Source organism: Ricinus communis, chromosome 3 (assembly GCF_019578655.1).
Source record: "Ricinus communis isolate WT05 ecotype wild-type chromosome 3, ASM1957865v1, whole genome shotgun sequence".
NCBI classification, from domain to species: Eukaryota; Viridiplantae; Streptophyta; class Magnoliopsida; order Malpighiales; family Euphorbiaceae; genus Ricinus; species Ricinus communis.
In genome coordinates this window covers 30,955,277-31,059,797 of record NC_063258.1, presented here as the reverse complement: position 1 = coordinate 31,059,797, position 104,521 = coordinate 30,955,277, and the positions used below count along the sequence as shown (strand labels likewise).

General features: G+C 34.2%; 16 protein-coding genes and 1 non-coding gene across 26 annotated transcripts; 9 read left to right on the top strand and 8 right to left on the bottom strand.

The window, feature by feature from the left end:
- Positions 1 to 17,739: 17,739 nt before the first annotated feature.
- On the top strand, positions 17,740 to 21,964 carry LOC8271211 (sulfite exporter TauE/SafE family protein 3). Its single transcript, XM_015717696.3, has 12 exons — positions 17,740 to 18,556; positions 18,799 to 18,958; positions 19,558 to 19,758; positions 19,836 to 19,900; positions 20,159 to 20,186; positions 20,276 to 20,358; positions 20,433 to 20,519; positions 20,616 to 20,666; positions 20,834 to 21,055; positions 21,199 to 21,292; positions 21,409 to 21,549; positions 21,637 to 21,964. The coding sequence occupies exons 1-12, from the start codon at positions 18,335 to 18,337 to the stop codon at positions 21,720 to 21,722; spliced, it is 1,440 nt and encodes a 479-aa protein (XP_015573182.2). The 5' UTR covers positions 17,740 to 18,334; the 3' UTR covers positions 21,723 to 21,964.
- A 1,282-nt stretch (positions 21,965 to 23,246) lies between these two features.
- On the top strand, positions 23,247 to 27,238 carry LOC8271210 (sulfite exporter TauE/SafE family protein 3). Its single transcript, XM_002516524.2, has 11 exons — positions 23,247 to 23,543; positions 23,616 to 23,775; positions 23,875 to 24,075; positions 24,194 to 24,258; positions 24,354 to 24,434; positions 25,862 to 25,948; positions 26,040 to 26,090; positions 26,278 to 26,499; positions 26,649 to 26,742; positions 26,841 to 26,981; positions 27,078 to 27,238. Exons 2-11 carry the CDS (start codon positions 23,619 to 23,621, stop codon positions 27,161 to 27,163), a joined length of 1,185 nt encoding a protein of 394 aa, XP_002516570.2. The 5' UTR covers positions 23,247 to 23,543; positions 23,616 to 23,618; the 3' UTR covers positions 27,164 to 27,238.
- A 738-nt stretch (positions 27,239 to 27,976) lies between these two features.
- LOC8271209 (coiled-coil domain-containing protein 25) lies at positions 27,977 to 30,992 on the top strand. Of its 2 annotated transcripts, none has more exons than XM_048372221.1 (6): positions 27,977 to 28,250; positions 28,485 to 28,612; positions 28,768 to 28,871; positions 28,976 to 29,063; positions 29,168 to 29,275; positions 30,551 to 30,992. In XM_048372221.1, exons 1-5 carry the CDS (start codon positions 28,138 to 28,140, stop codon positions 29,272 to 29,274), a joined length of 540 nt encoding a protein of 179 aa, XP_048228178.1. In that variant the 5' UTR covers positions 27,977 to 28,137; the 3' UTR covers position 29,275; positions 30,551 to 30,992. The 2 variants fall into 2 exon arrangements, with proteins under 2 accessions (XP_048228178.1, XP_002516569.1); XM_002516523.4 differs by having other exon boundaries at positions 27,978 to 28,250; positions 29,214 to 29,275.
- Positions 30,993 to 32,171: 1,179 nt separating this feature from the next.
- On the top strand, positions 32,172 to 35,943 carry LOC8271208 (la protein 1). The gene is made up of 10 exons (XM_002516522.3): positions 32,172 to 32,342; positions 32,414 to 32,492; positions 32,579 to 32,728; positions 33,388 to 33,530; positions 33,678 to 33,826; positions 33,991 to 34,086; positions 34,168 to 34,669; positions 34,926 to 35,073; positions 35,332 to 35,410; positions 35,552 to 35,943. The coding sequence occupies exons 1-10, from the start codon at positions 32,292 to 32,294 to the stop codon at positions 35,637 to 35,639; spliced, it is 1,485 nt and encodes a 494-aa protein (XP_002516568.1). The 5' UTR covers positions 32,172 to 32,291; the 3' UTR covers positions 35,640 to 35,943.
- Positions 35,944 to 37,654: 1,711 nt separating this feature from the next.
- Positions 37,655 to 44,378, top strand: LOC8271207 (transcription factor MYB3R-1). Of its 2 annotated transcripts, none has more exons than XM_002516521.4 (12): positions 37,655 to 37,916; positions 38,394 to 38,618; positions 39,275 to 39,329; positions 39,947 to 40,004; positions 40,361 to 40,455; positions 40,594 to 40,697; positions 40,800 to 40,928; positions 41,109 to 42,924; positions 43,124 to 43,446; positions 43,557 to 43,671; positions 43,756 to 43,992; positions 44,104 to 44,378. In XM_002516521.4, exons 2-12 carry the CDS (start codon positions 38,536 to 38,538, stop codon positions 44,227 to 44,229), a joined length of 3,141 nt encoding a protein of 1,046 aa, XP_002516567.1. In that variant the 5' UTR covers positions 37,655 to 37,916; positions 38,394 to 38,535; the 3' UTR covers positions 44,230 to 44,378. The 2 variants fall into 2 exon arrangements, with proteins under 2 accessions (XP_002516567.1, XP_015573142.1); XM_015717656.3 differs by having other exon boundaries at positions 37,656 to 37,916; positions 41,109 to 42,897.
- A 192-nt stretch (positions 44,379 to 44,570) lies between these two features.
- Positions 44,571 to 48,874, bottom strand: LOC8271206 (aspartate aminotransferase, cytoplasmic). Its single transcript, XM_002516520.3, has 12 exons — positions 48,411 to 48,874; positions 48,215 to 48,286; positions 48,030 to 48,091; positions 47,540 to 47,623; positions 47,343 to 47,442; positions 47,142 to 47,262; positions 46,738 to 46,901; positions 46,499 to 46,636; positions 46,192 to 46,313; positions 45,907 to 46,001; positions 45,353 to 45,473; positions 44,571 to 44,878 (listed from the first exon to the last, which is right to left on the bottom strand). The coding sequence occupies exons 1-12, from the start codon at positions 48,567 to 48,569 to the stop codon at positions 44,794 to 44,796; spliced, it is 1,323 nt and encodes a 440-aa protein (XP_002516566.1). The 5' UTR covers positions 48,570 to 48,874; the 3' UTR covers positions 44,571 to 44,793.
- A 187-nt stretch (positions 48,875 to 49,061) lies between these two features.
- On the bottom strand, positions 49,062 to 53,185 carry LOC8271205 (aspartate aminotransferase, cytoplasmic). Of its 4 annotated transcripts, none has more exons than XM_025156911.2 (12): positions 52,945 to 53,185; positions 52,652 to 52,723; positions 52,240 to 52,301; positions 52,080 to 52,163; positions 51,783 to 51,882; positions 51,556 to 51,676; positions 51,103 to 51,266; positions 50,849 to 50,986; positions 50,535 to 50,656; positions 50,016 to 50,110; positions 49,688 to 49,808; positions 49,062 to 49,459 (listed from the first exon to the last, which is right to left on the bottom strand). In XM_025156911.2, the coding sequence occupies exons 1-12, from the start codon at positions 53,017 to 53,019 to the stop codon at positions 49,372 to 49,374; spliced, it is 1,242 nt and encodes a 413-aa protein (XP_025012679.1). In that variant the 5' UTR covers positions 53,020 to 53,185; the 3' UTR covers positions 49,062 to 49,371. The 4 variants fall into 4 exon arrangements, with proteins under 4 accessions (XP_025012679.1, XP_015573116.1, XP_025012680.1 ...); XM_015717630.3 differs by lacking the exon at positions 52,945 to 53,185 and adding an exon at positions 52,859 to 52,919; XM_025156912.2 differs by lacking the exon at positions 49,062 to 49,459 and having other exon boundaries at positions 49,773 to 49,913.
- Positions 53,186 to 53,319: 134 nt separating this feature from the next.
- LOC112534453 (tetraspanin-19) lies at positions 53,320 to 55,423 on the bottom strand. Of its 2 annotated transcripts, XM_048371851.1 has the most exons (6): positions 55,271 to 55,423; positions 54,851 to 55,043; positions 54,511 to 54,610; positions 54,299 to 54,379; positions 54,038 to 54,142; positions 53,320 to 53,905 (listed from the first exon to the last, which is right to left on the bottom strand). In XM_048371851.1, exons 2-6 carry the CDS (start codon positions 55,015 to 55,017, stop codon positions 53,654 to 53,656), a joined length of 705 nt encoding a protein of 234 aa, XP_048227808.1. In that variant the 5' UTR covers positions 55,018 to 55,043; positions 55,271 to 55,423; the 3' UTR covers positions 53,320 to 53,653. The 2 variants fall into 2 exon arrangements, with proteins under 2 accessions (XP_048227808.1, XP_048227807.1); XM_048371850.1 differs by lacking the exon at positions 55,271 to 55,423 and having other exon boundaries at positions 54,851 to 55,253.
- Positions 55,424 to 55,905: 482 nt separating this feature from the next.
- LOC8271203 (eukaryotic translation initiation factor 3 subunit L) lies at positions 55,906 to 59,991 on the bottom strand. The gene is made up of 8 exons (XM_048371848.1): positions 59,497 to 59,991; positions 59,108 to 59,266; positions 58,497 to 58,828; positions 57,966 to 58,305; positions 56,805 to 56,953; positions 56,629 to 56,722; positions 56,254 to 56,325; positions 55,906 to 56,168 (listed from the first exon to the last, which is right to left on the bottom strand). The coding sequence occupies exons 1-8, from the start codon at positions 59,890 to 59,892 to the stop codon at positions 56,124 to 56,126; spliced, it is 1,587 nt and encodes a 528-aa protein (XP_048227805.1). The 5' UTR covers positions 59,893 to 59,991; the 3' UTR covers positions 55,906 to 56,123.
- An 885-nt stretch (positions 59,992 to 60,876) lies between these two features.
- On the bottom strand, positions 60,877 to 64,591 carry LOC125369465. The gene is made up of 3 exons (XM_048372018.1): positions 63,603 to 64,591; positions 62,999 to 63,079; positions 60,877 to 61,682 (listed from the first exon to the last, which is right to left on the bottom strand). Exons 1-3 carry the CDS (start codon positions 63,979 to 63,981, stop codon positions 61,264 to 61,266), a joined length of 879 nt encoding a protein of 292 aa, XP_048227975.1. The 5' UTR covers positions 63,982 to 64,591; the 3' UTR covers positions 60,877 to 61,263.
- Positions 64,592 to 65,584: 993 nt separating this feature from the next.
- LOC8271202 (F-box/LRR-repeat protein 25) lies at positions 65,585 to 68,207 on the bottom strand. Of its 2 annotated transcripts, none has more exons than XM_048372016.1 (3): positions 67,121 to 68,207; positions 66,362 to 66,535; positions 65,585 to 66,096 (listed from the first exon to the last, which is right to left on the bottom strand). In XM_048372016.1, exons 1-3 carry the CDS (start codon positions 68,153 to 68,155, stop codon positions 65,773 to 65,775), a joined length of 1,533 nt encoding a protein of 510 aa, XP_048227973.1. In that variant the 5' UTR covers positions 68,156 to 68,207; the 3' UTR covers positions 65,585 to 65,772. The 2 variants fall into 2 exon arrangements, with proteins under 2 accessions (XP_048227973.1, XP_048227974.1); XM_048372017.1 differs by having other exon boundaries at positions 65,921 to 66,080.
- Positions 68,208 to 69,888: 1,681 nt separating this feature from the next.
- LOC8271200 (D-amino-acid transaminase, chloroplastic) lies at positions 69,889 to 72,553 on the top strand. The gene is made up of 5 exons (XM_015717608.3): positions 69,889 to 70,241; positions 70,332 to 70,378; positions 70,499 to 70,677; positions 71,047 to 71,720; positions 72,252 to 72,553. Exons 1-5 carry the CDS (start codon positions 70,040 to 70,042, stop codon positions 72,341 to 72,343), a joined length of 1,194 nt encoding a protein of 397 aa, XP_015573094.1. The 5' UTR covers positions 69,889 to 70,039; the 3' UTR covers positions 72,344 to 72,553.
- A 1,388-nt stretch (positions 72,554 to 73,941) lies between these two features.
- Positions 73,942 to 81,748, top strand: LOC8271199 (TOM1-like protein 9). 2 transcript variants are annotated; one of them, XM_048371810.1, is made up of 10 exons: positions 73,942 to 74,359; positions 76,432 to 76,510; positions 77,158 to 77,256; positions 77,353 to 77,466; positions 77,664 to 77,824; positions 78,419 to 78,500; positions 78,730 to 78,815; positions 79,461 to 79,655; positions 80,293 to 80,864; positions 81,017 to 81,149. In XM_048371810.1, exons 1-9 carry the CDS (start codon positions 74,259 to 74,261, stop codon positions 80,816 to 80,818), a joined length of 1,443 nt encoding a protein of 480 aa, XP_048227767.1. In that variant the 5' UTR covers positions 73,942 to 74,258; the 3' UTR covers positions 80,819 to 80,864; positions 81,017 to 81,149. The 2 variants fall into 2 exon arrangements, with proteins under 2 accessions (XP_048227767.1, XP_002516559.1); XM_002516513.4 differs by having other exon boundaries at positions 73,964 to 74,359; positions 80,293 to 80,768; positions 81,017 to 81,748.
- Positions 81,749 to 84,668: 2,920 nt separating this feature from the next.
- TRNAS-CGA lies at positions 84,669 to 84,750 on the bottom strand. The gene has a single exon. It is a non-coding gene; the product is annotated as a tRNA-Ser (tRNA).
- Positions 84,751 to 85,074: 324 nt separating this feature from the next.
- On the bottom strand, positions 85,075 to 89,092 carry LOC8271197 (probable beta-1,4-xylosyltransferase IRX9H). 2 transcript variants are annotated; one of them, XM_015717697.3, is made up of 5 exons: positions 87,343 to 89,092; positions 86,277 to 86,526; positions 85,706 to 85,783; positions 85,576 to 85,621; positions 85,075 to 85,481 (listed from the first exon to the last, which is right to left on the bottom strand). In XM_015717697.3, the coding sequence occupies exons 1-4, from the start codon at positions 88,236 to 88,238 to the stop codon at positions 85,613 to 85,615; spliced, it is 1,233 nt and encodes a 410-aa protein (XP_015573183.1). In that variant the 5' UTR covers positions 88,239 to 89,092; the 3' UTR covers positions 85,075 to 85,481; positions 85,576 to 85,612. The 2 variants fall into 2 exon arrangements, with proteins under 2 accessions (XP_015573183.1, XP_002516557.1); XM_002516511.4 differs by having other exon boundaries at positions 85,576 to 85,783; positions 87,343 to 89,088.
- Positions 89,093 to 95,139: 6,047 nt separating this feature from the next.
- LOC8271196 (ER membrane protein complex subunit 1) lies at positions 95,140 to 101,690 on the top strand. Its single transcript, XM_002516510.4, has 12 exons — positions 95,140 to 95,370; positions 95,615 to 95,742; positions 95,848 to 95,910; positions 96,323 to 96,444; positions 96,752 to 96,867; positions 96,952 to 97,759; positions 98,622 to 99,353; positions 100,124 to 100,345; positions 100,417 to 100,512; positions 100,598 to 100,792; positions 100,913 to 101,026; positions 101,174 to 101,690. The coding sequence occupies exons 1-12, from the start codon at positions 95,270 to 95,272 to the stop codon at positions 101,432 to 101,434; spliced, it is 2,958 nt and encodes a 985-aa protein (XP_002516556.2). The 5' UTR covers positions 95,140 to 95,269; the 3' UTR covers positions 101,435 to 101,690.
- Positions 101,691 to 101,927: 237 nt separating this feature from the next.
- LOC8271195 (NHS-like protein 1) lies at positions 101,928 to 104,106 on the top strand. Its single transcript, XM_015717573.3, has one exon. It carries the CDS (start codon positions 102,575 to 102,577, stop codon positions 103,775 to 103,777), a length of 1,203 nt encoding a protein of 400 aa, XP_015573059.1. The 5' UTR covers positions 101,928 to 102,574; the 3' UTR covers positions 103,778 to 104,106.
- The last annotated feature ends 415 nt before the right edge of the window (positions 104,107 to 104,521 follow it).

The following is a 104,521-nucleotide window of genomic DNA, read 5'->3' as shown; positions in this document are numbered from 1 at the left end:
CTTCATTACATATAAATACTAATTTTAATATTTATGTACGATGACCAACCGAAACTGGGAAGAGATTGTGAGAGAGCTTGTTTTTTTCCTTTATTACTACTTTTTTTTTTAATTAAATAAAAATCAATTAATAAACCAAATGTCTCACAATCATTTAAAATTTTAAATTCGAATTCTACCTGAGATGGTCTAAATCAAATTTAAGTATATATATTAAAAATAATACAATTCTATATCGTTCGGAACTTTATCAACCCAAATAAGCAGTATACTTACATGTGCAACATAATGGGCTAGCTGCATGAGCTACCATGTTTGCTGTCCTCTCCAGACACTACTTGATAAATTTGCACCACAACCCTCTCCGCCACTGTCTTAATGTCATCAATCAACCAAAAGTGTACTGAATTCCCTTCCCATGCAAACCATCTATCAAAAATTTGCTGTCACTTAATCCCCACTATCCGCAATTATATCAAGTGCCCATCTCAAACCCATTTCTTCGTTCAGCAATTGTACTTGTGCCTTCCATTCTGATCCGTCTTGCATCAGCTAACAAAACCTGACCATTGTTGTTACGAACAACAAAACCCATGCCAAAATAGCCATCCGTATGAACATCAGTGCTATTGACTTTTCACAATCCATGGCTCGTCAACTCCCAAGTTTCTTAAAATGTTAGAGGAGACGTTTGAGCTTTGTTTTTCCTTCTGAAATTCCAGCATCAAAATCACAGCTCTTTCAATAGTCACAGTCCTTGCTGACATAAGCTTGAAAGGTCCATTTTTTAATCGGATTTATATTTTAATTGGACTTTTTAGTTCAATTTTTGTGCCCATAAACCTAACAACTCTACAAAACTGTTTACAAGTCAAAAAATAATGACTTCTTTATAAATAAAAGTAAAAGCTTTTATTATAGAGACACGTGAAATAAAAGGCTTTTTGAAATACAAATTATATATTCAACAATAAATACAAAGACAGATAGCAAAAGGGACAACGGAGGAACAAGTGACACAGAGTTTCTAAATCTCCACCGCAAATATGATCAGAAATACTTCGACTGTTCATCAAATTTACTTTGGTTGGAAGTGTGTCCGTACAAGCTCTCCAAACAAATTGAGAAACTTTTTGGTTATGCGCCGAACTTGTTGAAGATTGGGCATTAGTTAGTAACAATGGCAGCCATTGATTGAAGTGCTACAAACATAATAAGCTGATCTTACAGTAACATTTCCATTCTTCGTAAATCCCCAAATTTGCTTTACTTTTTGTTTCTGGGAAAGAAGAGGCACACATGTCTCCTCAAAACCCTAACATATTCTATGGCAGACATGCCAACCCATATTACTATAACCTACTCACGCCCACATTCCACAGCGGATTGTGTTATTTGGGTGGATTATATATCTGTCCTTACGTACCCAAAAAGCATATGAAACCATTGTAGCATATGCAAGCACCCACTCAATTCATCGAATAAGAACATATTACAAGGTGTCTCTACTAATAGTCTTTTTTGAGAAACTGTAATATGATTGTAAAATTTACGAACCTGTGGTCTCAGTTGTCTTGGAAGATTTGTGTACGACACAAGTTAATTTTTAATTTAATCGGAAAGTTATATATATATATATATATATATATAAAAGATTTTATTTTGAATAAAAAAATTATTACTATTTTATCTAACCGCTTTTGAATTCTTTTTTTTTCCTATTTATTAATTCAAACATTAGATGGACTTGTTTGTGTTTGTTTATTTTAGGTAATTTTAAATAACAAATAATGATTGATCACAAAAAGCTCTCTTCTTCACCTTTCCAGTCTTGATAAAGCCCTACAAATAATTATTATCCTGTAGAGGGATGCCTCTTCCCAAGAGGAGAAGGTCATGTGAAAATTCGACAAGAATATGTGAACATCCTGAATTCTCTCTTCTCACTCTTATGCCCTTTGGATTTGCCATTGGGGCATAACTTCCAAGTTATATAAATGCATCTATTATAATATCACATATAAGTTCGCTTCAAATTTTATTAGCCTGCTTTTTTATTATTATTATTATTTATTATTAATTTATGTGGTCAAAACTAAATTATTTATATGGTAATATATAAGATAAAAAAATTACCCTAATCTTAAAGCTAATATACGAATTGAAAGAATAAAATAAAATAAAAAGAAAAGAGAACCACACTCGCTCATTAATTAATTATATTAATTTTTAAATTAATTTTTCTTAACAAAATTACCAAAGTAATTAGTTTTAGTAATATTTTTTTTTTCTCTTTGATTCTCCTATTGTAATTTTCATTTAATTTATTTCAAGTGAATTTTATAATTATTATATATATTTTTAGTGCATAATGTGGAGGGACAACCCTGATGTATAGGAATAAATTAATAAAGACAGTATCTCATAATATAATAGAATTGATATTAGTTTAAACTACTAGGTTTCTATTAGTTTAATTAACAATAATAAATTGGGATGGATTGGGTTGGGTGTAAGATGTACTATGAAGAAGGATCCAATATTTTCAATAAAAAAAAAAATAAATAAATGTGAATTAGTCCAAAAATAATGGTTGGCTAACTCTTACAAGAATCAGTATTTGTTGAATCTGTCTTCAGCAAAATACCTAATTTATATTTAAATCTTACAGCTGGAGCATCTCCTGTCATAAACTAAGTTTAAAGTACTAAAATCAACTTTCAGAATTACAAATACTATAATCAATCAAGAACCATAATTAATTACTGCAGAGATCCAAAATATGTTATAGAAATAAAAAAAAAACGTTTTTTTTTTTCAAGATTTATTTAATATGAGATATTGTGATTTTATAAGTACCCATACATAAGCAACGTACCTAATGTTTCCTTATTTAAATAAATGCATGCCTAATCTCATGGCCAATTTAGCTATGTGAAAAGAAAAATAAAATGTCAAAGCATGCTAATAATATATATATATAAAATAACAAAAGCTTGCAGCCAATCTTAAAATAACACGTAATGATATACTTAATCTGTTTTTGTTTTTGGTAAAAGATAAAAATAAAATACTAAATTCAAATTTCATTAAAATTCTTGAATATCTAAACCACCGTTGAAGCAATAAAATAAAAGATTCCGTCCGAATGATTCAATAATAGGTGGCGTGGCAGCGACAATCTTTTGTAAAAAAAGGTATATTCAATGTGGAATATTTTAGTCATTTCCTTTTGGCCTTTTCTGGTTGCTGACGTGGAACCGATTTGTTACGTCTTCTGCACCACAATTCGCACACCGATAAATTTGTGGCTGCCAATTTTTCTTCCTTAAATTAAAGAATTAGTTTTATTGGTAGATGATATTTTCTAATCACCATTCCTTATTATGCCTTTTTACTTCTTATTTTTCTCTGTTTAAAAAATTTAAAATTATTTGACATATTTTTGTGGCCGCCACATATATTCGGAGTCACATTAAAATACTGTTGTGTTGAAATCAATTTTAAATATTTTAGTTTAATCGGTTATTTTTATGTTTTTTTTGGATTTATTTCTTAATAAATTTTCTTAAAAAAATATTTTTTTAGCTATATGCATTATAAATAAATCCTATAAATTTGTATGGATTCAAATCAAATGTAATATTAGTTAAAAATTTTAAAATAATTAAAATTAAATAAGAGACAATGAAAATGATGAATTAGGGAAGATATTAAAGTTTGATAAAAATTATTGGGTAACTGAAGTTTATTTGATAATAACAATAACCATTTTCTCATAAATTCCATTTCTTGCCTAATTGCTAATTCTGTTATTTTATTTTATTATGAAGAGATATATACTTCAGGTTCAGGGATTCATCTGAGTGGGTTCCGTAGTTACATCAGTGTTTCCGTGTGCTTAACAGACAACAGATATTAGAGCATGAACATGTTTCTTCTTTCTTTATGGAAAATCATGCAGAATTGCACCCAAAAGAATAAAAGTGAAGAAAAAGCTTTAAGCGAATAAAATATAATCATGAAAGACCCAACGTGTTCTCTCCGAAGGCCTTCGTCTCTGCCACTTTTTTCCTTAACGAATAGACATTGTACTGCCTTTTGTTATATTAATTTTTTCTTAAATTTTAATAAAATTAATTATTATTATTTTTTATTTTAATTAAAAATTAAATTAATGGTTTAAAATTATAATTTAATCTGTAGATTTATGAACAAGTTTTAAATTTGTTTAAAGTTAATTTTATTATATTAAAGTCTAATATTATTTTTAATATCTAATTAAAATAATAAATTTAATATTTTTTACTTGTTTATATTTTAATATAAAACGTATGAAAAATATATTAAACTTTCATATCAAACTAAATAAATTACATATAAATAAAACTATAATAATGCTTACCTTAATCGATTAAATTATTTTATATCTATTAAATATAAAATAAAATATTATTTATCCATTTTGATTTAGTCTAATGTATGAGTCAGTCTATGTATTTTTTTTATTATATTAAAATTTTATTAAATTTTAAATTAAATTTTAAATTAACTATTAGCCATTTCTATATTAGTAGAATAACTGAACTAGTAATTTAATATTATAATTTGATATTTAAATTTAATATATATATATAATATAAACTAATCACGTGTCTAAAGTAAATGCACGTGACATTGGAAGCAACAACAACCGATATTCTTTCACAATGTCTGCAACTACGAGGCATTACGTACACAATGAACATGCGGTAAACCTTGGATCCATTAATCACTTCAACTCATTTGATCACGCTGTTTAAATAATTAATTAATTAATCAATCAAAAGCCAATGCTGTTAAAAGTTAAGGACTTGTTAACCAAAAGAATTTAACTTAATTAATCATTGAAGCCTTAAAAATCGTTAATTTATTATCCCATTTTTACTATTATCATATACACTAATTTAACAGTTTTTACCATCTGTCGAGAATTGAGTCCTCGAATTTGACTTGAATGATAATCTAATAATTTATTTACAACTGTAAATTGATAATTGTTAAAAGAATTGGATGTTAGGTAAAATAATTCACATGCTTAATGCATGTGATGAAAAGTGGATGTGATATAAAGTCTTGCTGTTATGCAGTTTATTGAATAAAATGAAGCAAGTTTTCCTTTTATCCATGTCTAACATACTCTCTCTTATGGCCTTCTAAACCTTCTCTTTCTCTTCTTCTCGATCCATTGGCAATGAATTAATTGTTGCTACGATCTGTTTCTTTTATGATCCAAAAAGGCTAACTCGGCTATCGAGGTCCAAAAGAGCAGAAAGACCCCCATGGCGAGGTGCCTCTTTGTGGTCTTAGCTTGAGGATATTCATCTGCCTAGAGTTTACAACATGAGGATTATAGAATGAACAGCTCTCGGCTCCTCTTGGTATCAGAGCCTGGTTGGTGACAGAGAAGAGAAACCCAACCACAATGACTTCAGAAATCACTACCCACACTTCAACCCTGCAACTCTCTCCTTCATGTAAGAAAACCATATCCAACAAGATAGACCATCTTATAGAAATTTCTCATATACCTGAGCCTCAATTATTGCGGCTAAAATCATGGTTCAGTAGGTATGATTTTGAAGTTCAGCATATAAAAGGGACAAGAAATCTAATTCCCGATTTCTTATCCAGACTTTCAAAACCACAAAATCAACCTATAGTTCTTCTCACCTTGACAGTAAATCTTTCCATAATCTTTATGGCTTCTTCATCTTCAAGAACCACGCTACAACCTCCCTCACCACCAGAACTTCCCACCAACCTCACAACCAAACAAGTCACTAACTTTGTCCGAAACATGATGTTCCACTATCTGGCAACTTTTCAACAAACCTTCTCACTACCAATGCAACCCAACTTCTTCTTCCCAAACTACCCTTGGTGTCTGATTTATCACCTATCTCCTACTCATCCGCAGATTGAAAGTGAGTTATGGTTTCTATGGTGTCTTTCTACCATTTGTCATCATGCTATTGAAGTCCCCATCATGAATCTCTTATATTTTTTCAATAATGAGACAAATTCGGGATCATATCCATGGAGATACTTTACTTGGTTCAAAACTTCATACCAATGGACACAGGAGCTCCTTAAGCTTATTCATGACAACAAATTATTCACAGATAATAATCCTAGAGCTTCGGAGTACCATGCCATTTTCATCTTGCACAGGCCTTATCTCCAATTCTCGGAAAACACTTATGCAACTCAAAATATCTGCCATTATTGGAGAACACTTGATCGTCCTCTGCATCTGGCTCCTCCAACGATCACTGAAAATGTCACAACCAAATTTATTTATTTCTTTTTATTAATAATTAATATTCATTAGCATGTCATTAAATATGTCATTTGCATCATGATTATATATGATCTATTTTATTATATTATGTGGTAGATAAATAAATTATTTAGTTACATATTGATTTAATTGAAAAGTAATGATTTTGGACTAAATTGAAAAGTTAGAAAGAAAGAGGATTAAATTGTAATTTGCCTATTTCCACACCAATATACCACCTCTTTCATTTGTTCTTATCTACGTATGCTTTCCAATTTCCTTTTTCTTCTTTGTCTCTCTCATTTTTCTTCTTTCCTTCTTCAACTTTGATTTTCCAAATCAAACTCTACAAAACTTTTAGTAAGTGAAAATCAAATTCTTCTTTTAAGCTTGAAAGATTTGGGCTTTCTTAATCAAGGAAAACAAAGGTGAGTAATTTTAATTGCTTGATTTTGCTGTAAATTAGGGTTAATGATATGAAATTATTGATGATTATGTGTTTTGGAATTGTTTAATCAAGAGTAAACATGCTTTTACTTGTGATCTTGAAGCTGAAATTTCTGGGCAGATTTTTCACTTATGATTTCGTGACCTTAGAGGCTTTATCTCGAAAATTTTCAAACATGAAAGTTGTAGGTATATGTCTCAAGAATATCTCTGTAAAATGGTTTTGCAGATTGTTGAGTGAGTAGGAACTTATGAGGTTCGATTTTGCTGCTGCTCTGTTTTTGGTTCAGCATGTGACCTGGTTTTTGTGCTGACATTTTGAGGCATTTAGAGGCTGAACCAAGCAGAGAGTTAAACATGAAAGTTGTTCATTTATATATGTAGTATATGTCTGAAAAATTTCATAATTTTTGGTTGAGTATAACATGAGATATGTTGAACTTAATATGGCCTGCCCGAAACTGTTTTAAGCAGAAATCGGGCTTAGGATTCAGAAATTTGTTGCTAATTATGTGTTTCACAACTTGAGCTAGAAAAGTCCAAATTGAGTAAAATTAGTGTCTATAGAAACTTTAGAATGTTACTTTATATCTGGAGAGTTTCATCAGAAAATTCATTCGTTTGATTGGTCATTTAATAGGAAACTTTTTTCTGTTCTGTTTAGATGGAAATTTGAGCAGCTGTATAGAAAATGCCATAACTATTTCTATACCAATGATTTTGAGGTGATTCTTTCTGCTATGGTTTCTATAAAAATGGAAGTGTAATTCTGAAAAATATGAGATTTTTATTAATTGTACATAAGTTTTGGTGTAATTTCTAAGTCAGTACCTACAAGCTGCCTTCATCAACAAATATGTTGATTTGTTGTCATTCATCTCATGCATCATATTAATATCTAGAATATATGTTATTTTGTTGAAATGTGATATTTTATTGATAGTAAATATATATATATATATATATATATATATATATATATATATATATATATATATATATATTTATGCCTTGTGATTGAATTGTATTTGTATTGAATATGTGAATAGGTTCATCCAAAGGCAAGGAAGTGGTAAGAGAAAAGAATAGGATTACTTTGTTATCCTATAACTTTTGGTAAGTATTTAATAGACTAAACTTTGTGTATATTGAGTAGGGACTGCTGTTTGATTACTTGATAATTTCTTGGTTGACCGAGTTGATATTAGTTATGTTTTGGCTTGTTACAAAGTGAATTGATTGTGATGTGTTGTGAAGTGAATTGATTGTGATGTGTTGTGAAGTGAAATGATTGTGATTAAGGATTGATGACTTTTGTATGGATATTGTGTGATCGGGAAATCCGGTACGGGATAGCTACCCGAGTATGTGAGATGGCAAGACCGGAAGTGGTTACCGAAATTTAAAAATGTGAGGAAATGTAAGGATGAGTCATCCGATCCTAATTTGATAGAAATAATGTGGAATTGAATTATTTGACTTGGTTGAGTTTGAGATTATTTGCATTACGTGAGATGAAATTATATGTTTATGAGAATAACTGAAATGATTGATTTTGTGATTGTTAGTTAAGTGTTGGTATAATTTTCTGTATTGATAAAGATTTGATAATTCTAGCCTAATATACTATAGTTTAGTAAATTAAATACTTATTGAGTCGCTAGCTCATTCCTTAGCAATTTTTTTTTCAAAGTTAGTGCGATTTGTAGATAGCCTTAAACTGCATTGCTCTTTTGCATCAGTCAATATTATCGGGTGGGCCGGAGGAGTTATCTAAAGCATTGGGGCATTTTGGGAACTTGTGTGAATTAAACTCTGTATAAATATTTCTTATATATATTAAGTATGTCATGCCACTTAAATTGTATGAATGTATATTGTAACTAAGTAGTAAATTATGTTTATAAAGTTATATATATATATATATATATATATATATATATATATATATATATATATTGCTATTCAATGGAAAGTTTGAGTTGGGGTGTTACAGAAAATCTAAAGCGGGCCCTACAACTCAGAAATTAATTAAGGACGACTGATGTCTCTGCACCATTAGTCTACACCTTCAATGGACATCTATGGACTGGACAACTCAATGAGCATTTTACCTTTCCTATACTTCCGACCCCACTGGATGATCCAAGCCTGACCAATAAACAGAAAGAGGCCATCATGCAAGACTCTCAGCCTATGGATGATGATGACAGTATTTTCTGACTACTGATGAACGTATCCTCCTCAATAATCCAAAAGATAGTGGTTGTGTGTGCTAGACATCAAGACAAAGAAAGATGAGATGTCAATTCCATCTTTCGGTGCATTATTCCCACATGGGTATAGTAGCACCATTATTGAGTCTTTTGTCTTAAGAAGCATATGAAGCTGTCGGCCATTATTGTAAAGTTGTTGGCCATTATTACTTTTACTTTTATAAGTGGAGCATTATTAATACTTTGTCTTAATATGCATGTGAAACTGTCGGTTCATGTATTATTAGATATCAGTCAGTATTATGGGTCTTACTTTTGGTAAGTGGGAAATCGAGATAAGATTCCCACGGTTTCTCTTCTCTGTCATTTTGCATGAACACTTCTTCCTATATAAGGAGAAGTTTATTGAATAAAATCAAGCAAGTTTTCCTTTCATCCATGTCTAACATACTCTCTCTTATGGCCTTCTAAACCTTCTCTTTCTCTTCTTTTCGATCCATTGGCAATGAATTAATTGTTGCTACGATCTGTTTCTTCTATGATACAAAAGGGCTAACTCGGCTATCGAGGTCCAAAAGAGCAGAAAGACCCCCATGGCGAGGTGCCTCTTTGTGGTCTTAGCTTGAGGATATTCATCTGCCTTGAGTTTACAGCATGAGGATTATAGAATGAACAGCTCTCGGCTCCTCTTGGTATCAGAGTTGCGCAACGGAAGCGTGGTGGGCCCATAACCCACAGGTCCTAGGATCGTAACCTGGCTCTGATACCAAGAGGAGCCGAGAGTTGTTCATTCTATAGAAAACACCCTTGTACCTATTATGAACCCATACAATATCTTTAAAAAATAAAACTTTATCAGAAAAACCTTTAACCAAATTATCCATAAACAACCCATTTCTGTAAAAGAATATATCCAATCTTCTTCCCTTTCTCAATGTTCTCTCACTGCTACCACACAGGAGCAGTATGTTACTCTCGAAATTCCAACATCCTTCATAGAACAATGGAGGAAACAGGGCTATACACATTTCCATCTTGGAGCAGTTAGACTAGTCTTATCCTATCATGGAAGGATGGGTCTACCAATTACAGCCCGTATGTCGCTACTGGACACCAGATACCTCAAGTACGAGCATGCAGTAATTGGCACGATCGTCACGACACTCAACACAGGAAGTGTTGTTTTGACCTTCTTCCCCAATTTCAATCTATCCCTCAATAATCCCTATCTATCCACTGCACTTAAAGTACAAGTCCAGATAACAGGAGCAAATCAAATAGATAACGCTCTCTCTACGACTCTACATCATCAGATAGTCTACAGATTACATGATCATGCCTTTAATCTGCAGATCCCAGGCTTTCAAGCCTCCTCTGATGCTCTGTTCATTATGGTTGACTCTGGCCAGATTCCTACGATTGTCCAGGCCCCCAGGCAACTGGAAAAGGAAGATCTTCAAAAGTTGATCCCAACTGAATGGGTAACCAACTACGAAAAGCTTCAAGCATCCCAAGCTAAGCCTGTTCAAGCTACTGACCCTCTTTTTGTCAATCAAAAGGACGGGACTGTCAAGACGATCTTCACAAAGAAAGGAGAATCTTCTTCTGCACCAACTATCTTTCAAGCATCAATGATTCAGCCTGTATTTAGACCCAGAGAAAAGATCCTTATCCACTCATTCCAGTCTTCTGGGCTCCAGATCTATGCTGCCAAAATAAAAGAACACTTCATCTGGGATGTTGACCCAGGAATGTGCCGATCAGGATGCACTTGTGGAGATGATCTAGATTTTGCTAAACCATATTTTCAGCATTCTAAGAAAGATCCAAGAAATATGACTCCAGAGACTCCATGTTCAGTCATGGAACCAAGGCCGGATGACCGGGATCCAGACGGTCCTTGGATTGGCATCCACAAAAGACAAAAAGAAAATCAAAACAAAGCTCCTCTCCCAATTTTTAAGAAAGCCTTAGATCTTCTTGCAAAAGAAGGAAAAACTGTCCTTGACATCACTTTTGATGAAATGAAGGCACTTTTGGCCCAATTGGGAGTTGAATTTGGGAAAAGTCCTTCTGCAACCTGCAGAAAGGAAATCCAGGCTGATCTACTAGTAGTACAATCACCAATCCAAGGTTGTTACATGTTCTAACCGGAAGACTTCCCTCCTCTGGGGAAAACGGAGAATAAGAGATCTGAAATCCTTCCTTCAAGGATTACTCTTTCCGGATCTATAGAGCCCCTCACACCACCAGAAGAGGTTATAAACTGATAAACCTCCAACTCTATTATCCAGAATTCCTATTTAAAGAAAATAGATGGAAAACTGGATCAGGCTCTACACCTGGCTCATAAACTGGATCACAAGTTGGATACATTCTCTCAAGAAGTACTCCAGCTCTATTCATCGCTCACTGCCAAATATCAGGCTCTGGATAAAGAGCTTCGAGTTCCTCAGCCGATCACTCCAGCCTTCATGCAGAAGGAAAAGGAGATAATAAGGCTAAAAAGGCAAATAGACCAGATTGAGCATGATCTTCGAAAAAATCAGTCTACCGTGATCCCCTCTTTTACATCAGCAGCTTCTACATCTTCTACTATTGCTCCCTCATATTATTCTTTATTTCCCTTCCTCCCACAGCCAGAACAACAACAAGAAACCCTTTATCAGCCCTTTGGCACTTTCTCTCATCTTTACCCCAAAGACTCAGAAATCCAGCAAAAGAAAACCTCTTTTTCTCCAGCCTCTAAAGAAAAACTACTAGAACAATCTCTCATCAGCCCCTATGATTCTGATTCCTCCTCAAACACCTCAGAAATGGCGGATATTACTGAAATCTTGATGAATACTTCTACTACTGATCCCAGACCAGAAGTAGTGGAACCTGAGGATGAGGATGCACAGTCATTCTTTGCTCCTACTGGAGCTCCTTACCCAAGGTCAAAACCAACAGGACCTTGGTTCTCTTTTGATGACTTGCCTCCATCAAAATGGAAAGACAAGTTTTCTGAATTCCTGGCATGGATCGATCTCCAAATGACCCTTGAAGGGGCCACACTAAAAAAAGTTCTTGCCGAATTCGTCACAAGGTTCACAGAAAGTTTAAGAGATTGGTTTCAGTCACAACCTGAGTATACCAGGCTTCAATTTGTGGCACTGCCAACTCCTTCAGCAGCAGTTACAATCCTCCATAATCAGTTCCTTGGAAGTTATGATCTTGTCATACGACAGCAAAAACAAGAGTTCTTTGATCGAAAATGTTGTTCTTTAAATATGAAAGATCTGGAAGGGACATAGACATGCTGACTTGTTGAATCATTCTTGCTGATTTTTCCAAATTCTAGGGACAGTTTTTTGCATAGTGTCCCTTTCTTTTGCAGATGTAGCATCTGTCAGATTTGTGACCTTGATTTCGTTTCTTCCGGAAATATCTGAATCCTTTAGAGCGTTTCTTTCTTTCTCTGAACTCCTTATTTCTGCACGGATATTTTTGGAAATGATATGTTTATTGAATAAAATGAAGCAAGTTTTCCTTTCATCCATGTCTAACATACTCTCTCTTATGGCCTTCTAAACCTTCTCTTTCTCTTCTTCTCGATCCATTGGCAATGAATTAATTGTTGCTACGATCTGTTTCTTCTATGATCCAAAAGTGCTAACTCGGCTATCGAGGTCCAAAAGAGCAGAAAGACCCCCATGGCGAGGTGCCTCTTTGTGGTCTTAGCTTGAGGATATTCATCTGCCTTGAGTTTACAGCATGAGGATTATAGAATGAACAGCTCTCGGCTCCTCTTGGTATCAGAGCCTGGTTACGATCCAAGGACCTGTGGGTTATGGGCCCACCACGCTTCCGCTGCGCAACTCTATAACAAGCATAAAACGTGCAACACCTAATAATATTAAACTTTTATTTTTCCCTCGCTCGGTAGTAAAGAAGATTTGAAAACAAAAGACTAATTTTATTAACTAATTGTTGAAGATTAAATATAGTACTAAATCTAAAAACACTCTTTAACTTTAGGAGCAATACTAACAACCCACTAATAAATGAAAGACTTAGTCAAATTAATAACTAAGTAGCTAAAAGATAGCAGAAACTGCTGCTACATACTGTTAGTACTAATACTGCTAATAACTAGGAAATTAAAGAAAAGAAAAATGTGAATATCTTAGGTAGTTAGTCGAGATTATTTCAAAAAATGAACCCTATAGTTTGTTCAGATTTCAAATATATATTTATAAGACAACTCTGTTATCTCAGGTATGAGGATTAGTCATACCATCATAACTTAATAATGAATCAGTGACTTAAATAAATCATCAATATGATTCATTATTTCTTCAAGTCATGTTCAGTCCATTCGTTTCACAAGTGACCCATAATGATTAACTTAGTAACTCATACTAAATGGCATGAGACTCACCATCATATATATATTAGTATCTAATACTAATCATAGGATTAAACGTATTTTGTTGGTTTTTCGGATTAAAGATGATTAATATTTAATTCTGCAACCAAGAACTATTGTATAATATATATTCTAAAGATTATCTGTCACTCATATTTTCAACTTTTGAGAATTGAGTCTCTAATAAATATTATTGGACTCATTCAATAATTATATTACTACAAAAATGAATAATATACAACTGTCATTAATAAAATAATATTTATTACATAATAATATTACAATATATGAACTAAAAAGCAAAAATCTAATTGACTTTTACGACATACATCTAACATAAATTTAAAATCTTTTCTCCAGAACAGAAAATAATTATTAAATTTTAATTTAATTTGTTTTAACCATTGAACTATAATTTTTATTTTAATTTAGTCTTACCAATAAAAGCTTGACACATTAATTTTTGTCTTCTAATCATTTGTTGGTGTTGGCTATTTTCTAATATGTCCATCTCTTAGTGGTAGAAATTACTAGATTTTAACGCAACAAAAGTTGAAAGAAATTAAAAGTTAACGGTGATTAAAGTTATGTACAAATCCATCTCCTATATTATCTTTTGCTTATTATGTTTATTAAGTAGCCTCAGGTTCTTATCATTATCCCCTAATATCATTTTGCTAAGTAGCCAAGCCTTTTCCCTTGTCACGTGGGTTCCTTTTTGCTAAGTAACATTTAATAATTGGTGTCATTAGAACACTTTACAATATGTTTATAAAATCAGTTATAATTATACAAAATAAATTCCTTTTAATATTTATTTATATTTTTTAATAATTTATTAATTTTTTAAATAAAATATCTATATTTATACTCTTAAAGAGGAGATGTTTCTTCTGGTAATAATCTGGAATCACATGTGACAGAATCACCAAACAAGTTAACGGTCGTTTCCTAGTGAAATACGCATTCGAAAGACGTTAAGTTCTTAGATTTGAATTTGGTGGCGTGCCAATCCAATCCATACAAAAAAGATGAGATATCCAGTTGACCATTTTAGTTTTAATTTATTCTTTTACACGTCCCTATTTATTTATTTATATTATATTATTAATATGGCCTCTTGCATCTATTATTGATGAAAAAAGGGCACATGTATATGGAATGAAAATCAAGGGTAAAAAAGGAATTATAAAGCTATAGTTGTCCACTAGATTCAAGAATATTCCATTATATACTAAATAACAAAAAGGAAAAGATAAATTGAAGAATAGAAAATTACAAAATCAACTAATTATCTATAAATACGTTTAATTATTTATACATATTTAAATTATAAGATTAATTATTTTAAATAATTTAATATATCTAAAAAATTACGTAATAAACTAAATTCATCTGAAACTCTTTATATTCAACCAAAAATCATGTGAACATGTATGAATGGAATAAATTAATATTAATAATTAATAATTAAATAATTTTTGTATCCAGAGAGATTCATAATTTGGAAGGGGCAGTGAAATAGAATGTAGAAAAAGCATGGAGCATGTGATTCAAATGTTTTTGTAATGTGTGTGGGATATAAAAGTGGTGAACTATTGTGTTCCAGCTGCGCCTGCCCAACCCAAGACAGCGACGTGCCAATTTCTTTAATAAAATCATTCATTAATTATCTCATTTACACTTCCAAGACTTTTATTTCTTTTTATATTTCTTGTTCGTATTTGCATTGAAATCTATTCATTAATTTAATATTACAACTGAGATTTCAATTGATCTGATATTTTGGTTGCCTTGTTTTTATTTATAAGATTAAAATGACAAAACCAAAAAAAACAATAGTTAGTTTGGTAATGTCTTTGGTTTATGGTTTTTTTTTTTTATATATATATATATAAATTCTATTTAATGGTTTAGAAATCAAAGGTAATTTGGTTAGATTTATTTTAAATTTTAAATAAAATTAATTTAACTGGATTAATCAAATGTCTTATTTTCTATTTAGCATATACTAAGTATTTACCTTTGCGTCGCACTGTCGTTATTATTTTTTTGATTATAAAAACTTAAATTTATAAAATATAATTTAATATTTTTTAATATTTAATATTAATTTATTATTTTTTAAAAAATAATGACAAACTAACTATTTTTCATTTTTTAAAATTTTATTAATGTAATAATATAAAAATTATGTTAAAATTATATATTAATTAATTATAATATTATATAGATTAATACTATTAATATAATTGATATTACTATTTTTATAATTAAAATTATTATACAGTTAAAAAGAATATTTTATTAGTGAATATAATATTTAAAAATATTATTTTCATAATTATAATTATTATCTAATTATAAATTAATTTATTAGTAAATATAATTAATATGTTTTTCTTAAATAATTATTATCTAATCAGGAGACTAATTTATTATTAATATGTTGTTTCTTATGATTAGAAAAGTATTTAATTAGGAATGTAATTTATTAATTAATAAATTAATAGATAAAAATCATAAAATTATACATAAATTTAAATTTCATATGTAAAAATAAGTACACATGTTAAAATAAAAAATTTTATATATAAAAAATTTAAGCACACATATCAAAAATTAATATATATATATTTTATGTGACTTAATTTATCTAGTTGGTTTCTTAATTTAGCCTCTTAATTTGTTGGGTTCCATTTATATTTATATAAAATTCAATTTATTTATGTTGATTTAATCATTAGTTTAGTTCATATTACAAAAAATCTTAATTTATTCGGTAGAGTTAATTTAATTTAGTTTGAATTGTTTTTATAGTGAGAGCACGAAAGAACAATAAATTTATTTCCTCTTTTATGTATATTTATATTTCTTGATAGAATTTTATGTATTGTAGAATGATTGAGCCGAATGGGAAAAAAATAAAATTGACTTTCAAATACTTTTCCTATTTTATTTATTTTTCTCTGGAGAATCCATACACATTGCAAGTGTCTGATAATTTATCTAATTCAGGTCAATTGCTAAGTGTAGCCAACATAGCATCTCATTTGTCTAATAAAAGACATCTTACTTGTAAGAATCTGAATCTGAATCTTAACTTTCCACTAATAAATTTTGCCCTCAAACTTAATTATAAGATAAATAGGAGCAAATCATTTATTACGTACGCATATCATAGACTTTTCTTTTTTTTTTTTCCAAAAGAAAAAAAGAAGTGTTATCAATTAGGTCCTTTATATTATATACTTTTACAAAAATTAAATAATAAACACACCGTTACTTTTTTTCTTACCAAAAAAAAAAAAAGTGTAATCTAACTATAAATATTTATAATTCCAAGTAATTGAATATAAATTAACTATCTACATACGTAATATTTATCACACGCTTTATTCAGTTATAGTATATATGATATAATATGAAAAAAATAAAAGATCAAGATTGATCAATTTATAAAATGAAAATATATTTGTAAAAAAGATTAAAGGATAAGGTAGATGGGTTTTTGTTTTTTTTTTTTTTTTTGTATTTATACTAGGGAAAGAAGGATGCAAAATATTAATAAAATTATTTAATAAAAGATATAAGAAATTGAGAAAATGGATTCTATATTTAGTAAGAGATAAAAACTAGAATAAGAAACCAAAAAAACAAAAAGTATTATTATTAGAAAGAAAATAATATTAATCCTTATAAAAAAAGTATTATTATTAGACTTGAGTTATAGTCTCAAGTCTCAGTAGTGCAGTGGGGCATGCTCCTCTATTTCGTAGTTGGGGAGTGATGGCTCCATTAAAAGCTCCTGATATTTATTTATTTAGTAATATGTATATATATAAATATATTGAATATAGATAGATATTAATATATATTATAAAAAAATAAATTTAAATATGTATTAGATTAAGTAGAAAGTTAAAATGTTGAATTAATTAAATGTCAAAATTTAAAAAGTATAATAATTTTATTAGTATTTTCGATATTTTTGAAATAATATGTGTAATAAGCACGCGGAATTACCGTACTCAAATGTAAAAAGAATATTTCATTTTTCAACAGCTCAATAATCATGCAAACATTTATAAAGAGAAAAAACAAAAGAAAAGAAAAGCTATTGGCTCTTATTAGAAACGTTGACTAGAATTTGGTGGGTCGTCTAATGTCTATTTCTAACTACTCTTATCAAAATAAAATAAAATATTTATCCAAAAAATTTCATTTATTCACATCCAAACAGTCGCATTAAATTTGTCTTCCATTATTTGTTTTGTTTTTTATGTTTATGTTTTTGTTTTCTTTAAAAGAAATTGCATTATTTAGAAGGTAGATTCATTCATTCATGCATTCGCTCTTGGCTTGCCTCCGTGCTTTCTCTCCGTACCTATCATTATAAAGACTTGTTTCTTTTCTTGTTAATCAACTGATTAATGTGAAGAAAGATCAGAGAAAGAGAAAGAAAGAAACTCTAGAATCTAGAAGCTTTCTTTCATTTCATTCTCACTAGTTTCAAATACACAAGAACGGATAGATTTTTCTTCTTTTCTTTGGATTTGCTTCCTCTTGCAACCTTTCTTTTCCCTGAAAACTTTCTGGGTCGTCGCTGTTTGCGTTTAAGGATCCGCATATCTCGCGGAAACTAATCATCGTATCACCATCTTCTTCTTCTTTTCTTCCCTTTCTTTTTCTCAAGTTTCTTTCAAAGCAAACACCTTTTTTGGTGCTCTGTATACTTGTTTCTTGGTTCAGTAGTATTCCTTTAGAGAGAGAGAGAGAGAGAGAGAGAGAGAGAGAGCCTTCGATCTGGGTTACTAATTAGACATTAGATAAAAAGATAAAAACTTTTGAAAATCTTGAGGTGGTTGAGCGGTTGAAAATTTTGAGATTTCCTCAAGAAGAATTTGTGATTTACGAGAAGAAAGTTTCTGAGATCTGATGGCTGAATTTGGAGGAGGAAAATGGCGAGGTTTGAGATCAGTGTTGATGGTTTCACTCAACTTTTTGTTAGCTTTTGTGCTTGTTTCTGCAGAAAGAGGCATGAGACGAGAATTTACAGGAACCCCTCAAACAGAAGGGGAGGGTTTATCAACTTACTTTGTCAAAGCTGTTGATTTCTTATGGCAACCTGATCAAACTGGTTATCGACATGTTTGGCCGGTAAATGATTCCTTATACACCTTTTTTACTGCTTACCTATACTGTGTTAAAAGGGTATTTTTCTTTTCTTTTCTTCTGAATCTTCAGGATCTGTTTTAGCCTTTTAGAGAGTAAAGCTAGAATATTTCATGTGGTTTGGTGGAAAGATTGTTAATTGAACTTTTTGACTTTGGCTAATAACTATTTTTTGTTAGTATATGATGTGGATATGAGATGCTGATTCTGTACTTTTCTGTATCCAGGAAATGAGATTTGGCTGGCAAATCGTATTGGGTACTATAATTGGTTTCTTTGGAGCGGCGTTTGGAAGTGTAGGTGGAGTTGGTGGCGGTGGCATTTTTGTTCCCATGCTTAGCCTCATTATTGGGTTTGATCCCAAATCTGCTACAGCAATTTCAAAATGTAAGATCTTTGGGAGAATTGTGATAGGAATCCCCTTTTTTATCTATTAAAAAAAACTATTAAAAAGATAACTCCTAATGGTATTCTTTATAATATTTTCTATTTTCAATAATTTCAAATTTTTTTGACAAAACTAAAAAGAATAAATTGCAGAAGATTGAAAAGCATTAGATAATTCTTTTTAATCATTAGGCTAAAAGAGAAAAGAAGAAATTTGTTGTTTTTTTATTATTCAAGATGCAGGAAGATTAAACAATAAATAAAAGATTAGGATAAACTTAAACGACAGAAATTTATTGTTATTTATTTAGGGGAGCATCTCCCTTTCTTGAAAAAGGTGGAGAAGTTTTCAGAATTATAAAATGCCATCACTCTCGAATATGGGCAGAAGCATGCATTTTGGAGTATGTGATTGGTCAATACTCAATCTACTGTAAACCAACTTTAAATAATTGGGCTTTACCACTTTGTGATGTGAGATGAATAGTGACATGTGGCACTGTGCATTATTGGTTCTAAATTCTCAGTATATCCGAATAAAACTGGTCATCTGAAATGGATAAAGTGATTGAAGATGGTTAATTTTAAATTTTTATCAGGTATGATTATGGGTGCAGCTGCATCAACTGTTTACTATAATCTTAAGCTAAGGCACCCTACACTTGACATGCCCATCATTGACTATGACCTGACTCTGCTCATCCAACCAATGCTCATGCTTGGAATCAGTATAGGTGTTGCTTTCAATGTGATATTTGCTGACTGGATGGTCACAGTTCTGCTTATTATCCTCTTTATAGGTAATTTCTGTCACTTCCTTTTGCTGGCCATCCTCCTCTTGTTACTCCCTTTACTAACTAGTTTTCATGGTTTGCAGGAACATCAACCAAGGCATTCTTCAAAGGGGTTGAAACATGGAAAAAGGAAACAATAATGAAAAAAGTAATTTTATTAACTTGATTAGTTTTCAGTTCTTGCATAAATTTTGGTTCTGGGATAAACTGCATTTCAGTGATGAAGACGTTTCATGTATTTATAATCTTATTCTAGTTGGAATTGTGATATTTGGCGACAACTTCAAACTGTAAAGATAGTTGCATTATGAGGAAAGATTCACACTTTCATGCACTTAGAGAAGTCTTGTATGGTTTGAGTTCTTTTTATATGCTTTCTAATTGCATCATTTTTCCTTAATCACAGGAGGCTGCCAAACGTTTAGAGGCAAATGGTGAGTTGAAAGACGATGAATAGATCCTGATCATCTGTTTTTTATTTTCTGGGACTTGAGCATTCATTTCCTTTTTTTCGTTGTCTAAGGTAGTGGAGGGGCAGAAGTAGAATACAAGCCTCTTCCTAGTGGCCCGAGCACTGGCCCTGAAAAGGAGGCTAAGGAACCAGAGGTGAGCTTAATCTTGTCAGCTGAAATCAGAATCAGGGAGTTCTCAAGGCTAATGAAGTGTAACTATTAATGCAGGTCACTCTTCTAGAGAATGTTTATTGGAAGGAACTTGGACTTCTTGTTTTTGTTTGGGTTGCATTCCTCATACTGCAGATTGCAAAGGTTTCTGCTTTGTCAAAATGCTTTTTTTTTTTTCTTTTATGTGGTATCTCATAGCATTATATATAGCTAACGAAAAATCTTCAATTTTTGGAACAGAACCATCTGCCTGCTTGTTCGATAGAATACTGGGTAGTGAACTTATTACAGGTACAAGACACCAGTAGTGCCTACTATTTCATCTCGCTCTTTATTATATACATGCATGTTTTTGTGTCTGCTTGTCTGCACATGTGCATCGTATTTCATTGTTAGATTTAGCATCCGAGGAGCATTGCGACGGAGTCTTCATATTTGAGAGTTTCCATTTTCTACAGATCCCAGTTTCTCTTGGGGTGTCAGGGTACGAGGCAGTGAGTCTTTACAAGGGAAGGAGAATAATAGCATCAAAGGGCAAAGAAGGGACAAATTTTAAAGTGCACCAACTTGTTCTTTATTGTTCCTGTGGTGTACTGGCTGGAGTAGTTGGTGGACTGCTTGGACTAGGTGGAGGATTCATTATGGGTCCACTGTTCTTGGAGCTGGGAATCCCTCCTCAAGTAAGCTAGTTCTAATCAATTATTACAAGTGCATAAAATGGTAATTCAGGCGGACAAGGAACTTAAAAATTTTGTGACCTTGCCTTGAGGAGCCATTTATTTCAGGCAAATGTGGTCTTAACTGCTTGATTACTTTTATGCAGGTGTCAAGTGCTACTGCTACCTTTGCAATGACTTTCTCCTCATCGATGTCTGTTGTAGAATACTACCTTCTAAAACGTTTTCCAGTTCCTTATGGTAAGTTAGAGACGACACGATGCCTGTACAAATTTTCCTGATGCTGCAATCTTTTCTTAGCAGATTGGGTTGGGACTATAGCTCAATGGTTACTAATTATAGATTTTTTCTGGCAGCTCTTTACTTCGTCTCTGTAGCCACAATTGCTGCCTTAATAGGGCAACACATAGTGAGAAGGATGATCATTATGTTTGGAAGGGCATCCCTTATCATCTTCATTCTTGCTTTTACCATTTTTGTTAGTGCAATTTCACTAGGTAAGCTTGCATTTCTTTTGATAATTGAAACTATATATTATGGAACTCCGTGAATTCTCAAAGAGGGTCTCTTGCTTCTCTTGGCAGGTGGTGTTGGCATATCAAACATGATATGGAAGATTCAGCATAATGAATACATGGGATTCGAAAATCTCTGCAAGTATGAGGGTTAGGGCCAGTCAGCCTTCCCTTTTCTTTTCTTGGTCTTTTTTGTGTTCTTGAAAATTTTGTTAAATTATTATGTTGATGGCTCTTAGGTGCTGTAATTATTTGTTGAGGCTGCAAAATATGCCCCATTTGTTGAGGCTGCAAAATATGCCCCTCATGATTTGTACAAGTAATTGGAAAGGATGATCATAACTGGTTTTTAAATTTTCTCAGGACTCAGTTATTACAAGATTGATTTTTACTTGTATTTTTTCTTATGAAGCACCGTACTACTTATGATAAGCAGATAGTGAATAATTCTGCTGACCAATTCTAACATCACCTATAAGTTTTAGGCAATTTGTAAAACTTTTAACATTGGCCTCCCTAAATTTTTTGTTTAATTTTGCTCTAACCCCTCCACTTCTACTAAATTTTCATTTCTGTCCCTCTAGAACCCAATTTTAATAATCTCACAAGCTTTTCTTGACTACAATTATTAGCAATGCTCGTCACCTGGTTGCTCTGTTGCCTCAGCTACTGCTCCTCCTCCTACCAGACTTGCTACATTTTTTGCAAATATCCAACTAGTCTCTACTTAAACAGCTGTCGTTCAGTCAGATTTTTTTTTAAAATAATACCAAAAGAAAAAGTCAGAAATCTTTTTTTAAATAATACTAAAGAAAAGGGTCAATAGGCCGTGAATTACACAATATGAATAGTCAGTTCTTTACACTCGTTATAAAAATAAAAATTTACTTAGTACACTCGAACTTAAAATTTTTTATAATCGAGAATAAATGCTTTTGTTACTTGAATTAGGTTTGAAATGTATTTTTTTTTTATTGACCTTTATTGACATATATTTTAAATTCTCCGAAACCAAAAGCATTATGAGCCATGCTGAGTTAGGTGCATTTGAACCAGTTAGGGCAAATGCTTCCATTTATTAGTTTGTTAAATATATTCTAATGAGAAGAAAGTTGTTATATTATAAATAAATAATTTATAGTTATTAATATTAAATAGTTATATATATTCAATTGCAAATTGTAACATACTTATTATGTAAATGTGTTATCTTTTTGTATGCTAAGGTGTCTATACACCCGTAATATGTAAGAGTTTTATGTTTAAATTTTCTTCTAGAACTTACACTGTAAAATCATGAATGAATTATTAATCAAATGGCTTTCCGTTTGCTGATTTATAACGGCTGATAAGTTCTTCCTAAATTAATTTACAAAATATATACTAGAACTTAAGGCTCATTTGCTATCAATACCTGTTTTTAATAAAGAAATATCATTAACAAATAAATTGTATTAGTAATGTTCTTGAAAGAAAAAAGTTTGTAATTATTGAGTTTTGGGTATTCAAATGGCTAAAAATCTTCAAAATTTGGCTAGCTAAAACCAGTTGAGAAAGGAAGTAGATGCTATATTATTTTCCAATTTCTTGTTGCTAAAATAGGAAGCTTATAAGCAGCAAAAGGAGGGGTTTAATATGGGGATTCCCTTTCCTCCTTAGGTTAGGCCTGTGTTCTTGATCAACCACGACTTCTTGATTGCTCCCTTAGCTTTCTCTGTCTCTTTCTCTTCATTTCTTTTTTCTACAGATTTTCTTGGTTTGGATTGATGGCTGTATTCGGAGCCAAATTCTTGGTTTTGAAATGCACAGTGATAGTTCTCTTCTTCAGCTTCCTGTTTCTATTAGTTTCTGCTGAAAGATTAAGCATCAAACATGAACAAGTGCCAAGACTGAGTGGAGAAAAATAAAAGGAAAAACAAGAGGCTGAAAGTTCCTTGTGGCAGTCAGATGGATCTGGCTATCAACATGTTTGGCCAGTATGTCGGAAACTTAATTCTCACTTTTCCAACTATTGTGGAAAATTAAGGTTCTTCCTTTTTTGCTTGCAGGGAATGGAACTTGGCTGGCAAGTGGTTGTTGGTAGCATAATCGGATTCTTTGGAGCAGCTTTTGGGAGTGTAGGAGGTGTTGGTGGTGGAGGCATATTTGTTCCTATGCTGACATTAATAATTGGGTTTGATCCAAAATCTGCAACAGCTATATCCAAGTGTAAGGTTCAAGAAGCAGATCATATATATATATATATATATATGCATAAGATGCCAAATTCTGTAAAAGTTTTTTGAAAAGTTGTTTTGTACTCTTCAGGTATGATAATGGGTGCAGCAATGTCTACTGTGTATTATAACCTGAAATTGAGGCACCCTACACTTGATCTACCTATAGTAGATTATGACTTAGTGTTGCTTATTCAACCTGCGGTCTTGCTTGGAATCAGTACAGGAGTAACTCTTAATGTCTTTTTTCCTGACTGGGCTGTCACTGTTCTTCTGATTATTCTCCTTATTGGTAAAGAGCTAGGCTAGCTACCACACTAATCGTCCTGCCCAGTAGTTTGCTTTCTTGATTGATTATGATGCTCTTTCCTTTTCTTTTTTTCTGATAAAAAAAAAAAAAAACTTTTCAGGAACATCTGTTAAGGCATATTTCAAGGGTGTTGATACATGGAATAAGGAAACCACATTGAAGGAGGTAATTGCAACTTCTTTTGTTTGATACTTTCTACTTTTACTTGCAGAAGTGAGGAATAAGAGCATATTAATTTGTTTCACTTGCTATAATTTCAGGAGGCTGCCAAGCAGTACAAGCTGCTTCCAGGTGGTCCAAGCAATGTCAATCCTCGTCAAAAACACACCAGAGAAAGAGAGGTTGGTAATTCATATATAATAAATCACCATAGAGTTGTGTAATATAGGTTAATTAGTTCAAGCCTTGTTGCAGATTCTACTGGAGATTGTAGTATTTTCTTTTTAAAATTTCATTAACATTCTTTAAGTAAATTATAATTTGATTACCTACGTATAATTATCCAGTTCAAGATAAGCTTCTACTTAACTTTACTTCTTTACACTACTCCTACTTGCTATTTATTTTAATTATTTTTCCTTAAAATATCCCTGCTAAAATGACTTATTATTATTGTTTTCTTACTACTTTGCTATCCTTTCTACAATCTAATAAATTGGGTTTCTAAATGCTCCTGAAGGATTCCTTGAATTATAGGGGACTGATTCAATTCATTCATTTGTTTGGAGGGGCAATTATCCTGAAGGACAATATTTTTATATGCTTCAAGCTAATGTTTTTCTTTAGGCTAAAAGAAACTTAAATTTATGTGATTTTGACAATTTCGGTAAAAATAAAATTATTTTGTAATTTTGGTTAATTTTCAATATTAGTTAAAATTATACAATTTCGACGGTAACATAATTTATTTATATAATGTCACATCACTTGGTCTTAAATAAAATTAAAGATGGAATAAAATTGTTAGTAATATTGCAATTCAAGCAATTTTAAACAAAATTATAAAACTAGTCGTTTATCCGTCCATTACACGACCGTTATTATTATTTTAATTATAAATAATATTTTATAGATATAATTTAATAAATTTTTTAATATCTAATATTAATTTATAATATTTTTAAAAATAATTACAAATCAACTATTTTTAAATATTTTTAATTCTTTAAAAATTTATTAATGCAATAATATAAATATTATTTTTAGAATATTTATTTATTAATTCTAATATTATATAAATTAATATTATCAATATAGTTAATATTACTAATTTTAAAATTTAAAATTACATATAATTAAAAAGTAATTTATCAGTGAATATAATATTTAAAAATATTATTTTCTATAATTAAAATTATTATCTAATTAGAAAACTAAATTATTAGTTAATATTATATTAAAATATAAGTAATATGCCATTTTTTAGAATAATTATCTAATTAGAAAGCTAATCATTATCTAACTGTAAACTTAATTTATTATTAATATGTTATTTCTTATAATTAGAATACATGTTTAATTATGAGTGTAACTTATTAATTAATAAATTAATAGAAAAAAATCATAAAATTATATATAAACTTGAATATCAAAAGTAAGTACATATGTCAAGACAACAATTCGATCTGCTAAAAATTAAAAACACATGTCAAAAAAAATCTAGATTTTAAAAATTAATATATATATATATAGATTTGTCAAAATTGCTAAAAGTCATATGTAGGACTTTTCTTTTTTACTGTATTTATTTTGCGTTCTTCTCTAACAGGTTCCTGTTCTTGAGAACATACACTGGAAGGAATTTGCACTCCTTGTTTTTGATTGGGTTGCATACCTTGCATTGCAGATCGCAAAGGTTTTCCAATTTTCCTTAATGAAATTCCTCCTTTAATTTCCATGCAATATATCAAAGACAAGCTAATCAAAATTCTTCACTTTGGCAACAGAACTACACAGCCACTTGCTCAACAGCGTACTGGGTGCTGAATTTGCTGCAAGTATATCTTCTTTCACCATTTTGAATAATGCAAATGAGTTTTAATATGAAGTATTATTTTATTTAATTGGGCTCTGATTTTTTGGTTCTTACTCTCAGCACTGAAGACGAAGATGAGTAATATTAAGCTGTAAATTATACAAATTTACTTCCAACTCCAATCTGAACAGGTTTTGTTTCTTTGACAGGTCCCTGTATCTGTTGGAGTATTTCTATATGCAGCAGTTGGACTATACAGAGGAAGAAGGAGAATTGCATCAAAGGGAGATGAAGGCATGAATTTGAAAGCGTATCAGCTGCTTGCTTTCTGCGCCTATGGTGTGATGGCTGGAATAGTTGGTGGGTTGCTTGGACTAGGTGGAGGATTTATTATGGGTCCACTCTTTTTGGAGCTGGGAATTCCTCCTCAGGTGGAGGATTACTTGTCCTACCTTTTGCAATATATACGTCACAGCTACATAAAATCACTGTTCATTTGGAACTCTGTCAGGAGTGTAGACAAATGAAAGCAAGTTAGTTTTTTTCTGTTAACATGACATTGAGATATCTATTTGCCCAGGTCACAAGTGCTACGGCTACTTTTGGCATGGCCTTCTCCTCGTCCATGTCTGTTGCAGAATATTACCTTCTGAGTCGTTTTCCTGTTCCCTATGGTGAGTTATCGTATGCCATTACTGTCTGAAAACATACGTCTCTTCGGAAAATAAAAATTGAAGTGCTTATAAGGAGAGAAATGCAACTGTTATTGCAGCTCTCTACTTCATAGCGGTGGCCACCATAGCTGCATTTGCAGGGCAGCATATCATAACTAAGCTGATTGCTATAACCGGAAGGGCATCCCTCATCATCTTTGTTTTAGCATTCACAATCTTTGTTAGTGCTCTAACGCTAGGTAAGCCTGCACTGACTGTCACTAATTTTTATGGCTATGCTCTATATTATTTCTACTTCTAGATTTAATACAGAACTTTTGGTTTTCTTTTGGAAGGTGGAGTTGGCATAAGCAACATAATTGGGAAGATTGAGAAAGGTGAATCCATGGAATTTCAGAACCTGTGCAATTATGTAACATAGTAGATGTGACCCATGTTGTACTATTATTATTGTTAGTTGGAAGGTATACTTTTTATATATCTTATATCTTTGTTTTGAGTATTCTTCATATGATCATTTTGAATAATAAATTAAAATAATTTGATTAAGAATTTCATATAAATTTCAAATTTCAATGATCCATTCAGGAACTATTAATGGCAATTAATTATATTTAAAAAAAAAAAGATTTGTAAAGGAAAATGGTTATCCTGCTGGGTGTTGTTGATAATAATAACAATAAAAATCCTCATGAAGAAAACCAGAGTTACATCAGTGCCTGAGCTTCTTTCAAAGCTAGGTGATGAATGCAATCAGGTCCTTTACCAATACTATTAAGAGCTAACTTGGAAAGGCCATTGGCAAGCTGTGTAAAGGTGACTCTACAATAGGGATGGGACGATCAGCTAGACTTTTTAAAATATCTTCAAAGATGGCTCCAAGTTTTGCCAGAGACTTTTCTCGAGCAGTAATGCCTTGACAACAGCTTCTGAGTGTCAGATTCGATAATTTGCCGAGTAGACGCCATTGGCAATTGCTACGGAGAGAGCTCATTTAATAGCCAAAGCTTCAGCAAGATATCAATGTGGCAAATAGCAGATACTTTTCCATTCATTGGCTTGGCTCTGTTTTCTTTGTTCCAATGGAACTGTAGCCCCATGACCCATGACTTCTTTTATCCAATTTGGGTCCATGCGAACCTATCTCAGCCCAAATCTCTTACTGCAACTATTCTTAGTCAGTTTTAAAACTTCAAACGCATTGTCGTTTAAATGGAAACGGCAACTTGACTCAAACACAGCGTTTAGATTACGCCCGCAATTCCGATTCTTCGATTCTTCAGAAATAAAACAATACGAAACCCTAACCATTAACCACACCAGACGAAAAATAAACGCAGAGGTCTCTCTGTGTGTGTGTAATATTTAAAAAATAATAATAATAATAATAAAAGAATGGTGTTCTACTTCAAAGCCAGACCAGAGGTAGGAGATTACACCATTTTTATGGGTCTCGATAAGTACGAGAATGAAGAGCTCATCAGATATGGTTTCCCTGAAGATATTTGGTACTTTTTATCATTTTTTTGTAACTTTATAATTTCTTTTTGGTATGTTTCTGTCTATTTAGCTCTATGGTACACTGATCTTGATTAGTTTATCACGTTTAATGTTTCTATTCAATTTTTAAGGAGACAATTGTATAATTGCCTGTTTGATTTTGTAATAAAATTGATAAGAAACGAGAATTGAGAAGTGATTTTAAAGAGATTGGTGTTCGTCTGTTTGTTTGTTTTTTGCAGGTTTCATGTGGACAAAATGTCTTCTGCTCATGTTTATTTAAGACTGAACAAAGGCCAGACAATTGATGATATAAGTGAAGGTTTACTGGAGGATTGTGCTCAGCTTGTCAAAGCTAATTCAATCCAAGGCAATGTTTTTAATAATTCTTCTCGTTTTATTATATGTTTCAATCAATTATACCTTTCCTACTATGGATTCCAATGCTTTTTGATTTATTTTTTATTGAATAGACAAGGGTGCTTAGACAGCATTAGTTATAAAACTTATTTTTGTTTCTTGCAGGCAACAAAGTGAACAACATTGATGTTGTTTACACTCCATGGGCCAATTTAAAGAAAACTGCTTCCATGGATGTTGGCCAAGTTGGCTTCCACAATTCAAAGATGGTAAGAGTTTGATTTTCAAATTGTTTTCACAAGCCCTCACAGACCAATTTTGAGTATATGTATGTGTAGAGCACATATTGCTTACTTGGATGCATATTGTCCAGGTTCGAACTGTAAGAGTGGAGAAGCGGATTAATGAAATAGTTAATAGATTGAATAGAACAAAAGTCGAAAGAAAGCCTGATTTGAAAGGTGAATCTATGATCTTAGACTTCTCAGTTTATTCCTTTTCTTTTTGAGGAAAGAACCATATTGGACATTGAATATTAATATGTCTTATTTCTTTCACCATGAAGTCTCTGTTTGTCTTGGTGATGCTTTATTTACCACATATAATTGCAGCCGAAAGAGAAGCAGTCAATGCAGCAGAAAGAGCAGAGAGAAAGCTTCAGCTGAGAGATAAAGTGAGTTCTATATATTAGTTGATGGTATTGTTTGATTTGTCTGATCAATTTGATATTATCAAGATAAGATTTTCCAATATATCGCCACAACAGAAAAGACCTTCTATTTTGATATTCTTTTTGCCATAGAACAGTCGCAAATTGGGTTAGGCACACAAATGATTAATACTAATGATACCTGATCTGCTGTGGGAGCTTATCTTGCTACTGATTATATTGGGACTTTTTAACATACAAAATTTTGCCAGTTCTGTCATTCTTCTTTTTTTTTCTTCTCCCTTTTGTTTTCTTTGTTGCTAGGCATCTCATTGTTATTCTTCTACTATCACAAGGCTTAGAGACACAGACTTTAAAACAACTGCCTTGAAGTTGTAAAATATTTTAATCAAGTAGAAGCTGACATTTGAATTTTGGGATGTGCAGTGTCAATTTGATAATGCATTTGTTAGTGATGAAACCATGTCGATGGCTTTTCCATCAATATTCTTCTTTCTTTCACTCCACATCACAAGAACTAGTATTAGTGCTTATGTTTTGAATTGAAATTGCAGGAGACTATTCTCCAAAAGAACCACATTTCATGTAATGTTGTGATATTTCTCCTGGCATTTATTGCAATATTTAAGGTCTTAGGACATTTTGTTACCTGTAGTGGTGAATAGAACTTCAGAATTGTCAAGTGCTGGTGTTATATCATCATCTCAATGGCCTAGTATTTTCATAGGAGTTGTATGATTCCATTTGTTCTGTAGGTCTGCTGCCTTTTATTTTCTGTTAGTATTCATACTCTGCGGTTAGTGTGCACATATGCTTCAAATGTAGTTGAAATGCTGCTGAGTGTCCCTCATCTATTTTATTGGCAGCCATATTTCTGAAATGGAGAATGAGGTTGTGTCGGTACAGGTTTTCGTTCTCCAGCTCCTTTGGGCACATGTGCCTCTTTGTTGTTTGGAGAACTGGTCATAGAATCAATCTCATGGTTATAGCATTGAGTTTGTACTCCATAACTGACTGAAGATTGATTCCTTGAAAATATAGTATAACATTACTCAGTAAGAATAGGATCCAGGCCCCACATTCTCTCCTTTCGTATATTAAAAATTTCTATTTGCTCTAATTGCTAAAGCAAAAGTTGTTTGCAAAGAAAAATATAACCATGGCCATTCTACCACATGAAGATGGAGATAGGAGGGCCTTATTGATCGTTCAATTATCTTTTCTTTTCTTGTTCAATTATAACCAGTGCCAATTAAAACCTCTTATTTCCATTTGCAGAAACGTCGAGAGGAAATGGAAAGGCTTGAAAAAGAGAGACAAGCAGAGATTAGGAGCTACAAAGGGTTGATGGTGTCTGAAAAGATGACATCTAACAAGCAGATTGCATCTGAAAACAAGTCCTTGCAGGAGCTGGAAGAGGATTTCATGTAAGCCCAAATGTTATGCCGAATTTGCTGCCCTTGAAGAAGAGGGTTCTCATTCAATTTGTAACTCTAGACAAGAAGTTGTTTCCCCTTGTACAAATAAATCACCTCAGTTTCATGCCTGCGGTGTTTCGATATTGGTAAGGAAAATTCAGAAGAGAGATGTCTAACGCCAGTATAAGGCAGGGAGTGGGGGGTTGGGGTTGAATAACTTTTTTTACGGTGACCGTAAGTTGTAATTGGATGATGATGATGATTATGAAAATGATTGAGACGTCATTGGTATTGTGTGAGAATGTTCTGTTTTTGCAATGGTAGCATGTTCCGAAACCATCTTGCCATTTTCTGCACGACTGCTCATGTGCATACACAATATTCATGATTCATGAGGGTTATTATTAGACTCATCTTTTGGTTGTTTGTGAATGCACGCAAGGAATATTGATCAAGTTCTAATGTTTTAAACAATTGTTGCCCTGATTTCAGGATCTTATGAAATGAGCCTTTGACATATTATCATCTTAATATGCTGAGTTCATTTTTACTATGATGGTACTTTATACTTTACCATTTATTCAATTTAAGTCGAATGATTTGTTCATTTTTGGAATGTTTTAGTGCTTGAATCTCCAAATGACCAATCTGCTTGTGAGATATTTTACTTGAGCTCATTTGAGAAAGCTTGACTCTTTATAAAGCTATGAGCTCACTTGTAAATTGAAATATAAATATTTTGAGATTTAAATTTAATATTAATGTACTTTTATTTGTAGTAAGTACATAAATAAATCCTCAAACTTATTTATTAAATACAATTATAAATTTTTTAAATAGGGTAAATTTTTTGTGTTGAATATTTTTTAATTAATTGATGAATAATTTAGTTTCTAATGAATAGTTATTAAATTCATTTAAATTTGTTTATACTTGTAAGTAAATCTGTTCAAAAAGCGGATGCATTTTGTTGGACTTATATTTTTTAAACATTAGCACAACTCTAATCCAATCCTATCTACTACTAATAATAAAATTTTTACGAGTTCATATTCTAGCAAATTCAAGATAAAAACTATATATTTAAGCCTATAAGTTTTTAAACAAATTTAGATGGATCGAGCAAATATCAAGCACATAAACAGGTCTATTTATAAGACTTGAAGAACTTAACAGATTGAGTTTGAACTAGACATAATAATAAAAAAATTAAGTTGAAGATGGCTAAAGTTGTCAGGTCGAGTTGCACTTTAAATTTATATTGATATTTTAATAATTTGTTTAACCTTGAATTTCAATTATAAACATTTTAGCTTTCATAATAAGCATTTATTATTGATAATAAATAAGAAGAACATGCAGTTGCAATTTTATTTAATTTTGTCGAATTAGGAACTACAGTTCTAAACGAGTCAAAAGAAAATAAAAGAGGATTTTCATTATTGGAATGGCTGGGGGTGTTTTGGACCTTTAATTGCAATCACAACTTAAAGCTTGTGACCCGCGTAGAAAGCTAAACTAAGCCCTCTTTCTACTCCCTTCTTAACAAAAGCCTCCCAAAAACCCTAAAAACAGAGCTTTCGTTTGATTGATCAGCAACAATGGCAACGGCTTCTCTGGACGAAGGAACAGCTAAGGAAGTCCTTAGACAGGTCAGATACAAATATCTGAATAATTAAAATTCTTGTTCAAATGACTCAAAATATTTTTAAAATTTTTGCAGGTGGAGTTTTACTTCAGTGATAGCAATCTCCCAAGAGATAATTTTATGAGGAATAATATCAATGAAAGCGAAGATGGCAGTATCCTTTTATCTTTTATGTTTTCATTTTTTTATTTTTTCCTTTTGTTTATGGACATTGTTGGTCTTTTACTTGGAGAAAACCAGTGGTGAGTCTGTCTTTGATATGCTCTTTCAAAAAGATGAAAGGTTATCTCAAGTTGCAAGATGTAAAGCCAGAAGACGTTCCTGAACATACTGTTCAGGCTGTTGCTGATACTCTTAGGAAATCCACTTCTCTTAAGATCTCTGAAGATGGTTAGTTCGTGTTTCTTTTGGTTATATAAGACAAGTTTCACTTAGGTTTTTAAGCTTTGTTTAGATTCTGAATGAAGTGCATACTAAGAATTAAGTGAATTTAGAAATTTATGGCACCTTTTGTTACGCCTTAGAAGTAGAATGGGAATGGGAATGAATGTCTAAATCCAGGGAATCCTATCGGGATAACTAAATAAAATTCAGTGGTATTTGGACAAACTGTACATTCAAATAGATGTTATTTTCATTAACATACAACCATTTCAAATTATCAGTGTCATAAAATATCTGATTCTTTTTATAAGCAAACCAAAAAATTTGGAATCCCATTCTAAGAATGGGATTTCATTCCAAGTTTTTAGGTGTCTAAAGATTTTGAGTCTTTTTTGGAAGCAATACTAATATATTTTGATTATTTTTGAAGGTCGATCTGTATATTTCAACAATTCAGATTCAAGATTATCTGACTTGTATATTTCATTAGTCTGGCTTACTGGGACTTCGCTTCTAAACAAGTTTATCATAGTTGATTTGGGATTACTAAATCTGATTTTACCGTGCCAAATTTGATCTTATTTTTTTTGACCTTTTCTTTTTGTGGATTTATGGATAGGTCACTCCAATATGTACTCTTTTGTTAATTGGCTTGTTACTCTCAGGGAAGAAAGTTGGTAGGATTGCTGCTCTTTTAAAGCCAGAAGAGGCGATAGAGCAATTAGACATAAGAACAATTGCTGCATCGCCACTACAGTATGATGCAAAAATGGAAGATGTTCAATCGTTTTTCGGACAATACGCCAAGGTAACCAGTTACTTTGAATTGGTTTTTGGATTATCCATAAGTGCATTTTCAGTTCTAAAGACCTAATTTGACCAAGGCAGTCATAAATAACATCTGCTGGAACTGTTTTTGGTTCATAAAGCATGAGTATATCTGTTCTTCTTTCAGGTCTCTAGTGTGAGGATGCCTCGCCATGTAGCTGACAAAAGGGTATTTTGTGGTTCTGCTTTGATTGAGTTCTCAAATGAGGAAGATACTGAAAATGTTTTAAAGCAAAGTTTGGTTTTTAAAGGTGTACAGTTAGAGCTAAAGCCAAAGTAAGTTATGGTCATGATTGTTCTTTTCATTCTAAGGTCACATGCATATTCTTCTTCTAAATATGATTGAAGGAAATTTTAGCAAATAAAGACTAACATGTCACTGTAGCATTTTATTGCCCTATGGATTGGGTTCCTTCTAATAAGCGCTCTGTCCAAATCAGGAAGGAATTTGATTCAGAAAGAATTAAACAAGAAGAGGAATTCAAAAGTTCCCGTCCATTTTCAGGTTCAAATAACAAGAACAATGCAGAAGCAACGTGAGTATCTACATGAACTTGTGGGACTTTTCTAATAGATGTTTTTTAATTTTTTTTTGTCTCCATTTTTGATGATCACAGTTATCCCAAGGGTTTGGTGGTTGCCTTTACATTAAAGGGTGTTTCAGCTGGTGGATCTGTAGAACAGGATGGTGGTCAAGAGCCTGTCAGTGTTGATGCAAATGCCAGCAAAGCAGATGGAGAACCAAAATCCTTAGAAAATGCTAGTGAAGAAAATAAAGAAAAGTTGTCAGAGAATATCTCTGCCGATAAAGAAAATGATGAGATGAATATTGAGGAGGAGAAGGAAGAAAAGATTGATGAGGAAAATGGCTCCGAGAATGTCTCTGCTGATAAAGAAAATCATGAAATGAATATTGAGGAGGTGAAGGAAGAAAAAATTGATGGGGAAAATGGTTCCGAAAGTAAGGGAACAGAAACAGAAGGAAAGTCGTCTGAAGATCCCATTGCAAAGGAGAAAAAGAAAGAGGAGCATGTCAAAGCTGATTCCTACAGGGATAACATGAATGTTGTAATGCGTGAGGATCTGAAAGCTATCTTTGAAAAATTTGGCACTGTCAAGGTAATATGAAGATTCCTTCTTGTTTTGTGGCTGAGATTTTGTATGTTTGCTGCTTGCTGAATTCTGTCATCGTTAAAAAATCCATACTAACTAGATGGTTTATGCTGGTGTCATGAAATCATTTGTCTCTCTTGTTGGCACTTCTTTCTGTTAAGTGTTCTTGCAATTTAATCCTGGAAGCAGGTCTGGGCCTTTATGGTTTTTGTGATGCACTGACTCATTTTATCATGTATTTGTTTTGCCTCCTTGTTCAAAGTATATCGATTTCAAGATTGGGGAAGAATCAGGATATGTTAGATTTGAGCAACCTGAAGCAGCTCAGAAAGCACGGGCAGCTGCGGTCCTAGCTAAAGATGGTGGCCTTGCCGTAAAGAATTTTATTGCTATTTTAGAACCAGTGACTGGTAAGTTCTGATATCAGCTTCATTTATAGAAATATCTATCTATATTCTGTGGATTCACCATATAGTCGGATATTCTACCATGATCTTTAACTTTCTGCATAAACAATTTTTTTTTCTTATAGTGTCACCAATTTCAATATGTTCTCTCTTCTTTTTTTCTTCTCTTCTCTACATATTATCTTGTGTTGCATTTCAACTCTGCATTCTGGATTGTGCACTGGATGAAGAGCTGTTTTTATTAACTATTTGTGCTTACAGGTGAGGCAGAGAAGGAATATTGGAGCCTTCTCCGAGGCAATCAAGAAAAGCATCGGGGAAATATGGGTAACCGAGGAAGGTGAGAATTCAGATAGTATCTATTTTTTATCTTTATTTGTTAAGATATTTGTTGTAATGGTTGTCATCAAGTAGCTAATCTGGATTCCTATTACTGCCAATCTTCTTCTTCTTCTCCTTTCTTTTTTAAACCCTTCAACAGGGGAGGAAAACACTTTAGAGGCGGTAAACATTCTCGGTCTAGAGATAATTACTCTGGCGGACGGCCAAATAAAGCTCAGAAAGTCTGAGGTAAAAGAGTAAAGGCTATCAGTTATCAGTTTTCGATGTCAATTTTGTATGGCACCCTCCAGAAGTCCAGATTGCGCGGCACCCTCCAGAGTTTTATAATGGGAGAACAACTAAACTGTGCTTGATCTCCCAGATATTTATTATCTTTAAGTTCAGGTCGTGCTTCATCAGATACAATAATGCATTAATTTTTCTTTTGCCTTTTCAATTGTAACTGAGATTTTGATCGGGAAAACTATTCCATAGGTGCAAATGATATTGGACTTCAAACTTAATTAAAGTAAGATGATATACTTGGTCTCATCTTTTGCAGCTATGTACTAACTTCTCTATGTGCCTGTCTATCATGTATGATGATTCTTTCTCTCTGTTTTTTTTTTTCAAATCATCCCTTTGTATTTGATTTGAAACCTTATTATATCTGAAATGATGATTTCAAATTTTCCTGTGTATTTACACTTTTTTCTCTTTTCCTTTTCGTTTTCTCAGTTTTTGTTTTATATTCTGTTATTTGCCCCTTTTTATAGACATTATGACTCGAGCTAATGATTGATGAAGCCATGCATATAAAAGTATAAGATGTTAGGTTTGTCAGTTTTCTTGGTCGGGTTAATCAAATTTATATTATTGCACGTAAAACTGCATTTTTATAATCATAATAAATGTGAATTAAACATTGAATAAAAGCTAATTATTGAAAAAAGAAACAGTTTTTTGTGCCATTTATGTAAAATAGTAGTCACTTTGTTGATGCAAGTTTCGTGAAAGTCGGATATATAAATGAAAAAAAAAGAATAAAAATGTAATAGAGCAAAGACACAGAAAGATTTATGAGAAATAATGAATTTGGAAGGAAACGAGAAAGAAGATAAAGAATTTAAATTAAAAAAAAAAAAACTTTTAAGTGTTATCTGAATTGAACGTTTCTATAAATTAAAACAATTTAAAAACAAATTTAGGTTTGATTGAATTAAATAAAGTTTTTCCAGTGCAAAATTGTATTTTGTCGGTTTAATTCCTTTCTAAATCCATTGGTCCAAAATTTACCTAAAATAGTTTCAATTTGGATGCATGTATAATATAGATGTTCAAATGCACATAGGTTTTGAATATTTAATCTCAGCAATAAATATTCCTAAAAGTTAAGATACATAGCAATCTGTATTCATTGCATACATAGCCTATAACAGGCAAAAAAAATCCAAAATTAAATGTCTAAGCAATAAAAAGCTAGTGTTATGGGCCTAAAAAAAAAATAATCAGAAAATTTTATTGAATTACAAAGTAATTTTAGAATTTTTAATTTTATTATTGATTTTAATTTTAATTTTAAATAAAATTATCAATCGAATTGGTTATCGTGGCGTGAATTCTGACAATAATAAATAAAAAATGTAACTCATCAGTCTTATTATTAAAATGTTATAATTTAAAAGATAAATTAAAATTTTAAAATTAAAAAAATAATTTTACATATTTTAATAATAATATTTTAATAATGAGGTAATTTAATAATCTTAAAATTAATTTTCAATTTCTTGATTTTTGTTGTTGTAATTTATGTAATATTAATAGATTTTATGGAAATTTTATTAAAATTAAAATTAAAATTAATACTGTCACTGAATTTTAAAAATCTAAAAATTAGATTCTAAATTTGGTAATAAATAAAAATTTAAAGATATTTTTTAGCAATTAAACTTTTGACTTTTATTATATCTTATAAAAAGCAAATATACGGATCTAATTTAAAAAGTTGACTAATAAATATGGTTTTAATGTATTTACATTTAGAAAAATGCATTGGAAGCAATAATTTATTTTCTTATTTTTTGAAAAAAATAATTGCAATTAAATCCATCTCATTTATATTTTGACTCTAAAGTCAAAAAAAAAAAGAAGAAGAAGCAATGAATAAACCAAAAGACGAAATAAGCCGTTGGGGAAATTTAAAAAACAAGAGGAGTAGAAGCCAGTAGAAAAGGACGGCTAAGATTTGAAAAAAATAAACAAGAGATGCTCGACCTTTAAACTCTCTCTCTCTCTCTCTATAGGGTTTGAAACTTAAGTCCGCCCCTTTTATTTTTGAAAATAGCTCTTTAGACCGTTTCAGTTTCTCTCTCTCTTACTGTGTCTTTTTACTTAGTGCATCGGCAGATCTCTCTATCTCTCCCTCTATCGCTCCCTAATCACATTAGGATCTGCAAATGCGCACCGTTTTAATTCGATCACCGACTCGCTCTTTCTCTGCATATCTCTTTCTGAAGCTTACTTTGGTATGTGCTTTGTGAAATTTGAAATTTATTTCATCAATCTTTTATCTGGTTTAGAACAATAAGTTCTGAGTTGCTTTTAGTAAAATTTGTGCTGTCATGTTCTGTTTAAATTATGTTTTTCTTGTTTTCGTTTTTTATTTGATTTGGTGTGGTGTTCAATTATTTGAATAATAAGTGAGTGCTTCTCCGATTTAATCTTGTAACCAGGATTTTAAAATTTGTTACTTCGATCGTGTTCTAGGGTTTTTAGATTTAATAAATTCACTTCAGAATTTGGAGTGTTGGTCCATATTACTCAATGCCATCTTTTTGAGTTTTTGATGTTCTGCTAACCCTAGTGCAGACTTTATTAAATTAGGATCAGGAAACCTAATTTAATATCATTGATTCAAAAGTCTCTGCTTTTATAGTTTTTTCTTTTTAAATTGATTTTTGAAGGATGTTGATTTCAGTTTCGATGTGATTTGTATCTATCAGGTTGCGATTTTGTGTGGCCAGGCGGAAATTAAAACTGCTAATTAGGGAGGTTTTATCATGAATTGGAGAGAATTCTTTGGAGAGAATTGCTGTAGAGTTGGAATTGGGGTATGCTGCTTTATTTTTTGTCTTTCAAACAACAATGGAAAGTGACAAGTCAATTACTGCTCCCTCAGATGGGCATGGTGAGGGCGTGGGCATTCAGAGAATCCGGCCTTTGCATGGGTAAATTCAGCTCCTTATTTGTATCCCATCTCACGTGTTTTCATAGACGCTTGTCTTTTGGAACATCTTTAATCATTAGAGCATGGAACATCTTTCATCATTATAGCACAGACACATTTTTCATAGCAACTGCTATGTGCATACTTTGGTTGCTGCTGGTTAGCTTCTGTGCAATTGTTTCTGTAGCTTTCCTTTATTTTATGCCACTTACAACTACAAGCTATAACTAATAGAGTTAAAAAGCATGACATACATAGTTTTAATTTCTTTCTTGCTGCTGCAGTTATTTATAATTGCTGGCATACATTTCCTTACTTTATGCCCCTCTACATGATATTATTATTTTGTTCTTCTGTTCCTCTTCTTGGAATATGAACTTTTTATTTGCAAGCTTTTTAAGGATTGTAAAATGGTCATTCTTTACAATGGTCCTCTACATGATATTACACTATTTTGTTCTTCTCTTTCTCTTCTTGGAATATGTAGTTTTTATTACCTAGTAGTTTAACATTTTAAGGATTTTAAAATGGTTTTTCTTTACAATGCTTACTCTTATGTTGCTATGACTCACATTTCTTTGATTGAGAGAATGACATTATTTATTCTTACTAAATTGGGATAACATTATGTAATTTATACTGTTGTTTTATTTGCAGAAGGACCAGTGGCCCAGCAAGGCGTTCCACAAAGGGACAGTGGACAGCTGAAGAGGTAATTATTTAGTAGGTTTATTAGGAAAAATATGAGGGACTTCTAGGAGATTTCTAGCTCCAACTCAGGTGATGGTATCTGCAAAATAAAGAGAAGAGGCTGTTAGGAGGGTTGCTGGTTTGCTGATGTGTCCACTTGATGCCTAAGTTAGGCGGTGAGAAATAATAAGGTCTAGAGAGATGAGTGATCCCTTTACCTTAGCCCCTCTCTTGTACTATAGGAGTAGTCCATGTTAGTATTGATATCCCAATGATGCCAATATATACAGCATAACTCTTTAATGATAAAATCATTGGTTGCTATGAATTAGCATCATTCTCTTTTGCTTCAAATGTGTGTTCGTTTAATTTAAAAAGTTCACGGGTTGATTTTCTATAGTGAAGATGGTTAATCACAAATTTAATATTTTTCATGTTTTTATACAAAAATTTTGCTTCCTTTCGCTCCAATTAACATCTCAAATCCGAAGATGATGCTTTAGACTACATTTGTTAGACATTTATAATGCTATACTTAGATGTAACTACTATAAAACTGTTTCTGTAAATTTCATACTTAGTGGTATATGGACATTTCTTATTAGTTTTAATGACTGACTAGCTTTTATTATGTTCTAGGATGAGATTTTGAGGAAGGCTGTTCAGCGTTTCAAAGGCAAGAACTGGAAAAAAATTGGTATGATTGTGAACTGATATGTTTGTTTGCATCAGCATGTTAATAAAACGGGGCTTATTTTCCTTATGTTTCACCTCTCCTTTTTTTTTTTTTCATAGATCACTGCACTATCTGATCTGAGGTCATATGTTGTTATTGATAGGCTAGTTGGGTCTTATCTCATTTGAGCTGATTCCTTCCTCTTCCAAACTGTTCTTTGAATTTTGAACCCTTTCTTTTGCTACTTGTGTATGTATGGCTCTGGTGTGCATGTGATCAGACTTCCTCATTTAATCTACTTTCATTTCTCAGCTTTCCCTTTGGATTTCTCTTTTACATTATATACAATCATCTAATTGTAATATTGGCCTTTGTAGCTGAGTGTTTCAAGGACCGGACAGATGTACAATGCCTACATAGATGGCAGAAAGTCTTAAATCCAGAGCTGGTTAAAGGCCCATGGTCTAAGGAGGTATCCATATTGTTGTTCCTTGTCCATGCCAATTTCTTCCCTGTTTCATCTTCTTTTGTTAGTATACAGAATTGGGCTTCATGGATGGTTATCATAATTAATATATGAATGGCCTGGTTTTATCCAAAATTTAAACAGGAGGATGAAACAATAATAGAATTGGTGAACAAATATGGACCTAAAAAGTGGTCTACAATTGCACAGCATTTACCTGGACGTATTGGGAAGCAGTGCAGGGAAAGGTAAGATAGCTATGGCTGATTTACAGGTCCTCCTGAATTTGATCCCATTAGTTTACACAGATCGTGCTATGCTTTGCACTGATGTTCCAAATAATGTTTTAGGTGGCATAATCATCTTAATCCTTCAATAAACAAAGAGGCATGGACGCAGCAAGAAGAATTGGCCTTGATTCGTGCTCATCAGATTTACGGGAACAGGTGGGCGGAGTTGACAAAGTTCTTGCCTGGAAGGTTAGTCTATTTATTATTTGAAAAAGAGGGCCAATCTTTTATTTTATTATAGCTACATATGTTCTATCTTCGATTGCTTTGAATATATCTTCTTTGATGCATGTTGTTTCTATTTGCTTTGTTGAGAGTTATGTTAATCAGCAACGAATTCTGATCCATATGTGCTTGTATGGTCAACAGGACAGACAATTCTATAAAAAACCACTGGAACAGTTCTGTGAAAAAGAAATTGGATTCGTACTTAGCATCAGGACTATTAGAACAGTTTCAAGGCCTTCCTCTTGTTCCACATCAACCCATGCCTTCATCTTCTTCAAGGGTGCAAAGCAGTGGAGATGATAGTGGTTTTAAATGTGGAATAGATGCAGAAGAAATATCAGAATGCAGTCAAGAATCAATTGTGGCTGGCTGCTCTCAGTCTATGAGTGGCTTAGGGAATGCAGTTTTACCATCAAGAGAAGAATTTCATCTCACTGAAGAATCTGGCCTCAAAAAGGAGCGAAGCTCTAGTCCAGCATCCTGTTCAGAACAATACTTCACATCGGTGGGAGATGTCACTTTTTCCGTACCAGAAATACCCTGTGAAATGGCTTGCTCTTCCAACTTTCTGCACCAAAACTTCTCAAGTAACACCATAACTCCTGCAAGCAATGATTACCAATATAACATACAGGAGTTGCCTAGCGTATCCTCACTGGAACTAGGGCACGATTCTTCTGGGTTACCAACTCATTGTATGACTCCTAATGAAAGCCATGACATGGTGAATGTTCCATTTCAAAGTTCCATGGGCTTTAGTGTTCCTGCTGCCATGGGAAATATCACCGAGAATTCTGCTAAACCAGACCACATGTTTATAACTGATGATGAATGTTGCCAGTTCTTATTCTCAGAGGCAATGAATGGAGCGATTTTCTCTGGAAATTTTATGAAGGGATCAAACTCAATTGCAAATATAGATTCCTCAAGTTATCAGTCAATAAACAACCAGATACCTGAAACTGAAAAAGTTTCACAACCAGTTAATTCTTCAAAATCTGCTCTATTGGTGACTTCATGCAGTCGATCATTGCCCGCTGGTCATTCTCTACTATCAGCTGATGATACTTCTATAAGATGTGATAGAGCTCCAAATCAGTTAACTGGGCACACATTTGCAGCTCATGAACAAGAGTACATTACAAGTGCAAATGACGGTTTTATATATACCAATGGCACTGTTAGCTCCCCCTATGATGATGGTACAGAGAACACAAACATGCAAGAGCAACATTATCTGAAGGAACCTTCAAAACTAGTGCCTGTGAATACTTTCACTGCCAGTAATGATACTGGGAAGTCGTGTCCTGTGGATGAAATAAATGCACAAACGGAACAGCAGGATGCAGGAGCTCTGTGTTATGAGCCTCCTCGTTTCCCAAGCTTGGATATTCCTTTTCTGAGCTGTGAACTTATACAGTCTAGTAATGATATACAGCAAGAGTATAGTCCTCTCGGTATCCGCCAACTTATGATGTCGTCCATGAACTGCATCACACCATTTAGGTTATGGGACTCACCATCTCGGGATGATAGTCCTAATGCTGTGCTGAAAACAGCCGCTAAGACTTTCACTACACCATCCATTCTAAAGAAACGAAATCGTGATCTGTTATCACCTTTGTCTGATAGAAGGCTTGACAAAAAGCTTGAGATTGATATGACATCTAGTTTGACAAAGGAGTTCTCGAGGTTGGATGTTATGCTCGATGAGAATGAGACGCACAAAACATCTGTGCTCTCTCCATCATCTTCTCATAAAAAGAACGAAGATAAAGAAAATATGGATCCTGCTCTTGAAGTTGGACAAGAAAAAGGGAGAGATTGTTCTACATTCACAGATCATAAGATGTCTGAGAAAGATTGCGGTAGCAGTGATACCCAGGACAGCACAAAGCATGGGACTGTTGATGATGATGCTAAGACCAAGGTTCATACTGATGCTAGTTCACAAATTGTTAGTCCTTTTTCTGTTATGTATTCCTGTTTCTTTTCCTTTTCCCTCCTTTTCTGTTTTTAACTTTTAGATCTGCAGGGCTTTGGTTTAATTATTTTAACTGCTATTACATTGTTTTTTGTTTCATTTCCTAGTATAAATTAACTACCGTTGCTTCTGTCCTAAAATTTTATTTGTTATCCATCTTTTCTTACCTCAGCCTTCTGGAGTGCATGTTGAAGACAGCATGAACGATCTGCTATTCTTTTCTCCTGAAGTTGGTTTGAAATCAGATAGAGCATTTGGTCCCAGTTCTCGAACTCCAAAGAATTTCTGCCGTAGAATATTGGGAACTTTATCAGAGCATGGCATTGCTTCAGAATCTTCATCTGGAAACTCTTGTTTTGTTGTTAGCTCTCCTACCATTAGCAAGAAGAATCACGAAAGTCATTTAGTTGCATCTACATCAGTACAATCATCTGTTCCTTCAGAAAATGCAGTTGATAATGCTGGAAATGATGCTGGTACTGAAAATCTTAGCATGTAAGTTTAAGCTGTCTGTGTTCAGAAGCAGTTCTTAGTATATCAACAGTAATTCTTGTTTTTATATCCTTTGGACTGTTTCTTATGAGGTTTATGGTTATCATTTCTAGATTTGGTGAAACTCCTTTTAAAAGGAGTATTGAATCTCCTTCAGCGTGGAAGTCCCCTTGGTTCATTAATTCTTTTCTGCCTGGCCCAAGGGTTGACACAGACATTTCAATTGAGGTATGAGAAATCTCTGATATATAACTTCTGTTGTTCGCTAGATTTCTCTCCAGGATCTATAAAATGTTTGGATTGTTTTTCCAGGATATTGGGTATTTTATGAGCCCTGGGGATAGAAGCTACGATGCTATTGCATTGATGAAGCAGTTGAGTGAGCACACAGCCTCTGCTTTTGCCGACGCTTTGGAGGTTTTAGGAAATGAAACACCTGAAACAATATTAGAAAAGAGACGCTCCAGCATTCAGAATATGAACCAAGAGAATAATGGTGCCACCAATAGTGAGCCTGAGAATCATTCCCATTTGGCTTCAAATATTTCGGTATGACTCCGCTCTTTCGCCCAAGTTCTTTTTCTTTTCCTGTCCTGTACAAGTAACTTTGCTTGTGGATTTTAGAAAGTATGCTAAATGGATTGTTTGGAACTTTTGCAGACAGAATGCCGTACCCTTGACTTCAGTGAATGTGGGACACCTGGGAAGGGAACAGAAAGGGGGAAATCTTCAACCGCCATAATCTTCTCAAGCCCCTCGTCCTATCTGTTGAAGGGTTGCAGATAGCAATTTATGCTGCCATAATTTGTACTTTATATTATATGTATGTATACTTTTTTGCCTTCTCTTTTCCTTTTTTTTCTTATTTCTTCCTGTTATTCATTGTCTAGAATCCAATTTAATTAATTGATGGAAGACTTTCGCGAGTGTATCAATTTTTTGCCCTTCGTGCCTCTTCCCATATTCGTGGCAACAAATATTGTTCAGGTGGTGGCCATCTCTTTCCTAATTACAAAATATAACTTATTATCACGTCTCTCTCTCTCTTTCAAAACCTTTCCAGTATAAAGGAAAAGAAACCAAAGATGAACATGCATTAGAAAAGGTGGGGCAAAGGAGAGAGGGAGTGAATATTAAAATTAAACATACATTTCATGTAAAAGGAACCTAGCCAAAAGTTTATGGTATACAAAATGTTAACCAAGGAAAACTTATTTGGAAGAAGCTTTTCACTTTGGCCCTCTGCATATAGGGGCTACAATTATTATGCCCTAACAGAAAAAACAAAAGGGAGGATTTACGACCCTGTGTGATGTGCCAGAAAAAGAATTAAGTGTTCGATGCTTGCATCTACACAGCTCGAGTAACAGCTGCATGTATTGCGTCTGCAAGATGGGGAACCGTCTTAGAGCTCAGACCAGCCATGCTAATCCTCCTGCATAAAAAGTCCACAATTAGAGCTAGAAATTTTAAGTCAGATCTTGTAAAAACCCACAGTTTACGTCAAGAACCCAGGAATGGTCCTATAACCATGTGCGTGCACCGCGATAACTAACATATGTTTTCCGGGAAAGTAGTGAGGGAAATGAAGGGCAGAAGTTGGATTTTCTCATTTGGGAGAGAGAACTTTAAGACTTAGCAATTGCTTTCTAATTGGGGTGGCAACAGTCTTTCATTTACTATTTAGTGTTTGCTTATAGCATTAAATTTCTTGTAATTAAATTGTTAGAAGTGTCCCCATCAGTAGGATAAAAGTGGTAACTGAAGCAGAAAGCTGAAAACCAATTAACCATAGGCCTCCTCCCAACTCAATTTTGCAAAATTATTAGAGATAGGTTTGAATGGCAGATATGATTTTTCATATAGAAAAGCAACAGATAAATCGATAGCTAGGAACAGAGCTTATTACCCGTCAGATGTCATGTAAATGTGGTACTCTTTAGTCATGAAGGCAACTTGCTCAGAGTTCAGTCCAGTGAAAGTGAACATTCCAATCTGTTTAATAATGTGACTCCAGTCGCCAGGTGTTCCTGCAAATAAGAATATGAAACAGATACCGCATGAAAAATTTAATCAAGGCTACTTCTATAGTGACATGAGAAGGCACTTGTAAAAAGACATTTAAATTCCTCCTCTGATTTAACATGGCCAGTTGGTCCTAAATCTGTCAGTATCATGTGCATACGTGCCCGAAAAAATATATGCAGGAATCATATGTGTACGATTTCAGGCATTATCATGCAACTCAAAGGTACAATATGTAGACACTACCAAACCATCATATTCAGCAGCAGCTGCAGAATGGCGCATACAACATCAAATCACAATTAAAGTTAATTCTAATCAACACTCGACACAAACCTTCTGCATAAAAGTTTGGTAGAAATTCTTTATTAAAACAAGGCAACCAGAAGGACAGAAAATAAAGCAGATTTAAGGATTGCCAAATAGAATAATAGGTACCTCTAGCACGCAATGCATCAAAGAGTTGCTGGCGCATGCTAATTATACGGTCTGCCATTGCCTTCAGCTCAATGGTCCACTCACTGTACAAATTCCTGCAGTCAAACCATCAAAAGACAGATCATGAGCATGGAATCCACCCGCAACTGACTCTCCAGTGGAGTGTTAGCTTTTCCCCATTTGCATGGGTGGTCAAGGATAAGCATTTTTGGGAAGAAGTAGAATTGGATTTAGCATTGATATTCTATATCCCACGAGGCAGCCTGGACAGTGTCTTGTGGTTACCTATCTTTTAGGATAAAAGCCACTATTGATGCGCCATGAATGGGTGGATTTGAATACATGGGCCTGATCACAAGTTTCAGCTGGCTTTCCACTCTGCTTGCAACATCAGCAGTCCTGCAAACCTGCAAAAATACCAATTTCATTTGAAAAAGAAAATGAAGATTAGGTTCTGATGTATTTAAACCCCTTCAATAAGATTTGGCAATTTTCATGAAATTTGCAAAATCAAAGAGCTGCTCAGGTTTGATAATATGCGATGTACACTTCAAATGGTAGAGAAAATTATTCCTAGAGTCCAGAGTCATACAATGCTCAAGGCACCGACACGTTCTCCATAGAGCCCCATGTTCTTTGCATAACTTTGAACTACAAGAAGCTCACCACCATCAGCTACAAACATGCGAACAGGCTGCGCATCAGCATCCAGACTTCCACTTGCAAAACCCTAAGACCAAGAAAATAATTAAAATGGACATAAGATCGTAATAAATTGGTCCTAATAAACTTACAATGCATAGCGCTATTCTTGCATTCAAATCAGTCTACCTGGTAAGCACTATCAAAGAACGGCATCAACCCTTTTGATCTCAACAACTGCCTGATTTGAGCCCACTGTTGAAGAGTTGGATCAACACCTGTGGGGTTATGAGCACATGCATGAAGAAGTACGATAGCTCCAGACGGGGCAGAATTAAGATCTTCTAACAAGCCTGTTAACCAAATTAAAATAGATATCACATATAAGCAATCACAAACTCCACAAAACGAAGCAGTCCTCCACAAGACACCCAGCAGAGAACAAGGACAGAACTTTTAAAGAAAATCTATTGAAGATGTTACAAGAAAAACTATATTCAGTAGTAGATAAACATGTGAAATCTCATATTTACATAAACCAGAAAAATGAAGGATAAGAAAGTTACTAGCTTATAAAGTGGAAGGTTCCAAACCTTGGAAGTTGAGCCCGCGTGTTGCTGGATCATAATATCTATAAGTTTTTACAGATAACCCAGCCAAAGTGAAAACTTTAGGGTGGTTTCCCCAAGTTGGCTGGGGAATGTATATGGTGCGCTGCATAGCAAATAAAAACAGTAAGAGGATCCATTATAATTGTGAATACAAATGAATTAAGAAAGGATTAAGAGATATACTTGGTGATAATGTCTGGCCAAGAATTCAGCTCCAACCCTCAAAGAGCCAGTGCCGGACAAGCATTGAACTGTGGTAACTCTGTGATCTTGAATGGCAGGGCTAATTTCAAGAAACAGAAGAAATCATGCAAACATTAGAGCATTGCAAAGGCAGTTGCACAACAAAATCCAAAATCAAACAAGACAAACATAAACACCTATCAGCACCAAAAATGAGCTTAGCACTTAATTTGTTGAAATCAGAAAGTCCTGTAATAGGAAGATATTCCTTCACACGTGACCTACATATAAGAAAGGTAAGCAAATAAGAGATTCATGCAGCGAGTTTGTGGTTGCAGTAGCAACTAAGCAAAAAGAAAAGGCCAAAATACATATTTATGCCCTTGAACTTATATCCATTAGTTAATTTAACATTTTGACTCTCCATTTAACTTAACAACACCTAATATCTAAATACCTTTAACTTTCAATGTGATCTAACATATATCTGAACTTTACTTTTTGGTAATATTTAGATACCTTTGTACAATATATATAGACAGGTAGAATAACACAAGTGTAATATCACATAAAAGCAAGTTCCGGTATCTATTTGTGATAAAGTGAGTAAATAGTCAAACTTCAGGGCATAAATATGCATTTGGCCAAAAAAGAAGTAAGAAAAGAGAATTCTGTAAACTATGTCACCTATCATTAACTAGCTGCTGCTCAGCCTTCCTCACTACATGCAGAACAAGAGGCTTTCCTTCCTATATATACAAGATATGCCATTGTTAAATCTTAGATATATCGTTTTGTTCTACAATTACTGAATAATAATAAAATTAACTTGTTATGATAATATTAAGTTGAATGGAAGAGAAGTAAATTACATCAGTTCTATAAGCGCCAACTCCCAAATTAAGCTTAACAGGGCTAGGATCTTTGTTATAAGCCACCGTTACCTATTCATAAAGCCAACAGATGTATAAAGATAGATAATAAATCATTAATCGGATCATAATAGTGTAAGGATGATAAATTATACAGTAGCTTGTTATAAGAGAGAGGGAGAGAAAGGAGGCATACGCCGAGAATAGGATCTTCGGGAGCACGAACAACGTGAGAGAAAACAGAATTTTCTTGAATTCCGGAAGTAGGCAAAGCATAAATCGCTGCACTCTGATTTTGAGAGTCCATTTCAACTCCAAAATGTTTTGCCAGGACGCTTATCCTCCGATCGGTCATTTTGTATAAAATATTATTTGGTTTACGCTCTATGTATGCAGTTGCTTGCTGGTATAGAAAGACGAAGAAGAGAGGGGTATACTATAGTTACCTAAAGTTACTTGTTTTCTGGTCTCTCAATCAACGCTGACGGTGACGGTGCGAGCGATGATGGTGGCTGTTATCTCCTGACACGGAAAAGAATTGTTTGATTTTGCAGTTAAGAAAAGGAAGTGTTTGATTTTGCTTTTGATGGATTAGCTCCCTTGTACATATATGTATTATGTAAATGTAAGTGAAAAGTGAAGAAAAGACACGCGGTGGCACGTTCCTCGAGAAAACCATTTTATCAAATTCCACCATTCCCTAGATAGATATATTCATTGCGGCGTTACACGGTATGCCTTACCTTCTACCAACAACCTCCAAAATAATCATTAAAGAATAAAAGTGATATTAATTCTCAATATTTTATGTACTCTAATGATTTATTTAAAAAAAAAAAATTATCTCTAGAAGTAAAACAATAATTATATACTAAGAAAAGAATATTATATAAAGGAATCTTGGACCTACTTTTCTGTACAAACTTTTCTTTTCCTTATCAAACACATAAAAATGAAGATTTGATTAAAGTACAAAAGTCAAAAAGAGTGAACTGATCCTCTCTTTCAGAAAGCTTTTAAGGGGAAAAAGATCAGCCTTTGATCTTTGTAATTTTGAATCCAAGTGATAGGCCCAAAGCATACCATCGCACACGAAGAATAAAATGCGAGGCCCATCTCTCCCTCGAGCAAAACAAAACAAAATTACCATCGACTGATTATGATGGTATCTGGGTAACAGCTGCATGGATCGCATTCGCAAGATGGGAGACTGTTTTAGTGCTCAGGCCTGCCATGTTAATCCTCCTGTTCCATGGACAAGTCGATAGAAACAAGCTTAATTAGTCCTGTTTTCTGCACCAAGCTAAATAGCTGATTGTAACATAGAGCAGAAAACTATATCATGAAGCAGTCAAGTTCAACAACTATATATTACATTGCAGTCTTGAAAAAGTTCTCTTGCTTGACAACTAATGGTTGATATAAAAAATTTAAAATGAGAGATTTTTGAAGGACAGGTATAGATTTAGGTACCCATCAGATGACATGTAGACGTGGTATTCTTCCGTCATGAAGGCAACTTGCTCCTCATTCAAACCAGAGAAGGTAAACATTCCAACCTGCCTTTTAATGTGGCTCCAGTCCCCAGGTGTTCCTGCCAATGTTTACCTCTATGAGCATTGAGGATCATATTTGCTGTTTATATGGCCGGTCCTTAGCTAAGGCGCTCGCCTAAGGCTCCATGAAATAAAGAAGGGCTCTGATTTTGGAAGCATTTCTTAATAGATTTATGTTATTGTGCTTCAATTAGATCAACTGAGTAATTCTTTCAACACAAGCACTGCATGTCTAGTAGGATTACCTCTGTCACATAAAGCATCATGAAGTTGCCCGCGCAGGTTCGTAATACGTTTAATCATTGCCTTCAACTCAACAGTCCATTCAGTGAACAGTTCCCTTCAAACATAGAATTGAAAGACTTAAAAACAGAAATTGACACTTAGATATCAGATACAAATCTCATCAAAACAAACTTGACCATTTTATCATCGCTATATCTATTAACTCTTCTTTCATCCATTAAGCAACTAATGATTACCCTCATTTGGTTCAATTGATATCATCATTATTTCATATAATAGATGACCCTCCCCCAACCCTTGGAAAGTGGAAAGCCTTTATCAACAAAGGAAAAGAAAAGAAAAAATGAAGGTATCCCATTCTATGCATTACTTTAATTTAGTTGCAATAAATGGTGGGTGCACATTTCTATTTACGACCTACTCTTGAGTTGAGAACAAAACTGAGATGTAGGTTATAATTAAGTATAGAAGTTTATTGGTTTTTGACCAAGAAGACAAACAAATAGTCATCTCAGTACCTGTCCTTTAGGACGGCAGCTGCAATGGCTGCCCCATGAATGGGTGGGTTTGAGTACATGGGTCTGATCACAAGTTTCAGCTGGCTATTGACCCGGCTTGCTACATCTGCTGTCTTGCACACCTATGAAACATTGAACTTAAAATCAAATAACCCAATAACCAGAAAAGTGAAATGCCAGACAACATTTTGATGAAGAAACATCAAGAAAATTGTATACGCAAATGCTCTAATGAATGCTACGATTATGGAAGAAATGAAACAGCTGCTCTGGTTGACAGCATTTACACAAATTGGTAAATGCTACTGCCTTACAATACTAAGTGCACCAACACGTTCACTGTATATTCCCATAATCTTTGAATAAGATTGAGCTACGAGACATTCACCACCATCCATGACAAACATTCGGATTGATTGTGCATCCATATCCAAATCTCCACTTACAAAACCCTGAATTGGTTGGAATCCCATCAGTAAGAAAAGGATCCAAGGAATTGAAGAGATGAAAGTTATCATGGTTACAAGGAAAGCTGAAGTTTTTTAACTTTATTCCAAAAGTTGTTTACCTGATAAGCACAATCAAAGAAAGGTAATATTCCTTTAAACCTCATCAGCTGCCTGATCTGCTCCCATTGATCGAGAGTTGGATCAACACCAGTAGGATTGTGGCCACATGCTTGGAGAAGCACAATGGCACCTGATGGTGCAGAACCAAGGTCTTCCAATAGTCCTAACGTAAATAAAATATACAAATGATGAAATCAATTGAACACGCAGCAAAGGAAATCACAACATTTGGCACCAATTTCAGGCAATGCTGCTCCAGAAAACAGCATCTTTTGTAACAAGCTCTCACTAGATGAGAAAATGCTGCAGTTAAATATGGGAAAACACGACATAGGTACAATTGAATGATATCAGCTATGACTAAAGAACTAATAGAAGTCCACCTCACAAAATTAAAAATATGAGTGATGAGAAAGAATTAGTTATACAGAAATATCCTACATAATACAAACCTTGAAAGTCCAGCCCATGTGTTTTTGGATCATAGTATCGGTAAGTCTTCAAAGCTAGACCAACTGATAAGAAAAAGTTTGGATGATTTGCATATGTTGGCTGGGGAAGGTACACTGTGTGCTGCACATCAAGGTAGACGAAAAAAGGTCAACTAACATCCTACAACAACCACTTACAAGAAATGAAAGAATAGCAAAACAACAGGTAACTACAGGAAATGCTTTACATGGTGGTAATGTTTTGCTAAAAACTCAGCTCCAATCCTCAGTGAACCACTACCAGACAAGCACTGGACTGTAGTCACTCTATTCTCAGTGATAGCAGGGCTATTTTCAAGAAGATGAATATGGGATCAGCTAAGAATGGCATCTTGCCCCAGAAAGCAAAGTCCCCGAGAAGAAAAATGAGTCAATGAAATACTAGAACAAGCAAATTTCTAATTCTCAACAAAATGCAAAATATTTAAATCCTGCATGTTATGCATAAGTTTGTCAGCTTTATGAAGCAGGTTAAACCAATGTACCTGCCAGCACCAAAAACAAGCTCTGCACTCAATTTACTGAATTCTGTCAACCCAGTAATTGGGAGATATTCCTTGGTGGCATACCTGGAAATCAAGTAAATCAAATTTTAATAACTATAGCAAGATAAACAACGAAGAAGGCACTGATATACTACCGTACTTGTCATGAAGCAGTAGCTGCTCAGCTCGTCTAACTACATTCAAGACATGAGGTTTTCCATCCTGTTATATCACAATTAAGCGCAGTGAGAAAATTAACATGAAAGCAGAAAGGGGACGCCTCTGCAAGCTTAGCTCTTCCACTATGTCACCAACCACCACCAATGAGCCTTGACTCAAGTGACACTGGATCCAAGGCTTTGACGTCTAGAGTTCGCACCAGCCGCAAGCCAATTAAATAAAAACAAATTAAAAAATTAAAGTCACCAACCCGACTTCAAGCATGTGGTGGCTGGTTTCTAGACTCTAAAGAGTAATGAGGAGACATGTAGAGATAAAAATTACACAATCAGATCAAAATGCAACTCTGAATCGTATTGCAAGTAATTACTATGCAAATTAATGACACCCACCTCTTCTCTATAAACACCAATGCCCAAATTCAGCTTAACTGGACTAGCGTCTTCACTATAAGCAACCATCACCTGTTTACTCAAGCAAAACATGAAAAATACTTCAAACTCTGGTAAAAATATCATAAGCGTCTGCTTCCATATAAGCTAGTCATCAACTACTATAACCATATCAAGAATTAAAAGGATGATGATTTTAGATTTTACCGCAGAAAATAGTGAAACAAGTGATGCGAGTAAATGTATTTTCTACAGTTACTTGAAAGTAAACAAGAGCGTTAAGGAAGAATTACAGCATAAACTGGGATATCAGCAGCTCTGGGTACGTTCTTGAAAGCAGAAGACTCGTTAGAATTCAGAGGGTCCATTGTTTTAGAGGCAGGGAGATTCACAGAGAGAGAGAGAGAGAGGGAGAAAGGAGTGTTTTATTTTTGCGTGAAGGTGTCAGTGTTCAGTATCTTGTGTTTTTTTGGTTGTCTTAAAAAACCAGTTCTTTGTTCGTTAATTTTGAAGTCTTAATTACTGAACCAGCTATCAGATTTACCTTAATATGCAATTTAATTCTGTCTTTTTTTTCAGAATTAGCAATTTTAATCTTTATATCACTATTGATAATAAAAGAAAATTACAGTGATTCTGAGGATTAAACTATTTAAAATAGAGACTAGTTAGATTTAACATTCAAGGAATTAAAGTGTAGTCAAACTTTAAACATCAAATACTCGAATTCAATGATGATTTCGTACTTTTCTCAATATGGAATAAAGTATTGAGATGTAAATAAATCCTTAAGTTTCTTTTCTTTAAAAAAATCTATATTTACACTAAACTCTATAAGTATTTTAAATAATTAATCCAATTCCAAGTATCGGGGTGTCATTTATAATGTTAGAACTTCCTTTTTGATATGACCATGAGCCTCTCAACAACACTTGCCACCTACAAACAGCAACTGCAGGCCTGCAAAAAATTTTGGTACATACAGCAGCAGAATGGAGGATATCAACTGGTATCATTTCTTCTCTGAAATCGTGCTCTCATTATGCCATCAATATATGAAAACAGACTTCCCCTTGAATTGTCTTCTTCTGAAACATCACCACGTCCTCTAAAGGCTTGTGTTGAGCTATCAGGTTCAGGAGAATCTGGCACCAGAAATGATTGAGTAAATGGGGATCTATGTCTCTCATTGCAGTGTGTTCTTGGCTCTATTCCTATTGCCCAGAATACCACAGCAAGTGCAACAGCATTTATCTGCCAAACGTATTGTTATTATTACCAATATCAGTTTCATTCTTTCCTTTTTCTTTTCAGACAAGCAATAAAAACTGTAACACGTTAGTTTTTAATGCCTTTTGCTTTGTAAGAAAGAAGGTCGAATGTCACCTGTGCTGCCCAGATCAATAGTACAATCGTGCGAGTTAACTTCACATGGAAGACCACAAACTTCGCAAACTCTTTATGAAGCTCATCAACACATGCAATGAGTTCCTATCGGAGGAGACAACAAAAAAAGGCAAATAAGACATGCAATGTTGAAGAATTGAAGGAAGTATCAGCTGCTACATAATGCATAGGAATTTTTCAGTGCTAAAAGAACCCCATCTTATATGTATCTACAGATTGGACAATGTCAAGCAAGCATACCGATATCCAGTTCATCTTGAAGAATATTATGATGATAACACCAGCTTCAAGCAAAAGAAGGCAGCAGATGATGAAAATATACTATAGCAGAAACCAGGTCAAGGAGTATATGTAACTTGAAGAATGATCAAATAGTGAAATATATGCATGTATATGTTAGTGTAATAAATAAATTAAGATATGAGATTGACCAAGTTCAGTCAGAAGGATACAGCACAAAGAGTATAAGGGCCGACGTAATTAGCCACCACATAACCATAGAGAGTGCTCAAAGAAACAGCAATACCAATAGCCAAACATATAAATATAAACCTGCAATTGCAAAACAGGATATCTTGTAATAACTAATAAGATAAAAAGAAGGCTGAATGTTCAACGCAAAAATGGAAATTACTTTATCAAGGTCTTTCTTTTCATTTAACAACAGTAATGTGGATAGAATTATTTCTGTAAAGAATTATAAAATGCAACCATTTTAAAACATTCAAATAGATACAGTGATGAACCAAGAAATGTTTATAACGAGTAGATGAACAGTGATGAGAAATATACCATGGTTTTGGATTTGGAGAAGGTGAAACAGGAAGCTTGGAAATGCGGTGATGCCACTGGCGTTCAAGCCAAAGTGAGTAAATGATGATTCCAATCCCAAAAACGAGGATGATCATGTTAACTAACTTTATGGAGTTGTGCAAGCAACATCTTACGCACCGTACCATTGTTGTTGTTCTCGGAAGCTGTCACCCTGTTCAACCATCAAAATCCATGTTAGCTTGAAGAGAGATAGCAGTGTCCTTCCTAGTTTATCTCCCCCCATTTGAAATGCAAGTGCCATGCTGGTAGGTTTTACTTCTTTAAAGTTGTGAGAGCGAAAACAGAGCATAAAGCTGTTAAGTTAAAGTTTTGATCACTTGCTAATATGTGTGGCAGAGATAATATTATTTATTTAGGGGGGTTTGAAGAACGAAATACCAGTTCTAATTGAGCAGTTTTGACATGCGCTGACTGATCAGAGTTGGGACGAGCTGTTCCGTGGAAGTTCAGATGCAAGAAAGCATATTAAACAAATACATAAACCTAAAAAGGTAGAAGCTAAAAGACAAGAGACCTAACGTTCAACTCAAAGAGTCAAAACATGAGGCCGATGTCAAACATGTCCAATAAACACAACTGTAGTTCTTTTTTAAGCACAAAACAATTATATATGTCAACAGGAACGCTGTTGCTGTTGCTGTTGCTGTTGATTTATGTTTCGCACCAATGCCTAGCAAAAGTTTCGTGTTATTGAGCCAATTGCCAGAATGACAAAAGGGCTCTATAATAAACTTCCATATCAATGATTATTTATATTTTATTCCAAAGCATCGGAATCAGAATAAAATAATAAAAAGAAGAAAAAAAATTAGGATTGAATAAACATTGCTTAATGAAAGCCAATAATAAGCACTCTAATTATAATGTTATCTTCAAATTTATCACATGACTAGTTTTGTTAGTTTTCGTGTGTTGCACGTTGACAACCACCAGTCACTTCCCGTTCAAGCTGTAACAAGTCTAATAAATACACTTCTGCATAGGTATTTCCAATCGTTACAAGCACCTCATCCTTTCAGCCAAAATGCGTAATTAAAATTATATCATTGTCTCCTTCAAGTGTACAGTATTCCAAATACATTGATGTCCTTCATAAGCAGAGCAGCAGAAAATTACATTTCAAAGCTAACCATGTTGCACTAGGCCAAAAAGAATATTGCATGAAAACGTCAATAAATAAACAAAATCTCTGCCTAAGGAATGGGGTCAAATTCTAGAAAATTAGAGAGCCTCATTCCAGCTTTATCCGGTCCATATCATTTATCACCCCTTCAAGCTGTAACAGTAAATGAGAAAAAAGAATTATTTAAGAAAAAGTGGCAACTGCGACAAAATTTATCATTGAAAACGATAATGTATACCTTGACAATTTGCCGCAAGAAGTAATCACCATACCGCTTCACTGGTTTTGATTCAACCACGTGAATCATGTCCTGCAACCGAAAATAAAATGTCATCTCCATGCAACAGAAACTGAAACCTTGCAAGAACTTAAAGGACACTAAACATCTCTTTTCAGAGGATTTCTTGAAAGTAACCTATATTGCATACTTGGATGTAACATTCTCAATCCCGATATTATTTCTGAGGGACAAGAGTTTCATGACCACTCATAACAAAATTATTGCTAATAGCTAGCGCGGCAAACAAATGGAAGCCCACGATGATAAGATTCTAATGTTGCCATAACACGTGCAAGTCCACAAACAAGAAAACAGACAAAAAAAAGGGCATACATCATCGATGTAGAAATCCACATCAGCATTAGAGATAATCTTTCCCTCAGAGTCAACAGCATGAGTCTTGTGCTTGTATGTCATCAAGATAGTCCTGAAATACACAATATCATATTATATCTCATCCGATGAGCAAGTTATTGAATGATAAAAATCAAGTAATAAAAAACGTGTACCTTAGAGTGGTTTCATCCACCTCCATGTAATTGGCAAGCTTCGCAAGGGTTATAGTTGAATACACTTTCAGGAAGGTCCGGACACCTGATAACAACTGCTGCTGTTTTACTTCATAAAGAAAAAGCTTCAACTGCAGCCTGTATGCGTCCTGTAAAAAAATAAACATTAGTAAATGACAAAATACATGCATGTACAGAGAAAAAAAAAAAGTGGATGGACAAAACTGACTAATTGAAGCAGCAATGTCAATAACCCACAATTTAAGTCGTAAAACTTGATAAAAAAATATAGGAGAAGTTAAAAAGAAAGGTCGGATATTAATTTCCTAAACAGCACACCAGTGCTCACAGACATTCTAGTGCATGCAAAATTAAGCTCGTCTTCTGACAGTTGAAAAGGCATTAGCTTGAAAGCTAATGTTGCTTTTCATACAAGAAGCATCCTAGCATCACAAGCATCCAATTACTAAGTCCTCCAAAAGAGAAGAATAGCATCCCACGTATGCTTTTTCTACTTTTAATTTAAAGGCCTCTAGCTTTTCCTACCCCTTTTCACACTTCTTTCTCATATACAGTTTCAACTTCCCTATTTTTATATTGAATTTTGAATACAGCAATATACTATAACCATATACTTCCAGTAACATAAAGCTTTCTTAGCTTCATAGCTCAACTAACACTTCCATTGCTTCTTTGTAATATCAAAGCTAACAACTAAGATATCTAGAAAAGAAGTGCTAATCTTATAGCACCAAAAAATCCAATTACCAAACCTTTAGGAAGAGAAGAATAGCATCCATTCTAAGCTCTTTTCTACTTTTATTTTAAAACACCTCTAGCTTTTACAACTAAGATACCCCTCCACTGTCAATTCTTTATTCCTTGTTCACACTTCTTTTCTGGCATACACATTCAACTTCCCTATTTTTATATTGAAATTGAATACAGCAACATACTATAACCAAATACTTTCAGTAACATAAAGCTTCATTAAATTCTTCGCTCAACTTAAACTAATCCATTTTATCCTTGAAATATCAAAGTTAATTCGATGATTAATTAGATAGGCAGCAAAAATAAGGAAGGGTTATTGAAAAAAGTGTGCACTTATAATCGACATTCTCGTATCAAGTCTGCTCATATACAATGGATAGAGCATACCTGGTTGTAGTTTACCAGGGGCTCTTCGAAACTTGGGGCTGAAGGTGTAATAAACTTAGGGCATGCATATGAGAAGAGCTCATCATACATGGCAAATGCTTCATCATCATATCTTTGCATGCGAATCATCTTTTCACCATACTTCTCCCTCAATTGAGAATTCACAGTCTCCTCAACAAGCTTTATTTGAGGACAAAGTGAAAGACAAATTGCCAGCAAGGCATACATCTGTTCATTCTTCTTTAGAATCTGCTCATATTGGGGAGATTGCTGATGATATTGCTTGGTCTTGTATATGTACAGCAGGATTTTATTGAACTCATGAATAGCGTCCACATACCTTAAAAAAATAAAGAAGTTTTTAGAAATTAAACAAGATAAGAAAATAGTGTACAGAGTCCACATTTACAACCAAAAATAGCATCACGAATAAGAAACATAATGAGACGAAAAAAGAAACATAGCATGAAGATAGGTCTCTCTGTCTTAATTCCTTAAGATGGAGAGGCAGTATGAGTAGCATGTACGTACCTTCGCAACATAAGATTAGCAAAACCATAGTGATAAATGGTAGTTATGTGGCTTCCTATAACACTGGTATAAACACCTTGTTGACTAATGTCAATTGGGAGCAAGCACTTCAGGCCAGTATGGTAGTCACCTAAAAGACAATGGACTCTCAACAAACCAACCATACTGAAATAACCCAGCACCTTCAAGACATTACTTCCACCACTGTAATCATACCCATCAGTAGCAGTAAATTGTTCAAGTCCTTCCTTCTCCCGCTCCAATATCTCGATGATACTTGACTTCTCAACCAATGCTTGCAAGAAATTGAGCACCCCATACACATTCCAAGCCTGTCACGAATTAAATCAGTTCAGTATAGTTTAAAGACCATAGACCTAACGTGATTTTTTTTATTTTCTTTTTTGTCACTAACAAACCAAGCAAAACATATGGGCCTTGTTCGGAATAAATCAAGGGCAATTGAAATGAATTCTTACATTTAAGTTAAAAGAACTGAATGCAGCAGCTGTGCGCTTTCACAACACAAGCACGGCCTAAATAAAATTCAAATTATTCTGCTGTTGCATTTTTAGACTTTCCAACAGTCAAAAAGATAAATGATGAAATACCTGATCATTTTGCCTCAAAAGCGCAATCTCTTGCTCAGACTTATTCTTCATCTTAGCTCTATACTGACAAAAACTCTGAAACTGATAAACAAACTCATCCACCATATCCCACAGCCACTGGTTAGGCAATTGCATATTCACTACACCATGCAGCACCACCTATTTCCACAAAGATAAAACTAACAAGTAAGAAAAAAATTAATTAGATATAAATAAGTAAGATACCGTCTCGTTTGGAGGTATTCTTGCAAAATCATACTCCTTTTAGCATGATTTGATTAATTTCAATTAGACTAAATTCTTGCATTTTGCAATTTTCCAAACACCATGATAAGTATGAGAAGAGTTAAATAAACACTAGAGCTAATTTTAAAAAATGGAGGAAATACCTGAAAAAGGCTGCAATAATTATCCCAACTATCAATCCTCTGCTTAAGAGTAGGAGATAAACGAGCATAGAGATGGCGAAACCACATCTCGCGATAAAGGAGGCAGAAAACGTGATCATTATCGACGTAATGAGCAACGGCATCAACAGACGGCCAAGGTGTTTCTTTGAAAAGGCGTTCCGATAAGGTCTGAAAAGAGGTTTCGTACATCTGATGGATCTCGTAAACGTTCTTTTCTCTTATGTGACGGTAAAGATGTACTACGAACGATTTCACTGAATCTGGAACATAGTTCGGGTCGTAACCTAGCTCTTGCCGCTGAAAGCCGCTCTGCTCATCGTAATTCGAGCGGCCTGCGCCGCCAGTCGTGTCGTCGTAGTCGTAGGTGGCCGACATGCTGCTTGGTTGTTGCCAATCTCTCCCTGTGTGCAAAAGAGAGGTGAAGAGTGAGTGGATCGAAGGGCAGGCGCGAGAGACTAGGGTTTAGTGAAGCTGTTGGATTGAATTGCAGTTTGGGCTTTTAAATTTGGAGCTCTTCGGGAAAGATTTGGCCCATTAGAAACTGATATGTATATTGAATTATCTTTAACAAAATTACAAAATTAATCGAATAAGATGTTATTTTTACTGTAAGTTTAAAAATAATGTATTAATTCTTCTCAAAAGAAATACGGGACAATTTGTCTCAAAAAAAGAAGTATTATATCAGTTTTCGAATACGGTATTCTACATAAAAACGAAATTTATACTAAACACTATATTCAAAATCTTCAACAAATTTTCTTCAAATAATGCATAACATGAATCAATTCTATATTATTACAAATTCTGGCACCAAAATTTTAAGTTGGAACAAAAGCTCGTCTTTAAGAGATAACTATTGGATGCTAAGATTTTACATTATATTTTTATATGGTTCCAATTTTTTAATTTGTTTAGTACAAGATCTTCTATTTTCATTTCATATTGAGTTACCTATAAAAAATTTAATTAAAATTATATATGTATATGAGTTCACAATACCAGTTATATCTATATTTTTTAAATATTATATTATATTTAATTAAAATTTATAAAAAATTTTACAAGTCCAAATATTATATTTTGTTGAAATCTATAAAATTTATTTGTAAATTTCAAATCTACATGCTTTGAATAAAAATTAATTTAAAATTCTATATAATTAAATTTATATTAAATTATTTAATATCTAAATTAAATTCTAATGTAAAATAATAAAATTTTTAGATAAATTCTATATTAATAAATTTATTATTTTATACCATTAAAATATTTAGATTATTTTATAAATTTCAACCATTAGAAGCTTACGGATTTTAAGAAATGAAGGTACAGTATTAGCAGACTTCCATGCACTAATTTAGCGAAGTTGAGGAAAATTTGAAGCATGAAATGTTAGCAACAAAACACAAGATTCAGTTGGTCTCGATCACTTTGTGAGCTATAACTGGCTTCTTTCCCGTGACTTTGGATTACAACATAGAAAGGACAGATTGTCGTAAAATTATTTACAACCTATGATGTATAATACCTAAATAAGGGTGAAGCGCCACGGGCATTCCACTCAAGTGGACAGCATCCAAATCCGAGTCTTGGTCATTCATCTAATGTTACTACCAGCAAAAGCAGTACCAATTGGGCATTTTGAGAAGCCAAAATTGAAATCCATTCCCTTCATATGCTTTCTCCTGAGGTAACTCCGTGAAAAATCTGCTTACCCACCATCAGAACTACTTGATTGCAACATCACACCTTCTGCCTGTAAGAAGTAGTTCGGGTCATATGAGGCGCTTCTGAGTTAGTGTCTGGTTCATCTTCATCATCAGAAGATAGGAGAGATGACCCCATCCATGCCCTGAAACCTTCAGAAACACGCCTTTCGACCTCCGGTGTGACTTGTAAGGTGTTTGCCTCTAACATTTCCAAACCAAGGTTTCTGCCACTGAAATCACCATCATCAAGAACTGTAGCTGCTCTCCTTCTCAAAAAGTAGGCAGTTCCCCCATATAAAATCACCATCCCCCATGTGGAAATCTCATAGCACCAAAACAAAGGTAAGGAGCAACTACTCCCTAGCGTCAGGAGGCTTGATCCGAGAAAGAGCGCAAGAAGACCAAAGATTATGGCAAAGACAATATTCAAAATGGACAGACATCGAACTCCACCTACAGATATCATAAAAATAGTCACAAAGTACTCAATTTAACAGACAACTTAGCTAACTTAACCACCGCTTCAACATCTAATGCAATACAGCACCACCATGATTACACATTAGGCGAGATCAAATAATAGTCTTAATTTCCTTTCTTTCCCTTACTGTTCAGCATGACGGGAGGAATGAACTCAGATGAAATGCATAAATAGCACCAGACCATGTTGAATGATTAACTTTTAATAGGACAGTTGTAAAGCTAATCTTCCAAGACCCAAAAGTTTTCAAGACTGAATGCAGAAACATTTAACTTACTTTGACTAATTCTTTTGTTTGCAAGTACAAATGTAATTCATTATTCATTTTCTTATCAAGAAGGTATATCTGAGTGAAGGTGAGTTTTCTAAAGACAGCATTATTTATGACTCTCCGCAACAGTCTATCAACCATTCGCTCATCCCCTTTCCCAAATCTTCTAGAATTCAAATTGCACTAATCCATTTAAATATTTTTTTCTTTGTTTTCTTAACTTTTTCTTATGTTGTTGACTTGGGCATGGTTGTAGAGAAGTGAGATAGTATACAAGCCCTCACATAAAAGCACCGACTCACAATAAAAGGAAAATAAAACAAGAAAATATTATTCGAGCGATGTTAAGCATGAATTTATCGTTCAATTTTCACATTGATATCTGTCAAATATATTAATAGGGAAAGGAATCTCCATCTAACCCTTTCTCTTCCAAGGTTCATAACCAGATACCAAGGATAAGAATGAGAGTAATCGGCAACTATAGTGCCTTAAGAGACTCCTCCTCCACGAAAATAAAATAGAAAAAGATTAAAAAATAAAGTGATTGAACTCTCTGATCCTTACTGGCACCAATACAAAGTCTTAATCTGGACAACTACATAATCCTAATTTTTGTTTGTAGCTTTTTTCCTAAGCAACTCTTTGGTGCAGAAATCAGATATTAGAACACATTGTAAAAGACAGCACATCTATGATGATTCAAATGAGACACATATGCACATCTACGACTAATGAAAACAATATGAAGAATATACTGGCAATTTCTTGTTGTATATCCCTAAAAGAACTTGCTACACCCTCCCTCTTTTACAGTTCCCTCAAACTGCGTGTTTGTTTTGAATCTTGAGGCACTACTACTAGTATTTTGCAAAAATGTATTAACTACCATTCTGTGAAGTGAGTGCGATAGAAGCTGCCAAACTAAACCCTATCAAAGCACCTCCTTAGCATTCTAGCCCATGGAGAAACCTGTTAAATAATGTCAGCATTGAATCAAAACATTGTAGAACGCACCCCTTTTTGAAGCACAGTAATTATTTTCAACCACCGTTAAGCATCCATGTCTTGCTGGAGCAGAATAAGCAACGGTTAGCCCTGTATCATGCATAAGAAAGCCATGAGATACCGAATAATCAACAACATCAATACCCCAATTACATGCCAATCCAGAATCTCAATTCTTCAACCCCGAACGCCCAAAACCAATTCCCCATGACTCAATTTTATAATCCATTTCGCTCAATGACCTATTGAAGATTGAGAACTAAAACATACATTTCTTCATGTTCCAAAACCACATTTTCATATTACATTATCAAGGACAACACCTTGAAATTTTACCATTTACTTTCTAACATTTTGACCTTGTTTAACGTAAATCAAATTGCAAGAATTCATTTCTACTGAGTTTTTGCACAATCACATTATATCATTTATGGCGTGATTTTATTTACTTGAAAATGCCTTTGTTTTTAAAGTTAAAATAATTGAAATTGGTAACAATTTATTGAATCGCATTCCTGCATATTTTAGAATTTTCATACACACTCTATGGGCAACCAAAAAACAACAATGATTTCAACCAAAAACTAAACAGAAGAAAAGAGAAGTCATTTACCTGCACAAAGATAAGCAGCGGATATCAAGAAAATAACAAGAGAAGGAATAAACACAACCATCCAATAATAATCGACAGTCTCTTGATCTGTAAGATAAAATGCACCAGGAAATAGATCCGAATCACCACCTCCTTTCATATTTATCTGCAAAGGCTGAAGTCTCCTGTCACTACAAAACGGCCTCTTTCCACTATCACCAGGAAACACAATCTTCAAGCTAACAATTGTGCATACTAAAATCAAGAAACAAATAGCGGCTAAAATTGACACTAAAACTGGCCTTTGTAGCTTGATCCATGCTTTATCTTCTTCACGAAGACTCTCATATTCGTGCTTCGGCATGAATGCTTGACGGAGTGCATCCCCGATTAGAGCCATTTAAATAGATGTCACGAGCCAGTATCAAAACAAAAATCACGTGAAAGGAATATTACCTAGGGTTTTTGTTTTAAGTGTTGCAACGAAATTAACAGTGAAGATTTCTCTACTCGAGAATTGAATTATAAGAAAATCAAAAACTGAGGAAACCCTAACTTTCGGTGGGATTATTTTTTTTATTATTATTATTATTTTATTTTTTTTGAGGGGGGGAGGAGTAACCGAGTGCGTGTTATTGGAAGGTGAAGATGAGAAAGAGAGAGCTGGGGTGTTGCTTTCTTTTTGGTGGCACCACTTTACACGCACATGTTGTTGCGCCGTTTGGCGGTTTTTTTGTGCGGCGGCGCGTGCGGTTTCTAGAAGCTACATGTCATACCAGATTGGTTCGCCAACTGCCGAGTGCCGAAAGGACCAAAACACTTGCCAAAAAATATATTGCTGGCAGCTGGATGCTGCAGTGCTGCTTTTCAACGGATATTAAATAATAAAAATTTAAATTTGAAGTATTTCATTATTTATTTATTATTCATGATAGCGGTCACCTTGATGATCAACTAGTTTCCCTAAACGGAGACCGGATAAGGACACCTGAGATTGGGGGACCTTGGGAACACATGTTAGATCTTTGAGTTGAATTTCTTAGAAGCCTTTAGTATATACTTTATCTTTTAAAAAGTATATAAGTTTGATTTTTTAGAAAATAAATTACTTTATCGTTTTGTTGCATATTTTAAAAGACGGTAATTTTGTAATAAAAATAGTATTAGTTTTTCCTTAAATATAAAAAAGTAATTAATCGAATTTATTTTAAATAAAAATAATATTTTTATTAAAAGTGATTAATAAGTATTAATCCAAAAAAAAAAACAAAAAATTAAAGTTAGCTACTCCGCAGACAGTAGTAAAAAGAAAATAAAGAACCAAAGAGTTTGGTTCTCTTTAATTGTTAGTTTAATCCAATTGAGTTCTACTTAACTAATTATTTACCTCTACCTTTTAAGGAATTCTTTTAATAATATAATTCAAATACAACTAATACTTTAGTTCTCATGGAGTGCTGCTACTTCTGCTCTTGTTTACCCTATAACAAACGACAAAAGAGTTATTGGAGATACCAGTGCCCCTCAACCTCACTTGGCTAACAAGCCAAAGAGCAGAGGTGGTGCGGTTGCCCCCACAAACTCTGCAACCAAAAGGAAGGGGTCAGTACAAATAAAGAACCAATGGGAGAGCAGAGAGGAACCTGCCAAATGCAAGGATATTCTACTTCCACATATAAAGAAATTGATGAACTGGGTAAACCCTCTAAACCTTGTCTTCTTTATTTTTCTTTTTCTTTTTTTCCCTTTATTATCCATTACCAAGGGTGTCAAATTGGCTGCGTTGTCTCCCTATCGGCGTTGTCATTCTAACACGTGTATTGTCTTGCGGGGACTGAGCTTGGAGAAAGGACTCGTCTGAGACTAGAGCTATGAAAGGCAAAGAAAAAGAATTATATAACAAGATAAAAGGATTGTGTGTTTGGTTGTAATGAACAGACTGATAAATCGAGAAGTAAAATACGAGCATTATCTGCTTTGCCTTGCCTTGCCTTCACAGAAGGTGAAAAATATATATTTGAATAGAAACTATATGCATCAGCGGCAACCTCAAGTTTAAAATATAACATATACCAGAGTATCAATTGCTGTTCAATATCCACAAAGAGGAAAACAGAACCATAGCATGGAACCCATAAGCATAGTCATTACTATGAACAGACAGGCATCTGCTTGCGTATTGAAGAAAGAATCAACAGAATTCTTCAACATCACGGTGAAACTTTACAATAGTATTAGGAGAAGATCTCTGCATGCTCCACAACTTTCGAGAAACTTCATGCACAAAATCTATTCTGCTAGCATGTTCAGCTATCATCATCTCCTCCAACACTCTAGCATTCCCATGTAGAAACTCGGCAAACTCCAGCACAAGTTTATACTCGGGGTAATCGGCATTTAGGCCAATAATATGAACGGTTTTGAGATGCGACAAAGGATTAATAGTTTTCTTGTATGACATCCAATACTTCTCTACCAAGAGACTGAATTCCTGAAATCCTGTAGGAAATTCACACTGCCGAGTAACTTTATTAGGGCTTGGATTTTATTGAAAATACATACCAGTAGTATGTGTAGCACTAAATTCTACCAAGTTATAGTACTAAAATGAAATTAGCTTTATTCATTTTACTTGATGAAAATGAGGAATAACTCATAAAGGTTGAACAATTAAAATGCATATAAGGTATCAACACAGATGATCGCAAACCAATGCTTAATCCCAGTGAGCTTAAAATACGCAGTTAGAGTCTATACATTTGGTTGTAATAAAAAATTACCTGCCCACTTTTGCCCGATTCCAACATTATACGCAATTTCTCTAGCCCAGGTGAACTGCTAAGTAAGATTGCAATCCCAGGAAGGGCCGTAATAAAACAAGGAACAATCACAGTTAAGCATTTGCTGTTTGACAGTGGAGAAGTTTGACCATTCACCTCCATTATTGACAGTCTCCTAAGATTTGAAATAAGCAAGTTAGAACAAGTGCAGAAGTTCAATTTCCAATAACAGTTACTAGTATCAAAGCATAAGAACATGCAAAAATTATAGTACCCCCTATACATTTGGTAACAAAATAGTAATCTTTAAACGATTATCCTGCTGGTTTAAAGATGTTAATTCTCATTTATCCACCTGCAAAAAATTTATACTATACTAATATGTATATACACCAATATGCACCTATAATTCCATGAGTAACTTAATGGACCTTCAAAAACACATTCTTTTTCATAAAGTAATCCCTCATTAGTCCAAAATTAGAGAGAAAACGAGAGGAATAAAAATATTGCCCTCAAGAAGCTGTTTGGGACTAAAGTCAAAACGAGGAAAAGCAGTTTCATTTTCCAGGTCTATTTTGGAGAATTTTTCTTGAAATAGATATTGGCATCTAAAGACTCGGCTGAAACTTAAATATGTATTTATAATTGTAGGAGTCATAACTTGTGAATTACAATTGTGAGTCTAATAAATATTTACGAATGTATTTCCATGGTAAAATGGAAAATAGTGAGTCATATATAACAAGAAGAATTTACCTGGATGAACCAAGCCCCTACCTTTAGCTCCTCAACATGTTGAACCTGCTGAAGAACCCCTTCCACAAAAATTTTGTAGCCCTCTTCCTCTTCCTCGTGCTCATCTTCATCCTCCTCAACCTCCTCCTCCTCCTCCTCATCATCATCATCATCATCACTATCATCATAATCATCATCAGCTCGTATATGATTCATTCTATTTAATCTCTGACAGTCAAGAGTAGCACAACTCAAAGATGGCAAGTTCATTAATATACCCCCTCTAAATTCCCAAGTGTGCGAAAATTCCAATTTTTCAAGATAAGGACCAGAAATTTCAAGCACATCCAGTGGCGCCCATTTAATACCATCTAAAACCAGTCTTTTCAAACACTTAGAAGCAATATCAAGCTGACCAATACCTTGGCAGTTATGCAACTCAAAGGATTCAAGTTGGGGGCTACCAGATAGAATATCTTTAATCACTCGATTAGTCAAGTAAGCAAACTGTATACACAAAACCTTAAGAGATCTCCAATTAACATCTGCATTAAGCGAAAAGCCGCAACTAGATAGTGTCATTTCAGTCACTGAATCATTGCTGTAAAAGAATTGCGGCAAACGGTATCCCTGGTTCGAGGGATGAAAATCCAAAGTAAGCACCTTTGCTTCTTTTTTTATAGCGAAACGCATGCACAAGGATATTTGAGACTGATACTCACTCATGTACTTGTCGGAGCTGAGTCTTGGGGAGATACTGAATTTATTGATCTTGGAACAAGAATTGAGAACTAGAGTATTATGTATGAATTTGGAGAAGCATTTCAATTTTTCGTCACTGAAGCAGTAAGGGTAATTGAAATTGAGATTTTGGACATAAGTCCATTGATCTCGCCACCTTTTAGATAAAATCCCAGTTTTTACAGCCTCTTCTGTTGATAACAAAAAGGAAAGGATGTGGTGGATGAGGGTATCTGGTAAAGAGCTAATGCCATCTTCTTCATCGCAAGATTTAATCTTTTTGGTCATAGCGCCCTGATTACTTCCCGTTTCCATTATTCAACCCAACTGAAAATATAGGGGGGCGGGTGGATTCTGCTTTGGCATAACCTTACCCTACTATAGCTTCTTTGTCCTCTTCTAAATGACAAGTACCCGTCTTGTGTTACGGCATTTTGGACTAGTATCCCCTGCTTTTCTTAATACCATACTACCGTGTTTCCTCATTTTCAATTGGTTAATACTAATGCTTGTCGAAATAAATAGATTAATGGGAAAGTTAAAAGTTTCGTTTGGTCACTAATGCAATTTTGAACTTTCGAGTTAAATTAGAATTAAATTATTTGATTGACAAACTTTAATACCATAAAACAACCTTAATTGATTATTTTTAAATTTAGGATAGGTTTGTTCTTAATTCTAACTCACCTTACCTATTATTTAAAAAATATATATAGATTTTTTATCTTTAAAGTTCTTACTGGTCTTTTTATTAATTTTGATTATAAATATCTGAAAAAATAATAAATACTTTGTTACTTTATTATAGCATATAAAAATAAAGCATATCAAATAAAAATCATTTAGGGTGAATTATATATGATATTAATTTTTTTTTATAAGTATAACAAAAAAACATTTTTATTTATTTAATATGAAAGTTAATTTGGATGAATTTGATTGCCTCAAAAGCTTAGGAACCAAACAAAATTTGAATATCTTTTTAAATTGGTCCATTAACTAGTTGAATTTTGCCAAAAATAGATTGAGGAGGGTATTTTGCATAAGAAATTCAAAATGAAGGGACTCATTGTAGAGAGGTACCGTTAAGGAAGAAGGTTTATCATATTATCCTTGTAACATTGCTCATTATACATGTAGAAGAATTTTTTTTTTTTTTTTTAACATGTTGAATTATTTTAAAATACTCTCAAAATCAATTAAGTTTGAGAGTCTTAAAAATACTCTCACCTTTATATAGTAAAACGAGAGATATATTAAAATTAATTATTCTTTTATATGTTGTTGTATAGATGCATTAATATTTAGAATAAGTGTTTATAAAATTAATTTAACGTGTTGTCAGCTTATGTCTCATTCTACACATAGATAAAAACTCTGAATCTTCTCTCTCTTTTTTGCTAGTATTGGAGTGGTTAATGTAGGATTCAAGCTTGAAGAAAGGATTCATCGGAGACTAGAGTTATTAGGGCTCGAAACAAAATCATAAAAAGAACAATATTATAATCAATTCCCATAATATATATATATAAAATTTTATCCATTGATTTCTCTATTCTTACGGACAGTAAATGTTCCATCAGAAATTTTAATGCATAACATTGAAAAAAATAATTTAATAGAATTCTAAAAGTTTAATATATATTTTAAGGCATTAAATTTATTAGATTTAATCATAATTATTAAATTAAAAATTTACTAATAGAATTATGGATTATATAATTATCTAATATTAAATATTTTATTAATATCTGTATAATATAACATCATTTATTATATATGAATCTAAGTAATAAAATAATTTGAATTTATAATATCTATAATTGTTATTTTTATTTTGATTAATACAATAATTAATTAACAAAAATTTAAATATTTGGGCGAGGACAAAAGAAAATAGCAATATTAGACCAATAAATATAGACAGCCGAGAATAAATTAGTTATTGGATAAAATATTATGAAAATAATTTTTGCGCTGAATATAATTATATGGATACATATATTACTATTAAAATGGAAAAAGGAAATATTTAGACCGTCTTTTCCTTTGGACTCATTGTACTTAACATCACACTTACCAGCACAAATTACAAATCAGTGTCTAATTATCCAACATCTCAAGTCACTGTGCTCTTTGATCCTAGATTCCTAACACACTCTGCTATTTCCATAGCTGATTCTCACAGTTTTGGCTTCCATGGCATCCTGCTCTTTTTTTCTCCCAAAACCAAGCTGCCAACACCTATGTACACCGTCAAAAATCCCTGGTAGTTTTTGTTTAACACAGAGAAATCTTTCACTTCAGAGACATGGGTTTCAGTTTCTGCAACATGGGTCTATTATAGAATCAGTGATTGTTAGAGTTTCTCACCAACCTGAAGCTTTGGTTGGCAACTCCTGTAATTCGTTCTTATCATTTGGACTTTTTTGAATTCTAATTCAAACAATTACAAATGTGGAAGTTTAAACTAAATGTTGTATGGTGGCAGATTCCGATACTCAAGCATTTGATGTTCCAATTATCAGCTGCTCAGAGGTTCATTTTCCTCTTCTTTCTTTTATTATTTGTTTATTTATTTGCTTCGTGTTCTCTTGTTGCTCAGTTATATCAGAGAGTTTGTAATTAAATTTCTTGGTGAAAAAAATGATTTTGAAGGCTATGGAAAGGCTAAGAACAAACAGGGAAAAACACAAAGGGAAGCAGCAATTCTTGGCCATGTACTCTAGCATATTTGGTGGAATTACAACAGATCCAGCAGCTATGGTAATACCCTTAGATGATCACATGGTGCATAGGGGGCATGGGGTCTTTGACACTGCTGCAATAATGGATGGGTTAGTACAAATTCACCTTTTCTATTTTTTCTTCAAATGCTCCTTTCAAATGTTCTGTTGTTCAATTTTTGTGCAAAAACACTGTTCTTCTTAAAGCTGATAATACTTTTGCTTTATTTCCTTAAATCACTTTAATCTTAACATTTGGCTCTTGAATCTCTCCATATTCTTTTGGCATGAATATTGAACTATTTTATGATCTTTATTGTTGAGAAAAATAAAGTGACATGAAATAGGAGAAAAATATGCAGATTTATTTTCACTTTGTTAAATGATCAAGCACGATTTCGAGCAAGTGTTCTTCTAATGTTTAGGCAAATAATCACCTCTTAAGTGCTGATAAGGTCCTTGTATATTTCTCTGTCTTAGGCATCTATATGAATTGGACCAACACCTCAATCGTATTCTAAGCTCAGCATCTATGGCCAAAATTAATCTACCCTTCAATCGGGAAAGTATAAGAAAAATACTTATACAAACAGTTACCGCTTCTAAGTGTCAGAAAGGGTCACTAAGATACTGGCTCTCAGCAGGACCTGGTGATTTCCAGCTATCTCCATCTGGTTGCCAGCAACCAGCTCTTTATGCCATTGTTATCCAGGATCATTCTCAACTTGATTCAAAAGGTGTAAAGGTAGTAACTTCGTCAGTCCCAATAAAACCCCCAAAATTTGCCACAATGAAGAGTGTAAATTACCTTCCTAATGTGCTTTCAAAAATGGAAGCCGAAGAGAATGGCGCATTTGCTGCTATTTGGCTGGATAATGATGGGTTCATTGCTGAAGGACCTAACATGAATGTAGCGTTTGTCACAAAGGAAAAAGACCTTATTATGCCTTACTTTGATAAAATCTTAAGCGGATGCACAGCTAGACGAGTTTTGGCTCTAGCTGAAGGGCTGGTGAAAGAGGGTAAACTTCATGGAGTAAAGGTAGGTAATTTGACTATAGAGGAAGGAAAGCAAGCAGATGAAATGATGCTTATAGGCAGTGGAATTCTCGTTCGCCCTGCCGTGCAGTGGGATGAGCAGATAATTGGCGATGGTAAGACATTTTTCTGTGATATACTTTGAATCCTTTGAAGTGATACTTACATGGAAGCATGCAATTTTTTTATGCTGAACTATATCATGGCCTTTCTGAACCTTGTGTTCAATGAATGCAACAAATAAAAATTCTAAATTATGGAATTAAAATGGTTTTCTAAAATTCACTATGGGAAGCATGAATTTTGTACTAAATTTGTTTAACAGTGAACATGGTAGAGCTCAATAGCTAATGATCCCTGTTGAATGGAGGAAACGGAACATCTCCTTATTGTTGTAGTAGTGTGGTTGTTAAATGGACCACTTTGCCTCTGTCCTGACATATTTCTTAACTATTGCTTATATTTTATTATGTTTTATGCAAGTCATTTTCTCAATAGTTTCAAGTGCATCCAAAGATTTTATGGCGTGGATGAGTTCTTTTGTTTACAAACCTTCTTTTTATATGTAAATTTTTGGAAAGGCATCGAGTTGTTAAATTTTCTTAGTTTTGATCACTAATAAATTTGTGACGCATGTTCTTGTGAAGGCAAAGAAGGTCCCATAACTATGGCCCTTTTGAATCTTATATTGGAGGATATGAAGTCTGGTCCCCCAGCTGTGCGAGTACCAGTTTCATAGCTCAACTATTGTCTTTTGGTGCTGCAAAGTGGGACTTCAAGCCTGAAAAGCCTTTGTTCCGCTCCTTGTCACTTGTGGAGGCCGTATTATGTTTGAGATGGACAGTGCTGTTGCTTTTTATGATTTTTCAGTTGAAAAACTCACATTTTACTTTTAATACACATCTATTTATGTGGACATTGATTTCTTTTAAGACCAAATATTAGCTCATTTCAAATAGTGTACATGAGGGTGAAGACATTTCATGTCTGTTGTATATTTAGTATTTGTTGAAAATTATGGAGACAGACTAACTGCCAAAAAAAAAGGAGGCTTCCAGTTCGAACTCTTGGGGAGGCCCAATGCCACGTGTATCTTCTGTTGTGCAAATTAATGAACCGGATTTGTTGGGACCTTTCTTGTATGGAACAGCCATAATTAATAATTATCATTTTATTAATTTATTTCTGATACAAACAAATAAATAAAAGAATCTGTATCATCATACATCAATTTCCTTGTGTCTTAAACTATTTGCACAGGCACATAGCGTCAAGTTGTTAATCAAATATACATAATAATGGTTGGATCCAACGATTTAAAATGTAATACCCACACAGGGTTAGTGGAGCATCTAGTCAGACCTTAACTTTGTGATGTGTGTATGCAGTTGTTACCCATGCCGTTTCGCTTTGCTAAAAGTGATGCTCATCTTTGTTTTCTATCAAATGTCATCGGATAAATTCCAAACCCAATAAAAAATGCCATTAGCAAAGCATCCATGGTCACAAAGACACCAAGATTTCTCTTGTGTTTTTCTTCTTACTCTTTTTATTCTCCTTTGTGGCATTGGTGAATCTGTCTCTATTTTATTATTCATTCTTAGGTCAGTTCTTAAAATAATAAGTAATTAGGAATGGAAGAATATGCCTTTGAATTGAACTTACCATATGTGAGAGGCGGATAACTTGAGATAACATGTCACACTCCACCTCACTATCCATGGTAACCCTTTTCTTTTCTGAATGCAAAATATTTATATTGTAGGAACAATTTACTTTGGAAAAGGAAATAGGATATTGAATGTGTAATAAGATATCATTCTTAGTATTATATTTGAATTTTGAATTTAAACTTTTATTTTTTAGTACTTTTTTGAAATAAATGTTTATTGTAATTTCATATTTGTTAGACAAACAGATCATATATATTTTTCTTTTAAATGTATAATTAATATGTAGTTTTTTTCTAATTCAATAATAATTTCAAAAATCCAATAAATAGTGTTCTATATTAATTATACCAACTGTCTCTTATTATTACCAGTTTTAATGGGTAAGTAAAACTTCTTATAGTAATACTAAACATGATACGGACAATTTCGAGTAAGCACAGCAATCTAGCTACTTAAAACTTCCATTTTAGCTTCCACTAAAGTAGAAACCATTTGTTAGGTTAAACGACCCCGTTTTTTCACCAAATGGCAGGACCCGCATAAAACCCACCGTATAAACGATAAAAACCGTTAGATGAAAATGGTCGGTCTAAAACCTGTACAAAAGACTAAAAAAGATATACACCGGAGTACGGCTCGCGGGTGACTCAGTTTTTCTAATACGTGTCACTCCATGGTTGGTCCTCCTTTTCAAATCCCCACCTCCCCAAAAATAATTCAACAGAAACAGGAAAAAATAAACTTAAACACATTAAAAAAAAAAAACGGAAAACATTAAGCAATTTGAAGAGAGAAAAAAGGTTATTCTGTTCGAGCTAATCGATCTAGAGAGCCGAAGTGTTCTTTAGGGAGATATAGAGGAGATTGCGTAATTAGATAGTCGCCGGAGTTTCTTTTAACGTGGAATCGGAGGTGGAATTAGGTTTAATCTCTTGTGTTTGCAATAACAAGTAGGAAAAGAAAAGGAAAAAAAAGGCGAAGATGGTGAATTCTATGGTTGAACGGGCCACGAGTGACATGTTGATCGGTCCAGACTGGGCTATGAATATCGAGATCTGTGATATGTGCAATCACGACCCTGCGTAAGCGCATGAACTTTGATTTTAATCTGATTTTTTGCCCTATCATGTTTCGGTGTTTACCGTGTGATCGATTTTCAGTTGTTTCTTATTAACTGTTATTATTTTTATTTTTTCTATTATGTATTAGTTTAAATAGATTGTTAAGGATGCCGTAGTTTTGATCGAATAGTTAATTTCTTGTTGCCGTTGAGAAAACCTGGTTAACAAATGGAATAGATTTTGAAATTGCAAGTGTTAACAAAAGTTAGATATTAAACTCTGTGATTTGGATATTTGAGAATCATATTGGTTCCATCATCTAAGTGGAACATGAAAATCAATACTCATTTATTACAATTTTGCTACTTGTATAGTGGAAGTGGGGAATTTTAGTTTAGGAAATGAATTGTGTGTGGTTTTGGAAGATTATATTGGAAGCTTTTAGGCTATAAAGATTACTAATCTGTATTCTGGGTGTTGATAACTTTGAATTAGGTTTCAGAAGGGAAGAAAAAAAGAAAGAAATTAAAAGAGAAATGATCCCAAAGTAATTGTTTGGAATCAATCCTGTGCATTCCTGCAAAATCATGGTGTTTTTTCTTTGAAAAGGCCTTCAAAACGTTTATTTTTTTAAATAAAAAGAAAGCTGAAGAATTGAGTTCTAGCAATTTTAACCATTCCAAACACGAGAATTAACCAAATCTGGATTCAGTTGTATTGGACTCTTACATTTCCAAACACTATGTAAGGTTCACAAAATGCAGATACCCTCTAGAGGAGTCCTTAGCTAAGTCGAAATGCAAACTAATCTATAGAGGCTATAAGGATAAGAACAACTACCACCAAGACAAATTTTCTTGATCAAGGCAATCTCAAAATTTATAGCGAAGCCAATGTGCTAGACAAGGAAAGTGGTATTGAAGAGAGGTTGTAAATCAAATGTTGTTGTAGTATCCATGTTTCCTAGATTTAAACCTTTTAGTAGAAACCTTTCCACTCCTATATTGAATTTCCTGCATAAAACATCGAGCAATAGTGAAGAAGACAAAAAAGAGAGCATTCTTGAAAGTTTTAGGATAGCTGTTTTCCAATTTTCAACAACATAGCATGGTACATGCTACCACTGATCCAATTACTTCTTCTAACACCTAACATTTCTTCTCTGAACTTGTTGAAAAACGCAGTAAATGCACTCAATTATAATTTGTGGATAAGTTTTTTTCCATTCTCCTCTTAACATCATTGACTACTTTTGTAGCTATGGATATTGATCTCAAATTTGCCTCTTATCTAGTCAGAGCATTCTTGGTTAGAAATTGTGACTTCAAATGCACAACGGAATCTATTACCAATCCCTTGTCAAATCTTATACGTCCTTGTTCCTGGATAGTAGTCACATCCCTGGCCTGCCATGGTACTACAATCTGGGATGTGAATCCATCTTTCTTGGACACTTTGTATAGAGAGAGAGAGAGAGAGAGAGAGAGAGAGATTCATAAATGAGAGAGTTTCACTTTTGGCCATGAAGAGATATTGAAGAGAGAAAGTAAGACAAGGGGGTCTACCTATCAGCTCAACCACATTATGCTGAGGCCTTTATTAACAAAGTCTCTTTAACATCAAATAAAATCAGTCCTAATCTCATCTTAAATACCTTTCTATGATTCCTTCATCATTGGGTTCTGCATTGAGATATTGCAGGTGTTGTTGGTTAACTAGAGAAAGGTAATAGATGGTTTTGTGCTCTCTCTATTTAGATCCATGTAAGAACAAGTAGTCTTCTTTGCAGCAAAAATGGTATCATTTGTGAAGCCACCCTTCTGTTCCTCCAACTCTGTAATAGAGCTTATACTCTTACTGTATGAAACTATCTAGTAAATTCAAACCCTTTTTTCTTCAGATAGCTTTTGTCATTCATTTATTATGCTCCTGTTTTCAACTATTCTTTAGAAAATTATTTATCATTGTTCAGTTGTACTTATTAATCCTGCTAAATATTTCACTTCACCTCATTGTATTCTTTTTGCTATCGGAAAATTTGGATGATGTTACTTCTCGTAATTTGGCTTCTGGTTCTAACTTTGGGTTGTCAGACAAGCAAAGGATGTTGTCAAGGGTATAAAGAAGCGTATTGGGAGTAAGAGTCCAAAGGTTCAACTTCTTGCTCTAACGGTAAGCTTCAAAGGACATTTTTTTTAATCTTATTATTTAAATCTTTATGTTGTAATTTTTAAAAAAAGTGAAATCATACTGATGCAAGATGTCATCAACATGCTTCCATTCATCTGCCTTTGCTGCGTCTAATAGTTCTCCAGTTTCCCTTTTCTTGTGGATAAATAATTCATGTTAGAATTTAGTGTTAAGGTTTTAGTGGCTACATTAGTACACCAAGGAGCGTGATGTTGCTGAATCCATTGTTTTACCTATCTATTTATGTACATGTTTTAGTTGGCTGGGGAACTTATATTCTTTGTAGGATGTTTTCATTTGACTTCCATCCTTTCTATCAGAAAAGTCAGAAATATAGTTATGCATGGAGAAGAGAGTGAGAGGGACAAGCTATTCATATTGGAATTCTCTATGTTCAATTTAATATATGAAGTGAAGTTAAGAATTAACTACAGAATCATAATTGATTGGTTTTGAGAGTTTGCTCATACAGTTATTACAGCTTGCATACTGTTATTTTGACCGAACCAAGCTGGCTTAAATTTCTTGGTCAATTACCTTAGAATACAGTTTTCTCACATTTATGTCATTTATAACTATTTTCCCTGATGATTATATGTGTTAAATTTTTGTCTGGATGTTGTATCTAGCTATTGGAGACCATTGTAAAGAATTGTGGGGACATTGTCCATATGCATGTTGCAGAGAGAGATATTTTACACGAGATGGTGAAGATAGTGAAAAAAAAGGTGAGAATACTTTTGGTACATTTTGGTTGCTCTTCTACATCGTATTCATTTCTTTTGGCAAAAGCTGTTCATACTGTCTTTGATGCCCAATTCTAGCCCGACTTTCATGTCAAAGAGAAGATTCTGACTCTTATAGACACCTGGCAAGAAGCATTTGGTGGAGCCCGGGCAAGATATCCTCAGTATTACACTGCATACCAGGAATTGTTGGTATGATTCTGATAGAAAGATCCTAGTTGTTGATTTTGGTCAATTTTTTTGGAAGTCACTGCATCATTGCATTGTGAACTATTGCCCAAGGACGACTTGGTCATTTCATTTTATATACACTGTTATACAAATAGTTTGGTGATCATACTGTGGCCATTTTCTTTACATGTGATGAATTATGTCACTCATTATCTCAGCGTGCTGGAGCAGTCTTCCCTCAGAGAACTGAGAGGTCTGCTCCTGTATTCACTCCTCCACAAACGCAACCTTTGTCATCATATCCTCAAAATCTGCGCAACAATGAGTTTCGGCAAGAGGGAGCAGAGTCATCTGCAGAATCTGAGTTCCCAACATTAAGGTATGTCTTTGATTTTTTTTTTTCTCTTTAGTGCCTGTGTGGAATTTAACATATTCTTTTCATTGTTCTGGCCGGCCCCTTCTTGTAGCACTTTCGGTACTTCTGAAGAGTCATAAATTATTGATGTTTGTAACTGCTGTTAGGTTATCTGTCTGTGTGGCGTTAATGCATCATCAATTTACGACTTGTTCATACAATCGTTTATACTCGGAAGACACAAATTTTTCTTGTACATTTTGTTCACTGGACATAGACAAATTACAGGGTAGGAAGAGAAGTAATAAAATGAAGCAGTAAGCATGGTCTCCCCTTCTGTCTTAGTGTGAGCTTGGGTATAAGATTCTAGTCTCTACCCTTAATTGGCAACGCGCATGACTTTCAAGTCCTACCCACTATTGTGCCGTTGATTAGCACACTTACCCTTTGATTACAGCTAGAGTAGTGTTTCCATTGTCTGGATTTGTCATAATAATAAAGCAAAGAAAGGCTAGTCCATCTGATGTAATGTTGACAATTTCAGTACATTTTTGTTTTCATGTTTGCTGCTTGGCTATTGATGAGTCGTCATTTTCTCTTTGTACTTTGTTTTATTAGCTTGACAGAAATTCAGAATGCACGTGGTATCATGGATGTCCTTGCAGAGATGTTAAGTGCAATAGATCCAGGAAACAAAGAGGTAAATTTTCCATATGACAGTGGAATGGTAAAACTATTTGTTGCTTGGATAAGGGCGATGTTTCAAGTTTGTATTTTTAACAATCATTTTGGTGGATGTATGATTCATATATGTTAGAATCATATTTTCTGTGATAAGAACTTCTGGCACTTCACATCAATTTTATGTGCAATGCATGACTTTTCAATAATCTATTTTCTTTCTGGCTAATATTTCTCACAATTTTTAGGGACTTAGGCAGGAGGTTATTGTTGATCTGGTGGAACAGTGTCGCACGTACAAGCAAAGAGTGGTACATCTTGTCAATTCAACTGCGTAAGTTCCATATTTTATCTGGAACTGATTAGATTATATCTAGAAAAGCTAAAAAGTCTCCTTGTTTTTCCAAATCACTTTTGCAGTATGGTGTCTTCACTTGTTGATTTTGTGTACTGTGTGAGCATTAGTGACATTGCACCAACTCTTATTAGAATAGCATGATAACAGAAATAGAAGCTTCGCCTGAAGTCTTACGTGAAGTAAATAGATTTAATAATTTATTGCATAACCTTAGGGGCTTTCTGTTTTGATATAATGAGTGAAAAGATATCATGCCACTTCATTTGAGGTTTCAACTGCAATTTTCTTATGAGCAGGCTATTATTAGATCTATCTTGTTGCTTGATAATATTGCTAATTAACCATGGACTCAAATATTGACTTGATGTAAACATCTTAAAAATTTGTGTTTATTCGGGACTCAATGCGCACAAATGTGCACAGATATATTAAAAATCCTAGCTCTAGGTTGTTATCTGCAACTGGCGAACTAAACTGGTTGAATAGCTTGTTGACTTGCAGACTAAATGCTTTTAGTTTATAACTTAATGGTGTTCGAGTCTTTAACCTCTTCGAAAATTTTGGAAGCACATATATTCATCTCTCTGATATGACTTGTTCATTTTCATCTATCATCTTCAGAGATGAATCGCTGCTATGTCAGGGGCTTGCGTTGAACGATGATCTGCAGCGTGTATTAGCTAAGCACGAGGCCATTGCTTCAGGAACTTCTGGTCCAGCTGAGAAACCAAAGCCTAAGCCTGAATCTGGTGGAGCACTACTAGATGTTGGTCCTTTAGTTGATGCTGGAGACAACCACAAACAGCGTGATGAGGGGTGGGTGAATTTATTCAGAATGATTTTATCTGGTGTGGTGCAAAATAACAAAATAGTTTACAGCATATATTGCTTATAACCCACAATAATTATAATTGCACATAAGTTAGAGTCTGGGTTGAATATTATAGTTTAATTTTAGAAGTTTGTGGTTCTCATTTGGAATTGGCCATCATTGTTCAGTTTATTTCATGTTAAATTAGAATCTGAGTGTTAAAAAACGGTCTTAAATTGTAATTGTTAACTTAAATTCTTGGGACTTAGTTATGAATCTCATGAGTTGTGTTGCACCATTCAATTATCCAATGTATCTGAGATAGTCGTGTGTCAGTGCCAAAATTCATTAGTTTGTAAGGTGACATGATGTATGGTAGCGTGGAATGAGTTTGAGGCCATTGGACTTGGAAGTCTTATATGTTTGTAGCTTTTAACTTATAGCAGTACCGTAAGCACCTCTACATTTAGTGAGTGAAATTCACAGCCAGTCAATATTTTCAAGTGAAAATAACTTTTGAAAATAATGACCTTTTACAAAGCTCCAATGGCTCAAATTTGAAATTGAACGTTCAAATTTCTTGCAAAGTTCAAGATGAGCTTTTGCCATTTCAGCTTTAAGAGTGACATGATTTTGCTGCAGATCTGCTTCAAATCCTGGTGTACTGAACCAACTATTGCTCCCTGCACCTCCTGCAACTAATGGTCCAACTGCTCGAACTTCTGCCAATCCCAAAATGGACCTATTGAGTGGGGATGACTTTAGCTCACCAAAGACCGAGACTTCACTGGCCCTTGTTCCTGTGGGAGAGCCACAGCCGGCCACTCCTCCATCTCAGCAGAATGCACTTGTTCTCTTTGACATGTTTTCTGACAGTAACAACTCTCCAAATGTTGTTAATGTGCAGCCCACCCATATGTCTGGACTAACCAATTCTTCGACTCCACAAGTCCAACAACAACATAATTTTCATCCCCAAGAAGCTGGAATTTACACAAATGGAACTGCCCTAAACACAGGATCTCCACGGTACGAGCATGCGGTTTACATGCAATCCACTGGTCCTGCCTGGAATGGACAGGTTGCTCAGCAGCAGCAGCCAGCCTCACCAGTTTTTGGTGGGTTTTCTTTTTCAGATTGGCTTTCAGCATTGCCTGGGGAAGTTTGAATATCAGCATATCAAAAAATTACTCATTCATTCATGTGATTTACAGGCAAATTATTTTCCTTTCATGCCTTCTTGCTGTGTCGTTTTGTTTTTATTGTTGTTTTTTTATGATTGTAGTTGTTTGAATTCAAGCATGCGACATTTGCTCTTAATGTGTCATTAAAATTTTCTAAGTTCTTCATTTTGGAATGCGAAAAGGTGCTCAAAGCAGTGGATCGCTACCTCCACCTCCATGGGAAGCTCAACCAGCAGATGGCAGCCCTGTGGCAGGCTCTCAATACTCTCCACAAATGCAACTTACTCAGGTGGTTGTTACACACCAGCAACCAATGTCAAGTGGCATGTATCCTCAGGGACCACAGCCTTCAGGGAGTGATCATGTCGTAGGCATGTATATTCAGCCCATCACAGGTGGCCAATTATCAGCAATCCATAACCCCGTTGTACAGAACAACCAATTTGGTTTGCAACCTCAGGCAGTCCAAGGAGGGCAATATATGGGTATGCTCCCACAGCCAATGCAAGCTGGGCAGATGGCTTCTGCGTATCCTCCACAAATGTATGGCAACCAAATGGCAGGATACGGGTATGGTCAGCAACAAGGGACACAGTTCCTTGAGCAGCGAATGTATGGACTCTCTGTTAGGGATGACAATGGTTTGAGAAACTCATCTTACCAGGTTTCCACTTCATCTTATGTACCACTCAAGAAACCTTCAAAGCCAGAAGATAAGCTATTTGGAGACTTGGTTGACATTGCAAAATTCAAGCCAACTAAATCTACCCCTGAAAAAGCTGGTAGCATGTGATATCTTTGATTGATTGCACTTTTTTCTTCTTTCTGCTCTTTCTGTTTCCTAACTTGCTCCTTATCTGTTCTTTTTTCTTTTCTCTCCTTAATTTCAATATATATATATATAATTTTTTTTTTCTTCTGGTCTCATTTGCCCCCATATTTGTGTTTCTTTCTTCTTTTTTTTTTTTTTTTCTTTTTCTTTTCCCTGGCAACCATGTAAAGTCCTTGTAGAGAAACAAAAAAGTATTGACATCTCTAATTAGGTTGGATTTGATATTTGGTCCATTTAACAAAAAGAAAAAAACAAATTCTTTCTTATTTTTTTGGTTAGTTCTGGTTTGCTTTGTAATATAGACTGAAATAGATATTTTATTGAATTTGAGAGCTTAATACATGTGTACATGCCATCTTTGAGCTTTAATATAGATGTTATTTTAGAGATTGGAAAGGAGAGTTTTGATTGAAGAGGAGGTGGGGTTGGTTGATTAAAAGCTGCCTGATATTCTAAAAGATGAAATGGTGCTCCAATGCTGAAGGATGAAGCACCTGGAATTGTTTTTGACGTGCAAATTTAGTGGCCTTGCCTGCCCGTCTGGGTGAAATGATGTTATGAAGTATTTGACTCCTATTGGTGAAACTGTTGGAATTTTTTGGATGAGGTGAATTCAAAGGGAAGGAAGGGGAATGCCACTTGTCTCTTTTGGCATCAAAGGAAAAGGGAGGAAAATGAGTGTATTCTTTTTAGAGAAAAGTGCAGAGAAGTATTTCACAATTTTACATTTGTTATCTTTTATATTTCATCACAACGTGCAGTTATAATATAAAGATGCATTTCAGCCCAAGTTTCTAATGCTTCAAGAAGGGATGAAGTCATAAAGGCATAGATTTACCTGCGATAACAACAGAACAAGTTCTTCAGCGAAGAAAATATTAAATTTGGATCCTGTCTTCAACGAGTGTTTTCTGCTGAATAAAATGAAACTGTCACTTGAAAGAGCAAGCAGGATACTTGCAATATCAAGAAACACACTATGGCTATGGACAATTTATTTTTTTACCAATCCAGCATCAGTATCGCAATACATTCTTCAATGGAAACAGCTTAAGCAAAATCCGGCAGTAACTTGTTGAGAAACTATTAAGAACTGAGGGTTCTACTACATGGCATTGGCACCCATGCAAGTGAATCAATTACTGGAGATCCAACCATCATAGGTAGGCAATTCCTGCCTGATTAGGGCTGTAATCAGTAGTAATACAAACCCACCAAGCTTTTAGTTTCTTGGAGAGAAAACCAAACAAAGAAAAGAAATGCATAGTATAAATAGAAGGCCAAGCAAGCTAATCTAGGATTTAGGTTTGATGTCTGAGGAACCAAAGCATAGGAAAAATTGTAAAGCAAAAAAAGAAGAAGGGCTGGAATATCAAATCAATTAAGGAACATGCAACTAACAAAAGTGGGAACTGCAATAATTCAATAGAAAAAGATTACTCTATGACTTTCCTTGTATGATCACAGGTATTTGATAATTTCAAAAACAAATAAATATCTATATCAAAAAAATTACAAATAGAAAATAAATATATATGTCAAAAGGTGCATTCTTATCCCTAATATTTAGTGCAAGGAGTGGACTAGTCCTTAAAACTATTTTTAGGTGGAAATAGGCCCTTAAAGTAGTTAAGATGCTAATGCAGTTTTATTTCTACTTTAAGAGCTTATTTATGTCTAAAAATAGTTTAAGGACTAATTTGCTCACTGCACTAAACATTAAAGGCAAAATTGCAGTTTTTTCTCAAAGAATATATATATATATATATATATATATATAGAGAGAGAGAGAGAGAGATTTTCGTTGGATAAAGTAATGGTTAAATAGTTTTTCAATCAATAATCAATATGAAAAAATTTACTAAGATTTAATTAAAATATTAAATTGAATTACAATAGTTAAACTAAATATAAAATTTATTTTATTTTTTATTATATAACATATCGAATGTAATTGAATCAGATTTATTTACAAACGAAATGAATTTTTTCTTAGATTTAAATCACATGTCCAGAGCCTAAGATAATTGAAGTAAAAGAGAATAACCAACTTTCATAGTAAATTTACAATGTGATTTTTTTATACAGTATCTGAGTGACAGATTTTATTGTTGTTTCGGAGACCTTAATGTTCACCGAATACATGATGACCCCGAAACCAAGAAACAGAAAGGTTTAAGACTTTAGACAATTACTTTGCATTTGCAATCATCACCTTTGTTTGATTTCTTAATTTAAAAAAAGGTATTTACAATCTTCTAGTATTGATGGCAACCACCAAATCATCAATCCAATTCACAAAATGTCCACCCTTCACTTTGAGCTCAGAAACAATTTCTGTAGACAAAGGTTCCAAACCCAATATAACATCAATGACATACTGCATCATTATACAAAGAACTACAACAAAACCCAGCTCAAAATTTGCCTTCAGTGAAACAAAATACCAAGAAAAGAAGGAGACTAGATCATGTACATCAAGTACAACAATGGAGAAAAGGGTAATGGAGAATGCAAGAAAAAGGGCATTCAAGATGACAAAAACAGCTATAAGCAGAGCACAAGCTACGAAGGAACAATAGAGGAATGTAAGGAGAATCAGGTCCAAATTGGGTATCATTTTGTTGATGTTCTTAAGTTTTGTTTGATGATTTCAGGAGAAGGAAGTGAAAGAGGTGTTTGATTGTTGGAAGTGGGAAAGAAAGTTTGTTGGTATATAATGAGGAATAGATGGGAATGAAGTGAGATGCACTCATTCTATGCATGAAATATTTAGAGCCTTATATCTACTTTGAATCTGTGTCCAAATGAACAAAAAGGGACGGGAATTGTTCAAAATAGAGGAGCTAATTAGTTAATTATTCTCTTGTTTTTGTGATTGTGATTGTGGTGTTGTCCAAGACAGAGGGACACTAATAATACCCATTTCTCTGTATCAACTTTCATCATGCAATTAAAAAAGAAAAAGAACCAAAGCAAGCAAAGAAAAGAAGTTGAAAAATCGTCGACAGCAGGATTCGAACCTGCGCAGGCAAAGCCCAACAGATTTCGAGTCTGTCTCCTTAACCACTCGGACATATCGACGACATTTGGTAAGCTTTCACATTAAATACATATAAATCGAAAAACTCAGTTCAGCATTGACGTCTCACCCTGCCAAATTGTTGTTACTTGTTCAATAGCTTCAACACTTGGTCAAGTTTAAGCAAATGATTAACTTAAGAAGGAAAGTTTAGACAGAATCTTGACACAGTGAATTAAGCACAAGAGTGACGAAAGAAAAGCTTGCATCTTTAGGCTGAAGATATCAATTAATTAAACCCACTAGCTTGGTCTACCCACAACACTACTCATGGCATTCACGACTATGCATTGCATGCAGTATCAGTGTCACAGAAGGAACCTGTGGAGTCTGAATCAGTACTGATATTCAAATTTGCTTTGGAGTTTTGCAAACAAAATGGGTTGATACATGAAAGACAAAAATGGCAACTCAAATTGAACTTGGAAAAGGAAAAAAAAAAAAAAAAAGAAAGTCAAGCCATGTTTGAATTCATAGGATGGTTTTACGATTTTGACCATCCATTTTTCCTAACTAGTCAAAAAATTCTCACTTGTTTTGGGAAGAAGCAGCAATGCAGAAGATGGACAATTTGATACTACTGTACAATGAAAATGTTCATGCCATTCTGCAAATACTCTATTTAAGTGTGCCTGTATATATTTCAGCCAGCTTTTGGATGGGCACCATTACAGCAGGAGTCTGTCCAAAAGGTTTGCATGAAAGTGATCTGTGATTCTTGCTGAATCCCTTCCTGCGATAAAAGAATTGATGCAAATTTAGTACCTAACTACTTGAAAAAGAGTATCTGAAAATTTAAAGAAAAGCATCTGAGCAAACTTGGTTACCTTAAGTAGTCACAGTGGCTCCCCTAAATCAAGAATTTCATGCAAGCTGGGAAATTACATCCAGATTACTAATTGTGAACCATTTGGGAGGATAGAAAGAATTAGGTGGTTCTAGATTTAGACGCCAAACCATGATCCTCGAGCAGTCTTCTAGTAAGCCTTCCATTTGGCTTTCATCTTCCACAACTTGTTCAATGAATGTGCTAACCTGCAAGACAAGTCAATAAGGATAACATTTGGTGCCAGTCATTGCACTTGGTGGGTGGTTACGACGGGTTGGAGAATCTATCTTATTCTCCATTAAAGTAAATAAAAGATAACAGTAGGAGTTATTTAAACATAATAGAATTGGAAAAATATCGCATAAGGCAAATCCCAGTTATTTAGAAATGAGCTTAGTTTAGTCAAGCAATTGCTGATGGTCTGGAGTAATATGGTTGAAATAAATTTTAGCTGTTGCTATGGAAAATGAGCTTATTCTATCAATCCCAAGTTAATTAATATCCTCATCCATCAGGTGAATAATTTTGCCAAAATAATGCTGTTCCACTTATCTAATTCCCCATATTTTGAATTATTAATAGTGTGAAAGGAAAACCATAAAGTTTATCATTTTCTTTTCCAATTTCAGTGGACTAGCAGCAGCAACCATTACACTGAATGTGGATTAGGCACAACCAAGCAACAACCAAAATACTAACCTGGAAGCCATCCCTGAATGTGTCAAGCAGCCTAATAGGTTCAAGAGTGGGTCGACGCCATCTTTTTTGATCCCAAAGTATGGTACTATTGAAGGCAAAACCTGACATGTCAGCATGGAATCTCCGGAATCTCCTACTTGGTTCATTTACATGCCATCCAATAACTCTAGATCCATTACAAATGGGGCCCTCCAGGAAACCTTTGCTTTTGTCCCCCGTTACCTTGGCCACTGTCCAAGTCCCAAAACGCCTATAGGGAACAAAGAAGATGGATTCTTTCACATTGACAAGTGCAGAGAAACATATTATTAAATCATCATAAGCTAAAGGGGAGAAAGGGATGATCCATCTTCCGCAAGAATGCTATAGAACCTCGAACAAAGAAGCAAGTGCTATAAACATCTAAAAACAGCTGGAAATTATCCAGTAATATAGTGAAAAAAAAAAAAAAAGAGGACAAATTCAGTAGCATGAGCAAGTATGAACCTTCTACATCTCATGTTAGTATGGGCATTTCGCAATCTCACAACAATCTGAAAACATTATAACCACATGAAATGAGTCTATATGTTTTTTTTTCCCTTGGATCATGAATTTGTTTAATCTCCAAATTAGCTTCCTAATTTATTGTTTCCTTTTGTTGTTCTATCTAAATAATTGTAGAGAAACTGCATGGATAAATCATCCAATTGAATGCTACAAATAGCATCAACTGATTGAGTGACCGAAAGACAGGAAGGTAATATTTTAATTTTCGTGGAACATATGATACTGATTATGGAATTAGATTATGCCAAGTAGAAATAAAAATAAACAGCTATTCCCAAAGATGTGGGTGACAGCATGCAATTTGCAACAGTTTACATCACTTTAGGATTGAATATCTGAGTGTGTCTACACATTTCAGAACATATAATGCCTTGATAAATGCTCTGCAGTCCTTTTTACTAAGGCATGACTCGGCTTATGGAAATATGTATCTGAAGATGCCAATATAGTGTAATTTAAGAGAATAGCAAATATAAAGACGCATATATAAAGTGAGTGGTATGGGACCAAATTTTACCTCATTTCCCTCATTTTTTCAAAAAGATCCGCTAAATAAATGTTATCATCATCTGCAAAGTAGACAATCCCATCAAGATGGTGAGTTTCAATGTGAGACAAAGCCACATTCCTTTGGTGAATGCTTCCATCTTTTATGTCAGTAACATTTTTCTTGCAAATAAGATGCCTGTACATAACCCCAGTTCTCCTTAGGATGTCAGCTGTCTGCTCAGATTGGGAAGTCATTTCTACCACTATCCACAACAGTGGAGGTTGGACCAATTTTAATGTGTATGCCAACCGATTCAGATAATAAGCTTGAAATGGTCTAGCATAAGTTGGGGTCACAACTATCAAAAGCTTCCGAGATGCCAGCTCCAGATCTTCAGGGATTGACTGGTGAATGGGTGCATCAATTGAAATCTGGTCAGTCAGCTTAACTTCTGTCTCCAATGTGGCATTGTTCTTGAGACCTTCACTCTCAGCTATCGGTGTCGCATTTGTGGTCATACCTTCAAAAGTACCGAAATTTTTAACAGTTGATACCATCTCAAATGAGAAGGCTTGGCTCTTTGACATAAGATTCGTTGATAGATTCATTGATACAAATGGAGTAAGGCCAACAAATATCCCAACCACAAAACAGAGTAAGAAATGAAAAAGAGCCCTCCTCCAAACTTGTCCCTTCAATTTTGACCTTTCCGGTGGTCTCGAAGATCTTGGTGAAAAGATACCAAGAATAAATGCTTGAGAATCTGTTAAACCAAGAAGAGAGGATAGAAATCCTCTAGATGTTGAGAAGTTCTGAGCCGATGATGAGGACTTGGACAATGGAGAAGGAACTTGACAGACTTCTCCATTCATTAATGCCCCGGCCCGAGGCACTGGAGACAACGTTCTCCTTATAGATGCCATCCAAAACAACCAAAGATAATACTATCAACCTCAAAACTCACCAACTTAGAATCCCAAACTACTATTAAAATTAAAGCAAAAATGAGTATCCAAATCAGGTACAGTCTCATTGTCTCCCACTAACCACCATATCTACAGATCAAGAAATCAATCCGAGCCAACTCAAAATATAATAACACGAGATTACTCAAATTAAACTTTTCCTTGATATCCAGAGCATTTTATAGAAACCAGACTAAGCCCTCAAAAAAACACAATCCAAACCTTGGGTTCAAAAATGATACTCCCTCTCTCAATCTTAAAAAAATACTAAACCAGCAGAAACAAAAAGAAATGTAGCTAAACAAGCAATTGATCTACCATGAACTCCTGGAAACAATACTAACTAAGAAGTAACAAAAAGTTACATAAACACAAACAGAAACAAAACCCAATACATACCCAGGAAGAACAGGGAGATTCAATCCCAAAATGCTTGAATTTCCTCCCCAAATGAGACGGCTCAGAAACTAACAATCCAACAGCAAATGGGTACTGGATCTTTGGACCCAAAGCGCAAGAAGAGTTGATAGTGCAGAAAGACAGTTTCTTTTTCTCGCTCGTAAAAGTTTTGAAGTAAAAGGACTTCCCTTTTCTTTTTTTAACTATACTATTTGCATAGGCCTTAAAAGGAAAAGTTTGCTTTTGGAATCTGATTTAAGTGCTGAAGGAGTTGATAGAGATAGAGAGGGAAAGAGAGATGCTGAATTACTGATACAGTGATACTTCAAAAAAAACAGCACTCTTTCAATCACAATGATTCAGACAATAGAGTTTTTGGATTCTTTTTATTACCATTATTATCATTATTTTGTTTGTTTGGAAATCTACTTGACTGACGGGTTCAATAGGCTGTGTATTGTTCTTTATGGAATGGGATTCGTCTGAGTGGATTCCTAGCCGTCGATGTCAGAAATCAATGGCTTGTTGATTAATCTTGCCCGTTGTCAGGATCGTCCCCATAATTTTCTTTTTTTCTGGAATAAGGTCTAATTTGGTCTATAAATATTGCTGGAGTTCAATGTAGCTTTTCTTTTTCTCAAAAGAAATTGTCGCCTTGATCAGGCTCATGCATTGTCGCCTTAATTAAACGTGCATTAATACAGACTTCAATCAAAATAAACTCAAGTTGCAATTTGAAAAATTAAATAAAAAATCAATTTTAGAAAGAGAAGGTAACTAAAACGACAACATAAGGAGTATATGATTTCCTTTTATTGACGAGGACAACAAAATCATATTCTAAAAAGAGATCGAGTTTAGAAGCGTTTGATTTTTATTAATTGATATGGATTTTGGATTTTTGTTATTGTTGGAAGATAATATTATTAGTAATGTTGATTGATAAGGGTTTTGTATTTGATATGAGTTTATTTTTTAGTTTTGTTTTGAATTGGATAGTTACTTGAATATATGAAATTACGTAGTGATGTATGAAGAGAAAGAGAAGTGATAGGTCTAAATTATATATAGATATTTAAATTATTTTAAAATTTTAATGACATATTTTTATATATAATATGGTGAAAATATGTGATTTTAACTCATTTAAATTTAATTGTCTGATTTCAGGTAATATTAGTTAAAAGAGAAAATTATGAAAAAAAATATTTAAAAAGAAGCTTAATTAGACATGTTCTTGTGAAAGTCCAAGATTAAGACGCATGGATTGCTATTTGCAAGGCCAACCCGAAAATTACAAGGTCCAAGGGACATATTAGTCATTTTGTATTATTATTAAAATTTAGTTATTTATGGGATAGTACTTGGTGGAGATAAGAATACCTATAGTCTTATCTATCATATAGACTTATATTAATATATTTATGTCTAAGGAGATTAGAAGATGACTTTTCTCTATATATAGTTCATTCTAAATCCAAAATTTCTTTAAGTAGGAAGATTATTGGTTTCCATTTTCCACTTCTTGAATAGCTTTTTAGATGTTAAAAAGAGTAATGAAAACTAAACTAAAGTGTATATGAAAAAACTGTATAGAAAATAATAGTGGACAGATGCAGAGAGCAGATAGGAGAGAAAAGTCAAAGATTAAGACGCATGGATTGCTATTTGCAAGGCCAACCCGAAAATTACAAGGTCCAAGGGACATATTAGTCTTTTTGTATTATTATTAAAATTTAGTTATTTATGGGATAGTACTTGGTGGAGATAAGAATACCTATAGTCTTATCTATCAGATAGACTTATATTAGTATATTTATGTCTAAGGAGACTTACTTAAAAGATGACTTTTCTCTATATACCTATAGTCTTATCTATTAGATAGACTTATATTAGTATATTTAAGTATATTTATGTCTAAGGAGACTTACTTAGCTCTCTCCTATCTGCTCTCTGCATCTGTCCACTATTATTTTCTATACAGTTTTTCCATATACACTTTAGTTTAGTTTTCATTACTCTTTTTAAGATCTAAAAAGCTATTCAAGAAGTGGAAAATGAGAATCAATCATCTTCCTACTTAAAGAAATTTTGTATTTAGAATGAGCTTTTACTTTATTGTTTTATATTTTTCTATTTAATACCATTCATTGGGTTAAAATATGTTATACTAGTTTTGATAAGTATATAGTTTAGCCTTTTTACTTTTGTACGGATCTTGTTATTTATTTATTTAATGAATGATTTTTTTACCTTCATATATTTATTAGTTTCAGTTATTATTGTTAGTTAACCATCATATTAATTTAGTAATAGTAATTGTTGTGAACATATTTAGATTAAATATATTAGAAATATCTACTTTACTTCAATGTATGTAGGCATAAGAAACTTTAGTTGCATCATAGTTTGAATGACTAAAGAAAAAGGCACATCACCGTTTCATTCATTAGATCTAGGCTTAAAGTAAAACAAATAGATTACTAAGTAAATGGTTAGGCTAAATACTATCTTTAGCATGCATTACATATTTATTTATTGTTTAGTTACTTTATTTTATTAATATTATTTCTCAAAATACTGGTTTACAGTGTTTAGATTTATTTTTATTATTTTGTATTAATAATTAGTTTTTATAATAAGTGGTATCATAGTTGCTTGAAAGATCTACCTTGTAGTGAACTTACCCTTACTATAAGAACGGTTCATGCACTTGCAAGTACTAACTTATACACATCAAAGAAAGAGGAAGAAAAGGAGAGAAAATTTCTAATAGAGAAAATAGCATAAATAACAACGAATAGGTAAATTTGTGGCTTCATATTAATTAAGAAAATGTTATTTAATAACATTTAGGGAAAACCTTTTATCTTAATTTCATTTAAAATGAAAAGAAAAGTTTTATAAATTTTTTCAATATTTTTAGTTTAATTAATTTAAATTTTAGCAAAAGAATATTTATCCAACATTAGAATGTAAAATTTCAATTAAGTTAATTTTTTTAATTATTTCATTTACACGCTGTTGAATAATTCTAGAGTCGGTCTATAAATACAACAATACCTCTTGCCTATAAGCAGAAGGAGATCCGGAGGATTCACAAAGTCCTAAAGTGCAGCCTGGAGAGGGTAAAGCGGCATTGCAATGCTAGAATTTCTGACTTGGAAGTTGTCAAAGCTGATTGTTAATTTGCCTTGCACATCCATATATGCCTCTTATATTTCATAACACAAAGTCCAAAATTTCATGTTCATTGCTGAAGGATGAAAGTAATTGTTTGTTCAGCTTTTTCATTCTATATTCAGGTATACTAGGACTATTTTCTAGTAAATAACAAAAAAACTAAGGTAAATTCGGATGCCCAATAAGATTTTGTTACGTATATTTAATATCGTCTCTTATACGTCTTTTTTTTTTTTTAAATTATAAATAATTAATTTTTTATTTTAATTTTTTTTATTTTACTTTTTATATAATTTTATTTATTAACAAAGAAAAGTGTCACGACCCCACCAGACTAGGAATGGGTAGGCTTAAGGCCACCGAAACCCGTAGTAAGCCCTGACACTCACTGATTTAAACAAATCTCATCTCAAATTAATATTATTAAAACCACAAATTATCTTAATAGTTACACTTTACAAAATTACTTCGGTCTACCAGAAAAACTAGACGAGACCCGAAGCTCAGAAAATTTACAACTGATACATCTACTATTTACTACTGCGGAGAATCTAAGATTTACCAATTTACATACCAAATCAAATACATCACCCGATGATGAAGGAGTCGGGTTCTTGAATAAGAGTCACAGGAGAACTAACACGAATCAAAACAAAAAATGAGAGTGAGTTAAAATCAAATAATCTAGGGACTATTGCTTCTTCTCGGAAAACATAGATTATTCAAATCGATATCAAACCATACTATAATCATACCCTACTATTTCCTTCACATAAAATATTAATCATTCGAATCAAAATATCAACCATGCACGTAAATACAATCCATATTATAATCATACCATAATAAATAAATAAATGAATAAATAAAAATATATTTTTACTTTTACGGGACGAGTGGCTCAAGAGAACCCTAACCCCAAATTCTAATAGCCTTTCGGCTCTCTTAATCCAACAGTCCGGCGCCCCGGAGAGTAAGCTCGATCGGGGTCCTTACCTCCGAACACTTGAATTCCAAATAAGCCAGAGCATTGCTCGATCGGGGACCTTAACTCCGCATCAATCCAGAGCAAGCTCGATCAAAGGCATAAATCCATAATAACCTTATATCCATGATCATTACCGGCATGTAACCCATCAAAGTGGCATGTTCTACAAGCCACATTTCCCAAATCGCAATCACCACATTTAATAAATATTATTGTCTAAAGAAGTCATTCAACTATATCAAAATAACGATTAACAATTTTAAAGTAAGACATCATGCAACTCATGTGGAAAATCGATAATATTTGATATTATTATTACATTACTAATAATAATATTTATATTATCTTCAATAATCCGGTGAAATTATTTATGTTGCGATACTAATAACCATATTATGCATAAACCTTCAAAATAACATATTAAATTCGGACTTAGCAATAGTGCAACGATTAAGTGACTTTAACTCATTGGCGACCTCCTAGCTCGCTCCGGTGCCTCGGTAGGAGCGAGCCAGAGATCATCTAATCACGAAAATAATTTATCAATACCGAGACAATCGATCATTAATCCTAGGTCTAGACTCCTAGATCGACTGTCTAAGAATCTCGACTCGGGAACTACCGAAAATTCGTGAACCTCCCCTACAACACGAACATTACCCCCCGTAAAACGGGTCCAGGACTGCCGGAAAAAATACTTCAAATAACCAACAATTTAAACAATAGGAGTCGGGTCCCCAAACTTCACTATTTCCGACTCGCCACACAAAGACAAAATACGAGGCGTGAGACAATTATTTTGACTCACAAAATCATCAAATACTCAATATAACCCAATAGACACAATTAAACCAAGAATTTCTAAAATTAACGGGCCAAAGAAAATTACCGAGACGCTTCGACTCGCACGGGAGTCCGATCGACGATCCGAACACACCATCGGACTCACAACGACGTGTGATCCCGCCCGATTTTTCGATCCGACACTCGATCTTCCGGGAGAGATTTGCGGACGATCTCAACCGTCGATTTGCAAACGAAGTCCGATCGCCACGAAACCATCGCGAAGCTTGATCGGGAGGAGAGTCGGGATATGTCCTCCGATCATCCATCCTCCGCCGGAGCTCGGAAAAGCCCAAAAACGCCTACCGCCACCATTATCTCTCTCCACCGGATCTTCCGTCTCCGGCCACCACAGGCCGCGAGAGCCGATCGCCACCTAACGCCAACAACGCGCGAAACACGCCCTCGCCGCTATGCCTGCATTCCGCCTCCTCTCTCTCTCCGATCTACTTTCTCTATCCCCGATTTCTTTCCCTTCAATATCGACATTTGACCCCTGAACTTTTCTTTATTACAATTTGGTCCCCCAACTTTCTTAATTACTTATAATTTCATCCTGCAGAATTCCAATTTGACCCCCAAACTTCTTTTTAGCCTTTCAATTAAGCCCTTAACTATTTAATTTGGGCCAAATCCGAATTATTGAAAAATACACAATTAAATTAAATAATCAATTTCCAACTTAAAATTTAATACTACTAATCAATTATAATACCGATTTTTTCAAAATTCTTTTATAAAAACATCCTTTATAATTTCTTCCAAAATTTTTCAATATATAATTTTACTTATATAAATATGAATTTGGAAAAATTTTGAATAGCCAAAATATAATCATTTCAAATTAAACCCAATAAAAATGAAGCTAAAATTAACTTAAATAAAAATTCATTATTAAATATATAAAAATTCCGGGTGTTACAAAAAGAGTAAGTGAAATATAGTATTTTTTTATCCATCCTAAATTATAGTCTACTTTTTATTTTTAATTGTTAAGTTAGTAAGCAATTGTCACACGTACAATTAGCATAGATATTAGCTTATGTAATTAATTTCTGCATTTTATAATCAAAATTATAGTTTTTATGTAATTAATAAATTTAAATTTTTAATTTTCGTATAAATTAAAATAGACTATCCTTTTTAAATCTTTAATATAATGAGAAAAAAAAATATCGTAATGTGTTTTGAATATTTAATATAAATATATCGGATGATATATTTTAAATGCTTAATGAGTCAATATTTACTATTTATTTATAATAAACGACCAAAATAATTAACTCTCCGTTATCAAAGAGTTTTTTTGAAATAAAATAAAAAATTTTGAGTTAACTATGAAAAGATTTAAAATTTAAGTTAAATTTATCAAAAAGTGGAAAGCTTAAGAAGTTTTAGGTAATTAGGCGTATTATTTATTTGTTTGTTAATTAAGTGAGCCGGCGATGAGCCAGTTTTTCTTTTCTTCACTTCTTGCATAACACACACACGCACACACACACACATATCGTCTTCTCAGATCCGTCTCTCTCCTCACTAAAACAAAAAAGAGAGAGAAAACAGAGCTTCACTCGCCATGAACATGGCGATTAGGGTTTTTCTATTCTCTCTACTCCTTTTATCAACTGCTATCCCAACCTTTTCTCTTTACGAAGATCAAGTTGGTCTTATGGATTGGTAATCTCCTTAATTCTACTCCAACAAAATTGTATTTCGTAATTTAACAGTTATAGTAGCTATTTTATTCTTTTTCTGCTGAACTCAATCAATCTTATTAGTAATTGAGCTTTTCGGTTCTTATAATGGCACAGATAGCTACTAATTAGCCTGCCATTTGTTTAGAGTGTTTTCTTATTCCTTTTCTTTTTTCCGGCTTGATTACTTAAATTCTTAGTTCTGCTTTCGTATAAAATTAATGTAGGCATCAGCGGTACATAGGAAAAGTGAAGGATGCAGTATTTCACACACAGAAAACTGGTAGAAAGCGCGTTATCGTTTCCACTGAAGAGAACGTTATCGCTTCTCTTGATCTTCGCCATGGCGAGATTTGTGAGTGTTCTAATAATGTTCTCTGTAACTTCCTTTTCCTTTTCCTTTACAAAAAAAAAACAAACTGTCGTTTTAAATGCTAATTTGATGTTATGTTTTATGCAGTTTGGAGGCATGTATTTGGGACCAATGATGCTATTGATGGAATTGATATTGCCATGGGGAAATGTAATGATTTTTTATCCTATTTATAGTTGCTAATGGTGCTTACTTATTCGGGTTGATTTTTCAGCATGTAGTTGCCTATTATAAATGAATTCCTGCTTCATTTGATTCTGTCATCAGCGGCTGCAATATTACATATACTCTTGCAAATCTTTTTGTTCTTCAGAAGACCCAGAAAATAAATGTAGAAATCTGTTCGACATATTGTTGTTTCTATTATGTACTTTCTCTATATTAGCATATTTATGCTAACTGCAGATTTTTTTCATGGATTTATCATGTATGGACTACGGACCCTTGCTTAAATTATTGTTACTTTGTCTAGATAATTTGTGGCCTTTTTTGTGTACTCCAGATGGGATGATCATTTGACTGTTTTATTTATTTCAGTTCTTAATAATTCTAAAATTTCCAGATGTCATTACCCTTTCGTCAGAGGGAGGTATTTTAAGAGCATGGAACCTTCCTGATGGACAGATGGTGTGGGAATCTTTTCTTCAGGGTCTTAATCCCTCAAAGTCATTATTACTGGTGCCGGTTAGTAGTTTATTTGTCATTTAATATAATCTCTCTATCTAACATGATCATTGAATCACAGTTTATGATAATTATATGAGCTTTTCCAGCTAAATTTACTTTGGGTAAATTTGCAATCAGAAACCAATATTCCATGCACTATAATCTATTTCACATGCTGATTTTGTAATTTTATATATTTTCTGATATCAGAGGTCACCGCCCTCCTTCCAGTACCTCATTTCTTTTTCTAAGAATGCCTTTATACATTATGCCTTATATGAAGTTAAAAGACAATTTGTGGTCAATCAAGATTTTCATGCTGCAGGCGAGCTTCAAAGTTGATAAGGACAACACGATCCTTGTCTTTGGTAAAGGATGTCTCAGTGCTATTTCAAGCATACATGGTGAGATTATCTGGAAGAAGGATTTTGCTGCTGAAAGGTTTGACCACTTTGAAGATTTGTTCATATAATTCTGTTCATAAATCACCATGCCATTGACGCGTTTTTTATGTACCTGTTGCAGTTTTGAGGTTCAGCAAGTGATTCAGCCCCCTAGTAGTGATATTATATATGTGGTAGGATTTGTTGGTTCTTCACAGTTTGATGCATATCAAATTAATGCAAAGAATGGAGAGCTTCTGAAGCATGAAAGTGCTGCACTTTCTGGTGGTTTTTCGGGGGAAGTTTCTTTAGTTTCAACTAATACACTTGTGGTGCTGGATTCTACTGGGTCAGCTTTGACAGCAGTGAGCTTTCAGAATGGAGAAATTAGCTTTCAGAAAACATACATATCAGATCTTATTGCAGATCCCATGGGGATGGCAATGATAATACCTTCAAAACTTATAGGGGTGTTTGCTTTGAAAACCCATTCATTTATGATATTTATAAGAGTGACAGATGAAGGTAACTTGGAGGTGATAGATAAAATAAAGCATGTAACAGCTGTTAGTGATTCTCTTTCATTATTAGAGGACTGGCAGGCATTTGCAATCGTTGAACATCGTGGCGAGGATATTTACCTTACAGTGAAGCTTAGTCATAACTGGAATGGTGATTTGCTTAAGGAGAGCATTAAGATGGACCACCAAAGAGGGATAGTCCATAAGGTTTTCATAAACAATTATATCCGGACAGATAGGACTCATGGATTTAGGGCATTGATTGTTATGGAAGATCATTCGCTTTTACTGCTACAACAAGGTGAGATTGTATGGAGTAGGGAAGATGGCCTTGCCTCAATCATAGATGTAACAACATCTGAACTTCCTGTTGAGAAGGAAGGTGTATCAGTGGCAAAAGTGGAACAGAACCTTTTTGAATGGCTGAAGGTATGATCTAATATTTAAGATTGGATTTGTAAGATTAGAGTTGTCAGATTTCCACAAAATCAAACATGATATCACTCTGCTTAGGCTAAAAGGTTATCTGATCAAGTTGCTTGCTTATCTTTTACTTTTCTATTCCTACCTGTATTTCTTAAAATTTCAATCCATAGCCCCGATATGGCGATAAAGACTGATTCAACGAGATATGCCTTGCCTGCATTAAGATTTAAAACTATAATTTACATGCACTGCGGATAAGCTATTGTAATCACAACAATCATGTTTCAAGAACTGTGCACTTCAGTGTTGCTGCCTAAATTTTTTTATCATATCCAAGGGCTTGCTCGGAAATTAGAATTTCCAATGCCAATGTATCTTGTTTATGTTTTTGGCCCACTCCTTTGTGTGACTTCAGTGAAATTATTGGTTAGTGTTTCCAAATGATCACAATCACCAGTACAAATTTGAAATGTTTGTAATCATCCGTATTAGTTAACTGGCTCTGTATTTCCGATCAAGCCTGCCATCTCTCTCAAATAACATGGCCTCACCTTGCGCTTACACCACCTGGGCTCCCTTTCCTCCCTGGGCTGTCCCGGTGCAAGCTTACCCTATTTCATGGTGTTTTGGCCAAAAAATCAATCCTTTTCCTGAATATTCTTTTCTTTCCCCTTATTAATAAAGGTGGGTGTCTGTTTTGTTGTGGCACAATATATGATGCATGATTGATATTTTATTTTATTAAATAATCATTTGTTAATGTGTTTATTCCATAATTTTGATGGTTTATCTTATTGCCTGGTTCTTCTCTGGCCCTTGCATTTTGACACATGATTTTTTTTTTTTTTTTTTTTTTGGTTTCAAGGGACATATTCTGAAGCTTAAGGGTACCTTAATGCTTGCAAGCCCTGAGGATGTAGTGGCCATACAGGCCATGAGGTTGAAAAGCTCCGAGAAGAGCAAAATGACCAGAGACCATAATGGTTTCCGGAAGCTGCTCATTGCTCTCACCAAGTCTGGAAAGGTTTTTGCCTTGCATACTGGAGATGGACGGGTAGTGTGGTCTGTTTTTATGAATTCTCTACGTAAATCAGATGCATGTGAAAACCCAACTGGGGTTAATATGTATCAGTGGCAAGTTCCTCACCACCATGCAATGGATGAGAATCCATCTGTGCTGGTTGTTGGCAGGTGTAGGCCAAGTTCTGATGCACTAGGTGTACTGTCTTTTATTGATACTTACACCGGGAAGGAGCTTAGTTCTTCCAGTCTTGCTCATTCTGTCGTGCAAGTGATTCCGCTAACTTTTACAGATTCAACTGAACAACGGCTGCATCTACTAATAGATGCTGACCAAAAAGCACATTTATACCCAAAAACACCTGAGGCTGTTGGTATTTTTCAGCGTGAGTTTTCAAACATTTTCTGGTACTCAGTTGAGGCTGACAGTGGCATCATTAGAGGGCATGCATTGAAGGGCAATTGCATTGGTGAAGTAGCAGATGAATATTGCTTTGAAACTAAGCGTATATGGTCGATTTTATTCCCCTTGGAATCAGAAAAGATCATCACGACTGTGACTAGAAAGGCAAATGAGGTAGACCTTTTCTCCTCCTCAAAACGTTGATAGCTAATTTAAAGACTGCTTCTTCGTCTTCTTAAAGAACAGAAGAAAACACTGTTGTTAGTCTGGTAATTTATGGCGTTTAGTTAAATTTCATATTGATTTGAATCACTGAATACCTTTTAATTGAGGCAAGCAGGCTTAACTTTTCTGAAAATGCATTGAAGCAGAATTGTGAGGATACATAAATTTTGAGTAGAAAAGTCAAAAGTTATGTGTCTGAACCTAATTTTAACAGCCGGCACAGTAACCATGAAAATGGCTCCTTCTTTAGTGAGATTATATGAACAAATGCCTGAACCAAAATATGATTCAGGGTTCTTCAATTATTTCTCGTATAACTGTTTCGAAAGGTGTTTTTTCCCTCAGTCCATGTAGTAAATTTAGATACTGGTATTTCTTCTGTAAAACAGGTTTTGTTCTTACATGGACTGGAGCGAAAGAGAGTGATCATTTTGACATGTATTCCTGGTTATGTACCACAGCCTGAATTTTACTTGTACCTTATGTTTTCTTTTTATGCAAGCTCTCATAGGTGGAAGCTCATATATGAATGTATGTTTTTGTATTGTTGAAGCCATTGTAGTAAGTATGCTGTGCTAGATTTCTGTGTCTTCCTTTATATTTTGTTTCCTTTGTCTATACTTTTACGTAAGAATTTTTCTCCATAGGATTTCGTGGGTGTTTACCAATCTTTGCTGTATAATTGTATGGTTAAGATGGCTTCTTGTTTTGTTCTTCAGGTGGTTCATACTCAAGCAAAGGTTATAGCAGACCAAGATGTGATGTACAAATATATATCAAAAAATTTGCTTTTTGTGGTGACTGTTACACCAAAAGCCATTGGGGGTATTGGAACAGCTACGCCGGAGGAATCATGGTTGGTTGCATATCTTATCGATACTGTCACTGGTCGCATATTGCATCGTATGACTCATCATGGCGCAAACGGTCCTGTCCATGCAGTAAGTTTTTTATTTTATTTTGTTTTGTTTTAAAGACATTATTTTACCTCATACAACTGGATCTTTTGCAGGTTTTTAGTGAAAACTGGGTTGTTTACCACTACTTTAATCTTAGAGCTCACAGATATGAGATGTCAGTCATTGAAATATATGACCAATCTCGGGCGGTAAGCATATGATCTTGCATATATAATACAGTATTTTATCTGCATTCTGATTCTGACCACTTCAAGTTTTGAAAATTGAATATAGGACAACAAAGATGTTTGGAAGCTTCTTCTTGGAAAGCATAATCTCACTTCTCCCATCTCCTCCTATTCTCGACCAGAGGTCATAACAAAGTCACAATCGTACTTCTTTACCCATTCTGTCAAAGCAATAGCTGTTACTTCTACAACCAAGGGCATAACTTCAAAGCAATTGCTTCTTGGTACAATTGGTGATCAGGTTTGTTGAAATCTTCGAACAAAGTGAAATTTCAAAGTTGCATCTGGCTTTCTTTTTTGAGACTTCAGTTCAGGTAGGCTTGTATGCGCTGTGCACTGAATTTAAGTGAATGCTTTACAGGTTTTGGCACTTGATAAGCGTTTCTTGGATCCTCGTCGGTCTATTAACCCCACACAAGCAGAGAAAGAAGAAGGAATTTTACCTCTTACAGATTCATTGCCAATTATGCCTCAGGTTGGTTGCCTGTCTTTCACTTCTACTGATTAGCAGCTGTGGATCATATACAATTTTATGCTTACTGATTCAGTGCTCTACCACATTTCTTTCTTTTTCCCTTGCTTACTACTTGGTCCGTCAAACTGATGTGAAACTGTTATGCAGTCATATGTTACACATGCCCTTCAAGTAGAGGGCCTACGAGGCATAATAACAGTCCCTGCAAAACTTGAATCGACCACGCTTGTATTTGCATATGGTGTGGATCTCTTCTTCACTCGCATTGCGCCTTCAAGGACCTATGATTCTCTTACAGAGGATTTTAGCTATGCCTTGTTGCTCCTAACAATTGTTGCACTTGTGGTGGCGATATTTGCAACATGGATTTTGTCAGAGAAGAAAGAACTACGGGACAAGTGGAGGTGAATTTAGTCTCTGCTCAGTTTTTGCCATAACAATTTTCTTTGTTTTTCCTTCTTGTTTAGGAAAAAGAACGTGTCAGCTTGATTTTTGCTGGAATTAGATCAAGGAGATTCACTCCAAACTTGTAATTTTAACTGATCTGTAGCATCTCCGTGTTTAATTTTGCATTATTTTTACAGTACAGTAGGAACGATCAAAATTAGCTTCTCATCTTGTAAGTCACAGATTTTATCCTAAAGGAAAATATTTTGTTATTCAATATTTGATCCAAAATGTGTCATTTACCCTATTTTAATCTAGAGCAAGATGCTAAAACATTTGTTGAAAAAAAATAAAAATAAAATGTTAGGACCTGTTTGGATCAAGGTTATGAATGAAAAATGAAAATGTGTCTTTTACCCTAATTCTTTCACCGACTCATTCTTATCCCATTTTTTGCACGGAGCAAACGACCGTTGGCAAACTAAATTATGTGATTGCTATTCTATGCAGCATTCGCTGCTTTTATAGGAATTAGAAAGGCAATTGAGAGCTGGAGCTAAGGATAATTAATTCAAATGTCTACAATTATTGAAGTGCACAGATACAGCTTGATTGGTAACTTGGAAAATTGGCCTTTTTGCCAATTTCATGATTTGGAAGTTGAAAGGACCTTTCATAGGAGAGAAACTGTTGCTTGTACTTTGTTCATCGTCATCTGGTAGCTCTTTCTGCAGAAGAAAAATATCTTGAGAGACAATTGATAAAAAAAGACCCGGTGGTGGTCTTTCCCTCAAAACAGTATCTCACTGTGGTCGAGTCATGGCACACGGCCCCTCTAAGCATAGGAAACATGATGGATTGATGGTGAAAAATATTCTTATGCTGCCCAGTCTCACAACAGTAACAACCAACTCTAGGTGTATGCACCATCTTTTCTTTTTTCCTTTTGTAAATTTAGAAGGTTAAAAAAAAAAAGTATGCAAGTGACAGGTAGTCTCTGATAACTGAAACTGTTCAGTGTTGGTTCCTTATAGAGGACTCTGTGTCTCATTCACAACAAGTGTGAAGGACGACACACTATCGTGAATACCTCTGCTGTTTCTGCACTGTTAGACTGTCCCAAAGTAGTGGCTTCATTTCATTACCCTCTCTCTCTCTTCCATGATTGATAATTCTGCAACTCCAAGTGCTAAAAACATACTGAAACCTCTCTTTCTCTCTCTCTTTTATTGTATTCATCCGACCTCTTCACTCTTTAATACTTACTCTCTTCAATCAAGAGCTACACAAGTTCAGCAAGTCACCATGAAAACCCACCACCCCAAACTAAAAACTCAACCACGTCCCTTCTTTTCTTGTGGCTTCTTTCGCCACTGCACTCAAACTACACTCAGTCCCACCACTCCTCACCCTCCTTCCCTCCCTCTCTGCTCCACTGCTCCACCGCCTTTACCCCCATCACCACCACCTCCTCCTCCTCCTCCTCCTCCACCACTACAATCCCAACAACCTCTACTCTTAAAATCCCAACAACCTGAATCCTCCTCCTCCTCCTCCTCCTCTACCACTTCCCAAAGCTTCACCCAATGGAAATTCCCTCTCGTAACCTCTCCTCTCCACCCTGAATCGGACCCACAGACCAAACCCGATTCCACCATCCCGTTGCCACCACCAATTAACTCTACCAAACTCCAAGAGGTCTTCCATGCAGCTGAGTTACAGCTGAGTGGTGGTTCTGAACATGAAAAACTTGCTTCTCTCCATCTCTTAGAACGTTCTTTAGTTCCTAACCCCCCATCACACTCCGTCTGCCCACCCCAACTCATGCGCGCGCTGGTTGCAAATTTGAAAAACAAAGCAGGGGCGAAACCGGCAACCAAAATTTTATTAGCTCTTTGCTTAGCTGAGGCCAATCGCCACGTGGCTGTTGAGGCTGGAGCTGTTGGGACTATCATTGAGGTTGTCATGGAGCTTGAGGCTCCTGCCGCAGAGCGGGCATTAGCAGCGTTGGAGCTGACGTGCACGGTGGAGGAAGGGGCGGCGGAGCTGAGGACTCATGCATTGGCGGTGCCAGTTATGGTGGCTATGATGGGAAAAGTGTCTGGGAGAGGGAAAGAGTACGCTATAAGTGCTCTTGCGGTGGTTTATGGCGGCGGCGGCGGCGAAGGTGGTGGTGGCTTGGTGGCGGTGGATGAGGAGGTTCAGGTGCAGCACGCGCCGCCTGAAGAGGTGGCGCGTGCAGTAGTATTGGCGTTACAAGGCGATTGTACTGCTAGAGGGAGGAGGAAAGGGCATCAGTTGTTAAAGGCTCTTGAAGAATACGGACGGTTAGATGTAACACATGATGGACATGAACAGTTATGAATTTCGATTACAGAATCCTCTACTCTGGACTCCCTACAGAGGCACTGAAGTGAAGCCGAAGACGAAGCCAAAATGGAGGTTGCAGAGCGACTGATTTTTCCTTTTTGTTTATTTATTTGTTACTATTATTATTTTACTTTTGCTTTTCTGCTGGTTATGGAAAGCCCAATGGGCCTGGGCTGGTATAGTTTAGTTTTTCTTTTCTTTTAGCTCCAAAAGCCTCCAGTAATTTTATCACACAGTATAATAGATTTTCAGATGTACTTGTAAAGTTTTTTCTTTCTAATTAATTTGAGTTTGTTTGCGTGCAAAAGATAATTGTTTCTTCTCCTTAATCTCTGTAGGAAACTTTTAATGTAATTTTGTTTGTTCATTATGAGCATAAGCGCGTATTAAGAGCCGTACTTATATAGCCTATGTGAATTTTTGAGTTCTCCAATTGCTGGGTATCTCCTTCTGTTGGGTTGTTTTTCATCACTGCGTCAGAAAATCTTCGTCTTCGATCCTATTTGCAACGCAATAAAGAAGTCTATTTCTTTCAACCTTGATCCCGCCCTTAAGACTCGTTACGTTGTTTTTACTGAACTCGTTGGCTCCGCGCTCTATTCGGGCAGAACCCGATTCGAGAACTTTCTCTCAGAAATTCCCTTCACCAAGTTATCGCAGTAATCGGTTCTTGTTTCTTAGTATGAAAAGGCGAGTTCCTCAAAAACTATTTTTGTTCTCTTGAAATAACTCGGTCTA

Bases quoted from the DNA above. Each gene is read 5' to 3' on its own strand.
- LOC8271211 (XM_015717696.3), top strand. From the start codon at position 18,335: ATGGCTGAATTTGGAGGAGGAAAATGGCGAGGTTTGAGATCAGTGTTG. The intron at 19,901-20,158 runs GTAATTTTATTA...CCTTAATCACAG, and splicing joins AGGAAACAATAATGAAAAAA to GAGGCTGCCAAACGTTTAGA. The intron at 20,359-20,432 runs GTGAGCTTAATC...CTATTAATGCAG, and splicing joins AGGAGGCTAAGGAACCAGAG to GTCACTCTTCTAGAGAATGT.
- LOC8271210 (XM_002516524.2), top strand. From the start codon at position 23,619: ATGGAACTTGGCTGGCAAGTGGTTGTTGGTAGCATAATCGGATTCTTT. The intron at 26,091-26,277 runs GTATATCTTCTT...TTTCTTTGACAG, and splicing joins GGGTGCTGAATTTGCTGCAA to GTCCCTGTATCTGTTGGAGT. The intron at 26,500-26,648 runs GTGGAGGATTAC...CTATTTGCCCAG, and splicing joins AGCTGGGAATTCCTCCTCAG to GTCACAAGTGCTACGGCTAC.
- LOC8271209 (XM_002516523.4), top strand. From the start codon at position 28,138: ATGGTGTTCTACTTCAAAGCCAGACCAGAGGTAGGAGATTACACCATT. The intron at 28,872-28,975 runs GTAAGAGTTTGA...CATATTGTCCAG, and splicing joins GCTTCCACAATTCAAAGATG to GTTCGAACTGTAAGAGTGGA. The intron at 29,064-29,213 runs GTGAATCTATGA...ATATAATTGCAG, and splicing joins AAGAAAGCCTGATTTGAAAG to CCGAAAGAGAAGCAGTCAAT.
- LOC8271208 (XM_002516522.3), top strand. From the start codon at position 32,292: ATGGCAACGGCTTCTCTGGACGAAGGAACAGCTAAGGAAGTCCTTAGA. The intron at 32,729-33,387 runs GTTAGTTCGTGT...TGTTACTCTCAG, and splicing joins TCTTAAGATCTCTGAAGATG to GGAAGAAAGTTGGTAGGATT. The intron at 35,411-35,551 runs GTGAGAATTCAG...ACCCTTCAACAG, and splicing joins AATATGGGTAACCGAGGAAG to GGGAGGAAAACACTTTAGAG.
- LOC8271207 (XM_002516521.4), top strand. From the start codon at position 38,536: ATGGAAAGTGACAAGTCAATTACTGCTCCCTCAGATGGGCATGGTGAG. The intron at 40,698-40,799 runs GTAAGATAGCTA...ATAATGTTTTAG, and splicing joins GGGAAGCAGTGCAGGGAAAG to GTGGCATAATCATCTTAATC. The intron at 40,929-41,108 runs GTTAGTCTATTT...TATGGTCAACAG, and splicing joins ACAAAGTTCTTGCCTGGAAG to GACAGACAATTCTATAAAAA.
- LOC8271206 (XM_002516520.3), bottom strand. From the start codon at position 48,569: ATGACCGATCGGAGGATAAGCGTCCTGGCAAAACATTTTGGAGTTGAA. The intron at 47,263-47,342 runs GTATATCTCTTA...TTTGCTATGCAG, and splicing joins TGGCCAGACATTATCACCAA to CGCACCATATACATTCCCCA. The intron at 44,879-45,352 runs GTAATAAGCTCT...CTTTTTATGCAG, and splicing joins ATTTACATGACATCTGACGG to GAGGATTAGCATGGCTGGTC.
- LOC8271205 (XM_025156911.2), bottom strand. From the start codon at position 53,019: ATGGACCCTCTGAATTCTAACGAGTCTTCTGCTTTCAAGAACGTACCC. The intron at 52,724-52,944 runs GTAATTCTTCCT...TTGAGTAAACAG, and splicing joins CTGATATCCCAGTTTATGCT to GTGATGGTTGCTTATAGTGA. The intron at 49,809-50,015 runs GTAATCCTACTA...AAACATTGGCAG, and splicing joins TGATGCTTTATGTGACAGAG to GAACACCTGGGGACTGGAGC.
- LOC112534453 (XM_048371851.1), bottom strand. From the start codon at position 55,017: ATGGTACGGTGCGTAAGATGTTGCTTGCACAACTCCATAAAGTTAGTT. The intron at 54,611-54,850 runs GTATATTTCTCA...TTGCAATTGCAG, and splicing joins TCTCCAAATCCAAAACCATG to GTTTATATTTATATGTTTGG. The intron at 53,906-54,037 runs GTGACATTCGAC...TACGTTTGGCAG, and splicing joins TATTGATCTGGGCAGCACAG to ATAAATGCTGTTGCACTTGC.
- LOC8271203 (XM_048371848.1), bottom strand. From the start codon at position 59,892: ATGTCGGCCACCTACGACTACGACGACACGACTGGCGGCGCAGGCCGC. The intron at 58,306-58,496 runs GTACGTACATGC...TATTTTTTTAAG, and splicing joins GCTAATCTTATGTTGCGAAG to GTATGTGGACGCTATTCATG. The intron at 56,954-57,965 runs GTATGCTCTATC...ATTTTTTTACAG, and splicing joins CCCTGGTAAACTACAACCAG to GACGCATACAGGCTGCAGTT.
- LOC125369465 (XM_048372018.1), bottom strand. From the start codon at position 63,981: ATGGCTCTAATCGGGGATGCACTCCGTCAAGCATTCATGCCGAAGCAC. The intron at 63,080-63,602 runs GTAAATGACTTC...TGCATGATACAG, and splicing joins CGCTGCTTATCTTTGTGCAG to GGCTAACCGTTGCTTATTCT. The intron at 61,683-62,998 runs GTGCGTTCTACA...TGATATCTGTAG, and splicing joins TTACTGTGCTTCAAAAAGGG to GTGGAGTTCGATGTCTGTCC.
- LOC8271202 (XM_048372016.1), bottom strand. From the start codon at position 68,155: ATGGAAACGGGAAGTAATCAGGGCGCTATGACCAAAAAGATTAAATCT. The intron at 66,536-67,120 runs GTAAATTCTTCT...TCAAATCTTAGG, and splicing joins TAGGGGCTTGGTTCATCCAG to AGACTGTCAATAATGGAGGT. The intron at 66,097-66,361 runs GTAATTTTTTAT...GTTACTCGGCAG, and splicing joins AATCGGGCAAAAGTGGGCAG to TGTGAATTTCCTACAGGATT.
- LOC8271200 (XM_015717608.3), top strand. From the start codon at position 70,040: ATGGCATCCTGCTCTTTTTTTCTCCCAAAACCAAGCTGCCAACACCTA. The intron at 70,379-70,498 runs GTTCATTTTCCT...ATGATTTTGAAG, and splicing joins CAATTATCAGCTGCTCAGAG to GCTATGGAAAGGCTAAGAAC. The intron at 71,721-72,251 runs GTAAGACATTTT...GTTCTTGTGAAG, and splicing joins TGAGCAGATAATTGGCGATG to GCAAAGAAGGTCCCATAACT.
- LOC8271199 (XM_002516513.4), top strand. From the start codon at position 74,259: ATGGTGAATTCTATGGTTGAACGGGCCACGAGTGACATGTTGATCGGT. The intron at 77,257-77,352 runs GTGAGAATACTT...GCCCAATTCTAG, and splicing joins TGAAGATAGTGAAAAAAAAG to CCCGACTTTCATGTCAAAGA. The intron at 78,816-79,460 runs GTAAGTTCCATA...TATCATCTTCAG, and splicing joins CATCTTGTCAATTCAACTGC to AGATGAATCGCTGCTATGTC.
- LOC8271197 (XM_002516511.4), bottom strand. From the start codon at position 88,238: ATGGCATCTATAAGGAGAACGTTGTCTCCAGTGCCTCGGGCCGGGGCA. The intron at 86,527-87,342 runs GTAAAATTTGGT...TGTTCCCTATAG, and splicing joins GAAAAAATGAGGGAAATGAG to GCGTTTTGGGACTTGGACAG. The intron at 85,784-86,276 runs GTTAGTATTTTG...CTTGTCTTGCAG, and splicing joins CATTCAGGGATGGCTTCCAG to GTTAGCACATTCATTGAACA.
- LOC8271196 (XM_002516510.4), top strand. From the start codon at position 95,270: ATGAACATGGCGATTAGGGTTTTTCTATTCTCTCTACTCCTTTTATCA. The intron at 95,743-95,847 runs GTGAGTGTTCTA...TGTTTTATGCAG, and splicing joins TCTTCGCCATGGCGAGATTT to TTTGGAGGCATGTATTTGGG. The intron at 100,793-100,912 runs GTTTGTTGAAAT...AATGCTTTACAG, and splicing joins TTGGTACAATTGGTGATCAG to GTTTTGGCACTTGATAAGCG.
- LOC8271195 (XM_015717573.3), top strand. From the start codon at position 102,575: ATGATTGATAATTCTGCAACTCCAAGTGCTAAAAACATACTGAAACCT.